The 132,299-nt window shown below is 33.2% G+C and overlaps 5 protein-coding genes across 6 annotated transcripts; 3 read left to right on the top strand and 2 right to left on the bottom strand.

Annotated features, from left to right (window-relative positions):
• Positions 1–39,242: 39,242 nt before the first annotated feature.
• On the bottom strand, positions 39,243–52,956 carry LOC132724702 (uncharacterized). Of its 2 annotated transcripts, none has more exons than XM_060709630.1 (10): positions 52,644–52,956; positions 51,343–52,031; positions 50,848–50,929; positions 50,513–50,584; positions 49,741–49,853; positions 49,561–49,632; positions 48,692–48,851; positions 47,816–47,947; positions 46,783–46,905; positions 39,243–45,762 (listed from the first exon to the last, which is right to left on the bottom strand). In XM_060709630.1, the coding sequence occupies exons 1-10, from the start codon at positions 52,646–52,648 to the stop codon at positions 45,699–45,701; spliced, it is 1,512 nt and encodes a 503-aa protein (XP_060565613.1). In that variant the 5' UTR covers positions 52,649–52,956; the 3' UTR covers positions 39,243–45,698. The 2 variants fall into 2 exon arrangements, with proteins under 2 accessions (XP_060565613.1, XP_060565614.1); XM_060709631.1 differs by having other exon boundaries at positions 52,705–52,955.
• Positions 52,957–58,388: 5,432 nt separating this feature from the next.
• Positions 58,389–78,733, top strand: LOC132724701 (TLC domain-containing protein 2-like). Its single transcript, XM_060709629.1, has 5 exons — positions 58,389–58,719; positions 58,898–58,980; positions 63,619–63,701; positions 69,387–69,558; positions 70,147–78,733. Exons 1-5 carry the CDS (start codon positions 58,490–58,492, stop codon positions 70,347–70,349), a joined length of 771 nt encoding a protein of 256 aa, XP_060565612.1. The 5' UTR covers positions 58,389–58,489; the 3' UTR covers positions 70,350–78,733.
• A 3,591-nt stretch (positions 78,734–82,324) lies between these two features.
• LOC132724704 (sphingomyelin phosphodiesterase-like) lies at positions 82,325–101,788 on the bottom strand. The gene is made up of 13 exons (XM_060709632.1): positions 101,181–101,788; positions 98,874–99,038; positions 98,155–98,278; positions 97,601–97,707; positions 96,871–97,040; positions 96,076–96,186; positions 95,526–95,606; positions 94,887–94,974; positions 85,858–85,940; positions 84,585–84,777; positions 83,973–84,062; positions 83,647–83,741; positions 82,325–83,026 (listed from the first exon to the last, which is right to left on the bottom strand). The coding sequence occupies exons 1-13, from the start codon at positions 101,610–101,612 to the stop codon at positions 82,906–82,908; spliced, it is 1,860 nt and encodes a 619-aa protein (XP_060565615.1). The 5' UTR covers positions 101,613–101,788; the 3' UTR covers positions 82,325–82,905.
• Positions 101,789–103,058: 1,270 nt separating this feature from the next.
• On the top strand, positions 103,059–113,133 carry LOC132724698 (sphingomyelin phosphodiesterase-like). Its single transcript, XM_060709627.1, has 13 exons — positions 103,059–103,939; positions 104,902–105,066; positions 105,439–105,562; positions 106,149–106,255; positions 106,599–106,768; positions 106,961–107,071; positions 107,549–107,632; positions 108,249–108,336; positions 109,534–109,616; positions 109,964–110,156; positions 110,525–110,614; positions 111,302–111,396; positions 112,224–113,133. The coding sequence occupies exons 1-13, from the start codon at positions 103,496–103,498 to the stop codon at positions 112,342–112,344; spliced, it is 1,875 nt and encodes a 624-aa protein (XP_060565610.1). The 5' UTR covers positions 103,059–103,495; the 3' UTR covers positions 112,345–113,133.
• Positions 113,134–114,751: 1,618 nt separating this feature from the next.
• On the top strand, positions 114,752–124,281 carry LOC132724700 (sphingomyelin phosphodiesterase-like). The gene is made up of 13 exons (XM_060709628.1): positions 114,752–115,318; positions 115,683–115,847; positions 116,153–116,276; positions 116,478–116,584; positions 117,470–117,639; positions 118,140–118,250; positions 120,482–120,562; positions 120,939–121,026; positions 121,461–121,543; positions 121,973–122,165; positions 122,336–122,425; positions 123,252–123,346; positions 124,013–124,281. Exons 1-13 carry the CDS (start codon positions 114,920–114,922, stop codon positions 124,131–124,133), a joined length of 1,827 nt encoding a protein of 608 aa, XP_060565611.1. The 5' UTR covers positions 114,752–114,919; the 3' UTR covers positions 124,134–124,281.
• Positions 124,282–132,299: the final 8,018 nt, after the last annotated feature.

The following is a 132,299-nucleotide window of genomic DNA, read 5'->3' as shown; positions in this document are numbered from 1 at the left end:
GTTTTTTTTTGTTTTTTTTTTTAAATGTGTGTTTCTTTTTGTATACTCATTTAATTAAGTACATTTACCATGTGCAGAAAACTATACAAGGTGTACATTAGGTGAAGTTGGACTTTGTCAGCTATTAAAGTGACTGATTCACTATTAAGACCAATTCACTATTAAGACCACTTTGAATCAGTCCCCTAAGTGGTCTTAATAGAGAGAATTTACTGTATACAGAAAGAGGAAATTGCCGGAAAATGACCTAGCCATGCGGAAATCTCCTGGACATGTTCCTTGCGTTAGGGCTTTAAGCCTTTTCATGTGCAAAGAAGACCCTCTCAAGTTGTACAAAATCAAATTTGCAACGGAATTGATCAAATGGTTTTTGAATGGTAGGCTCGTGAATATGATGTTTTCCTGAAATTTACTAAAGAACAAATCGCCGATGCCAAAAATGACCAAGCCACGCGGAAATCTCCTGGACATATTACTTGGGTTAGGGCTTCAGGCCTTTTCATGTTCAAAGGAGAGCCACTCAAGATGTACAAAATCAAATTTGCATTGGAATTGGTCAAATGGCTTTTACCGGTAGGCTCGTAAAATTGATGTTTTTTCCGAAATTTATATAGAGAAAGAACAAATCGCCGGTGCAAAAAATGACCAAGCCACGCGGAAATCTCCTGAACATATTACTTGGGTTAGGGCTTTAGGCCTTATAATGTTAGACAATGGAAACCCTCCAAAGTTGTACAAAATCGAATTTGCAATGACTTTGGTCGAATGGTTTTTCAACAGTTGACACGAGAAATTACGAAATTTCTTAAACTTTATATAAAAAAAGAACAAATCGTAGGTCCGAATAGCGACTATTGAACGTCGAGTAGTTGTTCTTATTTTCCTTGAAGTAAATCTCTGTGCCTTTAAGCCTTATATAGCAGTGAAGAATATCCTCTTAACTCATACAATCTACTAGATTTTACATAGAGAAAGAACAAATCGCCGGGGCAAAAAATGACCAATATAGAAAAACTTACATCAAATTTGATTTGTTTCGTTCTAGTCCATTGCAACAATAATTTAAGTTTATCATGTATATGTCCTGGAATAAAATATGCTTAAATAAATCTTTGGCCATACTCTTTTGCCAGGATGTCAAAATTTTCAGTGCTGTCGGATCCATAGAACATGCTTGCAAATAAGCGTTTCGAAGGATTCGAATGCTACACAAACTGGTACAATGCTAGGGTACGGGGAAAAACATGTATCAAAATACCTTATGAACAGAAATTTGCATCTTTCCTGTGTTTATAATTAACCCTTAGGGTACCCTCTATGTAGCTATATGATTCGGGTAATTTTGTTGAATTAAAAAAAAACGAACAAACATTTTGATCTATTTTCATTTTCAAAAAATAAAATAAACATGCATAAAAACCAGAACTATTTAAGATTCGTGTTAAATATAAAACAATTCCATATTTGTTGATGTTTATTTACAACAATATTATTTACCTATTTCTTTCTTTTCTTATATACGATATAGAGAATATTGAAGAGTTCAACTAAAAGGATTGGTTGATTTCTCTTGACAATTACATACAGACAGCTATTCATTTCGAAATTTCCCAAACAGGTCTTTATCTGTTTGAAATAATGGAATACTTGACTTGATTGTTATATTTTCATGGTTGTAAAGTAATAAATATTTCATGACTTTACTCGATTGTTATATTTTTGTGGTTATAAAATTACAAATATTTCATGAATAATAGAAAAAATCTACCACGATATAACTCTCCAGTGCGTCATACTATTTTGATTGGACACCAAATGATGATGTTTAATAAATAAACAAATGGTTATCTCTAAAGACATGCAACACTCTGAGGGATTTTCTACAGAGTATTTTCTAATGTGACTTGTAAAAAATGATATATAGACTTATGACAGCACCACTCTAAAATGAGAAATAATAATAATTTTGTTGTATATGTCTATAACACTCTAAAAATATAAGTATTTCGATTAATGTAATGTTCCACTTTATTCAAAATTGATTTCAAATAATCAAATTTTCAAATTAATGTTTAATTTGATTTAATTTCAGAAAAAAGGTGTATAAAGCTTTCTTGCATATCAGACTGGCGTTAGTTTTACCCAAGCCAGAAATTTCATCTGGCATGGGGGTACCAGATGAGTCGCGTGCTGAACAATGGCACGCTTAGGATGACGTCATTTTACCTTTATACGAATACGAATACGAAAATTTTATTCAGCATTAAACATGTTTAAACAATGTTTATAGCCTATACAAATTCTATTGTACAGTGTGAACAAAAAACATAGAAGAAAGAAAAGCAAACAACAAAATGCATTTTTTACATAATAAATTATTCAGTTATCAGAAGAGATTGTTTAATGAAACATTATTCTGAAAAAAGTATATGATTATGTAAAGTCGAATAAACATGTAAATGTATCATTACATATATATAACCCTATTGAAATATTAACAATATTTACGTGATTCTAATGAAAAAAAAATTACACAATTCTTCTTTTATTTGCAAAGTAAACAAATTTAGCTAAATTCAATAAATCTTTTGTAGAGTTTGTTGACATGAGAGCCCTAAATTTATTCAAAGTCGGCCACTGGCAGTAATAGCGTTTAAAATATTTATTTCTCAAATCTCTAAAATGTGGACAGACCATCAAAAAATGGTATTCATTTTCGACCATTGACATATTACATGATTTACAAAGTCTTTGTTCCCTTGGGATATTATAGTATCTACCGGTTTCGATATATAGATTATGAGAGGACATGCGAAATCTGGATAATGTATTTCTTAATTTGTAATCAGAAATCACCGAAAGATATTTTTCACGGTCAAAATTATGTTTAAAAATGCAATATGACTGGAGTCGACTGGAATTATTAATATCTGCATACCATTTTTGTAAAAAGTTATCTAAGATTCTTTGTTTGATAGCAGAAAGGGGAATATCATTTTCATTTTGATTTTGCCAAACATATAGAAATCCAAGTTCTGATAGGAACTTTTTGATTTGAAACGCCCAGTTATTTCCTCTATACGTTATATTGGAATCAGCGTCTGCTTTTAATAGTAAATAAGCTTTCTTCACTAGAGACGAATCTTCTTGTTTAACTATTTTAACCCAATATTTAATCATTGTTATTTTGCGATATATAGATAAAGGGTAACGTCCTAATTCCCCATAAAGTGCTAATAAATTTGTTGATTTTTTCACCCCTAAGACCCTACGCAGAATGAAGTTGTAATTTCATACGATGTTGTAAGAAAGTAGTTACGGTTGTAATGATATAAATTTCCATTGAAAATTAAGATAAAGAATTTAAAATATAATGGAATATGGTAGAATATGCAAGAAAAAATATCTGACATATGTTTGCGTTCGGATCGGAATATCCGTCCCTCGGTAACCCGCTCATGGGCGAATCACCTCGGGACGGATATTCCGATTCGAACCGCAACATATGACAAATATCATTAATATATCTGCTGTATGTAGTTTTTTAGTTTTTTATTTTATTTTTGACAACGAATATAGTTCCAAAATACCTGTATGAAAAAAAAAACATTATTGATTATTTTCATGAAAGGAAAATGCGCAATCACAAAATAATTGCTAAACGGTAAAACCACAATATCTGAAGATTTTATATTATTACCCCTCACTTTTTTCGTAATGTTAATTTCCCAGAGGCCTCTGGGAGATATTCTTACTGTTAATGCAAGTGTACCACGTGACCAAGAAAATTATACTGTTACCGGGGTAACAGTACTTTTTAACAGTATACAAAATCTGGTCACGTGGTCTATTTTCTAAATAAAATAAAATAAAATGGAGGCCATTTTTTCTCGATTCATTGTTATTTTCGGAGTTTACCACGATAGGGCATCACTAGAGTTACTATGACCACCCCTAAAATTTAGTTGCTTGCACCCTGGAGTGCTTTTCTCGTATAAAATATCTTTTTGTTAAATAGTCCAAAAGTAAACATCCGTTTTCACCGGAAGTAATTGCAATGTGAATAATTATGTGTCATACTGGAACATTCGGACGAGAGGGATTATTTAACAATTTTAATCAGTGAAATATCACAGATATGCTGGACAGACATAGGATATCATCGTTATTTTGAAAACACATAGGTCAAAAACCATGCGAAGAATATTCTGGATACAGAAGGATCAGATTTCACTGATCATAACCGTATAAATGGGTTTGTGTTTTGTTTTCTAAATAAAACACAGCTTATTGTATGTTTATGACTGGTAGATATCATCACTTGCTTAAAGAATAAAAGAAAAAAATCTCAAGTAGGCCTACTGTACAGTACACTTAAAACTTAAAAGGTAAGGACAGTTTAGTTATTGTTACTCTTGGTTTATTTTTGTGACTGTTAGATTTAGTTGACAATTTCATATTATCACAGTATCACTACGCCTCGGCTAACAGTATTTCCTCGGGATGATATTTTTACTGTTACCCACAAACCCATGTGTTATTAGTCGCCGGTAGAAACCGGCGACTATATTTGTAACAGTTTAATATTATACCTATGGTAGGAGAAGGCATTAAAATCTGTAAATAAAAGCATAACAATTACTGAACAATTAAAGACTGCAATTGTTTTCAGTAATCTCAAAAATTCAAACATACAATAATGTTGCTCAATGAAATGAAATATTCAAATATTGACATCGTAAAAAGCAACATTACAATTTTTATAAAATGAATTAATGACGTATCCCTATGGATCAGTCATTGAATTTAGGGATGTTTTTTTTCTTTTTTTCAAAGTGTCAAGCGTTGCTATTTTATGATAAATAAATCATGCATGATATTTGAAATGACACTTTTAAATTAGCTGGTTGTTTTTATGTTATGAGACCTATTCTATTTTTTTTATCTTATTTATTATAAACAGATTCTTCCAGAATCACGTGACTACACGTTATATGTTACTGTTATAAAATCTATTAATAGTAACAAATGGCTGATAAGACAGACATACAGGCAACTTGTGAATGGTTGGCAGCTGGTTAAAGTGCAAATCAAAGTAATTTTGTATGAAAAATCTCGGTATGACAGTAGGGGCCGGAATCGTATTGGATACACAGAGAAAACTAATAAACTATCTTTGTGTTGATAGTTTATCGCACTGAAAGGCAATTAAACGTTAACTATATCGTATGTAACGACAGGAATATTGATTTCAGCTAAATAATATATTTTTTCGATAGTGCATAAGAATAATTTTTTTTATGCAGACACCACTTTTACAGTAGAATTGCGTTGTTTTATGCAATAATTAAGCATATATTTATTCATAGTCACTTTGCAAATATTCGAGGATCGGTAATAATTTGTCGGTAATTATCGGATTCTGAAGTAAACCATACGGAGTACAACGGTATATTTACAAGTAGAATTATAATCATATCACTTGCTTTACAACCCTCGATGACAATGTGTTAGATTTTAAGTTAGTTTCAAATTGAAGACTGTAGGTTCGATAAAGTAATTTTTTATGTTTTCTTTTATAATACTTTTGTATATTGCAAAACTTGACCTTTTATCAAAATTATGAAATAAAAAGAGTGCTAGAAATGAAACACACGATTTATCAACGTTAAAAGATATAATAAAAATCAATTTATGAAAACTACACATAGGATTTGTCGAAGATTCGAACTTGCGCCTACTACATGTAGGTTAATTACAACTTCGTCATACTTACCACTAGGCCATCGAGCAGTATTAATTGATATACATGTAAATATACTTACAATAAAATCGTTTACATTAATCATAATAAGTTATGTAAGCTAACGAAACAGCTCCTGAAAATTATTGAGTCTCGGGTAAATACTGCCAAACAATACTTGCTTATTTAATAATGATAACAGTTTCTTGACAAAATTGCTAAGCAAGTTTGCTTCAAATATTATGTTTTATTATAACATAACATAACTTTATTGCATAAAACTCTTTTGCAAAGTTTATAGCAAGAAAGATATAATTGTGGCAAGTACATGAAAACGTGTTTATGAATAAACATTACTCAACTTATTGTTCCTCTTTTCTTTATACTCGAACCATTAAACTGATATTTTCTTTTATTAATGATAATACAATCATATTTCTATCCGGCGACTTGATGCTTTAGCATCAAAATCTCTATTTGTTTATATACTGTTTTTGTACAATATTCACGTGTGTTGAATATTAAAAGAAACATTCTTTGTTAAACAGAATCTCTTTTGGGAAGCAACCATAAGATTATTGAAACAATTTTATGTTACCGTTTATCAATTTTATAAAAGTATTTCATGATACCCTTTTTTGAAAACTTGAAACAATTTTATTTGGTTGACGGAACGTGAGACGGATTAAAACAGGTGGCGAACTCCTCTTTCGAACAGGTAAGTTGTTTTGTTATAATAAATTAGACACATATACGGTTTACTTTAACGTTCGATCATATTTTCCAGTTAAAGTTCATCGTGTTTCCGTATATTTTTACTATCTTATCGTTATATTTTGCAAGCAAAATTACAGGCATAAAATTGTGACATTTACTGTACAAATTAGACCGTTTATTATTTTTGAAATTAATGTACTGACTGACAAATTTCACAATCACAAACCATTGAAATCAAATAAATATGTGAATAAATATTGTTTTATTTTCCCCTTCTTAGCCGAAGCAAATAAGTCTACAATGTTATCAATGTACTGTAAAAATCACAAAGAGTCTTTCAAATCATAATACTATCAAACTTTATCACAACACGTCTCTTCATATACGTATTTGTCTAATCTGAGGTCCGAAACGTTGTTTTAATGGTGTTTTACGACGTAAACTTAAATAGATTTTTTCTAAATAAATAAATAAATACGTAGGATTATAATTTCAATGTTTGCAATTAGTCTTATTCAGATTAAATTTTTCACAAGATTTATAATAACAAGTAAAAAGAAAACAACAACAACGCAGAATAGAACGTTGTCTTTAGTTTCATAAACCATTCATTTACTTCCCATTGCTTCTATTCTTGTTAATAGTTGGTCTGAATGCAATCTTCAAATGGTTAGCTGTAATTTGTGTAATAACGTTTCAGTGATCAATTTATAAGCACAAATGAAATTCGATTTACAGGCATAAAATTCCTACATCAAGATTTTATGTTGTTAAGAATTGAATAAGCTTCTTTTGGTTCCAGAGGAAATATATATAACATGGGCTTTAAATGTCCAAATTGTCTAAATGTTTTTATCTAATTGTGTAAGCTTAAACTTTAACCTATTTTTTTCTGAGATTTGCAAAATAACTTGCATATTGTTATTTTTTATTATACATTATTATAAATACTGGCGACTTCGTTATATTTTTCTGGTCCTTCGGGACCATAGATTCCGACACTTTTAAGTGTTGAAAAATGAGTTACGCTCAAGCCGGTGCTAGGGGGCGTGAGGGATGTTGCACTTTTTTTATTATCCCTCCTGTACAGACTCAGTCAAACCGAATCTGCAATTTTCATGTAATTATGTTGTGATTTATGCTTCCGAGGGATCACACTTTTTCCTGATTTTCATTCCATTTTATGTGTGAGTGTTGGGCATAAATGTTTTAGCTGTGTATCTTCTCCAAGTGTATATAAATGGTCACTTTGAATAATATATATCCTTTTTTTATTCAATGGAGGTACACTTCTTATTTTATTGTTATTAATCTTACAAAACAAAACTGTAACTTTCAAACAATTTTAACAGATTTCATAATCCCAAACATGAATAATGCTCTCTACAAATTTGAGAATTATTTTGCAACTATCAAAGCGTTAACTTTTTACAAGAACAAATAAATTGTCTGGAATTATGCTACTTTGAATACTGACTTCTCAAAAAGTTTAAGACTCGTGTCAATGATTATTATTTTTTTTTATTTTTGAAAGCTAAAACCAGTAAATGGTAGTTTTTTTTATATCTTGGTATCTGTTAAATGCAAGAACAATCTTATTGAGTAGCATTACATCATTCAGTAGACAAAACAGATCTTAGATGTTGATTTCATGAAGTCAAGTTAATTACATATAAAGAATGTTTTGTCAATATCCTGTAATTAACTGATAGATTTTCTTTGACTTTAAGCCAAACAGGCGTTGAATTATGCAAGCAGACGTGAATAAAGACGGCTGTGTATTATTTTACATTTTTGCGACGGACGCGCCCTCAGGCGCGTTCAGAGCTAAGTCATCTACACATGGGATTTCGTTGGCTACACTCGCGCAATGTGTCCTAAACCAATTAACAGCCCAAGAAATAGTACATGAATTTGATCCTTCAAAACTCCCATACTTTGTCTGGATATCTTAATGTCTTCCATATTTAGCCTTTTCAATTTCAAATTAAGTTATCCAAGTTAAAATATGAACGTATATTATTGATAAAAACGTTGTAGTCCCGTAGTATTATTGCGCAATATGCAAATTACTGCTGAAACGATTTACCGCTGTCGAAAAAGTAGGACAGCAAATTATACTACAATAATGGTGTAACCTCTGAGTTCCAAGACATTATTAGCAGGAAATAAATATTTCTACATTATACAAAACATTATTATTAACAAATCAAAAGTTTTTCGTGACTCTAGGATAACTCGCGCATTAATAAAAGAAGAACTATTTTCGTGACTCATACCGCGGGTTTAGCTGAATATTCAGCAGTTATTAATATATTAGATACAGTACAATGGCTAGTATAAATATCTATTTTTGAAAATGCATGTAAGACACTTTACCGCCATGTACGAGTCTTTCATGGTAAGTAAGTTATAATATCAGTTCTACTTCCGATTCTTGTGGTTTGTTTACATATTTTACTAGGTCATGATATGAGTTAACCTTCGATATTCTAAAAATAGATTCTGCTTCACCTGTTCTGATTTTTGGACAGGCGATTAGGAAGTACACATTAAACATGTAATTAATAAACCAGCGGATTGTAATGAAATACTTTTAGAAATGCTATACAATTGTAAGAAGCAAACAAGTTGAAAATGGAATTTAGTGTAAAATTGAAAAGGACAACTAAACACTGTAGTGCTTAAGTGACATTTAAATTAAAATAAAAACGATGTGCTCTGGCCTCTACATCTTTAACTTGTAAATAAAAAAAATCTAAGAAATACACTATTAATTGCTGATGATTTTAACCAATTTTTTTTTAATGAGACATATCCAAGAGAAATAAAAATACAAATGACTTATATTTTATTGTCTGTATGCCCACTATGATATAACACGAAGCAATTCTAAATAGCATTCTCAAATGTATAATGTATTATGTTTGAAGTTTATTTGCCTGGATTTATTCTAGAAATATTTCGTTGATAGTTTTTTTTCTATTTACATATCATTTCTTAGAATAAATCGATAAGGACACTGATTTACAAGTTTGACCAGAGTTTTTAGGCATAAATTTCATTCTGTATTTAAGTGCTTGAAAGTAGAAAATCTGAATTATATCAATTTGGGACACAAAATATATTGCTCTACAAATCTCGAACTTGTATGGAACAAATTTTCTCTGTTATATATTTTGTGTTTTGTTTTTGTTTTGTTTTTTTTTTTTCTAAAAGAAGCCTTAATTAATGTCTCTCCGGTTGCATGTCCGTCGCATTCAGTGCTGCAGCACTTTGATTACAATCGACATATATTCATGTTAACATTATTTTCTTCGCACAGGCAAACAATATTTTAGACGTTTTATGCTATAGTTCACTTCAAGAAAAAGTAAATTCGTAAATGTTTATGATGGTACTTACAAAATGGTTACTATCAATTAATGTACATGTCGTAAATTATCTGACATCAAATGATAAACGACTATAACAAAACATGCATCGAATATTGCATAAAAAGGAAATAAGTGGCACCAATGGATAGATATAACATGTACTTGATAAATGGAATTTTTCAATTTCCAAAACTTTCATATATAAATGTATATCACCCCGCAGCATAAAGCCTCATTTAAAGCGCAATATTCTACAACAAAAATAGCTGCTGTCTTATGACTAAAGATGATAGTATACAGCCAGTGTGATAGCTGATTATTTAATATTGCTCATTCACATCTGGTGTTGTTGAATAGTCCAAGGTAACATTACATTACAATGACTTATTTGTTACAAGTAACTGCAAGAATCAACATCAATATTAAGTGTTTGAAATTATTTTTGTCCAATAGGATTGAAGTATTTCAAATGAATCGTGAGTCACAATAGCAAGTGTAAAGTGCCGTGTGGCAGCTGTAAAAAAGTTGCTTCAGTGTTGTTATATTTTTTGGTCCTTCGAGATCATTGATTGCAGCACTTTAAGTGTTCAAAATTGAGTACCGCTAAAGCCGGTGCTAGCGAGGTAGAGGGATGTTGTTCTTTTTCATTATCCCTCATGTACAGACTCGATCAAACTGAGTTTGCAATTTTCGTGTAATTTTGTTGTAAACTAGTACTAGTATTGGGAAATAAAATCAATACTTATCTTCTAAAATTTGTTAAAATTTAGTATACATGTCAACCAGAAACAACTTTGTTAAAGTATGTGTGTCTATTTCAAAATACAATTTTGAATTACAAAATATAATTTATTGACAATAAACTACGCAAGATCTTTAACCTTACAATTTTACATTGTATAATATCTATTCAAATTATGCAAGATACATTATTTAAGGTTGTATGAACTGTCGTTCATTTCTGAATGATATGATCTTTGTAAAACAATCTAACTAATGTAACATACAATCAAAAATATCTTCATGAACAGAGCATAGCATGTTTTACCCTATCGCTTTATTTAAATTATCATTTGTTGTTAAATGATATGGAAGATAAATGATAAGACAGACAACGAAGAAATTGCTTATTATTATCAAATTGCCAACAGGTACTGTTTCTGTTCAGAATTATTTCATTTAACACCAGTCCTTTTAAACAACTCTCTCATAGAGAATAGCATTTGATGTATATAGTGTACTATACACGTATTTTAAAGCTTCATTATACGTTTTATGCACTTCTACTTTAATTAAGAGGCAATTGTGTATGAAACAAATTATTTTAAAATTCACAGAAACAGGCCTGAATGCTTAAAGCTTTTTTTGTATCTCAATAGATGCGGGTTCGACTCATTTAAAGGCGAGACAACTGACTAATTTTGTTGGCATATTGATTTAGGATTCAGTCTTAAGACTTTATGGTCAATATTGTAATAATAATGAAATTATGCATCAAACAATAAAACCATATGGAATGTCAAAATACCTGTATTTATTAGATAGAGGAAACTCAGTTGTGTATTTATTGTGACGTTAGGTAACAATAATAATGCTCTTTCCGATTCGCATGTTGGAATTTTACATAAAATGACACTGGAAATACCGAAGAAGAAATCGCAGTATAACCATGATGTTTAAGCATGTCTAATGGCTGCAGCTCGAGTGGAGAAACAAAATTTACACCGTAAGTCTTAGAAATGGGTACATTCCCAAAAGTGGAATAAGAACTTGACCATATTTAAGAATTGAGTACCGCTCATGCCGGTGCCAGGGGGCGTGAGGGATGTTGCACTTACTCATTATACCTCATGTACACTATTTTTCTGGTCCTTCGGTATCATTGACTCTAGCACTATTAAGTGTTTAGAATTGAATACCGCTCATGTCGGTGCTAGGCGCTTGAGGGATATTGCACTCATTCATTATCCCTCATGTACAGACTCAATCAAACCGACTTTGCAATTTTCACATACTTTTGTTGTGATTAATGCTTCCGAGGGATGACGCTTTTCAAGATTTTTAGATCAAAAATTTAATAATATTTATTATGCGTTCATATTAAAAACACTATATTAATGCGTAATATATCCTATTTACAAGAAAAAAATTACATACGTTACTTTCGGCGGCTTTGTAATATAACATTATAATGTTTTCTAGGAAGAATGAGCGCTTTCCCGAACTTTTTTCCTACTGTTAAAGTAGCAATCTTAATTTGTAGGGAAAATACGCTAGACTAAAAGATATTAAATAGTATGGTATCATTATATTTTATCAAGTTATGATCAAACGAGTAAAATGATATGCTTTTGGGAGTCTAATATGAAACACGAGTGTTACATGGAACGTAAGTTTATACGTTTATTAACTTAAGAAAAGTGAAAAAGAAATGAAGATGGTTTCTATTTCTTGACAACTATATATCAAATATTTGACATAACAAATCTTACGTGAAATATAGATAATATTTGTTTGTTTTTGTGAAAGATGAAATTTTATTTCATCGAGTGAGCTATAAAAACTGTATTCTCACGAGTGGCGTTGCCACGTTACGAAACAACCACAATGTAAATACTGACAAACAAAATTATCATTTACCTAATTCCTGTGCTTTTACATTTCTGCAAATGCATGGTTCTTTTATGTCCCAGCTAGATTTCAATACAGCGTGTAACAACAAATATAAAATCTAGAAGTAAAGTTTATTTAAAGTGGAAAGATGAAACATGGAATGATCTCATATAAAGTATATCCGTGGTTTTTGTGAAAATTGACTTGCAGACGAGAAGATGAGATATCACAAACACCATAAGTCAAGTCACCATAATCTTTCTGATGTGGATTTCTGCAAATTTTTCGACAATGTAAAGGCCATAATTATGGCAATATTTCAGCCTTTCTGGTTGAGGAATACTTTTAGGTGACTCTATGTGCATTTTATTCGGGCACAAGCAGGCACCTGATTTGAACCAGCGACCTTTCTAAAGATGGCAGGCTCTTGATAGAATTAAAACCGGCAGGTGAAATTCAAGTAATTTGAACCATTCGGTTAGAGAAACCCCTTCTTTAGTATTAGATAAGACAACCACGATGCTAAATGGCTTCTATGTAGTATGGTTCCTTCTCTGATATAAGAGACTGACAGCTCTTGTTAATAGATATCTTAAAATTGGATGATATATTTCATTATGTCAATACGTTTGTAAAATTGATACATTATTGAGTTGTACCCAGTTAAGCGACTTTATGTTGTTACTGTAGTAGATTCGTTTGAAGAGTTTTGAACACCTTATTGTCATAAGATTTAATGGGGGCAATTTGCCTCGATTTCTTGTTAACCTTTGTTATTGTTTTACTCTTGTGCAATGCCATACCGCCTTACATTCTTAATGGCTGACCTCGTAGCGACATGCTCAATCAGAGATCAGCATTTTCTGCACTTTCTATTGCTATGTAGATACCTAGTATTTAGATGAAAGCTGGATTCATAACAGTTATTTTATTTCGTTCTATAGTTTTCGGCGATAATATTTATTCTAACCAAAGAAATATTTACGGCGCTATTCCAACAACTTGTGTTCTGTTATTTTAATCAAAATATCTATTTATTTAGCAATTTCGTTTTGCGCAGTTACAGAGGCTGCCATATAAGCATGCATATAACATATGTGAACGAAGTTCTGTTCAGTGAACCAGAACTATTTTGGCAATTTTTGTAAAGATGGTGCACGACATTACGTCGAAAGACATTTAAAACGACAATTAAAAAAAGGGACAAATGGTCGAATACGGCAAAGTATAGAATTATCTAAAATGTCGAAAACACTTCAAAAATACAGGAATATAATAAAACGAAAGTAGGCGGAAGTAAACGGATGCAGTTGATTCATATTTTAATCTAATTCATTCTGTTATATAATCAATTTCTGTGTCCCCATTTTAAGGGGGCATATAGATATATCCTTGTCCGTCCGTCCGTAGACCAAATAGTTTCCAATTAATGACTTAAGAATGCTTAGGCCTAGAAACTTCAAACTTGGTATGGGAATTGTGAATGACAAGAAGATGACCTTCTAAGTTTTAGGGATCTTTAGGTCAAAGGTAAAAGTCAAATTGTCCTTGGATGTCAATAAGGTTTCCAATTAATAACTCAAAAACTCATCAGACTTTGACCTTCAAACTTTACAGGTGCATTGGTCTTGGCAAGTAGATGGCCATTAATGATTTCCGGGTCAAAGGGTCAAAGATCAAGGTCATATTGACCTTGTACGTAAAAAGTTTCCGATCAGTAACTCAATGTAATGTAATTAATGAGTAATGTAATATAATAAATTGGCTGTCATTAAGAAACCTTCATGAAATTTCTGCATATTTTATTTGGTAAGATTTGTTTTAACTTTGTCATAAAATTGCTGCACACAAACTTTACGGTCACAATGACCTAGTAACAAGTCATGACAAGTAGAAACCCTAGATTTGTCACTATGTCTAAAGCCAGTCATTATAACCTTATTAATCTGGCAACATGACTAATTGGCTGCCGATAGGTGCATACATGTTTTAAAAACATATATTGTTTATCTTATATTTGTATATGGGTTGTGTGATATTAATATGTAATATATCTGGATTGCTGTTTAGCACACATGTTAAACAATACCTGAAGGATGGTGTGCATAATATAATAATATGATATGATGTGGTGTGATATAATATGATATAATACATAGCTGGGAAGACTTCCTAGCATAGAATTATTAGAAATCAGTACAAAAAAATCTAGAAAAAAGGTGATCCCTTGGAATCATTAATCACAACAAAATTACTTGAAAATAACAGGCACGGTTTGAGTCTGTACATGAGGGATAATGAAAAAGTGCAACATCCATAACGACCCCTAGCACCGGCTTGAGCGGTACTTATTTTCAACACCTATATTGCTTGAATCGTGGATCCCAAAGAACCAGAAAATAACGAGAATAACAAAGTGCTAAACTTTATTTCAATCGGAAAATATCGTTTATAATACATGTGTAAAAAAAAAACAAAACAAAAAAAACATTAAAGCATATTCAATTTTCTTAATTAAAAAAAAATCAAGTCAACGACAACCACTACCCGTTCTTGATGTTGTGAAAATCTCTACGGCTGTTGAAAGACAATAAGATTTTGTATGGTCTAAATAACATGCACAATTATTAATCGGTCGGAAGATAGTGGTCTTATTACTTAATAACGGGGTGAATTGATTATTTAATTAATTCTGCATGTAAAATGGTGGTTTTTGGTGACTTTTATGTGCACATTTTGTAACAGAGGTGTCTACATTTTTTTCATATCTTCTAAATTACATGCAACTTTTGCAAAAGGGGAGAAAAACCACTTAAAAGTTAACTGAATTCTATGAGAAAACTGTATAAATTTAAAAGAATTTTCCAGAGCGAAAGAGGCCTATATATAAATTGCCCCTGCTATAGTGTTGAAAAGCAAGAAGAACAAAAAGATAACAAAGATTAAGTTGTTAATATTTTGTACCCTAGTACTTAAATGGGAGTCATCTTGTCTCATGTAAGGAGGTGCGTGTATTACTTTTCCATCGTTGAACACTTTTAATAGACGGTCATTCACAAAAAGTTTCAGTCAGTTGGGACCAAGCCCTTAATTCTTTATTTTTAATGATGTCATAGAATGCGTTCTTTGCGTCTCTTATTGCCTTTAGTCGTTGGATACCTAATTATTATTATTTAAAATCTTTTTGACATTCTTATATGTTTTCAGACGCACTTGTTCTGTTTCAAAATAGTAGTGGAATTTTATACCGATGCATTTAGGTTCCTTCATGGCGATGATCATGCTTTTCCCATCTAAATTAAGTTTGCTGGTGATGAGTTCTTTTACAAGAATTTCGCAGTCTTCGGTATAGAATCTGTTTGCTCCGGTTGTTTGTCCAGGAACACCATAAACTATTAAGCGTCACTCTATGTCAATGACCTCTGTCATAAATTCAGATCTTTGGCACTAATGATTGTGATTTGTTTTCTAGATTAGCATATGATTTTTCGAGATGATCCTTTTGTTTTTAGCGACTGCCAATTCTGATTCTTGTACGTCAAATCCATTACTGATGAAAACGCATAAGGTTTCGACGGAATTATTTTTATGTTCCAGTGACTTTAGGCGCTTCTCTATAGCACATACCTTTAAGTTTATTGATTGTACTGTTTTATTTTCTACGTTTTCGCATGATGTCTTCCTGCTCTTAATGTAATCAATAAGAGAATTAGCCCACGGAGGAGGGACCGACATTGCTGGCTGTTGTGCCGTTAACATTTTTGGGTGATGCTGGGTTGAACATCCATTAAGGCTGTCGAAGTCATGTTTATCATTATATTTTGTATATTTGGTGTAAACAAATCTGTTCCAAAATTAAATACACGTTTGATATCCAAATGTCCGCCAGGGATGTCAGTCTGTGTTTCACTGATTTGGACGCTGTATAAAACACGTGTATTGAGTTTCTGTTGATAATGGAGATATAGCTTTACGTTTCTTTTTTTTCTTATTCCTTTGTTCAAATTTTGGCTTGACCTGAATTAAAGAATGCTACACTACCTCACTGTCTAATTTTTAAATCCAAAATAATCGTTTAAACCATTTAAAATCCAATTTATTATTCTCCAGTAGAATTAATGGTGCACCACTATACCACGTGATTTAGCGAAAATAGGCACGTTTTCGGTACACTTGAATAATTAATTACACACGTTATTAAGTAAGAAAGAGGATAATAATATAAAGGAATTTAATGGTTAATTTTGTAATGAATTTATTTTTATTTGCAAAACATTGATGTGAGAAGATTTCTTTTTGTGCCCCCACTTTAGGGGGGGGGGGATTGAGATTTACCCATTTCCGTCCGTCCGTCTGTTTTCGTTTTTTGTCGCATTAAGCTCTATTTGACCTAGAGTCATGAAACCTTACAGGAATGTTGCTCAGCATGTGAAGTTGTGTACCTGAGTATTTTCGTGTGGATTCATTTAGTGTTTTAGAGTTATTGCCCTTGACTTAGTAAAAATTTGCAATTATCAACTTTTGTCCCATTTTACTTAAAAAGTATTTGACCTAGAGTCATGAAACCTTACAGGCATGTTGCTCAGGATGTGAAGTTGTGCACCTGGGTATTTTCATGTAAATTTATTTAGTATTTTTAGAGTTATTGTCCTGGACTTAATTAAAAATTTGCAATTTTCTATTTGTGTAGCATGCAGCTAAAAAAGTGTTTGACCTAGGGCAGGAATGTTGATCAGCATGTGAAGTTGTGCACCTGGGTATTTTCGTGTTGATATATTAAGCGTTTTTAGAACTTAGTAAAATTTACAATTTTCAACTTGTGTCGCACGTAACTAAAAAAGTATTTGACATAGAGTCATGAAAATTTACAAGAATGTTAATCAGCATGTAAGTTATGCACCTGGGGTTTCGCTTGTGGATTAATTTTGTTTTGTCAGAGTTATTGCCCTTGACTTAGTAAAAATTTGCACTTTTCAACTTGTGTCACACGTAGCTCAAAAAGTATTTGACATAGGGTCATGAAACTTTACAGCAATGTTGATCAGCATGTTGTAAAGTTGTGCACCTGGGGTATCGCTTGTGAATTTATATGTTTTGTCAGAGTTATTGCCCTTGACTTGAAATTTGCAACTTTCAATTTGTGTCGTGCGTAGCTCAAAATGTATTTAACCTAGAGTCATGAAACTTGACAGAAATGTAAGTCAGCATGTGTTGTTGTTCATATTGGGTTTCGCTAAGTGCATTATATTTGTTTTTCTTTGTTATTATACTTTTAAATTGCATTTAGTCTTATTTTCTAACATAACGTTTAATATTCGTGAAGTTTATTCTAAACGAGTCTGGATTTTATTTTCTCCTACCTATCAACTGACGGTCACCGGGAAATAATGATAAAATAATATATCCGGTCGGGACCCTAATAACGGATTTTAAACACTACGCTTATTCCATGATAGACTGGTCCCCTGCGCACTTCTAAAACCATAAAAGGACAGGGAACCAGATTAATTCCATGAGGGCTGTATTCTGGTTCCCTGCCTACATTTACTACGGAAAGTATAAGGTATAGTATACTACTATAACGTAGTATAAGGGAAAGGAACTCCAGACTATGCGGACTGGAGCCCGCGCGATTAATTTTTTGGGCCAGGGAGGAGCACGTGACCTGTTTTCGTTACATGGAGGAGCACGTGATCTGTAAACCGTACATGTTTGGTCAATTGACCTTTTGACCGGTACGTTACGTAATTAAGATCTAAAAAGTACACACTATTTCGTGATATTTCTTTTTTTCCATCATTACCGTTAAAGATGGAAAAAACTTGATGTGTTAGAAACTGTAATATCTATCTCAAATTTTACAAAAACAAATTGTTATAATGAAAATCTGTAAAATTAAAACATTCGTTTTTGCCATAATAAATAGAGATATTTCTGGTGAACTTGTGTGTTCACTTTATTTTTGTTGCACGGAATTATTCATTCAATAGTATTTAATCATTTTCTTAAAAAGAAATAATTGTTTTATTTCACTTAAATCCAAAAAATTCAGATCGTTATTACACGCCATGTATGAATGACACAGACGTACTAATCGATCAACTCATCGGTATTCAAAGACCTTTTGATCGATAATTGTCAACTATATTCTCGATACAAACGTTTTACAAACTATTTTGAAAAACTTTAAATTATTTAAATTTTCCCCGCAGGAAACCATTTTAACTTGTCTATTAATTGACCGATCGATATCAGTTGAAGAAGAACGTTCATACTCTGTCCCGTTAAATTTTCATTAAATTTGTTAATTCAATTCTAATCAACAGGTTTGTCATTCCTTCTTTCGATTTATATATAAATTAAATTGTTCAATGATTTCAAGCATCTGTATTTATTTGTTAAAATGAAAGAAATACATGTATATCCGATGACGGAAACGTATAGCCCCTGCATGTTGGTGAAAACAGAATTTAAGACAATTAATTTTACACACGATATATATTTGACAATATTTACATTGAATATATATCATTTACTCAATGTGCTGTTTATATTGCCGGATTCAAATTTATGTAACATTTTTTCTGTTCATTTATATGTATTAGTTTTATATATTGAGGTTTTTTATTCGCATACCCCTATCATTATAAAATATAATATAACATATTTTACAATTTATATTTGATAATATGTTAATAAGCATACAATAAGCTAGTGAAGTAGTACCTGATGTAAATTAGTTATCATAGAAACCATTATATTTTTGTAAGATATATAATATATATAGCTTAAAACGATAACTACTGACAAATTTACCATTTTAAATGTATGTACAGAGGATGATACATGATAAATATTATATAAAAAGGAATATTCGACCAGTTGATGTTATTATAGGAACATAGATCCCAAAGCGCAAGCGATATTTCTTCTTATATGATGTGTGACACGAGAAAAGTCAAACATTTGTATTTGATAAAGGAAGCAATTAAATCAAGTAATATTGTTAATCATATATAATACGTATCTTTTGTAATCTTTCGTACGTTTTTTATCTTATAATGCAACTACTTTTAACTTTTTAACAAAATGAACACATAAAACACTTACATATTTTTAAATATGTAATTCTTTCCTCAAATCAATTTGTATAGCCCATTTCACCAGCCCTTCGTAATTTATCGGAAACATTCGTAGACACGCATCACGTGGGAGGTAAAGTGCTAATATGTTTGACCAATGAAATACTGGTTCTCGAGTGTACATGTTTTGTTTATATTTACGATATTAAGCGGCTGACGAGCGAGTGTTTATTGAATTAAAAAATGCTTATTCTTCTTGAAAACCCCTACACACACTTTCATTTTGGTGTACGGACATAATCCCCTTCAGTCAAAATCCCTACTTTCATTTTTTAAACTACTTTCTGATGTCAAAATTAAACATTTCATTATCAGAATCCAATGGATTAACCTCCGCATCGTTCTCAAAACGCAAGTTCAAGTACTGACGATTTCTGATTGGCTAATATTTAAATATTCTCGGGGAATACCTTGAAAACAACCAATGATTTACGACGCTACAACGTGGCGACCGGGAAGTAAACAGGACAGGTGTAAAGTCGATATCGACTCGTTATCGTGGCGTTAGGTATAGGAGAGAAGTTAAAACTGATGCATTATCGTCAATGAGTTAACTATGCAGTATAACGGCATATTTCTCGAAATATTTCAACTTTGTGATAAGAATCCGCCATGTAAATTTCCTTTGTTTACTTTTATGTTACTATTATTAGTAATAGATTGTACATGCATCCACCAGCATTTGATTGGTCAGTTGATTATATGCTCGGAATCTGATCGTAGCACTTCGGTAATTTACGTGAGAAATCGTAGTGAAATGGGCTATATAACAAACATACTATAAAACTGTAAAAAAAGTCATTTGATATATATCATATAGGGATGGTGGCTATACGTTTCCGTAATCCGATAGCCGTGTACTGCTGGTTGTTACGTGTGTTACACGGAAATCACCGAAAAGTTACGAATGAATATAACATTAAAGTTTACATTTTTCACATTTTGTACTCATATTTCGACTATGGATACATCTGGTTTTTATTCTATTTCAGTTTTTTGATAATTAACATTTGATCTCGTAGATTTCTTAACAAAAAATGTGATAGTTGTAGGGAAAACAATGCCTTTTATGATTATTTTTTTTATTCTGAAAATGCAAAAAGATATATCATACGACATCCATCTAACTCTATGCCTACAATATATATCCCTGTATTTCCTTTCGTTACTGAGTGAGGATGGCAAAAAACTCATTCAAAGAAATTCAAGAATTATTACCTGAAATGAATAAGAAAATTTCAGTAATTCAACGCCGAAACGTGTTGAATAATGAAGGAGAAGAATGCAATATTTGCACGTTTAAGAGAGAAAAGTTTGTGATGTGTAAATGTCGTAACCACACATGTACAGTTTGTTACGAACGGGTTGAAAAGTGCCCATATTGTAGAGGGGAACTCGACTTAGTGAAATTGTTCGATTACAAATTAAATAAATGATAATGTTATCAATATGTATCATATCACCAATTATTAATTAGTATCACAAATGAATTACTTAATTCAAAATGAATTACTTAATTCTCATTATAAATAGAGTTATGTACTCCTCATTCAAAGGATTCACTTGATCTGTAGGGATGAAGTGAATCCTTTTGACTAACTTTGCCAGATATTGTTATCTACTTAAGTTCATCTACTTATTTTTTTCTGACGACCGTATATGTTTTCGCCTTCTTAATAATTCGGATTACCCGAAAAGGCTATTTTTTTAGCCATACAATCAAACCGGTTTTTACATATAGGCATTAGAAGACACATTGTTGATTGTTTGTTAGAAAAAATGTTTTAGGTAATTTCTAACAAATTTACTTGAAAAATAGAGTCAATTTTAATGGGCCAGTTTACCTGTCGGCTATATGGACAACGCCATGTTTATTCTCGAAATAGTGAAAATTACCTACTCAGAATCGGTTTCCCATGGTTAAAATTAGAAATCGCATTGCTTTAAGAAAGCTCGCCGATGATAAGCTATGTGAAAGATCATCAGAAATGACTTCGTATTTGGTCACGGTCAAATCTAAAATCGGAGCTGATTTTAATCAGATTGGCTTACTGCCATTGCTTAAACAACATCTTACTTACATGTATATAATTTAATTGTAATATCATAAACATATTATAAACATGATAAAATACAAATAATCGCAATAATTAACATTAACAATAATCTTTACTTACATTACGTTAAACATTGTAAAGTGAAATTTTAAGACTGAAAATAAAAATTAACATAGGAGTATAGATCAAATATGTGATGTTGCAAGGTATTTTGACTATCTTTCTCATCTACCGGTATGTGTTTGAGTCCCGAATTTTGTAAATAATTTTGAAACAAAGTTCGAGGTAAATTATTTTTAAACATTTTTGGGGAGGCTATGCCTCCCCAATGTTAATACCATTCGTCAAATCTTACTGCAACGGTAATCAGGTCAAAAATAGTACCTTGATTTTTTTTAAGCTGACTCATCAGTCATCACAGACATTTACAATATGAAAATATTTTCATTCTTTCACTTCATATCTGCAATTTGTAAAGATAATAATTCTCTGAAAAATTCTTGATTTTTGTTTGTTTATTTTTTCAAAATCACTACTCCGTGACGTCATACTGCGGCGGTAATCAGGTTTAGTCATACGTTGGTCATAAATAGTTCTGGTTTGAAAGCCCTTCAACATAATAACTTAATCAATAATTTTTTAACAAAAAGCATAAATGAAAATTTATAAGTATATACTTTAATTAGGTGGCAAATACTCTTTATTATTTTTGATAACAATTTTCCAATTACTACGCAACGACCAACTGTTTATAACGGGTCATTAACTAGAACGTTGCAACACCGTAGTCTCAATATCATGCATGTTCTTTTGTTGTTATAAACCATTAATAGTCCTTAATATTTTTTAAAGACAAATAATGGAAATCTGTCGCTTACATCAGAGACATGGGATAACTAAGGAAAACTAACTTATTAGTACACCATAGGAGGCTGTATGCGGAAAACTCTCATAAACGGCTATATCATATAGCTGTTAGTAAATATTTTGCATACATTTAACTAAAAATTCACTGATGGTGATGAACATATAGTTTGAAAACCATGTATCGCCGAAAAAAAACTATTTAACTACAAAACCCGTAAGGACCCTCCGACAAAATTTCAGCACAAGATTACATTTTACATTAGCAAAATAAAAAAAGCAATACTTATATTTTCATCTTACATAATTCATTAATCAAACTTTTAACATAAAAGTATCTTTTAAAAATATGTCTGGCAATTGACAGATCCCTTCTCTGATCTTTTATTTGTATAGGAATAAATTAAAACATGTGCTCTTTTCGTTTAGGAATATTTTGTAGTGAAAGTCTTAATATATCCACTAATCTCATAATTAGAATTAGACAGGTCAGGGATTTATACAACCAGTTGTTTAGTTATTTACGCTCATTTTAATCCCAATAGAAACATTCAAATATTCCAAAACACACTTTTTATAACACCATTTATAGCACTGACGCTTCGATGTTCTCATCTATTTGCGGGAAATGGTTGACAGGGAAACCCCTACGTAATAACCGCACACCCTGTTAACAACAGATTTTCCGCAGTATATATTTCAAGCTAGTGAGGTTTGAAAATACATGTAGAATCTGTCGATTAACTACCATAAAGAAGATATAACTTCCTTAGGTTGATTCAATTTTGAATAAGCTTTGCAGAGATGTATTTTTTAATATTATCCGAAGCCGTCAAAGTCAGCGACGAGTAATGAAATGGGAATAACGTTCTGAAACGTGATTTTATTCGAGATTTGCTTCGGGAGAAGACAACTTTCTGTCCGTAGAGCATGAATATTAATACTCATCACAAGACAGTATGTTATTGATCTCAATTATGGTACATGTAAATATGTATAATTTTTATGTTCAATAAAAATGTTGCATAACTTGCAGTTGTTATTATCATTCAATGATATCAAAATGACATAAAGTATTTATGATGAACAGTCCCAGAATATTTTGATAAGGAACCGTCAGTTTTAAAATGGTATTGTGATCTTATAATGAACAGTCGTCATACTTGCTGGTATGTAATTTAAATGGCAGTTTAGGTTTTTCAAAATTTGCATGATTAACAGTCCGAATGTAGACCTCAATGAAATGTTCTGGAATATTAACAAAATGAATAGTCAACCATAGTAACCATATATATGAATGGTTGAACACAACAGTAAGGATAAATGGCGCAATGTGCATATCTTCTTATTTTGGTAATAATTGAAATAACAGCACATTTTAAGCAAAAAGAAAAGAAACTATAAGTCTGAAACATTCTGTCATAGCTACCCATCAGTACATTCAGTGCTTTGATTATAATTGGCGTCTGCGCCGAAGCGCGACGCCCTTTATCGAATGAGAAAGGGCAATTGCAACTTCTCGAGCCTTTTCGTCTGTTATAATAGCCGATGATTCCGATTGGTATGACAAAAATGACATGTCGCGATATGTACAATGAATTGCGAACTGGAGAATTTCGCACTGCAAACATATTCAAATGAAACGATCTTATCCGTCAATTAATCGCGCTCTTCGGTTTTTTATTGATCATCTGGGTTATTATGTAAGTTACTAATGTACCTATAAATAGAATGATGACCTTAACATTGTGAAAGTCCGAAAATCTATTTATAGAAGTAGTTTTAGTTTAACGAAACGGTCATTCGTCTTGTGCTGTGGTAATAAATAACGCACTGCAGAATTTTGAAAGAAATGAAATGCAAACATATTCAAACAATTAATTGCACTCTTTATGAATCTATAGAAAAAAATTTAAGTAGGCCATTTTTACGAATTGTAATATCACAGTATTATCATTTTGAAATTTTCTTTTCCGTACGTCTCTCCGGCTTTCTTTTTTACGGCCCTGATTGCACTTATGACATTTTTACCGTGAATATTGTATTTTTTTGTTTGAATGCAATCGATTTTATCGTAGTTTGAGTGAAATGTTCATTGCTGAATATTGTGACATTTTAACAACAGAAACTTTCGTCTGTAATTTAAACATGAGTTATTATGGGTTTATTGATAGGAATGTTAACACACTGGTGGGTCAGACGAGGTTTTTGAAGTAATTCATTAAAATACCAATTAATCAATTAACAGACTGTTTATTTTGACTACTATTTTGTATGTTCCAAAGAAAATACCACATGAACTTGAAATTCTATCAAATAACCAATATGAATGATAATATCCAAAAATACCCCCTATATAATATAAATAAACTTATACCATATGGGGTATATTTTGGATATAATAGACCTGTATGTTTGGATATTATCGTTAATATTGGTAGAATTTCAAGTTCCTGTGGGAAAACATTTAATATTCTAATCTCTAGCATGCCTACCAAAGTTCATGATGAACATTGTCTTTTGTCTGCCCATTCATAAAGGATACACAATTCTTGTAAACAAAATTAACCATTGAAAAGTTTATAAGAATATCTGGTCATCAGATGTCTACTAGTTCATCTTCACTTGCTGCATTTCTTGCCCAGACGCCCTTTAATGCTTTGCATCAATGCTTTTCTTGTACTATTTTGTCCGAATGAAACAAGGAGGGTACGTGCACGATATAATGTTTCATTTATACCTTATGCCCAATTAATAGATTGCGAGCATAAATCTATGACAAAAGGAAGATCAAGATTTTCTTTGATCTATGGAATTTACCAATTTGAAGATTTTTAGGGCAAATCTGTCGAAGATATCAATTGATCAACATTTGACAAAGTTTGATCGAAAATTCAATCAAAAGAACATTAGTATTTAGTCTAAACATATTTTTATTTCAAACATTTTCATACCAACATATTTTACAAGCAATCATTAGTAACATGACATACAATGCTGAAAAGGATCAGACCCGAAAGCATACAATGCTTATAGAGGTCATTTCCTAACATAAATCTCATTACTGTAAATTTGGCGGTAAATTTCATCTTCGAAATATTATATCATGAAAAACATTTTATTGATAATGAATGTAGAAAGATGAGGAAGGCAAGGATGTCAATTCAGAGCTAAAAGTAAAAAAATATAGAGTTGAAATAAATTAGATAGGAAATATTGCTATAATATGTTTTAAGTTTCAACATAAAATTTGTTGTATTACAGGGTTATTAGTAATTGAAACTGAAAACATTAGCGATTTTTTGAAGTTTCAGAAAAAAATTAATGAATAGATTCATATTGATACTATTTTGTAGTTAGAAATTGTTGAACAAAAAAATATGTGATTTTTATTTCAAACATTTTCATACAAACATATTTTACAAGCAATCATTAGTAACATGACATACAATGCTGAAAAGGTTTACCGTTATTATTGTTTGAGTTGCGAAGATTGTATCTTGAAGTCTCACCTACTGAAGGGGGGGGGGACAAGAGATGGTAAGTAGTTTGGGGAGAGTCTTTTTTTCATTTTGTAAAGGAGAATGAATTTGTGTTTCCTTCGTATAAACTAAAGGTTCTCAAGGCACTTCTGGCACCACAGACAATTCTAGAAGCTTCTTATTGGATTTTATCAAGATATATTTTCTAGCACAATTTATGAAGACAACATCGGCGTATTCTAAAATACATGTAGATCTGATGTAAGACAGATAGAGAATTTCTAGAGATCTACGATCAAGTTGAAAGTCTACGCATGATATTTAAACGTTTCAAAGCTCTTTCCTTTATATATGCCAAGAACCATCATCAGAAAAATGTAAACCTAGGTGTAGTGAGAAGAAACTGCAGATATTATTTCGTTTTGCAAAGATGTGGATGAAAAGGTTTAGATGATTTACGTGTGATTGTCATAGTTTCAGATTTAGAAAGATTGAACTGGACCAGCCATTTATCAGCCGATAAAGAAATTTTGTTTATATCACTTTGAAGAGTCTCAGATGCAGGTAATAGATGATCGACGATTAAAAAAAGGCTGGTATCATCAGCGAAAAGATTAACACAAGACCGTAGGTCTACAACAATATCATTTATATAAACTAAAAAAAGAAGTGGACTCATAATCGAATCTTGAGGGACTCCAGCTTTGGTAGAAGACCAATCAGATTTAGCACCAGGAGGAACCACAGATTGACGTCTATTTGAAAGAAAGTTTGAAAACCAATCAAGAAGAGATCCTTGAATACCAGCTCCTTGTAACTTAAGCAGGAGACTTTGTGTCACACTTTATCGAAAGCCTTGCTTATGTCGAAGAACACGACGCGTATCTCAAGACCATCATCAAGTGCCTTACAAAAAGAATTGTTAAGAAAAGTCAGTTGATTCACAGTTAAATCATTGGGTTTGAAACCAGATTGAAGGGGAGATATAAAGTCATAATTATGAAGAAAATTAACGATATACTTAAATAAAATAAAGAACTTTTCTATACAACAAAGAAGTGATATAGGACAATAGATGTTTGTTAGAGAAGGGTCACCTTTCTTAAAAATTGGGCAAACATTAGCATCTTTCAAAGATTATGGAATGATTGAACAGGGGGCAAAGTGGATATTTAATTGCGGAAGCCGTTTCACACAAGATCCGATTGCTAATTTCATCAGGCCCTGACGGTTTGTTGGTGTTAAGAGTATTGATAGCATCCTCGAAATCTCGAGGTGTAACAGTGATTGAAATGAGTGTGCGAACAGGCTGTTCGTAAAAATCTTCAGGAGATTCCTGATTAGAATTATCAAGAGAGGACTGATAGTGTATCAGATCTTGATTTATTATCAAATATCAGTCTGTTAGAGTCTGGACATGTCAGTGCGGGAATGATTTGTATTTTAGTCGATGATATAAATGATTTGATAACTCTCCACCGGTCTTTTTGTAACGTGTTATCAGATGTGAGTGAATCTGTCAGTTCCTTTATATGGTATTCGCTTAGCAGAATGAATAAGTGAAACAATTGTGTTACCAAATTGTTTAAATTTGTGCCAGTGCATAGGATTTTGGGTTCGTTTTGCTCTGAAAGAAAGATCATTAGGAATGGGCAGGATTTGACAGGAAATGTCTGACGATATATATTCAAAATTATTCTACAATCACCAATGCAGTCATTTTGAGTAAGTTCTATAAGAAAATAGCTGTCCAGAGTCTTAACATGATTTCATTGATTTGACTTAGCATCCGACTGTTCAACCCAAGACAAACCATATTTTCAATTTTCGAGATAAAATAATAAAGACAAACATTTATCAAGTTTGATGAAAACCCAATTAAATTGCGTACTCTAGAAAGCATACAAGATTTATCTGTTATTTGATCTTATTTATGACCTCAGATGGACTTTTATGAAAATCACAAGACAGTTTCTGAACGATTCTTTAGTTATATGATTAATAAGAAATGATGCTATCAATGTTTCTTTTAGCTCGAAGCTTTGACCTATTTTTCAACCCCGTTTTCAAACATTGTACGAACTTTCCACAAAATTTACAACACAATCATTCCGGCAAACGAATGCAAGATTAGTTATAAAATACCGGTATGAGCAAATTTTGTAGGTATAAATGGTATCATCAATTGAAAATAAGAAAAAGTAGAATCACACACGCACGCAAGCACGCACGCACATACACGCACACAAACGTGCGCGTGCGCATACGCGCGCATAAGCACGCAATGTGAAGACAAATTCACTATCAACTGTTAAACCACTTGAAATGCTGATTGAACTATAATGCAACCATTTTGTGTGAAGTTTCTGTTCGGTAGTTTTTGTACTAACTAGCACGCAATAGAAAGTTAAAAAAAAACATGCAAAGTAAGTGCCTAATTTCCTTCCTATCTTTGTTTTTCTCGAGACATGTATACACTGTTTATACACCGTTCGTATGCCAGGAACTACATCCTTTCAATGCCAATAGTGTACATTGTAATTTCAAATCAAGCCACAACATAGAGTGCTCGTGCCCAACAGGCCAATTTTAATGCCATCACAAAATGGATTTCAAGACTACAAAATTATTTTCTGCTAAAAAAGAATACTTTAAAAGGTTGAAGTAACAAGTTAAAATTGTGTCTTGTAACGTGCCTTGAAGAGCTCTAATGACATGAAATGAACTTCCCTCGTACACTAGACTGATGCCCTTAGCATGTTACATGTAATTAGCAATTCAATTTATACTGTCGCTCCCGTCTTTCCACTGTTGACGTACAAGCTAATTAAAAGATGATGTAAGAAAAGACGGGTCAGTTCTGGAGGTTGTTACCATAATTGGTTGTCGGTAATGAATTATTCGCCTTGATCAATATGTCTAAGTCCATGTAATAAGATGTTGTCAGTAACTTTCTGGACCTTACACAAATGCTGGTTTACGAAATATTTCATTCTTTATGACGCTTGCACAGACATAATCACATAATCAAAATATGAAAATGATTATTATTACCTGATACTTTATTTTATACTTTTCGATTTCATATTTATCTTCCATATACATCTCCCACAAATTAAGTTTACCAAACTAAATGATAACGAAAACATATGTTTGCTTGTAATGTTGTAAAAACTTATAAATACTTTCATAAAATACACGATAATAATTATAAGTGTTGTTGTTGTTGTTGTTGTAAATTCAGTTAATACTTAAAATTTGAAGGTTTGGACTGAAAAAAAAATTTTTTTTAAATAGGAGCAGACTTTTATCTAATAATTTATATGTACTTCCTACTAAAATATAATGAACATACACTTTTTTGTTATTTTTGCAAACATCAAAGTCTAAAAACAATAAATAGTAGTTATAATTGAACGCTTTTGGCATTTGTGTTATGTTCATAGTCGTCTTGTTGATTCGCGATACAGTGTCTGTTTGTGATATACATGTATTATATACTGATTTATACATTCTTCCAGATTGTCTGTAATATAAAGTCTTAAGATGTTATACCCACATTATTGTTATTTCTTATCCATATCAAGTTAATTTAATGATAAGTTATTAATTAATGTGAAGCAACAGTTGCTAACTTATTTAAGATTTGACTGAAACAAGATGGGTAGTATACATCGTTCAAATACACATTCTAAATACGATGATGTTGATGCTAGAGTACATGAACTATGAACGATTAAATAATGAATAAATGCTCTGGAATTAAACACTGATTTCAATCATCTTTCCTGAGCGAAAACTGAAAATTAGTCTGCAGTATTTCATTTCCTTCCGTTAACGCGGTACTCAATAGATGATTCCCATTTAAACAGTGTTTTACATAGCAATGCTTTTTTTAAATATATGCCACGGTTTGTATGAATTTACGAAATGTTTTGGCACACGTGAAATGGGTTGTCAAAACTGTCTAAAAGTAAAATAGTTTTAGGCGTTCGTATATCTTGCATCTTCTGTGGCAGCTTTATAAATCTTTTTACAATTGTTTCCAATATGATCGTGTAACAACTTGTCATAATTGATGGGTGATAGCTGATAGTTTTGACGAGGTTTTCACTTTAAGTCCATGCTTGGTATAATTCCAATCTATAGACTGCGTACGTTTAAAATAATACATTTTCAAGACTTAATGCAATATGTTTTCTGCATTTCTTTACTTGCTTTTTTAGAATTTCAAAAAGAGCAAAAATGAAAAAACTGCTTACTGGAATAACTACCATGTTTTATATGTAAAATACATGTTGAATAGTAAATGTTGAATGGGGAATAATGTGTTAATAAGGTTTTAGTGTATTTCGCAAATAAAGTCAGAACTTCCAAATTTAAATTAGTTCTTTGAAATATCTGTGTTGTCAGAAACGTTTATTACATATTTTCCGGTTTATAAATGTTATCAGTATTGAAGTATGAGATGTAAAAGGCTGTACTCGAAATCTCCGTCACATTAATTCATTTGACTTTTATTCGTTTAATACTAAAATACAATGTACTGCCATATTTATCTTCTGCTTAAATATATACATGTGTTGACAATTAACAGATAGGTTATTGTTGATAAAATACGCTTAGTTATAACTATAACAAAACGAAATATAACATGTACTTTTCCGTAGATAAAAGTACATTTTTCTGAGGTATATATTTCATTTCAAATTGTGAGTATAAAATGTTTATGCTGTTACAAATCAATCTGTATGCTTATGAATCTATGAGCTACAACCAAGCCTTCAATATTCTTCTCCATTCTGTTTTGCTTGATCGATTCTCGTATTTGTACTTTCCCCATTAACTCTTGACTTTGTTTAAAATTACAATAATCGGATAATGAAAACATGCAGTCGTTATTAGAATTTTGCAAACGGTTTTGGCACTTGGGAAATGAGATTGTCAAAACTGTCTGATTGAAAATAGGTTTTACGCTCTCATATATCTTTTAACTTTTCTGACAACTTTATTAACCTCTTTTGAATTATAACTTGTAATTCTTGATAGAAGATATAATAAATTAATATAACTCATTCATTTACAGTTTGAAATCATATAAGTTTGTAGCTAGCTACGAATGTTTGATTAATAGTTTATGTGATTTTTTTTTAATCATGTAATACTGCATGGCACATCTAAATGTTTTTTTTTTCCAAGACAAATCTTGGGCATTTACAGCGGCCAAAACGGAGAGCGAAATGAAATCAAAAAAGAAGGATCTTGAAGTCAGTTCAAAACACAACTTTCACCATATAACACACAACTTGTAACAAGATGTCAATATATTTTTCACCTGCATAATGATAAAAAGCTCATAAACCGCTTTTAGGCTTGTAGCTGAAGATTTTAACGTGTATCCGGACGTACGTGTCTTGACGTTTCTGAAGAGTAGTAAAGAGACGGGTTGTAACAATGCAAAAATATTAATCGTTTTCTTATTGTAATGAGGTGTATCTCTCATTAACATGCTCAATCGAATGTTGCTGATTTCTTTATTTTATTTTTTTAGCAGTAGGGATTTCTACTTTTCCCAAATTTACGATAATTGTTGTCTTATAAATGTAATGCACATGTACATGCTGGAAAAGAAGTTAATTGACTAAATCCGGTAAGACCTGGACGAGCCATTAGGGACTGCCTCAAGCACAGTACACTGTAGTAATAAACCCAATGAATGCCATTACCTATATTCTAAACGCGGTCAAATAAGAAAAGATACACCTGCGTCATATTTGGGGTAGACTGAAGAGTACATGCATGTAAGTAAAAAATAACACAAGTTTGTAGAATCAGATAAGAATTCAATTTTTTCACTTCCTGAAAAATTGCGAAATCAAATTGACAATCAATTTTATCTTCAGCCTTCATTCTGGCGTTGTGTGTACATGAGTTTAAAACAAGATTATCAATGCATTCTACAGTCATAATTATAATAAAATGATTGAAACTAGATTATATCTCATTTTAACAATCTTGTGAGGAAGCATTTCCAGCCAGTTTATGGAACTTCGGAGGTGCCAGCTTGTTTCACGGTCCAAGTGTTCCTGAGGTAAAGCTGGAAAATCGCCACAATAGTACCTTTATAGTACCGGTGTGACTAGAACCCAACAAAAAAAATTGAGCAAAAAATAAAATCGGGCGGTGATTGGTATATTTATGTGCTTTATACTAGAAGCGTTGTTCTTTCAAAACTTTACACTTAAATTGACAGGTGTTTCATTTTCCCAATTTTATAATGTTTAACATCGATTTTACTTTTAGTATGAATGCGACAGTTATAGCTAGCGTTTCATATTTTTCTCCCGCGTAATCAAACAATCGATCGATTGATTGATAAAAATAAATTTGGATAGGCAATAGTGCTCAACTTTCAGACAAGTTCCTTTGAGCATGTTTATGTTTTAACGAATCTTCATAAAGGTGTGACATTTGGCATATTTATAGTCATATTTGTCAAATTTGGCACAAAAATATGAAACGTTCGCTTATGATATGTTGTCCCTGAATGTAAATATTACACATGTCTCGCGGTAAAACACAGCAATTACATGTATAATTAATAAATCAAGAAGCTGGTACTACTACATGTAACTGACTCAAGGTCAGGCAGGCAGATGTTCTCACAAATTAACATTTAAGTTGCTACTACTCTTCTTGTCACAAATTAACCTTAATCTGACTGACTGAATGAATACCAACAGAGCAAATTATCTGCCGTTTTTTTTCCCAAACACCACACTATCCACAAGTTGATATTATATATACATGTACTTAGCTAGATAGCATAAAATTAGTTCCCCCAGTCCAGTATTGTTAGCTATCACTTCCCCTCGTCTAATTCTAGTGTGTTTGCACTCTGGTGACCTTTGGATGTGATGAAGCAGTCAAAATAAACACAGCATAGAGGAATGCAACCTTGAGAAAGTCACACACAGAGTTCAATACTAAAGAGCAGTACTTTCTGAGAAGTTAAACATCATCAGTCCCCTTCTAAAAGCTCAGTCCAAATCTCTGATTCTTGTAAGCTTATAGAGTATATAAGTAAACAAACAAAAGTCACTTTTTCAAATCTTTATTTTCTCAATTTCATTAAACATTAATTTAGTAAAAGATGATTTGACCAATATTGCACTAAAGCCAGTATAGGCACTTTAAAGATGTATACGAGAGTTGACTACTCGATGCTAGAAGTGCTACCAGAGATTGTTATATTTGAGATCAATATCATAAACCTGCTAAAACTGTGAAACCAAAAAAAGGTAAAAATCTAACAAATTGTGTAAATCTAAAAAAAAATACGTAAACTACCAATTTTTTTTGAAAATATACAAAAGTTAGCAACAGAAAAAAATCCACACAACTTTAAAATACAACTAAGACTCAAATGTTTGAAATTGCTGAAATCATACAACCGTGTATCTTTGTTCATGTAAATTCATTAATTCGTAAATTCATGTAGCTTGTGTTTGTTATAAGACGAAATGAATAACTATTTTAATCCTATCATTCTTGTAATTAAACTTGAAGTAAAATTAATTGAAGTTTAGACAGAAATGGAGCACATCTACATAAGGTAACCCTGACCTGAGATTTAGCAGGCTTTTTGACTTCTATATTATCAAACTACGTACAGGAAAAGAATATGTCCTATGTGGGCAGTCACATTGTAATGTATGTTTTGTAATAGATACACAACCAGACTCTGTGTCATGATTAAAAACTATCGACATATTACATAATTTAATGTCATTAAAACTCCTTGTTATTCTATGATCAAATGAAAATGTATGAAATAAAAAAATAATCAATAAGTAAATACATGTGAAATGATTGAATGGAAGATAAATGAGTAAATGAATGAATAAATGAGTGACTAGTGTAATGAATGAAATAATGAATTAATGAATAAAATAGGCAATAAAATATGTGATGATACAATGAGTGAAATAGCCAGTTGAATAATGAATGGATAAATGAGTGAACAGATGAATGAAATTAATTAATGAGTGAACAAATGAATGAAGTGAATTAGTGAATGAACAAATGAATGAAATGAACAAATGAATTAATGAGTGAACAAATGAATGAAATGAATTAATGAGTGAACAAATTAATGAGTGAACAAATGAATGAAGTGAATTAGTGAATGAACAAATGAATGAAATTAATTAATGAGTGAACAAATGAATGGAATGAATCAATGAGTGAACAAATGAATGAAATGAATTTATGAGTGAACAAATGAATGAAATGAATTAATTCATTAGTGAAGGAATGAAATATTAGTACAAATCAGAGTGTTTATGCAATTAAGAATGGATGAAAAATTGTATAAATGTATTAAAGAACAAATAAATGACAGTGCATATTAAACAATAGGCCCATCATGGCCCTGAAGTCGCTCACCTGTATATAGGCCCCCGGAGTGGGGCCAGTTTAAACCCCGGGGTTTTTATTTGAACAAACTTGGTAGACACCCATTAGAAGATGTTTCATGCCAAACATCTAAGGTCTAGCTCGTTGGGTTTTTTAAAAGAAGATTTTTTTAAGTTTTTTCTTTACACATACAGTACGCTCACCACGGGTTTTGCTTTTTCCGCGATACCACCGCGGACGATTTTTTGTTATCGCGGACAAACGCGGGGATTCGTCCGCGATGAGAAGCCTAATTTCCCCGCGATCCCCGGTGTTCAGTTGTTTCCACCGCGGACAAAATTCTGACGACCGTTCTTCATTCATCGATAAAATCAGTCACCCGTTTCCCGCGGGGGAACGCCATGGTCAGTTGGTCAGTATAAATTAACCTTCAAAAATAATAGACGTTTTATTTTTTTTAACTTCATCTTTTTTACACAATGACTTGAAAATTGACCACAATCGTCTCCTTAAATGTTATTATACGTTAAATTATTTGAACGGAATTTGAAATAAAAATAATTACAGCTGTACCTGTTTTTGTTGTTGTTTTTAATATTCAATTGTATGTACTTAAACTACATGTTGTCTACAAATACTATTATTCCTATGAACAATAATATCTTAAGATAAAAATAAAATGAAATATTTATTACTTGAAAATCGGTCGATGGAACTTCTTAGAAAATAACTGCCATGTGCTTGTTTGCCTTATATACATGTATGTACATGCATACTGTTCATAATAAAATAACAAAAAGTATAACGTCAAGTTTAACAAAATTCTGCAAAAACAATCTACAACTAGAACTGCCACTATCTTGGCGTGAATACCCCCGCATACCACTTTGTCAGAATCAACAGTGGCCATTTAGAGCGCAAGGACAACCTCCCTGCCAAATCTGAGGTTACTAAGCCAGTGCATTGCTAAGTTATGTATTCTACATGCTTCAAATGTGAAAATGTCAAAATCAATACATTGCAGACAGGACATTCTTTAGCAATTGAGAAGAAAAGCTTTTTTTTTGTCAAGGTCCCTGTGACCTTGAACTTTGACCCAGTGACCTCAAAATCAATAGGGGTCACCTTATAGTCATGATCAACATCCATGCCAAATTTGAAGACTGTGGGTCAAAGGAATCTTAAGTTAATGGGTGGACAAACTTTTTGAAGTCAAAGTCCCTATGACCTTGACCTTTGATCCAGTGACCTCAAAATCAAAAGGGGTCATCTACTAATCATGACTAACCTCCATTCCAAATATGAAGCTTGTGGGTCATAGGAATCTTAAGTTATTGGGCGGACAAGCTTTTTGAAGTCAAGGCCCCTGTGACCTTGACCTTTGACCTGGTGACCACAAAATCAATAGGGGTCATCTACTAATCATGACTAACCTCCAATCCAAATATGAAGACTGTGGGTCATAGGAATCTTAAGTTATAGGGCGGACAAGCTTTTTGAAGTAAAGGCCCCTGTGACCTTGACCTTTGACCTGGTGACCTCAAAGTCAATAGGGGTCATCTACTAATCACGACTAACCTCAATGCCAAATTTGAAGACTGTGGGTCAAAGGAATCTTAAGTTATAGGGCGGACAAGCTTTTTGAAGTCAAGACCCCTGTGACCTTGACCTTTGACCTGGTGACCTCAAAAGTCAATACGGGTCATCTACTAATCATGACTAACCTCCATGCCAAATATGATGACTGTGGGTCAAAGGAATCTTAAGTTATTGGGCGGACAAGCTTTTTGAAGTCAAGGCCCCTGTGACCTTGACCTTTGACCTGGTGACCTCAAAATCAATAGGGGTCATCTACTAATCATGACTAACCTCCATGCCAAATATGACGACTGTGGGTCAAAGGAATCTTAAGTTATTGGGCGGACAAGCTTTTTGAAGTCAAGGCCCCTGTGACCTTGACCTTTGACCTAGTGACCTCAAAATCAATAGGGGTCATCTACTAATCATGACTAACCTCCATGCCAAATATGACGACTGTAGGTCAAAGGAATCTTAAGTTATTGGGCGGACAAGCTTTTTGAAGTCAAGGCCCCTGTGACCATGACCTTTGACCTAGTGACCTCAAAATCAATAGGGGTCATCTACTAATCATGACTAACCTCCATGCCAAATATGACTACTGTAGGTCAAAGGAATCTTAAGTTATTGGGCGGACAAGCTTTTTGAAGTCAAGGCCCCTGTGACCTTGACCTTTGACCTCAAAATCAATAGGGGTCATCTACTAATCATGACTAACCTCCATGCCAAATATGACGACTGTAGGTCAAAGGAATCTTAAGTTATTGGGCGGACAAGCTTTTTGAAGTCAAGGCCCCTGTGACCTTGACCTTTGACCTAGTGACCTCAAAATCAATAGGGGTCATCTACTAATCATGACTAACCTCCATGCCAAATATGACGACTGTAGGTCAAAGGAATCTTAAGTTATTGGGCGGACAAGCTTTTTGAAGTCAAGGCCCCTGTGACCTTGACCTTTGACCTAGTGACCTCAAAATCAATAGGGGTCATCTACTAATCATGACTAACCTCCATGCCAAATATGAAGACTAAGGGTCAAAGGAATCTTAAGTTATTGGGCGGACAAGAAAAAACCGACGGACGGCCGGACGGACGGACGGACGTCCGGCCGAAATGGAATAAGGGGCCATTTCTTTTGTTATTTTCTATTGTTTAATAGAGGGCCAATGGCCCCTTACTCTATTGTTACGGAATGAACTCTATTGTTCTCTTTTGTTCTGTTTACAGTTAGATGGCCCCCTATCCCTATTCGGTAGTGCGGACGGACAGCCGGACGGACGGACGGACGGACAAGCTGATTCCAGTATACCCCCCTAACAACTTTGTTGTGCGGGGGTATAAAAAAATAAAAAAGAACAAACAAACAAACTACTAAAACAACAAGAGGGCCATGATGGCCCTGAGGTCGCTCACCTGTATATAGCCCCCCCCCCACGGCCCAATTTTTACCCAAGGGCTTTTATTTGTTTATTTGAACAGACTTGGTAGACACCCATAAAAGTGTTTCATGCAAAACATCTAAGTTCTAGCTCATTGGGTTTTTTTTAAAAGAAGATTTTTTAAGTTTTTACTATACACATATAGTTAAAAATAATGACACCCCTCGGGCAGGGCCAGTTTTGACCCCTGGGCTTTTATTTGAACAAACTTTGTAGATATTTACTTAAAGATGTTTCATGCTTAATATCTAAACTCTAGCTATTTGGGTTTTTTCAAATAAGATTTTTAAGTTTTTGCTATACACATATAAGGAAAATCAATGACCCCCGGGGCGGGGCCAGTTTTGACCCCAGGGCTTTTATTTGAACATACTTGGTAGAAACCCATAAGAACATGTCTCATGCTAAATATCTTAGCTCTAGAAGTTTTTACTATATGCATATAGGGAAAATCAATGACCCCCCCCCCAGGCGAGGCCAATTTTGCCCCAATGCTTTTATTTGAACAAACTTGGTAGACATTCACTAGAAAATGTTTCATGCCAAATATCTTAGCTCAAGCTCTTTGGGTTCTTTAAAAGAAGATTTTTTAAGTTTTAACTTTATGCATATAGGGAAAATCAATGACCCCCTGGGGCAGGGCCAATTTGAACCCCAGGGTTTTTATTTGAACAAACTTGGTAGACATTCACTAGAAGATGTTTCATGCCAAATATCTAAGCTCTAGCTCTTACAGTTCTTTAAAAGAAGATTTTTTAAGTTTTTACTATATGCATATAGGGAAAATCAATGACCCCCTGGGGCGGGGCCAATTTTGACCCCAGGGCTTTTATTTGAACAAACTTGGTAGACATTCACTAGAAGATGTTTTATGCCAAATATCTAAGCTCTAGCTCTTACGGTTCTTTAAAAGAAGATATTTAAGTTTTTACTACATGCATATAGGGAAAATCAATGACCCCCCGGGGCGGGGCCAATTTTGACCCCAGGGCTTTTATCTGAACAAACTTGGTAGACATTCACTAGAAGATGTTTCATGCCAAATATATAAGCTCTAGCTCTTACAGTTCTTTAAAAGAAGATTTTTTAAGTTTTTACTATATGCATATAGGGAAAATCAATGACCCCCTGGGGCGGGGCCAATTTTGACCCCACGGGCTTTTATTTGAACAAACTTGGTAGACATTCATTAGAAGATGTTTCATGCCAAATATCTTAGCTCTAGCTCTTTGGGTTCTTTAAAAGAAGATATTTAAGTTTTTACTATATGCATATAGGGAAAATCAATGACCCCCTGGGGCGGGGCCAATTTTGACCCCAGGGCTTTTATTTGAACAAACCTGGTAGACATTCACTAGAAGATGTTTCATGCCAAATATCTAAGCTCTAGCTCTTACAGTTCTTTAAAATAAGATTTTTTAAGTTTTTACTATATGCATATAGGGAAAATCAATGACCCCCCGGGGAGGGGCCAATTTTGACCCCAGGGCTTTTATTTGAACAAACTTGGTAGACACTCACTAGAAGATGTTCCATGCCAAATAACTTAGCTCTAGCTCTTACGGTTCTTTAAAAGGAGATTTTTTAAGTTTTTACAATATGCATATAGGGAAAATCAATGACCCCCCGGGGCGGGGCCAATTTTGACTCCAGGGCTTTTATTTGAACAAACTTGGTAGACACTCATTAGAAGATGTTTCATGCCAAATATCTAAGCTCTAGCTCTTAGGGTTGTTTAAAAGAAGATATTTAAAGATTTTTCTTTCGGTTGCCATGGCAACCAGAGTTCTGCATGGAATTAAATTCTTTGAACAATTTTTAAAGGTGACCACCAAAGGAACATTCCTGTGAAGTTTGGATGAAATTGGCTCAGTGGTTTATGAGGAGATGTCATTTAAAGCAAAAGTTTACGGACGGACGACGGACGGACGACGGACGGACGGACGCCGGACGAAAAGCGATCACAAAAGCTCACCCTGTCACTTTGTGACAGGTGAGCTAAAAATGAAAATAAACTTCAACAGTTGATACAAACTTTAAAACATATACATTACGCTCACACCTGTAATTAGATAAATCAAGAATATCATTTAATGTATATTTTGGTGAAATAAACGCTTTCTTTTAATGTTCCAAATAAAATATTAGACTTTATGATCAACATGCAAATAAACAGAAACAGAAAAACGCATCTGACAATTGAAAGAGACGTCCTGGAATATTGCCTGAATAAATTGTTGAGGGTTACGTTTTCAAAGTTTTTAAATAAGAAACAAAAGCTGGCATATAAATTGTTGCAGTATCTTTTTCATAAATGTCATATGCCGAATTTTTCATTATTTGACTTAAAGTTTCTCACTACAATGAAATTGCGACACAATGATTTATCTTGATGTCGAATACATATTATACATTACCCAACACAATAACAAGAAGAAGAACAAGAAATACACTGCATGTACTTTTATTACAACAAAAAGAAAACAAACAAATTTTACATATAGTTATATGTACAGTACATGTTACAGTACGTACGTATACTGATGTTTAAATACATTAATTCATTTTTAAAATTTAAGGTTTCCACCGCGTTGACCGGTGTTTGACCGCCGCGTTCCTCCGCAATTTACCATTGCGTTCCGCGGGGGAAACGGTTTCAGCCGCCGATTTATGTCCGCGGTGGTGAAAATTTTCTGTCCGCGGGGTAACGCGGACAATATCTGAGCAAATTTTCGTCCGCGGTAAACCTCATCCGCGGTGTCACGCGGGTTTTGAAAAAGCCGCGCTGAGCGTACTGTATAGTTAAAAACAATGACACACCTGGAGCAGGGGCAGTTTTGACCCCAGGGCTTTTATTTGAACAATCTTTGAAGACACTTACTAGAAAATGTTTCATGCTTAATATCTAAACTCTAGCTATTCGGGTTTTTTTCAAAGAAATTTTTTAAGTTTTTGCTATACACATATAAGGAAAATCAATGTCCCCGAGGGCGGGGCCAATTTTGACCCAAGGGCTTTTATTTGAACAAACTTTGTAGACACTCACTAGATGTTTCATGCCAAAAATCTAAGCTCTAGCTCTTTGGGTTTTTTAAAAGAAGATATTTAAAGTTTTTTCTTTTGGTTGCCATGGCAACCAGAGTTCTGCGTGAAATTAAATTCTTTGAACAATTTTCAAAGGTGACCACCAAAGGAACATTCCTGTTAAGTTTGGATGAAATTGGCTAAGTGGTTTATGAGGAGATGTCATTTAAAGTAAAAAATTACGGACGACAGACGCCGGACGAAAAGCGATCACAAAAGCTCACCCTGTCACTTTGTGAGAGGTGAGCTAAAAACTGAAAATTGAGTAGCAAGTGAGATATTTAATCAAAAACAACCATGTGATCTGTGAGTGGTAAACAGTAACAAATAAATACAGCATTATTTTGAAAGCACTTTTTACATGAAATTATATTTTTCATTTACAAGTTCATTGTGCTGACTCTGGAGTGATTACATTACAAATCAATCTGACGTAAAATTCATATCAAAAACTCAAGCATAAAATCTCTTTTATCTTTCCTGGTCAATTGATCTAAAGATTTCTGTTAGTCATACATGTACATTTAACACATTGACATTTTTTCATGTGCTGGAATTGAAAAAGTGACAAAACTTGACAAAACTTCTATGATCAATTCATGACAGAAAATGACTCATACTTTGACTAGTTTTTTGAAGTATGCATGTGATATGCAACATTAACAATGTCTTGCCTGGTAAAATACAATTTTACAAGTTCAGAATATGCAAAGTTTCAGCGCTTCAATATTCTATGTTACCTAAAACCATTTCTATATAATAAGTATAACAAAACATTCCCTGAAATTCCACAAATTTTCACAACAAAACTTGATAGAAGCCACAATAGTTTATTTCAGTTATGCACAAGTTTATAGTAACCTCAGCACCTCCTTCCCGACAAAAAAGAGGGGACTTTTTTGCATTTATGATTTTTAAAACCACAGTAAACACTTAAACTTGCTGGTACAGTAAGAAACCAAAACCAATATACTGCAGGTTGGACATGTCTTCCATCTAAAATCCGCCACATTGATTAGGCAGTGAAGGTATTAAACAAATTTGGGTTGGGGTTTAAGTCACAACACTGTACAGCCATAATAGGTCATATGGCCACTAGTTTAACTGGAGGAAGAAGACCTCAGTTGCACTTCCATGCATTATTTCACGCACGAACAGGCACCTGAATAAAACCACACTGTTCTAATAGCCAAAGCTTTGAACTAAGGGTAATATTCCCCAATAGCTATGTAGAAACAGTCTCAATACACTTTAAATAAGATTGTTCAAATCTAGATTTTTATCTATCAATCACAATTAAGATCTGGTAGACATGTATTAAAATTTTGATTTTGTGATTTTGTTGTAATCACAGGTCTGATTAAAAAACTTGTGGCATATCATGTATATTTATTAGTTACAGACCTTAAGAGCTTAATTCCTGGCTGGAACTATTGGAAAAATGGAAGGTAAAAACGTGGCTCACCCGCATAATGTCCTAAACTGACCCAGGGTTAAGATGCTGGGGTTACAATTGACCTGTGCATTACATAATGATCAACTCATATGGCATCTGTAATATAACAAACAATTACAACGCCAAGGTCACAAATTTATGAATTATGTGGAAAAAAAAACTGACAAAAAAGTAAATAAGCCACTGACAATGACTCAATAATCAATTATTACAAATGTTCTTAGTTAAAAAGTGGCTTAATAATCTCCTAAAATATTGCTTTCAAAACAATGATCCTTGTCTAGCAAGTGCATATAGTCTTGATAAACAAGTAATGAAGTATTTCAAGTTTCAGATTGATGCCTGTCATATTTTGAAATCAGTGTATTTATCAAGTCCATTTCACAAAGATCAGTAAACAAGAGGGCCATGATGGCCCTGAGGTCGGTCACCTGTATATAGCCCCCCCCCCCGGGCCATTTTTTACCCAAGGGCTTTTATTTGTTTATTTGAACAGACTTGGTAGACACCCATAAGAAGATGTTTCATGCTAAACATCTAAGTTCTAGCTCATTGGGTTTTGTAAAAGAAGATTTTTTAAGTTTTTACTATACACATATAGTTTAAAACAATGACACCCCTGTGGCAGGGCCAGTTTTGACCCCGGGCTTTTATTTGAACAAACTTTGTAGATATTTACTTAAAGATGTTTCATGCTTAATATCTAAACTCTAGCTATTTGGGTTTTTTCAAAGAAGATTTTTAAGTTTTTGCTATACACATATAAGGAAAATCAATGACCCCCGGGGCGGGGCCAATTTTGACCCCAGGGCTTTTATTTGAACAAATTTGGTAGACACCCATTAGAACATGTTTCATGCTAAATATCTTAGCTCTAGCTCTTTTGGTTCTTTAAAAGAAGATTGTTTAAGTTTTTACTATATGCATATAGGGAAAATCAATGACCCCCTGGGGCGGGGCCAATTTTGACCCCAGGGCTTTTATTTGAACAAACTTGGTAGACACTCACTAGAAGATGTTTCATGCCAATATCTTAACTCTAGCTCTTTGGGTTAATTAAAAGAAGATTTTTTAAGTTTTTACTATATGCATATAGGGAAAATCTATGACCCCCTTGGGCGGGGCCAATTTTGACCCCAGGGCTTTTATTTGAACAAACTTGGTAGACACTCACTAGAAGATGTTTCATTCCAAATATCTTAGCTCTAGCTCTTTGGGTTCTTTAAAAGTAGATTTTTTAAGTTTTTACTATATGCATATAGGGAAAATCTATGACCCCCTTGGGCGGGGCCAATTTTGACCCCAGGGCTTTTATTTGAACAAATTTGGTAGACACCCATTAGAACATGTTTCATGCTAAATATCTTAGCTCTAGCTCTTTTGGTTCTTTAAAAGAAGATTGTTTAAGTTTTTACTATATGCATATAGGGAAAATCAATGACCCCCTGGGGCGGGGCCAATTTTGACCCCAGGGCTTTTATTTGAACAAACTTGGTAGACACTCACTAGAAGATGTTTCATGCCAATATCTTAACTCTAGCTCTTTGGGTTCTTTAAAAGAAGATTTTTTAAGTTTTTACTATATGCATATAGGGAAAATCTATGACCCCCTTGGGCGGGGCCAATTTTGACCCCAGGGCTTTTATTTGAACAAACTTGGTAGACACTCACTAGAAGATGTTTCATTCCAAATATCTTAGCTCTAGCTCTTTGGGTTCTTTAAAAGTAGATTTTTTAAGTTTTTACTATATGCATATAGGGAAAATCTATGACCCCCTTGGGCGGGGCCAATTTTGACCCCAGGGCTTTTATTTGAACAAACTTGGTAGACACTCACTAGAAGATGTTTCATGCTAAATATCTTAGCTCTAGATCTTTGGGTTCTTTAAAAGAAGATTTTTTTAGTTTTTACTATATGCATATAGGGAAAATCAATGACCCCCTGGGGCGGGGCCAATTTTGACCCCAGGGCTTTTATTTGAACACACTTGGTAGACACTCACTAGAAGATGTTTCATGCCAAATATCTAAGCTCTAGCTCTTAGGGTTGTTTAAAAGAAGATATTTAAAGATTTTTCTTTCGGTTGCCATGGCAACCAGAGTTCTGCATGGAATTAAATTCTTTGAACAATTTTTAAAGGTGACCACCAAAGGAACATTCCTGTGAAGTTTGGATGAAATTGGCTCAGTGGTTTATGAGGAGATGTCATTTAAAGCAAAAGTTTACGGACGGACGACGGATGGACGCCGGACGAAAAGCGATCACAAAAGCTCACCCTGTCACTTTGTGACAGGTGAGCTAAAAAAGGTGTATAACTAAAAAAATATTTTTTATAATAATGCTCTTTGCACCTTGTGATTTCAGATAGGCAAGTATTCCAAGTTTTGTGTTAATACCCTTTTAGATATTTGAAAAAAAAAGGTTTTGCATGACGACAAAGACAACAACTATGATGATGCAACAGTGAACAAAATAGTTCAACCTATTCCTCAAAATAGACAAGTTAAATAATGACAATACCTGTTGTACTGTGTACAGCACTAGCACCAATTTTTATACTATTCCAGGTAACAACATAACTGAAACAAACTTGATTACTTTTAAATTTACATGCCACGCTTTCTCCTTCATTTTAGCGCATGTAACTTATAAATAAGTCCAATATTCTAAATTTTTAACAGCACGTCATTTCAATTTTAATCTCCACAACATACAATGATTACAAATTCACATGTTGTTTATTTTTTACGCACATAATCTTTACTTCTGGTAGCAGGTAAATTCCAATGGTACAATACTTCACATGTAATATGCACACTATGCACATAGCATGTTTATATTTATCAGCACACACAGTGATAATATTATCATATTATCATCAGAACAATGATAATCAGTACTTCTAGAATCATCTGCAATCACTGCAACTATTGTCAACTGATCTAAACCTTCATCTAGTTTCTCACAAAGTGTTTCAGTTTTTATCTTCACCTAGTGTTTCAGTTTTTATCTTCACATAGTGTTTCAGTTTTTATCTTCACATAGTGTTTTTGTTTTTATCTTCACATAGTGTTTCAGTTTTTATCTTCACCTAGTGTTTCAGTTTTTATCTTCACATAGTGTTTCAGTTTTTATCATCACATAGTGTTTCAGTTTTTATCATCACATAGTGTTTCAGTTTTTATCTTCACATAGTGTTTCAGTTTTTATCTTCACCTAGTGTTTCAGTTTTTATCATCACATAGTGTTTTTGTTTTCACCTACAGAGTGTTTCTGTTTCTACATACACATAGTGTTTTAGTGTTTAAATAACCTTCACAGCTTCACCTAGTGTTTCAGTTTTTATCTTTTCACAGTATTTGTGTTTCCCCCAACAGATTGTTTCTGTTTCTACCTACACATAGTGCTTATGTCTTTTACATAGTTTTCTTAAATTTACATCACAAACAGTGTTTCTGTTTCCATCAGCACACAGTGTTGCAATGTTTATCTGCACATAGTATTTCCATCTCCATATAGTGTTGCAGTTTTAATCTTCACATAGTGTTTCTGTTTCCATCTCCATATAGTTCTGTAGTTTTCACATTTACCTGCACATAGTGTTTTCATCTCCATATAGTGTTTTACATCTGCACATTTCACCTCCATATAATACTGCAGTCTTCATCAGAACAGTACATTATATTGAAGTTTTCATCTTTACATACAAGATGGGGTTAAGCACATGTTACAGATCTTCATCATCAGGATCTGTTTCCATGCCAGAATCCTCCAACACTTTATCCTCACAACTGTTATAAAAAATATATTAAACATCTTCATTTAAACTATTTAATTCTTCAGTCTCTATTAATCTATAAAATAGTCCATAAAATATTGCTATGTTAATACCATAACTAATAGCTACATGGCGAATTATATTACAATAGACTTGCAGACCCTACTTTATATATTTATCATGTGCTAACATAGACTTGCAGACCTTACTTTATATATTTATCATGTGTTAACATAGACTTGAAGACCTTACTTTATATATCATGTGCTAACATAGACTTGCAGACCTAACTTTATATATCATGTGCTAACATAGACTTGCAGACCTAACTTTATATATCATGTGCTAACATAGACTTGCAGACCTTACTTTATATATTTATCATGTGTTAACATAGACTTGAAGACCTAACTATATTTATCATGTGCTAACATAGACTTGCAGACCTTACTTTATATATTTATCATGTGCTAACATAGACTTGCAGACCTTACTTTATATATCATGTGCTAACATAGACTTGCAGACCTTACTTTATATATCATGTGCTAACATAGACTTGCAGACATTACTTTATATATCATGTGCTAACATAGACTTGCAGACCTTACTTTATATATCATGTGCTAACATAGACTTGCAGACCTTACTTTATATAGCATGTGCTAACATAGACTTGCAGACCCTACTTTATATATTAATAATGTGTTAATGTTTTTGGTAAAACTGAGTATCCTTGCATAAATCAACTAAATATACATGTACCTCATACAAAAGGACAAGTGCTCAGTACTATTCCTCTACGTTGTATGACTGACCCTTTTTTAAAACTTTTAAAAGTTGGTATATAGCAATATTATAATCATTCTCTAAAAATGACAGTCTGTGAACTTGATGACTGAAATGCCTCAATAACTGTGACAGGTACAAAATGAGTGAAATAAATAAATAAATGCATTATCTGTATCTAATAAGAAATAATCTGTAGGTATGAGGCAACATTATAGTTAGTACCCTGAAAATCAATACTTACAATTGTGCTTCCATCATGTCAGTTTGTTCAGTATTATTGTCATTATCTTCACACAAATCATCATCTCCTTTATCTGGTACTATCTGTGGACTCCACAATACTATCTCCTGACATGGGTTCTTTCTGTAAAATATATTTATAGATTATTTTAACATTATTATCAAAAGTCCAAATACAATGTACTTGTACCTTATGTATTTATGATAGAAGTCCAAGATAGATTGATTTATGTTCTCTTGCCCACAAGTTAAGTTATGGTCAAAGTAATATATCTCAAATCGGTTAGCAAGAACAAGTTGGACTGCGTAAAATCAACCTGTAGTGAGTTGATTCAGGTGTGTGGAATAGCTCTCTAAATTTATCTATATATAAAGTTCAAATAAAATATTCATGTCAAGGGAGACAACTGGATTAATGCAGTCTGCATCAACTATCAAGAGTTATTAATCCTTGACATGTTCAAATAATGCACCACATTTTGCTCTGTTATGTTTATAAACTTAAATGGCTTAAACTTACTAAATACATCTAAAGCATGTTTTGGTACAACAGCTGAAGTACAGTAAACTCCGCTAATAATGATATACAGGGGCAGCCAAATTTATATTTTTACATCCAGATATTGTTATATCTGGCAGACAACCAATTTGAAAACGAGTCAGGACAGCGGCAACATGAAATAGTATTCAAAATATAAAATCAATTCCACAAAAGGTTCTGTTAAAAAGACTGTGCAAAACCGTACCTGAAATTCTATATTAAAATGAGGGCATATTTATATCAATATACATGACACAGTGTATAGTGTTGAACTCTTGTCTGCAAGTTGGGTTGATGGACAAGGAAAAGAATTTAAAGTTTCAAAGTAATACCAAAATGTGGTTCAGTTATAAATGGAATGTTAAAATAAAAGTGACGGTGGAACAAAGAGCTAAACAGAAATTCCACACCCATGCAAACACTGACACCCAAGTTAACAAGTATAGTCTATATGTCTTCCTATTCTTCAAACAGTCAAGCTTAAATGACTTACATTCTATCAATTATATGTCGTGGAAGAACTTCCTTTGGCGTTACATTTATACCATCTACAATATGTAATACTGGCTCACGTTTTGATGTGTCTTCATTGTCTGATGTAGTATCTTCATCTATCATCTGTAACCTATAATCATTTATCGACTTATGTAATCATATACAATCACTATATCATAGTTACAGTAGGTTTACTCTTAAAACTTTTATAAACTTTGCGTAAAATAAATACAAAACTACTGGGGTGTGGGTGCATTTATACAAGGGTATATGGTACATAAAACAACAACTTGACGTTGTCAGATTCAATATATTAACGATATATACATGTATCTTAATTTTGAGTGTGATGTAGCATCATTCACACTTCAAGTTCAGATGTGCAGTTATATAATCATTAAGGCTGGTTCCCTGGAGTGTGATTCATTACATAGCATCTGAGTAATTAACCATACAGTACTATTCTACAACATAAATCATATTTGTATTCATTTCCATCCTTATATCATATACTAAAATAAATTAAACAGAAGTGACAAGATAAAAAGAAAAAGTTTGATGTGTGTTAGAATATGAAATATGAGCCGCATGACGACAAAACCAACGTAATGCGTTTGCGACCAGCATGGATCCAGACCAGCCTGCGCGTCCGCGCAGTCTGAACAGGATCCATGCTGTTCGCTAACAAACCCTATAACAAGTTGAGAAACTGATAGCGAGCAGCATGTATCCTGATCAGACTGTGCGGATGTGCAGGCTGGTCTTGATCCGTGCTGGTCGCAAACCCATTTTGTTGGTTTTGTCATGACGCAGCTCATATGTATTAAAGGAAAGTTTTTCATTCATTTTAGAAGTTTTTACAGTAAAATCATACTTTTCTTCAAGAAGTTTAAAGTCATGCCACTGCCTTTGACTGTGTCTCAGAAATTCATTATTACAAGTGTTGTGATTATTCTGTCCTGGGTAACAAGTATCAGACATGGGATCTCCACCTACAGACAGTATTCCTCCCTGACTAGTATCCACATGATCACCTGTAAAATGTAACCAATGTTAAAAGTGATACAAATTAAACTGTTTCAGTCATTAAAATACAAAACTAATGTGATATATATATACATGTATATAATTTTATATTTAACAAGTTCTTTACAATTAGGTTTTTTACTTTATTTCTTACAAATGTCACAAGGTGAGAATAATGTGCAGCCTGACCGGGACTCAAACCCGGGACCCTCTGAATACCATACCGGGGTTATACTGACTGAGCAATGCGGCTGCTTACACATCTTCTCCCTTAAATAGTGAACAGTTCTGAAAAGTGACATACTCCTGGTCCCCTGCCATATTGAAATTCCAGAGCTTCCTAGCAATGTTAACTAAACTCTGAGCTATATAGAGTCACTGCCCCCTGTTGGGCGCAAATGTCACAGGGTGAGAAAAATGTGCAGCGTGATTGGGGCTCAAACCCGGGACACTCAGAATACCGTACCGTGACTCTATCGACTGAGTTATCCGGCTGGTTACACATCTTCTTCCCTAAATAGTGAACAGTTCTGAACCATGACACAAATGCACGTAGAAAAGAATGGTACAAACCTGGCTGTAAGACAGAACCTGGCTGTAAGACAGTACCTGGTTGTAAAACAGAACCTGGCTGTAAGACAGAACCTGGCTGTAAGACAGTACCTGGTTGTAAAACAGAACCTGGCTGTAAGACAGAACCTGGCTGTAAGACAGTACCTGGTTGTAAAACAGAACCTGGCTGTAAGACAGAACTTGGTTGTAAAACAGAACCTGGCTGTAAGACAGAACCTGGCTGTAAGACAGTACCTGGTTGTAAAACAGAACCTGGCTGTAAGACAGTACCTGGTTGTAAAACAGAACCTGGCTGTAAGACAGTACCTGGTTGTAAAACAGAACCTGGCTGTAAGACAGAACTTGGTGGTGGTGAGATGTTGTGTATCCGCAGATCCTTCATGTGTCTTGCTATTTTATCTTCTGTTAAATGTATCTTATTGTTTGGACATTCCTCCCTACAAGTACACATAACAACAATGCTCAGTTAATTTTTTAATGTGAACAAAAACTGCAATAGAAATGACAATGATATTTATGGTTCTAAAAAGCAGTGCCAATTTTACTGCATGTTCCAACAAATATCTTGTTCTTTCTACCAAAGTTTTTGGTAGTTAAGCTTAGGGTTTAATAAACAAGGTGATACAACTGTAATTATGATAGTCATCAAAATAGATACGAGATACACAGGACATCATTTATCATCATTTTAGGAAAACCATCAACTCAGCAACATGACAAGTCTGGGTCATATAGGAGAATTGGGGGGGGGGGGAACACTTTTAATCTATCAGATGGTCCAAAAGCTCAACTATTCTCAGTGTTCAAATAGTATAATAGAAGCAAGTTCAAAATACAATGCACTGTAGATGAAAATTGTAGTTATTTGTCTTGGTAAGTCACTAACAATTATGACTATCTAGAGATATATGAAGTTTTAAATGAAAACATTCAATGTTTATGGAGATCCAACTCTATAAATTTTCTAATGTAACATACTGAAATTGAACAGTTATAGTAAATGTTCAAGAGTTTTGTGTCTTAGACAGTGACCTACAATATAATTTTAACCTAAAATAAATGTGTATAAGTTTACACAGTTCAGTAGAATACATACCCAATAGAGTCTACTGTATGCCGTCTTTTATGTCTCCTAGTGAGTTCACTACACGAGGCCACTGGCTGGTACCTACACAAAGTGATAAGCAGGTATAAAAACTGATGCTGTATATTGAACTATGTATCAATTGACGAAGCTAATAAAGCGAAACATGTTTTGATATTTAAATTTGTGTTAGTTTTGATCTATTTGTCCCATATATTGAACTATATAAAAACAAAGCAAACTTGCTTTACTTGCAAAAAAAAACCAACTGTACATGACATGTAAGAACTCTTCCATGTTCAAACAACAAATGAATCATAAGAATATGACTAGTGAAAAGAACTTACATTTGTGGAGAATAAAGAGTGCTAGTTCCAGCAATGTGTTGTGCTTGTAGAGGGATGGAACATGCCCCTGATGACTGAATTCCTGAAACACATAATTGTATTATATGAGATTATGAGATTTTAACATACATTAAAAATATCACATAAAGCTTTGCTAAAGTCTGAAATAACAATTAATGATAGTAAATTAATAGAGAAAGACAAAATGTGTGTTATTCTAGGGAAATAAACATAACAGCAAGTAACATAGGAAATATCAAAAGTATATAATTCATTTGCAACAGTTCAGCTTTTACAATTGCCTATTGCTGGAAGTTTACTTCATTTTAAATTTAAAAAGACACATGTATGGAGAAATGTGGGTTGGTACAGATAACTTTTGGGTTATAAAAGACGTAAATAATCATTAAGATTAAGATCAGAAGCAAGTTGTTATAAAAGACGTAAATAATCATTAAGATTAAGATCAGAAGCAAGTTAAAAGGTAGATTATACCTGTAAATACTGAAAGACCTTGAGGGCAGGACACAGAGCTATGGGGTAACCATGGCATTTTCCTTGGCACTGAATGTTTCCACTGGGCATTACAACCAGGTGCAAAAGTCTGTGGCCTTAATCTTGTGTTATGAAATTGGGTAGTAGCTGTTAATGCTGGAGAATGTAGATAGGACTGAGTTGGTGTTGTAAATGTGAAATTACTCACACTTGGATTCTTAGTACCTATATTATATGATGAGCTACTCCAACCAGAAATTTGAGATAAGTTTGAACTGAGAGGTCCCTGGTGTTCACATAAATCTGGTGGGTTCATTTCAACTTCAATACCCGCTGGAGAAGAAGACAGATCTTTCACTTGAGAATCTAAAGAATGAGTTCCTGTCAAATCTAGTTGAGAATTATGAGGTACATTGTCAGCAACATTTGTCATTATTCCAGTAGAATCTAATGCACAATTCATCCCAGCTGCTTGGACAGCTAATACAGGACTTGTTGTGATATCAACACCAGGTACTGTTGTTTGTGGTCCTAGCGGTGCTAATAGTATCTGGAAACCTTCACTTAGGCGGGATACTCCAGGTAGATAGTTGTTGTTGTTGTTCATCATAATGAAATCCTGAGTCGGTGAACGCACCTGACTTATGTTAAATTGCTGGCTCATCATCGTTGATAGCACAATAAACAGTCTACATTTAAAATAAAAAATATATTATGATAAGTACTTTAATTTTGAAAGTAATTCAAAAAGTTATACGATATGAGTCCAACTCATTAGCAATACAACAAACAAGAACATTAAGAAAATGATGATTGTTTCAGACATACATGCACAAATTTAATGGACTATTTGTTGTTTTTTACAGAAATTTATAAAATGTTGCTCTATTTTACACAAAAATCTAGACATGTTAACTATTTTGCACAAAAACTTTGTTGTTTAGGTGTGTGAATAAAATATGTGTCAATTCTGACCAATTTTAGTGATGTTGAGTATAGCTTGAGGATATTTCCTTACATTACAGGCAATTAAACCTTACAATGTCTGCATATATCATGTTGTTGAGAAACATACTGCCACCGAGTTTCTGGTTGCAGAGATTACATTATCCTTATTTTAAAAATATCTATATCGAAGAGTTTGTTAACTGTATTTCATGCTAAGTATTAAAAATTATGTTTAATGGAAAAAAATTTAAATGTTAATAAAATTCTAATCATAGATCTAATTAAAATAAACATATAAAAGCATGTATTAAAATATATCAAAAATTAAAGTTTAGAAAAATAAACGTAGTTACAGCATATATAGTACTGCATTTCGTACTGATATCGCCGTGAAGTAACAAAGATGATACTCACTTGCTAAAGTTTTAGACGTATTGCCGTATCCGCCTTCTACTGCACTTCCTTTATGTTTGAACTATTGAAAATATTTTTACAGAAATCATTGTCTTAGAAGCTGATTGTCCAATTGATATATTTTCTATCCAAAATATATCTTGTGATGCATTGGTAATTGGCCAATAATCATTAAACAATAAAATTTCTAATTTACTTGTTTGCCGTAAAGTAAAACGATGGTGTCGCTAAATGCTATCGCTTCGTATGCTGTAGAAACTTTTCGAACAATCGAGATAGATCTAGTGGGTAGTAGTTTTTTACTTTGACAGAAACATTGCTTAAATTGATGGCTGGCTAATGATAAAACTGCGGAGAACTGTTTTACTTAATTCAGGGCCTGTCAAATATTATTTGAAAGACTCTGTTCATAAAGTGCTTCATAAATTATGAACGCGTTTTAAGTAACACCGTATTCTTTCCTGGCCTCAAGATTATAAAAAATTTTTCTGAGTCTCAGCATTTTCATTGGTCAGTATACATGCATATCTAGTTTCTGACCAATCAAATACTGGAGATTTGAGTAGAAAAAAAATCGTTATAACCTTAATTGGACCAGTCACTCTTCAAACCCAAGCCACGGAATAACAGATTTAGATTATCAATTCTCCGGTACAGGCTATGCCCTGTAGACTAATCAATCGATATAGGATTCCTGTTAAATGAGGGTACATGCCTTTCAATCCGTCACTGTTTACTAGGGGCTCACGCTCGACCGCGGGGCCTATAGTACCCTACCGCGACCCTGCATTCTCTATAGGCCCGTTAAGGCGATACAGTACGGAGTAGGTACGGAGAACGGACTGCAGGCAATTAGCACCATAACGTACGTATGCCTTATGACACTAGATAATAAAGGAGATAGACTTGATGAGGGTAGATGGTGCCAAGCAAATGGCATGGCTTTCAATTATCTATAAATTATGCACTATAGTAGCTCATGCGCGCTACAGAACCCTTTCCCCCTTGGTTTAGCAGATCAAGTGAGCTTCAAATCTTCTGCTAAAGCCCTTTTATTCTGAATGACGTGCAAGTAACGTACCGAGAAGATCACTGATAGAACGAGTGTGACAAACATACATGTACCTCCTGCTATTTTGACCTCAAAACAAAACACCATCATAGAGTTTGAATGTCACATCATGTCCCGTGCTTTTGTTTTATAGGTCAAGATATTCAGTGAGTCACGGAGTAAGCTAAAATTCGGACGGAGAAAAGATTTTATGTAATAATTTTAATTTATATATGGTATATATCACAGGTGTTCGGCGCGTTGGTTGGTCGATAAATACCCCCACTTTACCCGTCAATTTAAACAACCTTCCTGTACATCCTATTCCCCACACACAAAAAATGATACATATATATTTACTAAATATATATGTATCGTTTTTTATTATTTTTGGGGGGAACTGGCGGAAATAGAATTAAAAGCCTACTTCAAAAACTAAAAATGAAAAATATTGCAGTTTATATGGTTTTGGCGAGGTTGAAGGGTTGTAGAGGGGTGGGGGTGTAGTGACCAATCAATGCACCGAACACCTGTGGAGAGAGAGAGAGAGAGAGAGAGAGAGTAATAATTAGCAAACGTTACGTGCAAACGTTACGTAAAGCATAATTATAATTACACTGATCTATCCTTCCCCATCGGTACGTGCACAACGTGGAGTGGCACAGGACAGGACACCGGCAGGTGAACCACTGAAACGTGTAAGACGGAAAAGTCACATGCGTCCTAAGGCCCGGGTTATATTGAGGGTGACGAGCCCTTTGCTCAACAACTGCACTTATCAGGGTATTGTCACACGTAAGTTTAGGTGCTTAAAAGGCAGTACAGTGACCTACTTTCGGCTTAAAATTCCGTTGGCTTATACTCTGTACGTGGACATTACAGGGAGGTAAACTTGCATGTGTGTATCCCCAATGTGTTTCATTATAATTAAGGGCATAATTGGTCACATGTCCGGAGTCCGTACTCGAAAGCGAAACTTTCGCTCCGTGACCCTGCTTTTCGGGCGGATGGACCCTCATTTAAATACACTACATTACAAATGCTTCATTTCTTATGGATGTAACCAATCTCCAAAACTTTTTAAGTATTCATCAAAACGTGAGAGTCTGTTTGAACGCATCAGGCATACTTAAGAGACGCCAGGTTTCTGGGCAATATGTCTACTCGGTGGACGTCGGGTGGTGCGGGTGACATTTCTTCAAGGTATGATTGACAACTGCACTGTCTCGTAAGATCTGTGGGACGATTTCCATCCTCAATATTGCGAAATCAAGGAACTGGCTCTAGATGTATCTTCCAAAATGCGACCCTTTAATTATTTGGTTGGCTTCATGTTGGCCAACGTGGTGCTGATATATGCTGGACAATCTTACGAGCAAGACGTTATAGAAGAAATCACTATCCGCGTCAGAAGGGCTGCCATCTTATATCGAAATTCGGCAAGCCTAGTTATCGGGTCTTTCGAGACGTCAAAGAACTACTTTACAACAGTTCTCATCCTAACTCCAGAGACTACACAAGTACACTGAAAGACATCTGTTCCTTCTACGATGTCGGCCTAGACAAAAACCGCCGTAATGTTCAGCCTGTTTCCGAGAACACATATCATGTCCGTGAACAAGAGTGTCGTCAAATTAAGTGTCGTTACAACGTTAAATTCATACAACGATTAACAGACAGTTCACCTCTCAGACAATCTACGACAATGGAAAAAGAGAACAGTCTATATTGAAAGTCACACAAATTTACTTATCTCAGTCATTATATAGCTGTATTATTGTTGTTTTTTCTGTTGTTTTTTCTGTAAAGTAAATCTTGATATAGATGTTAAAATATTAAAAAGATATACCAAACATACTTTCTTGAAATGATTTTCATTCTTTATTATATTCTTGGGCTAGTTAAAGCAGTTTATTAATGTTCACCCAAGTTAGTTATTGATTGTCAATTTTAATTTTATAATAGATTAATATTAATTTTGTTGATGTGACATTTCGTATACACTATCTTTTTTATCTTTCTGTGAGTATTAAAGACTAAAGAAAATTCATTTTATGATGATTAAATACGGGATATATTATAAGTTATGTACGTGTCCAAGTAATAGCATTAAATATATCATTTCGACGTGACACACAATGCAACACAATTTGTTCATGCAGTAAAAACAGAGACTTATAATACATAATGATTGATACTACAAATAATAAAACTACGTTCCAGCATTGCTTGAAAATGAATATGTGACGATATAGGTTTTTATTTTACGTGGGATCATGCCCCCGGACCCCTTGCACAGTTCCATGACAGAAGTTTGACCACATCACTGATAAAATGCCAACAATGGGCTTATATTCCATATACATATTCAGATACCGTTCGTTCTGTCAAAAAAAAAACAACAAGGATAACTTAAAAGGGACGTTTTCATTGCTTTCCCATTAACATTTACGCGCTTTAATTAAAGTATTGATTGCCGAAACAACTCCTGCACTTTTCCAGCCCTAAGGCTTGTTTGCGTGGAATAAGATATCGGAAAACTTTGAAAAAATGAAATATCAATTTGGTCATATCACGGACTTTAATTGGCAATTTAAGTCCGTGGTCATATAGACCTTTTTTCGACGCGGTCCGTTGCTATGAAAAATTGACCGGAAGTAGTATTTTTTCGCATATGCGCAATTTGCGTAGGGCAAAAAGAGCCATACTCTACATAGAAATGTAGTAGAAATTCATAGACAATTCCGAGTTAGTTTAAGGAAAAATTAGAAAATCATATAAGATAGCTTTTAACAGAAACACAAAAGATGCCTTCATAGCTTTAATTTGTGGCCAATATTTCCCAAAAAGGCATTGAAAAGGGCGATTGTTTAAGAATTCCCCCTTACGATCACGGACCTGACATTGAGATTATTGTTGTAAAAAAAATGTTGAAATATATAAAAAAAATATATTAGCAAATAAAGAAGTCAATTTAATTGTTGTTGAAACCGTCCATATAAAAACTTTTTTTATAACATATAATATACAACATTTTTATATAAATTTTATAACATTTAAAATAGAGGTTAATTATCATTCTGAAAGAAAAGTCGGAACACATGATATAATGCATTTTCAGTTTAGCTAATTTTATCCTTTATCCGACTTGACTAATCAAAAAAAAATTTAAGTCACATATATATTTATAATTTCAAACTCTTGAGAAGTTAAGATGGGTGGTGGATAACACAAATTTTGTCCGGTTCCTTGTAACACACGGAAAATGCACGTCACGTACACTATTTGTCGCCTCACAAAATCAATAGAATTGATGAGATTGGTATTAATAAAAGTTATTAAAATTACGATTAATCATTTTCATAGCTTTAAGTTATTTACTATGTCATGGTACTAAAACAACCCGCCTGAATGATATTGTAAACTAGCTGGCAAATAAAAACCGGTCACGTGTCAATCTATTTGACACTTCCCGCCTTGCCTATCCACTTTCAAAGGAATACCAATTGTGTAATATTATGTAAAACATGGGCAATAAAATGTGATCTTTAACACCCTTATGTTTTAATTTAAATTACTGATGAAAAGGTCACCTAATGATCCCTTGAACAGAGGACTTTTGGTCGTTGAATAATTTTGTATATCTGTTATAAATATCAATTCACGTTTTAAGTACTTACCGCTTTAATTCATTCCAAAATTTCTTTTTTGGGTGACATAACTTGAAAACACGCCTTTTAAAGCCTTTAAGTACGCTAAAATGTATTCTATCGTTAATACGATTTTGCCCTACGCAGAATACGCATGCGCGAAATGCAACATACGTTGCTATGGAAAAATCGTACTTTAAAAAGGTGTATAATACAACATCCATGTGTTGTACGAAGATTCTGTTGAATATCCAGGTTTATGTAAAGACTTGGTTTAATTTTTGTTGTGAAATTCATTCCACCATCATAAAATAATTGTATAAATTGTGCTATATCAGTTCTTAACTTCCAATCGTTTGTTTGTTGTTTTTTTATTTATTTGTACCAAATGATCATCCAATATTTCTCTTTTTGACGCTGACGTGTTTGATATATTATACATGATAAGTATCCTATATTGCAATATTAAGTGCGTTGGCCTTCTACTCAGAGCGTCGCAACGCCAAACTAGTCGTATTTATGTAAAATATAGAATAAAAAGATTAATAAACATCAAACATGTACAATATTGGTTTATCTAATATGGTTTCTTTTTGCAGCTGTGTTCTGGTCTAAATGCATTCCCTTATTGTACAGTTTAATGTTAAATAACTTTTAATTATGCTGCACCTTTTTTATATGATTGGACGCGACACGACCGGTGTTGGGATAGTGTTACAAAAAGTAATTATATACATTATATATATATATATGTGTGTTTTCTAGAATCACTTTTTACACACAGTATATATTTTTTCTTGAATTACTTTTTACACATAGTATATAATTTTTTTCTGGAACTACTTTTTACACTATTGTCTCGGGTTCCCGTGTTTTTAATGTGATTCGGTCATATACGGTTATTTCCGCGAAAAAGAATACTTTCGCGACTAATTTCGACAACTTTCGCAATCGCAAATTTCCGGCCCCTTTCCGTCAATCTTCGTTCGAGAATAACTGGTGGCGGCAAACGTCGTAAACATCCGAAGGTTAATGAGCTCATAGGGCGATACGATGTAAGAATCGAGGAATAAAAGTTTTAAACATGTCTCAGGAACCTAAGCCAGTCTTAGCAGAAATCTGGCCGACAGATATTTCCGGAACTAAATATGGCATAACTGTGGCAACAGTGTCATCTTTAGTATTTTATTTGTTTAGTTTGATTAGCGAGTTTGTCACGCCTAACAAAATCGTAGAGAAGCAACGATGGAGATGGAAAAATATATCTGTTTCTCTCATTCACGCTATAATAAGTGGAATATGGTCCGTGTTATGGTAAGTTGAACTTGAAAATTTACAATATTTTCACGCTGCCTTTTTCCACAGGTCGAAGAGTCTGGCAACCTGTTGAATAATTTTGATTTATTCGAGTTGGTGTAAGCGACATACATGTAGATAAGAAATGTAAACAAAGTTAAAAAAGTAATTAAACAATTGTTCTGCTCTTTTTCAGCTTTGCAGAAGAACCAAAAATGATGGAAGATTTAATACAAACAAGCACTGTTACAGGGCACACGCTTATTTCAGCTTCTGTAGGTAAGTATTAAGAATTAGAACAATCACTCAGTTACGTAAGTTTTGACATGTGAATGACATAAATAAAGTGCTTGTGCACTGAACAAAAATAATATGGCATGTTAAGTTGAAAGGTCATATAAACAATAATAACATGGCATGTTAAGTTGAAAACGATTTTGAAGCAGTATGAACAATGATGTAGATCTATATGAGAATGAAATTACACAGCTAATTTGTACTAAATTTATGAAATATATATATGAGCTTAATCATTTTATATGAATAGGGGGGCCATGTCATGAATGTGGGTGTGTATATATATGCAGGGCATTCTTGTCAAAATTGTGAAAGGGCCTGGGGCGGGCCTGTTCATTTTGTGAAAAGAGGGCGATATGTCATAAAATTGTGGGAGGAAAAGGCATTTTACTTGGCATTTCGCGACATTTTGAAACCGGAAATGGTTGATAATAATTTCTGACATGTGTAAAATCTGCTGCAAGTTGGTCAGTGTTTTTTCTCACTTTATTGGGAAGAGGCCTTAGCCTTTTGATTTTGGGAAAAAATTATCACTAAAATTGCTGATTTGGGAAGTAAAAAAGCTGGTTTAAGTTCAGTTTTTTGGGAAAACTGCATGATTTTAAAGAAAATTTCAATTGGGAAGATGCCTTTTTTGGGAGTCTGTTATATAAGTAGTAAAATCACTGTTGGTACATTAACCCGGTAAACATGCACAAAACCATTTAACTTGATTAAAACTATTTCTGTGTTCTTGCGATTGGCGTAAATTAAGTTTTACCGGAAGGTAAACAATGTATTTCAAAGACAAAGTCCCAATATTTTTTGAAATCTCTTTAGAAATTGTGAATTTTTTTCTGCCACTTTGTGAAAAAAAAGTGCAATTTTGAATTGTGAAGGGGTCTTATATCGGCCCCTGTTATAGAAGGAAAAAATGCACTGATATGTGTGTGTTGAAAAGGTTTATAACATTAATAATAATACACCCATAAACAGTTTGATTTAAACTATGTAAAAAACTGAGGTATGCTTTTCTCTCATCGATTCGTGACTCTTATTTGGAAAAATTGCACTTGCACAACAAATATCAGACATACGTACAGTTCAATTAGTGCATTTGTTAAATTAATTCATTATCTAAAAGTTCAAAATCTTTAAATTACTTCTAAGAACAACCGCTCAAAGATTAGAGCATCTGAACATGTCAACCATGACTGTCTTGCTCAGCTGGACGCTTACCCATCGAATCGTGAAATTCGATTCACCCTGTGACGTCATCAAAATATAGGTGCTCACACCACTAAATGTTTGCATGGTTATTTTCAGTCCGATCTGATCAATATATGTTTCAAAGTCTTAAGTAAATTCTTACAGCATAATGAATATTTTTTTGGCTTAAGTGTAAGTGTGTTTGATAAATTAAAACATCAATATCGAATATTTTAAAATAATTAGGTCACCTGCTGATTGTAGGGTAAGGTCATATACACCTATTTAATTACGCATTTTAATTGGATAAAATTGTCAAATCGAGTGTCTAATAAAACTTGTGTAGTTTTCGGATGGTGTGTTTTCTCACAGAAGAATTTATACCAGACAATTATTTAGTTCACGAATCGATGAGAAGGCACGAATCGATGAGAATAAGGCATATATCGAGTTAAAAATACAAGTTGTTTCCAATATCTCCAATTAAAATCAGTATCTCTTATGCTAAAACAATACAAATTAAATTGTTTTTAAATCGCTAGTTTGTTCGGATTTATTGTCCAATTTTAAAATTTATAATACTAAAATGGAAAGCTTGCAATCTTAGCTTCATCACAATATATACTTCAACACATCTTTTGACACTAAAGTATTTAAAATAACTGTTAAACCTACCATATTTCAGACCATTTTATGATTCATACAGTGAGATACGCAACCTTTTTTTACCGGAAAAACTACTGATAAGAACAGCCTGTCATCTGCTTGTTCGGAAACTGTTTATCATTTAATTTGTTTTTGATCAAAACTTCTGCATGCATGATGGATTTCAAGAAAAACTGGTACAAATAACCATCTTAAATACATTATAAACTGTGCACAATGTCAGTGAGACAGTAACCAGAGCTCAAGATAATTTAGTTTTCAAATGGTTAGTAACAACCTCTTTGAAAATTAATTGGGTTAACCATGTTTTAAAGTTTCTTTTCGAGGATACTTGAAATGTCTATTTTTAAAGAACTTAGAACATGTACTTGAAGTACTATAAAACAAAATTGTAAAACAGATCATAGTCAACAGCATGTACAAACACGGTAAAGGGTCACATCAGTCCTGTGAATAGTATGATAAAAACCTATGAGGATATACACTGAGAGGATGTTCTAACTAGACCTTTGGTTAATCAGCTATATTTTTTAATGTATTGATCAATTTAGGTTATATTTCGGATATTTATTACTACACATAAGATGCATACTTCTGTAGAATTTTATTCAAATCTCATTTCGATAAAATGTCAAACTTAACAGAAAAAAACAGTCTTATAAAAAGTCAAAGTCGCAAAATGGCGGCAAAATAACAATGTGAAAAGTCACTCAACAATATCACTTAACTGTCCTGGTAAAACTCTCTGGTTTAATATTTGGTGTGACCACCTCTAGCTCTCACTAAGTGAACACATCGTTGTCTCATCGACATAACATAGTTTGAAATAGTCTGCTGAGGAATGTTGGCCCATTCTTGGATCAGCATCTGCTCTAACTGAACAAGATTTGCGGGCGGATTCGGTCCGTTCCGAACACGGCGGCCAAGTTCATCCCACAAATGCTCAATGGGGTTCATGTCCGGGGATTTAGACGGCCATGGAAGAACTCTCACTTGTTGCTGTCGTAGAAGCCTCTCCGTGGTCGCAGCTGTGTGCGGGGTCGCCCCATCCTGCATCAGAACCATACCTCGCCCACCGGCACGCAGGTGAGGAATGGCCTCCGGAATCAGAATCTCCTGTTGATATCTCAAAGCGTTGAGATTACCACGGATGACTACGAGGTTGGTCTTAGTATGAAAGGAAATCCCAGCCCAAACCATCACCGATCCCCCACCGTAGTGGTCACGCTCGTGAACGCAGCTGTCGTTTAAACGCTCGCCTCGACGCCTATAGACGCGCATCCTGCCGTCACTGTTTTTCAAGTTGAAACGGCTTTCGTCTGTGAATAAGACGTTGGCCCATTCAGCACGAGTCATTCTCTGGTGACGGCGGGCCCATTGCTCACGTCTTCGGCGATGTACGTCGGTAAGTACAAGGCCACGAAACGGCCTCCTTGCTCTTATACCATGATCACGGAGGCGGTTAAGTACCGTTTTCTGGCTTATTGATCTGTTATGAGTGCCTATCGTCTGCCTGGCGGTTGAAGCTGCAGTTCTAAAACGGTTGTTAAGGTGATCAGCAACAATCTGTGCATCTTGTGCTGGAGTTGTCACTTTTCTGCGAGGTTGCCTGCGCTCATCTTCAACACGACCTGTGCGCTGGAACTTGGTGAAGAGGTTGGTGATTGTAGAGACATGCCTGCCAAAAATTCGAGCAACCTGCAGAGAGAACAGAAGACATGCAACTTCATATCATATCTGTACATTTTCTAAGCTATAAATGCTAAAATAATTTGATTAAATATTGTTATTTACAATAAATTATTTCACGAAGAATGATTTAATACCATATTTAGATGAACAGAATATTTTAATGATGAATACCTGTACTCGGGATGAGCCAGCCTGTAACATGCCAATTGCGCGAGCGCGTTCTGCATTGTTCATACGCGGCATTTCAGCAGTTCTATCACTAAAATGTTTTTTTGGTATGATTTTTGCTATAGAATACTGATTTGATAAGAAAAATCGATTTTGAGCACTGAATTCACAAAATCTCGTGCATAATTATAAAACTACACATGAAAGCACGTGCAAATTGGAATATCGTCACGGTCGATGATTTTCATGATTTTTAAAAAGCATTGGCCATGTAATTAATTAATGCAAATAATAAAGTCCATACCTTTTACCATTATTGAATAATTTTAATTTAAAAAAGGTCTAGTTAGAACATCCTTTCAGTGTAGATTGTTAAGTTATTAAACTTTTAAGGAAGTAAATTACTATACAATTATTCTGAGTTTGGATCACCAGCAAATAGAAATTGAAAAAGTTAGCAGCATATAAATGTTATGATTATGAAATTATCTTTGTTTAGATGACATATTTTGGAACACTCAACAATTATTATTAATCCTAAAAGTTGTGATTGTTCTGTTATCAGAATACCATGCAAATTATCATTGAGTTACAATGTAAATAGCAGCGCCCAACTAGAACTGAGTGAGATATAAAATTGTTAATTCTATCTATTTTTTAATGTTTTTTATTTGATTTTCTTTAAAATAATCATGTGTCAGCTATAGCCGGGCCTTTCACTGCCCGGTAATATATAATATAGTTAATAAGTTTTGGGCCAGGTTGACCCATGCTTAGTTGGTATGGGCAGAGCTGACCCAGATTCTACAAGCACATGTGTAAACAATGTGCACTTTTTTATCTATGCAAAAATTTTCTGTCCATTTTTTTTATAATTGTATAACTGTATGATTATTTATATTTCAGGATACTTTTTATATGACAGCATTGACATGTTGATATATCAAAGAACAAGACAGTCACTAGAACTCCTTCTACATCATGTAGTGGTAAGTATAATTACATGTATTTCATCCACACTGTTGATTTAGTGTAACCTCCCAGTATGCCGAAGATACTGGGTTAGATCATACAACTGGAGGATATAATGTCCTTGGATGGGGGGATAACGCCATTGACATTATTATTTAATGTAAAAAAAAAATGAAGTAATGTCAAAAGATGGTTATAATTTCAATAGAGCAGTATAATGTCAAATTTCCTAGGTGCATTCTTTAATACAATATTCTTCCTTTAATGTGTTTAACTATAGAAATATGAATAGGCAACTATGGCCCCCACAAAAAGCTTGCTCTGTTTGCTTTATAGTCTCAATTTTATATTTTGTAATTTTAAACATCACATATTCCTACTTCAAGCTTGAAATACTTAATTTTAGGGCACATAATTCTAATTCACTATATTTCAGAGTTTTGTCCATTTTATGCTAAGCATTTTTAGCTCACCTGAGCTGTCTCAGGGTGAGCTTTTAGGATCCTTGAATGTCCGTGGTCTGTCGTCTGTCCACAGTTGTTCGTTAACACTCAATTTTGCCTCAATCATCATCAAACTTTGTTTGGATGCTTGTCTAGGTAATTGCTCATGTGAGTTCGAACATGGGTCATCTTTGGTGAAGAACTAGGTCACAGGAGCTAGAAAAAAAATTTTAACACTAGTGGCTACTGTTTTGATCCAAATATCCTGAAAATTGGTCTGCAAGTTTGTTTTGATGATTTCTAGGTCAAGTTCGAATATGGGTCACCTGGGTTAAAACTTGGTCACACTGCCCATATTTTGAAAAAAAACTTGCTAACTTTTTAGTGGTTACATTTTTGACTGAATTGTCATCAAACTTGTTCAGGAGTGTGATGAGTCAGAGGAGTGATCTTGCCCATCTTGGCCCTCTTGTTCATACTATAAAGTACTGAAACAAGTGTAGCCTGCTGCTCCTTCCACAGGTCTTTTTTTGTATTTGTATTTTAAATATCCTGCTGCAAGGGTTCAAATTTAATCTCGCATAATAATTTTGCAGGATGTTGTTACATTTTCATGACTACTGTTAAAACATGTAAACTGTAAAGATGAAATGTAATGGAGTTATTTTGAAGCAGTCTGCCCTGCAAAATCTGTCTGAGTTTTCAGCTTTTGGATGCTTGTCTAGGTAATGGCTCATGTGAGTTCGAACATGGGTCATCTTGGGTGAAAAACTAGGTCACAGGAGCTAGAAAAAAATTTTAACACTAGTGGCTACTGTTTTGATCCTAATATCCTGGAAATTGGTCTGCAAGTTTGTTTTGATGATTTCTAGGTAAAGTTCAATTATGGGTCACCTGGGTTAAAACTTGGTCACACTGCCCATATATTGAAAAAACTTGTTTTTAACTCTCTAGTGGTCACATTTTTGACTGAATTGTCATCAAACTTGTTCAGGAGTGTGATGAGTCAGAGGAGTGATATTTCGCCATCTTGGCCCTCTTGTTCATACTATAAAGTACTGAAACAAGTGTAGCCTGCTGCTCCTTTGACATGTCTTGTTTTGTCTATTTGTATTTTAAATACAGTGCTGCAAGGGTTCAAATTTAATCTCACATAATTATTTTGCAGAATGTTGTTAAATTTTCATGACTTCTGTAAAAACACGTAAACTGTAAAGATGAAATGTAATGGAGTTATTTTAAAGCAGTATGCCCTGCAAAGTCCGTCTAAGTTTTCAGCTTTTTGCTTTCAAAATCTCAAACACTTTTCCGTTGGAAAAAGAAAATTATAAAGCAAAGTTGGTTAGTCAGGGACTGAGAAAGCTGCACCACAAATGCATTACTGGCAATATCATAAATTTTGTTATATTTTGATGAATCTGTAACACTGTCATACAGTGTGAAATTGATATATGATTTTTTTCCGCATTTTACAAACAAGTTCATGGTTAATTTAAGCTGAAATTTCAACCCTTTAAATGTTATTTTGAAAGTTAATTTCTCATTTTGTAAGTTTATAAGAATTAAAATCATTTGCAAAAAAAATGCAAAATTTTAACCCTGGTAGCAGCACTTTTAAATTGAGCATTATGTTTAAGTTTAAACATATTTTATTCCTTTCAATTTTGTACAAGATGTACAATGCAAATATATAGAAAAAAAATATAAAAATACATTTTGAAAGAATAATTAAAGGGTTGGACCACAAGTTCAAATAACATTAGTTATTCAGTCCGTCCCTAATAGGAATATGAAAAATATTGATACTATAGATTACATTGAAATGGCATTGAAGAATATAACAAAGTAGATGTATTTAAGGAACATTATCAGCAATATGGAATGTAAATAGAGATATTTTGATTTGTAAAAATAGAGAAAAAAATACACATAAAAATATCAAAATATCTCAGAGTTGCTAAAATTAAGCATTCCTTTTTAACCTCATATTCATATCTCCTATTGAGCATTATGCTCTGTGACTTGTGTAATTGTTGAACAATTGTTGATATAAACAGTAAAATCAAACATTCACTACATATTTAGAATTTCTTTAACTATAGAAGTAAATCTCTACTTCAGGACCATGTTTATGTTGACATGAAGTCAGTCAAATATGGCGAACTTAATAGATAAAATGTACTGTCGCCTTTACTTGTAAACATACATATACATGTATTGACATTTTTATAGAGGTTAAAGTACTGTATGCTTGAATTCAATAAGAATGTACTGCTGCAGTAATATAAAAATAACTAATGTATTAGATAAACTTTAGTTTAAATTTTTTATGTCTTATAAAGTGTTTTCTTGTTAAACTTTAATAATGTTTTCCATGCTTAATTTCTGTGTTGAACTGATTTAAATTGAATTGATATGCTGTAAGTTAATATTATTGCCACTAGCCAGTTTTACATGTAACCACACACCGGTCCCCTCCCTCATGCCTGAGGTGTAGACCTTGACTTTAAGCTTTACTATACCCAGTGAAGAACCTGGCCACCATGAAAGGACAGTTAATTTTCCCCTGCTAACTGCTAGTTGAACATACCCCAGTTCTTTTGGCACCTATACAAAACCACCGGTCATTTCATTATTGGATGATAAAAATGCCACTCATTTCCCCTTGCTTTGGCAGAGTTACTATTGACTAACTAGTGTGGTATAGGGTCTAGTCATAGTTGGTCTTACCCTATATTAGTTGTCATTGTTACAGTATATCAGTTTAGAAAGAATGCCTGTTCTTTAACTTGTCTTATTATAAAATCTTACTTTAAACCAAGATTTATAGAATTTCTTTCAACCTAAATAACTGTTTGAAAGTCAAATATTTTCATAACAATATGTCGTGTGCAAAATGAAAAATAAAGCAAAAATGGTACATAAATAAAAAATGTATAAATAGACACATGTCATGAACTACAAAATGGAAATAATTGCATAAAAAAATTGTGTAAAAATTCAATACTAGTATCACTTATACAATAGAGAAAGCATGCATATGCATTACTTAGTAGTCAGTTATAGAAAGTTATATCAATCTTTATGCAAATCAAAGAGAGGTAGTCATGTTACGATGTATAACTTGTTTGCTTATGATATCAATATATTAAGAATGGGTTGAAGTAGGTTAAATGACTGAAATATTGGTGATAATAATGACCAGGCATGGTTTTTATTTTGTATTTCAAACATTAAACCCTTCCTCCAGCTGGAGCTGCAAATCAGTATAGAGCCAGGTTAGCCTGCACATTTAAACAATCTGACCAGATTTTATATATTTGCAATTTGTATGACTAAATTTTCATTTTACCCCCAACTTTAATAATGAACAGTTCCAAAAATAGAAGTAGGACAAGTCCATTGAGTATATTAAGGGTTAAGTCAACCAATCAATATAAAATATATATTTTTTGTTGGGAAGACATGCTTGTTTGATGTTTAAAGAACACACATCCAGATTTGTGTTTTGTTGTTGCATGTTTTGTTTTGTTTTTTGGGGTTTTTTTTTGTAAAAACGTAAAAATAATTGTTCTTAAGATTGAAGTATATCCAAATTTTAAAGTGATTTAACGTAAACACTAATACTATCATTATAATATTATATTACCTGTAACTTGTCAAAATATGCAGGAATTTCTCCCACTGGTAGACTTATAAATTATCTACTATTATAGAAATAATAGCTTCTTTCATACATTGCATTTAACCTTCAAAGTTTCACCTGCATTGTAAATACTGTGTATTTATACATGCACTTTATTATAAGATCTAAATATATTTATACCCTCGCACAACAAAGTTGTAAGGGGGTTATACTGGAATCAGCTTGTCCGTCCATCCGTCTGGTTGCCCGACGTTTTTTTCTTGTCCGCCCAATAACTTAAGATTCCCGTGACCCTTAGTCTTCATATTTGGCATGGAGGTTAGTCATGATTAGTAGATGATCCCTATTGATTTTGAGGTCACTAGGTCAAAGGTCAAGGTCACAGGGGCCTTGACATCAAAAAGCTTGTCCGCCCAATAACTTAAGATTCCTTTGACCCATATTCTTCATATTTGGCATGGAGGTTAGTCATGATCAGTTGATGACCCCTATTGACTCTAAGGTCAAAGGTCAAGGTCACAGGGACTTTGACTTCAAAAAGTTTGTCTGCCCAATAACTTTAGATTCGTTTGACAAACAGTCTTCTTATTTGGCATGGATGTTGATCATGATTAGTAGATGACCCCTTTTGATTTTGAGGTCACTGGGTCAAAGGTCAAGGTCATAGGGACTTTGACTTCAAAAAGCTTGTCCGCCCAAGATTCCTTTGACCTACAGACGTCATATTTGGCATGGAGGTTAGTCATGATTAGTAGATGACCCCTGTAGATTTTGAGGTCACCAAGTCAAAGGTCAAGGTCACAGGGGCCTTGACTTCAAAAAGCTTGTCCGCACAATAACTTAAGATTCCTTTAACCCATAGTCTTCATATTTGGCATGGAGGTTAGTCATGATCAGTAGATTACCCCTAATGACTTTAAGGTCAAGATCACCAGGTCAAAGGTCAAGGTCACAGGGACTTTGACTTCAAAAAGTTTGTCTGCCCAATAACTTTAGATTCGTTTGACAAACAGTTTTCATATTTGGCATGGATGTTGATCATGATTAGTAGATGACCCCTTTTGATTTTGAGGTCACTGGGTCAAAGGTCAAGGTCATAGGGACTTTGACTTCAAAAAGTTTGTCCACCCATTAACTTAAGATTCCTTTGACCCACAGTCTTCATATTTGGCATGGATGTTGATCATGACTATAAGGTGACCCCTATTGATTTTGAGGTCACTGGATCAAAGGTCAAGGTCACAGGGACCTTGACAAAAAAAGCTTTTCTTCTCAATTGTTAAAGACTGTCCTGTCCGCAATGTATTGAATTTGACATTTTCACATTTGAAGCATGTAAAATACATAACATTGCACTGGCTTAGTAACCTCAGATTTGGCAGGAAGGTTGTCCTTGAGCTCTAAATGGCCACTGTTGATTCTGACAAAGTGGTATGGGGGGGTTTCATGCCATGATACTGGCAGTTCTAGTTTTGATTAGTTTGATAATTTTTTGAAGATTTATTTTACTTGTCTGGGAGTGTGCCACTTAAACTTACTGCCAGTTAGAGAAAATGACTCTCAGAAGTTATCTCACAAAAGCATTTTTATTTATCATCTTGCTTCAATTTCAGATCATATCATGTTTTGGTCTAGCCATACTGACAAAGCTTTATGTGGGATATGCAGTGTTGGCACTTGTTGTGGAATTAAACAGCATATTTCTTCACACCAGACAACTTCTGCAGTGCCTGGGTTTCTCTAGAACTAATAGCTTTTACAGGCTTAATAGCCTTATTAATTTAGGTAAGTTTTCCTCTATGCTCCTTTAACTGACTAAATATCAGATATGTACTTTATTACTTTCTACTTTTGCTATGATTATAACTTGAATTTCAACTAACATATTAGGATGCTTCGTAAAGGGAGAGCATAATTACAGTCTCAGCCTTGTCCTTTACACCCTCGACTGGATAATGACTCGAAAAGTATTGAAGGAATTGTAATAAAACTTCACATATATTGAGAGGAAGTGCAGTGTCCAAGAACCATAACTGCTTGCTATTTATAAACCACAGTGATATCTCATTGAAACTTCATACAGTTATAGAGACTAGAAAGTAGAAGTGCAATATCAGAGATCAGTTTCACCTGTTTACCATGTCTTATAACAACTTCATTTATGATTGGCTTCTGCCCTTTGGTTAGGTTTTCAGGTCAACTAGGTCAAGGCTAAGGTTACTAAGGCTGAAAATAGATTAGACACATAAAAAAGCCATGTTTTTAGCTCTTGTGAGTATATTTGGATATAACCTGATATTGTTGACTTCTTCAATTTGAATTGTTTTGAGTTTGATTCCATTATATACACCTGACTATTTTCTGTTATTATAGGTACATTCCTTGGATTTAGAATTCTAACATTGGCCTGGATGACCCGATGGATTGTGATCAACAAAGATTTGGTACCTCTTGTGTTCTATTCTATGGGCAGTTTAGGCCTTGCCATTATGACGGTGATGAATATCATACTGTTTTATCGCCTTTTAAATAGCGACTTTCTGAGGAAGAAAGAATCAACTAGAAAAGAGGAATAGGTCTATAGCTAGTTCATATATTCAAGGTTATCAGACTACCTCAGTACATTGAGATGAGAACTGTATCCAGAGATTTGTTAGGAAAGAAAACTTTATGGGTTTTCAGTGTCTTGATAGATTCAAGGAAAAATCAGGGCATGTATGGAATTTTAATCAGATGTGTTTATTCAATTTTTTTATTCCAATCCGTTGATTTTATTTATGTTATGAAGAAATGAAAACTCCCATTACAATGGGGATTTTACTCTTGGTGCTTGTCAGGCTATAGGTCTACATGGCTGTGCTTATTGTTGTTATCTAAGCAAGATTTACATGTTCACTAATTACTGCCCAAATCTAGTAATTCATTGTCTCACATTGAAGTGAAAGTGAAAACGTTTAAAATTTAGGACCTTTACAGATCAGCCATAGAAAATGATGGGGTATGACAGAGAGTGATGGCTTAGTTGTTAAGGTGACTGCCTCTCCACCTAAAGACTGTGGGTTCAAACCCTACTTAGGCCACTACCATGTTGTCTCCAATGATGACAGTACTGAAAGTTTGAGAATGGTATAGCTAAATTAAAATATTGTTAAACACAACATAGTTTATAATTAAATCAGCTGTTATACACATGAAAATATTAACATAATGTTTGTTAACAGCAGCTAGAAATTAACTTAGTTACTCAATTTTAGATTTTATATTCTGTAAAATAGGTATTTTTATGGGTATCAGTGTATATAACTTTCTGTAAATTTCTAATATTTTCAAAAATAAAAAATAAATTTTGTATTTTGTATGATGAGCATACGATATTGCTTTGAACAATCAGTCAGCTATGTAAAAAAGTCAATTTATGTGTCATAATTAAAGGCCTATATTTAAATATAAATGATCATTGAATCTTCACACTACTTTTTGCTGCTAAACATGATATGCTAAGAATAGAAACATTGAAAGTTATTGCAAATTATATTCAAGTGTATTGGCTATGGTGGCTGTTTCACAGAATTTTAGTATTATGAACAACATTATATGCTTTGATAAGTAAGTGATAATTGATGGAAATAACATTTATTTCTTTATCAGTTTGAATGGGATATAATACGTACTAAAGGGAAAATTAATACCTTCTCATTAGCCCTTTTATGCATTTGAAAGGTATGAAATATTAACTCACATTCCACCAACTTCGGGTTACTTTTGTGTATAAGCATACAGAATCACAAAACTACGACAGCATGTACTAACAGCACCCAAACAAAATAATATGATAGCACACTTGCACACAAGATCATGACATCCTCACAAAAATTTCACAATACCCACCATGCCCAAACAAAATAATGACATCCACACAAAAGTCTGACAAAACCCACCATGCCCACACAAAATAATGACATCCACACAAAAATCTGACAATACCCACTATACCAACACAAAATAATGACATTCACACTAAAATCTGACAATACCCACACTAAATAATGACATTAACTCTAAAATCTGACAATACCTACACAAAATAATGACATTCACACTAAAATCTGACAATACCCACACAAAATAATGACATTCACACTAAAATCTGTCAATACCCACACAAAATAATGACATTCACACTAAAATCTGACAATACCCAAACAAAATAATGACATTTACACTAAAATCTGACAATACCCACACAAAGTAATGACATTCACTCTAAAATCTGACAATACCCACACAAAATAATGACATTCACACTAAAATCTGACAACATCCACACACTACTAACATCACCCACATGAAGTTCTTATAGTTCTGTAGAATGTTTGTTTATATTTAATGCCTGACAAACCCTACCGTTTGCAGCAATTTTGTGCTTGAAACAAGATATAAAATAATTAAAAGTGATGTCATATGCCATGTGATATGATCACTCTGTTACTGTGTAACAAATAAATACAGAAAAAATGTGAAAATAAAATCATAAGAACAATTTTAAATCAAGTTGTTAGTAATAGATTCAGTTAAATAGAAAAATATAGTTCATTGTTATTGAAGTTTTAACAGTAGAAATTTGTTACAGGAAATTCATGTAATTGATATAAATGAAATGGCATAATTGCTTATATTGTATTGATTTTCCATAGGACAAACAATAATTTGTGGTATTGTACATGATTATATATAATTAAACATTTTATGATGTTTGTAGGCAGTTGAAAGTTAATTCTCACAAATTAATGGTTGTTTTTTATTTTATGTAGCATCATGGTTACATACATGTTATGTTTTCTATTCTAATGAACATTGTATAATATTGAACAATTTTTTTACTGCATACATGCAGTGTATGATGAATTCCTTATTAATATTTTGATATAATATTTTTGACTTTTGTGATTTGATATGAGTTTTCTTTTCTGTTTCCTTTCTTTGTGGTTATTTATTTGGTATGATTTGTAGTTGTGAAATCAAAATTCCATTTATTATGTTTGTTTTATATGAAAGTTTGTACTATAGAGTTATGTGATGTATAAGGTATTTGCTGTTTTTGTCTGATTTAAACTATGGTACAATGTATCACAGTCATTATTTGTTGTATAAGATTTATACACAATATACACGTTATGTATGTCTCGCCTTATTCATGATCATTTGGCAAAGACATCAATCAAAACTTTATCTTCAAACTTATTTATGGCATTGATATTCTCTTTACATTTCTTAGCCCGTTTCATTGCTTATATCCATAAATAGATTTGTTCTGTTTTTGCATTTTAAAGTGATTATTACTGATTTCAGGGGTTAATTTATGTAAAAGGTTGAAGTACATTTTTTGACAGTATAATTTGGTTTCTTCTAAGATGGTTATAATGTTAACTGGTCTTGTTCATTTGGTGCTAAAATCTGCCTTTATTGTTGCCAGCTCTTCATTGACTATTATTACTATGGCTGAAGGTAAAATAATAATTCTAGGTTTGTTGATATAAACTTATTTGAGCCGCATCACAACAAAACCAACATAATGGGTTTGAAACAGCATGGATCCAGACCAGCCTGCGCATCCGTGCAGTCTGATAAGGATCCATGCTGTTTGGTATCAGTTTCTCTACTTGTTATAGAGTTGGTAAGCGAACAGTATGGATCCTGATCAGACTGCGCGGATGCGCAGGCTGGTCTGGATCCATGCTAGTCGCAAACCCATTATGTTGGTTTTGTCATGACGCGCTCATTTGTAGTCACCCAGTGAAACCCATGCTGGTGACTCTCTCCTGAATAAAGCTTGTAATTTTGAGGACAAGTGATTGTATATGTAAAGTAACAGTACTATAAACCTCAGTTTAAAGTTTTATTAGTACTTTCAGTTGGAACATTGGGGAATTAAACCTGCCAAACCCTGGATTTTTAATCATGTAATGTGGAGTGCACTGAAAAAAGAACTGAGGAAAGAAAAAAATAACCATTTCTGCTTGGTTGCCATATTTATAATGAAAAGAATTAAGTGATCAATTTTTCTGGAAGGAGACCCAGAATTTATTTACAATCTATTTTACAGTATGGTAAGACAAATCTTACCATAATTTTATTAAGAAAAAAATACTTAATCAGTGAGGCATTATTTTAAGTGCAATAAAATTTAGCTATATTTATTTACAAATGTTAGTTTTATGATTTACACATTATAAAATGATTATAATTGTAAAAAATATGAAATAATCCAAAAATAGCCTCTCCCCCACCCTACCCCTCACATTTTTAAAACAATTTTCCCAACAGCAGCCCAAAAATCAAATTGTTTCAACTTTTGAGAACCTTAATTGGTTTGATGTGTTTGTTCAAAAGAAGTATCAGGTTGTATGATCATAATTATACATGTTAAAAAAACCTAATTATTCTTTTCAATTTTGGTATTTTATTTATTAAAATTTTATTTTTTATGACTTTTATTAATCAAAAACTTCTAGCATTTCTTAGAGAAATCTTCTTCCTTTACACACAAATAGCATCCCTGATTCTGTACCACATGACCATCCATAATATTTCCTGTATTGTACCCGGAGACTGATGTGTATTTGATGTTCATGAGACATTTTTTTAAGAAATTAACTACAAAAGAATACATAATATTAGGATTCTTATTCACATTCAGGCTTTAGTTAATATAATTTGGATATAATTTGGATATAAGAAACATAGTTTGTGTACAATATGGGATATATTTGGACTAGTTACAAAGCTGGAGAAATCATAACTGACTTGTCAATCTATCATTTCTCTTGCTGTGCATTCATCAAAGCAAAATTTAGTTATTCAGCTTGATGTTATAAGCGTGTCAAAATTCAGCAATATTCAATTTTCCCAGAACTTCCATTGCATAAATCTTGCAAATTGTTGTTTTAACTTCATTTATTTTCAGAATTTTAGTGTATAGGTTGAAATTAAGTACCAAATTAAATTTATTGATGGAAATGATAATGAATATCAGTAATTATAAACAGAAAATTGTGACAGTGTAATTTTACAATGTAGTTATACTGATCACGATAGATAAACTATCAGATAAATGTACCTCTATCAGTCACCAAAAGTTTATCAGACACTTGGTAATTAAAATTAAGATATAAAGATTAGAAGAGAGATATTGTGCTCCTTCAAAGTCAAACAAATATCATACTGATAAATTTTGATTTGGAAAATTTCATTAATTTTACTCATTTTAGGCCAAAATTGTTTGGGAATTTTCCTTTTTCTATTAATAAATTTTGTTTTGTTTATAAACATATTATTGCTTAGCTAAGAGAATAGCACAAAGTTAGTTTTTAAAAAAAAAAAGCCAGTTTCATCTCGCTTGATCACTCTCATTTGCTGTGGTTTTTAGTCGGTAGTTACTTTCACAGCGATAAAATTATTGCCTTAAATTCGTTAAAGGCTATGATTTAAGAAATAATTAGACCCTGACAAATAAAAGGAGAGAACATTAACATGAGTAAAAAGACTATGACTCTATAAAACTGTTAATGTTTGATCTACTCTGTCAAACAACAAGGAAGCCTTAATTTGAACATTTATAATTGTCTAGTTCCCATTAATGCCATCAGCAGCATTTAGTTAACAACCAGTAATTTAAACCATACATCTATCTGTATAAACACCATGCACACCTAGCAGGTAATAGCAGAGAATTTCTATGAAAAAATGATAATCAACTTGGTAGGTGAGATCATGTTTATGTTAAAAAAATACATATTTAGGGTAAATGGGTGAAGTCAAGCTTTGACCGTTATTATAGGTAAAAGTGAAAATCAATAGAGTAATCTGACCACTATTTGCTATATTCTCTTCATATAGGGTGCACAAAAATGGTAAATTACCTGGGAAATGATGAAAAAGCCAGTAATATAGGGACAGAAGGATAAAGATTATTCATATAAAAATCTAAGATCAGAAAATTTAGTAAAATTTATTTAATCGTAATTTTTGTAAACAATGTATTGGGAAATCAACATTAAATACTGATAAAAAGACTATTAACTAATTGTACTTTTGCACTTAAAAATACTTGTTGTTGGCATTGTTTATAATCATTTAAGTAATGTTTTAAAAAAAAAAACATTTTTTTTGCAAATTTTCTGAGTGACATAGACTTGATAGTATATATTTGTAGTAAGGTGAGTGTAAACATGTTGTTGTTTTTGTGATCTATATATTAATGTGCCTTTATTGTTTATACACACATGTTAAAAATGCAACCAATAATTGTAACAGTTATGCAAGATTAAGATGATGAAACAAAATGTAGAAGCTTGTCTTTGACTGTCAGTTTCAAATTTGAATATTTACAAAATTGATATATTTATACATGTAAGAAATGGTTGGAACTTAATGTATATTTACAATGATATATGACAGGACTGGCTTGTTTTATAACTAACATAGGGACATAGTTGTAACATACTGGTTTCACAGTTAGGGCTTGTGTGTATGGGGGTACGGTTAGAATAACTTTAGAAATATGTGTTATTTATGCTGCATTACCAAATTCTTGCCAAAGAATTTTCAAATATAACATCTGCCAAAAAAAATGTATCTGTAATGAGATTTTTTGCAGTGTGTAGAAATTTAAAGAATATTTAGTTTTGAAAGTGTTATAATAAAATTATCGTAATTCAGTGTTGTTAAACATTCCAATCCAATATGTATTACCTCTAGTGATTGATATTTCCTACATTTTTATTGTACATTATACAAGTTGTATTTTGTTTGATGATATTATTGATTTTACTAAGTCACTTATAACTGGTTGATTCAATAAGATTTTGTGCTGTTTTAGGAAGATAGTCATACAAAGGGAAGCAATTTTAAGAGTTATTGGGGTGGGAATAATTATGAGTTATTTCCCTTCATTTATAGTACACCTACATATATAACAATAAGACAGGGTTATATGGATGTAGATAGGTATGCTGCCTATTATTTTGTATTGACTATTATGCTTACTGTATACACTTACAAGTGATATTTTTTTGTCTCATTAGTAATGAAATATTTTATAACAAAATAGTGAAGTCAATACTGTTACCAAATATGTAATAACTGTTTTACATGTATCTGCTATAAGGAAATCAAAATCAATGTAAACAAAATCTGCTTTGTAAAGGTAGTATTTTATTCAGCACTTCTGAAGGTATGCAGGGCAGAGCTGACCATTCCTGGGCATGCTTAAAGCATCACTTTTTATGCAGTTTAACTAAACTAAAATATATTTGACCTAAACATAAAATGACTTAATTTGCACCATATTTTATTGGAAGTACTACTTTTCATGAAATAATATACAACATAGCAATTCAAAGATCTTCTTTCATCTGTTAAATCACCATTATTTGTCACCTTAGTGCAGTTACAGATTAAGTTCTTCTAAATTGTAATACGAGTTAGTCAGTTATTGAGTTAGTCAGTTATTGTGCTAAGGTGACAATATGACCTCTACAATGCCTGCAGTACATTAAATGTAGGGAACAAAAAAAAGATTTAATTAAATATGTCATTGTTCACTGGTTGTTGTGTCAAACGTTTTAACTGAATGATTACCTACCTATCTGAAGTTTTACCTTATATATGCTATTAATTGTGCTGTATATCTTTGTGTATATTCTAGCCTTTTCAGCTCACCTGAGCAAATAGTGTTCATGCAAGCTTTGATTATGACTATGTCTAGAATGAAATATTAGGTGAGCGAGTTATGACCATCATTGTCCTCTTGTTATATTTTTTTATTGTATGATTTGCTTGTTCTGTCCCTTAAACCTCAGGTTTATATATTGTATAACTTTTCAATATGAAAATCAAAATTAATTTACATGTATATTTAATGTGTTAGTAATTTTTTAAATTAAAGATTTTTGATAGATTAAAATACAAGATTTCATTTTGTTTCTTTTCTTTTTTTTATTAAACTAGGGTAAGGTTGCACAATTTGGATATGTTTGATATAAATCAGTTAAGATATAGCTGTAATTTGATTTTTGTTAAAACCAAGGTAAAATACTTGTTCAAATGTGTTTTCTTGGCATAAGGGGATAAGTAATTTGTGTTTAAAAGATAATTGTATACAAGTGGACTTAAAATGCCTTTTATAATGAAGTCAGATGTGCAGTTAAGTAGTAATAAGTACATTTTTTATTGGGATAAGGTATTGGAATATAAAATGTTCTTTATGTTTAAGATATTTGAATAAGGGGTACCTGTTATTTCAATGCATAATTTTGTTACAACTCTACTTACTGAAATACTTTGTTAGTGCAGGGGTATGCACCCAAAAGAAATTCTTTTGGTGTGGATTGTCAGATGTGTATTACATTATGTATTTAGTACAATAAGTATTAGGTGATCATTAAAATGGCTGGTAGACAAATAAATTATTTTATGTTATCACTTTCCATGGAAGTAGTGCAGCGTACAGAGCCTACAGGAAGTTATGCCATTGAAGACTAAAGTTCTATGTTTATATAAATGGTAGGATAAGGGAATGCGGTATTCAAATGATGTACGTTTTATATTGATAACAATTATTGAAATTTTAAATGTTAATTATGATATGATAATAATTACTTATTTTTTTGTTGGAAGACGTTCATTCGTTGATTTTCTGTCTCCCTCAGTGTTTCACCGTGTCCAGACAAACAATTGTTTGTTTATTAAGATGTTTGCTAGTTTTATTGAGATAATGTAAAATGTTGTAGCAGTGTCAGTTGATTTGTATTTCAATACCTCAGCTTATTCGATGCTAGTTGTTTCATTTTATGTCTTGCTTAGTTGCTGGCATTTTTATGTATTATATATAGATATATAATTTATATTTTTATCTGTACATTTCTAGTTGTTTACAATTAAAGTAAGATGTTAATGTGTACATTGTTTTTATTTGTATTTTATCCCAGAAACGTTGAATATACTTTTTCTTTGATCCAAGAAATTTTGACGTCAGAGTCTTCAAATAGATTGTTGGTCCTTCAAGCAAATTTGCCATTTATCTTGAAGTCAAGGTCACATTGTTCTACTTCCCATCAAAGCTGTAGAGGGATAAAAGAATATTTAGATATCATTTATAAAATTAGAAACACATTTATCGAATTTAATACCAGTTTCTTTAAAGCGGAAAGTTACCATAAGAGTTCCTGTTTTTGTTCTGACATAGATGTCTCTCTTTATCTGTGCATATCACGTACATATAACCTCAACTCTATCATATGTTTATGAGTCATTTCTAGATCACTCTTGTTTTATGTTACATCAAAGTCAATAACATTCAGAGGTTCTATAGCATGGTCATTTTAAGGGTGGCTTCCCCGAAGAAAAATTCTTTGAAATACACAGTTTTCCCCCAAATTTGAATTTAAATCAAGACTTCTCTTCTTGCAAATATATCCCGCCCCCCATTTAGGACAGAGTTGGTTCCCCTAAATACTCGTTGGAGTACTAGATACATTTAACACTATGCATTTTGAAACTGTATTTTTAGCTCGAATATTCGATAAGAATAAGTAGAGCCATTGTAGTCACCGGAGCGTCAGCGTCGTCGTAACCACTTATGTTAATGTTTTCGTAATACCTCAAATATTTTCAAAGTCCATTGACATATGGCTTTGAAACTTTGCACACTTGATCACCATCATGACCCCAGCCTGTAAACAGGAGGAGGTAACTTTATTAAGCATTTTGACAGAATTATGCCCCTTTTTCAACTTAGAATATACGTTGAAGTTTTTGTAATAGTTCAAATATTTTCAAAGTCCATTGACTTCTGGCTTTGAAACTTTGCACACTTGTTCACCATCATGACCCCAACCTGTAGACTGGAGGAGGGAACTGTATCAAGCATTTTGACAGAATTATGCCCCTTTTTATACGCCCGTTTGAAAAACGGGACGTATTATGGGAACGCCCCTGGCGGGCGGGCGGCGTCCAATTTTGTCCGGAGCATATCTCCTACATGTATGGAGGGATTTTAATGAAACTTCATAGAAATGTTCACCACTATGAGGAGCAGTGTCGCGCACATGAACCAGGTCTTTAGGTCAAAGGTCAAGGTCACACTTAGAGCTCATTGAAAAATGTTTGTCCGGAGCAAAACTTCCACATGTATAGAGGGATTTCAATATTACTTGGCACAAATGTTCACCATTGTGAGGCGGAGTGTCGCACACAAAATTCAGGTCCTTGCAGCCAAGGTCAAGGTCACACATAGAGGTCAAAGTTCAGATAAAAATATGAAGATGTGTATATGGACCATTTAGTCATCATTTATTGAGGTATTGTAACACAAATGGTCATTATCAAGACTATGGCTGTGATTCATATAATTTAGGTCAATATATGCAAGGTCAAGGTCACTAAAGATGATGAAATATCCAGATTTTGTCCGGAGCATATCTCCTACATGTATTGAGGGATTTTAATGAAACTTCATAGAAATGTTCACCACTATGAGGAGCAGTGTTGCGCACATGAACCAGGTCTCTAGGTCAAAGGTCAAGGTCACACTTAGAGTTCATTGAAAAATCCTTGTCTAGAGCAAAACTTCCACATGTATAGAGGGATTTCAATATTACTTGGCACAAATGTTCACCATTGTGAGGCGGAGTGTCACGCGCAAGATTCAGGTCCTTGCGGCCAAGGTCAAGGTCACACATAGAGGTCAAAGTTCAGATAAAAATATGAGGATGTGTATAAGGACCATTTAGTCATCATTTATTGAGGGATTGTAACACAAATGGTCATTATCAAGACTATGGCTGTGATACATATAATTAAGGTCAATATATACAAGGTCACTAAAGATGATGAAATATCGAGATTTTGTCCGGAGCATATCTCCTACACGCATGGAGGGATTTTAATGACATTTCATAGAAATGTTCACCATTATGAGAAGCCATGTCACGCACATGAACAAGGTCTCTAGGTCAAAGGTCAAGGTCACGCTTAGAGCTCATTGAAAAACGCTTGTCCGGAGCAAAACTTCCACATGCATAGAGGGATTTCAATATGACTTGGCACAAATGTACACCATTGTGAGGCGGAGTGTCGCGCACAAAATTCAGGTCCCTGCAGCCAAGGTCAAGGCCACACATAGAGGTCAAAGTTTAGATAAAAATATGAAGATGTGTATAGTGACGATTTAATCTTCATTTATCGAAGGATTGTAACACAAATGGTCATTATCATGACTACGGCTATGACACATGTACTTTAGGTCAATATATGCAAGGCCAAGGTCACTAAAGATGGTGAAATATCCAGATTTTGTCTGGAGCATATCTCCTACATGTATGGAAGAATTTTTATAATACTTTATGGAAATGTTCACCACCATGATATGTATTGCTCCATGCATGATCCAGGTCTCCAGGTCAAAGGTCAAGGTCACACTTAGAGCTCATTGAAAAACGCTTGTCTGGAGCAAAACTTCTACATTCATAGGGGGATTTCAATATAACTTGGCACAAATGTTCACCATTGTGAGGCTGAGTGTCGCACGCAAAATTCAGATCCCTGCGACCAAAGTCAAGGTTACACATAGAGGTCAAAGTTCAGATAAAATTTGAAGATGTGTATAGGGACCATTTAGTCATCATTTATTGATGGATTGTAGCACAAATGGTAACTATTATGACTACAGGTGTGACACATTTAATTTAGGTTAATATTTGCAAGGTCAAGGTCACTGGAGATGATTAAATATCCAGATGTTGTCCGGAGCATATTTTCTACATGCATGGAGGAATTTTAATGTTACTTTATAGAATTGTTCACCACCATGAGACGTAGTGCCCTGCACATGAACCAAGTCTCTAGGTCAAAGGTGAAGGTCACAGTTAGAGCTCATAGCAAAACGCTTGTCTGGAGCAAAACTTCTACATGCATAGAGGGATTTCAATATAATTTGGCACAAATGTTCATCATTGTGAGGCTGAGTGCCGTGCATAAAATTCAGGTCCCTGCGACCAAGGTCAAGGTCACACATCCTGTGCATATCTTCCCTACTGATTTGTTTTAAGGTTCATTTAACAACACAGTGCCAAGGATAAAAACTTGCTTGCTAGATAACACTTATCCATAATGCCCCAATCTCGATCTAAAGCTTTCGTAAACGGGCGTATTTTGTGACTATGGCACCCTTGTTTGACTTAGAATTTACATTAAAGTTTTTGTAATACATCAAATATTTTCAAAGTCCATTGACATATGGCTTTGAAACTTTGCACACTTGTCCACCATCATGACCCCAACCTGTAAACAGGAGGAGGTAACTGTATTGTATCAAGCATTTTTTTACTATCAAGCACTCAGAATAGTCGAGCGTTGCTGTCTTACCGACAGCTCTTGTTTATTAGAATTGTATTTCTAATTGTTACCAGTGATATTATATCTTAAGTGTTTCATAAATTTGACATTTATCCAGTCGTTTGTCCTTTAATTTTGTCAAATTTTCTTCGTAGCTTAAGTGATCCATGTATGTACTAGACTCAATGTGATGTCACCCCATCGAAACACCTCGCTGAATGCCCCATTGTTCTTGTCCTAACTTTGACAGGATGGGTCAAAAAGTTGAGACTGACACCATCCGAGTCTTTTACACGGATGACAACTAAACGTCAAATTCTAGTATGCCATTTGTCAAAAAAATCTCTTTTATTCCGAATAATGACATGTATAAAGTTACAGTTTTCTGATAGTTCTTTATAAATATTAGCATACTGTTTTAAGGTATGCAGCAATCAGTTGTGACCACGGCTCTCTTTGCCTGGGAATTGCGGGGATTTCCTTATCCCTGTTAAAGGTCCTGCATCGCGGGGGTAGTCAGTAGTAAAATCCCAGTTTAGATCCCCGGATGTGCGAGTAGGACCGACTTTGGTGCCGTAGTGCGAAGACAGGCGGAATGTGTAAAAAAAACTGCGCATTTCCACCCCTATCCCCAGTCCCTATCCAAGTGCTGCTCTTGTCTTTATTGTGGAGGCCGCTGTTACAACTGACTGGTGCATTGTTGTGATAACATGTACATGTATTATGATTTTGCAAATTTTATAAATCCTCACAAATGTGCGGATCATTATTACGTCCAGATTTTAATTCACATAGGAGATTCGTCTTACAATCCCCATGACAAGAGCTACAGCTGTTTGGTGCCGACTTGTGATAATGCCTGGAAGATAAAAACGTAAGTATACATCAAAGACGGTCCGGTGAATGTACAGCTTTTAAATGAAGAGAACGGCATCATCTTAAAATACACTAGACATTGAAAAGATTCCATAATGACGCCATTCGCAAGCTTAATAAATTAACCGTCAGATTAGTTCAATGGCTATAGAACATTGAACTGTGAATCGGGCGATCTGGGTTCAATTCCCGGACGGTGCAGGTCACTTTCGTTGTGATTGACCATGAAATCCTGTATACGGTCATTTAGACTGTGCCTCTGCTCAGTTCCTTGCGAAAGTGAAGGCAACTAGTACCCATAAATTGCTTGACAGCCGGTCCAGGAACGATTCGGTGACAGAACTGTGCTCTGGTAAATTCATTCTGGCTTACTGCCGTGATCCGGAGTGAAAAATACCAACACCACCACGCTAATTATACATGTACTAGTATCTAAATCAATGTCAACGGAAAACTGTTAATTAAATGTTGCAAACTAAAGGTATAAATGAGAAAAAGTACTTAAGTTTTCATGTTTGTTTAGTTCAAATGAATAACACAAAACAGGTAAATGTCATTTTTCAGTCCACAGAAAATGTAATGTTATCTATAGAATGTTCATACTTGCAAAACGTTTGGAACAAATTGTCGTCTGCTTTCATCCTATACAGAAAATCATTCCAGTCTCCCGGAAATAATGATGTCATTTTGTATGCTTCCTTAAAACATCATATACATGTATAAAGAAAATATGTCATGGAAATTTGAAAAATAAGAAGTAATTTAATATTGCAGTAAAACGGTGGGAGTGTAAAATATAGAAATGTAAACATTGACGTTAATAGTTAATGGCTGTTGTTTGTATTGAAACACTTTGAAAGTGGTAGCCAATATAGTGACATTGTACAGACGTTGTTTATGATCAGATTGTTAGAAAGTTATATACGTACTTTTGCCGAATACTCTTTCTCCCAGACCACTTCACCATATGTATTTGCTCGGGTGACATTTAAGAAATAGTTTGTGAAGTCTTGAACTTTCTGAAAACCAAAACCAGTCACAATCAAAATTAGTATAAAACAATAACGTCTTAAAATATTACAGTAGCCCGAAAAATGTACAACATTACTAGCCATTGTAAAGTGTTGTTTACCGAGATCTTTTAAAAGAAATATTATTAAGAGCATATAAAAACAAAATACATTTCTCCGTGCGGTACGTTACAAACCTTTTTCATTTTATTAAAAAATATTCCATGTCTAATACATAAATAAATACAAAAGTTAATAAAGAAATATAGATAGCGATATTTTGTTAGATCCTAAGCCCATTTTTTGTAACACTTTCCAATCAAGATTTGGTCATTTTGCTTAATTAAACTGATTTTTTTTTGTAAAAAGGGAGCAAATGAATTATCTGAAATTCTGCACACAGACCTACATCAAATTTTGATATCTAATAATGTCATGTCAAAACAACAACACCCTCAGTGGAATCCCTTAATCACTTAAATCTGCATGGTCATTATTTGCAAACATTTTTTTAATGAAAAAAAACCATACCCAAGACGAGCCTTTATAGTTGCCGTCGATTTCGTAGATTCTGAAGCCGGGGTTTAAGTAAGAGTATGTAGTAATACTTCCGGGCATGTAGGTTATACCCAGGGGGCGCTTCGACGTGTCCCCATCATAAAACATTTGGAATTTCATGTTATGAGTGTGTCCAAAGAATTGCTCTGCTATTGTACCTTCGTATCTTAATCAAAAGTTTACAGTATCTATTAATAGGTCCAATATTATTCAAGATATTTTATTTCAATGATTTTACCTGTGTCATATAGTATATATATATATATTATCGTGACCTGTGAATGGCTCGAACTTACGTCTCAACCATTAGTACATACCCGTATATTATGGTTTTGTTTTTCAACACTTTATTATTAATTATAACATTTTGGTATTTTTGTCTAGGCTAAGGTAGCTGCACCCTGTGGTCTGGGCAAACGAGGGATCATCAATTTATATTATCGTGTCATTTATCACATATACAAATTATCAGTAATCATTTCATTATTTTCAATAGCATTGAATTTCAATACGTTATTCACTTTAGTGTTTACACCACGTTACGTCCAAACAGAAATCATCTAAGCAATTTAGCCTCTAATTCGTTTCCAGAGTAAAATACCTACTAGTATATCAAATGCATATCGTACCCCATTTAGTTTAGTTTTCATTTTCAGAAACCAAAACATCTATAACCTTGTTTTTATTTTCAGAGTCTAAAGATCCATGTCAAAAAGGTAAAAAATGGTCGTGTTGAATAAAGAGATCAAAATTCATTGTTGAGAACAATACTGGTTCTATTAGACTCGTACACAAGTCAAGCTCGACTAGCTCCTTGTCAAGTTACTCGTGCAATATAATTCAGTATTGTACTAAAATTGTTTATTAACATGTAATAAAATATCGGTGAACAAACGCGTGCATGAAAAGACAGTCCAAACGAAATTTTATTATTATTTTCAATGATTTAAGTCATGCGATAAAAGGAATCATGATGTACGAGTAAGTGTAGTATTTAGTTGTTTTTGTAAACACGTACAATAAAATGTAATAAAGCTGCTGTATTATTTAATGAAATTTTCTACAACTCCTGTAGATATTATATGTGCAAAGCAACCAGCAAGTGAGAGACTTTTATTTTCATTTCTTTAAGATGGTCGCCCAATCCTGCATCCAACCCCTGTTATACATTTACTTTCATTATGTGATATTAACATTATCTCACCGGGAAAAAAATCAAGATAATTTATTATGTTTAATAATTTACCTATTTACAATTTTATAATAATTCCAACTCCATGGTTTAAGGCAACACCAACAACCAGGGAATATATGTCCTATAACATGTACCTGTAAATAAATCACCACATGATTTTGATATACCACTCACCACTAACCATGCCCCAGTCACATTAAATTAATCTTACACCAATAATTGTTGTAATATGACCCCGGAAACAATATAACCTATGTCCATACAATCTTATATTATCATCGTTTAATGTTTTTTACATAATTACCATATAACCATTTTATACCAATTACTATATGATCTACATATATCAAACATCATACAGTTCTCTTATCTAAAGTTATTTTTGTCCGTTTTAAAAACAAGATTTTGTCAAAAAAATCTATGCCAAGTCAAGCTGAATAATGATGATATGCTCGTGTGTTAAAAAGAGAACTTTTCTTTACGAAAAGTAAAGAAGGGTCATAACTAATGCCTCCGGGGCGTCCGTGGCCGAGTGGTTAAGGTTGTTAAATTGACTTCAAACCACTTGCCCCTCACCGCTGTGGGTTCGAATCCTGGCAAGGACTTTGGATTCTTTCATGTGAGGTAGGTATCGGACGTCGGTGGTTCTACTCAGGTGCCCATTCGTGCCTGAAATAATGCACGGAAGGGCACCTGAGGTCTTCCTTCACCAGTAAAGCTGGAACGTCGCGATATGACCTATTCTGTGTCGATGTGACGTAAAACCCAAAACAGAAAAACACACAAACAAACTAATGCTTCCAGAATTATTTCTCTTGACTAACATAAGCACCAAGTATTCTAAGTTCATGTTGATAACTTATAATGGGCTACATTGATGACAACGCGCCGCAACGATCATAATAGCTCCACTTTTTATTCGAAACAGACAGAGCTTTGTAAGGCCACATGTGTCACAAATCACATTCGTCACAATTGTGAAGAATGAGATCACATTCGTCACAAATTTTGTGATGCATGTGATCCAATGTTTTAGACAATCACATTCGTCACGAGTTTAAAATCACAAATGTCACAAATTTGAGATAAATATTGTTTTCTTCAATGCTTTTCACTGAGTCACAAACGTCACAAATTTTTAGGACTGAAATCAATTATTGGAACTAAAACTACAGACATTTTTATCCCCTCCCCCGCTGATGAAATCGGGAGTGATGGGACTGTTTTAGCGTGTTCGTCCGCCTGTCAGTCCAGATTTAGTTTCCGCACTATCCGGCCATTGATTAGTTATTATACACTGTATATGGAATCATTTCGTTTCCACGCTATTTTTCAGCAACTTCTGGATGGATATCGATGCTGCAACTTTGTAGGAACCTTCATTCACAAACCAGTTGCACATATAACCAGCATATCTCCATTTCTTTTTAAAAACAGACTTATTGCCCCTTGTTGTTGTTGTTATTTATAAAACACTGTATATAGAACTATTGCTTTTCTGCGCTCTAGGAATTTCAACGAAATTTAGTTTAATATAAAGAGGAGATGCGCATCTCGAAAAATCTCGACGGGACACTAAAGGATTTGGTCCGACTTGAGGGTACGGTCGCTTAAATGGGCTTTCCGGCGGTGACTTTAGATAAACACATAAACAAACAAACAAGATGTGCATATCATCATCATCATCATCATCATCATCAGTATTTCCCGTTTGGCCGTTTAATACAGAGTTATGATTCATAATTTATTATCATTTATTGTTCATAGAAAAGCATTAATTCAACCCTATTCTTCAACAAATCTGCTGAATAATTTAAACAAAACTATGTGGGTACATCTAATACCAAGCGGAGATGTGTATATTGACGGCACTTACCCGAAGTTAAGACCCCTGGTTGCTTAATATTCAGTCAGATAACTTAAGTATTTCATGTCTTCAAATGTTAAATATATCTAATTTTAATTGTGTGGGAACCTTCAATACAAAAAGGGCATGTGCATTATCGCCGTGACCTTGAGTGATATGGGCCCTGATAATTTATGCTTTAACCGACTATTTCCCCGGAGTCTTTATTCGAAATGTATCCGGCAATTGTTTAATTTTCAATCATTATATGATGCTGTCGGCGGTAAACATTAATTCAGCGAATTTGCTTGCAAGATATTTGAATGACCTCGTGTAATTATAGCTTCGCAAGACCAATCATATTCTACAAGAAATGTTAAGTTTTCTTTAAGTTTATTTATTCAACTTCCTTCATGATTCTCATTTAACCCTTTCCTTTATAGATATTACTGGTAAAATAACTATATGAACCGCGCCATATTGAACCCTAGATGAGCCGTCAGTACTAAAGAACTCTGATATAATATAGGAATAACGCATGTTTCTTTTTTCGTGTTTAAATATCTGTAGAAACCCAAGGGATTAGTTGGTACCCGACCCAACGTATCCCGAGGGTTTCAGCAGTTGTTATGACACGGAACAATCATTCGTTAACGCTATTCTAGCATAAAGCATGCATAAATCTAACACAATCCATACACAATCAAGCAACATCACTGATTTTCCTCGGATTGCACGGGAACGTCAGCGTTGTATGTGACCGTGACGTCATTTCCGTTTTAGTTAAGCAGCGTCCGGGCCACAATGTATTGACGCTGTGCCACGGAAAACGTATATCAAAAAGGTGTTTTAACAGCGCATGAGCGCTAGAATCTCCTTGTTAAAAGACCTTTTTGGTCCTGTTAAAACACCCCGAAATCATGGTTATAACGGCAGTTTTATGCTAGAATATAAAGTAATGAATAACAACATGGATTCCAAGAAGACTAAAAGCAAACTCACATTGCACAATACTAGCCGCAATTATAATACTGCTAATAAAGTTCACGAATTTTCATTGGTTTAGAGGCGGGATATATTTATAGGTTATTACAGAGGTCTGATGTGCCTTTATTCGATTTTGGCCCACTAAAAGAGCCCGAGGGCTAATACCGATCTTGTAGACCCATATCGCATTAAGGCACACCAGACCTGTTCTATAACCTTTTTATTGCATGTGCTCATTTATGTTTTGGTTTTCATTATAGAATTAAAAAAATCGTTTGAAAACATTGTTCAGCGACAATGTATAATTTATTTTAAAAAGCGAGGGACTTTTGACGTCGTCTAATGACGTTGACGTCATTTCCTCACAAACATTTGTTTTTAATATATTTTGGCGTTATTTAACTGTTTGGAGATTGTTGTTCAAGTGTTTCTTCAATTTTGCTTTTTTATCAAGATATATTTCAGTTAAACGTATTTTTTCTTATAAAATTGTCAATCTTTCCGCGTTTTTTTAGCAACCCGAAGTGGGAAATCGATATCGGCCCAACCGGAAGTCGGACCGATATCGATATTTGGCGCATCACGTCACCTGACCACAGTCATATTACATGGACAAAACTCATATACGTTTAAATTCACATTTTTTTTCTATTTATAGTGTTTTGCCGTTGCGTATTTATAGGTTATTACACAGGTCTAGTGTGTCTGAATGCAATATTGGCCAAGAAGAGGTATTGGCCCGAGGGCTTTAGCGGTCTCGTAGGCCAATATAGAGGATATTACATGAGTGTCTTTTCATATTGAATTTATTAAACGAGTTGGATAAAATAATAAATTGCGAGGCTCTGCGAGCATTTTATTATTTTATTCATATCACAGGTTAAATTTTGGAGCCGATAAACCGAAAAATTGTTGTTATTTTGCCTTATAAACGCGGTAAAATCAAGCGACGTCCGCTAACGTTAAATGACGTCGACGTCAAAACGATATTATATAGAGGATATTGAATGAGTGTAAGTTCAATACTGAATTTATTGCACGAGTTGAATAAAATTATATTATGCGAGCCTCTGGCGAGCATAATATTATTTTATTCAACGAGTGCAATAAATTCAGTAATGAACTTACACGAATTTTATATTCTATTTATCACATACCCAAAATAAAGACCATTTAAAGTGAAATAAGAGTCATTTTTCATTGACGCGCCTATAGTATAACGCTAACATTTAGCGCGTTTTTACACTATGTTTGTATAACGCTAATGACGTCACGTCAAAATATATGCACGGCCGTGCAATACCATATTTACGGAGTCGCAAAATCGGCACGGGTGTGTGATAAACTAGTTTATTGCATTTGTTACTATAAATAGTAACAAAAATGCTAAGGAAGTGTGCTGATATTGCCCAAAGAGTGCCGATATAAGCATGCATTTTCAATATTTTGAATTGCTACACGATAATATTACATTACATTACAACTTACATGCTATCCTACTTGATATGTTTAATAACGTTCTGTACTATACAGTCGCGCAACAACATTCTGTATTACACAACACTTTTCAGCATTTAACTACAAAATAATTATTTATCACGTTTGAAGTCGCGGGAGTGGAATAAAGCCATTACATATTTTCCATATTACACTAGTGTAATATCGTTTTGACGTGCTCTTCATGTATACTGAAGGAAATAAAATATCTATCTACGTTAGCGGACGTTGCTTAATTTTACCGCGCTTATAAGGGAAAATAACGACAAGTTTTCGCTTTTTCGGCGGCAAAAGTTTACCTGTGATAAAAAGAATATTACATTCGTGTCTTTTAACATTGAATTTATTAAACTCGTTGAATAAAATAATAAAATGCTCGGCAGAGCCTCGCAATTTATTATTTTATCAAACTCGTTTAATAAATTCAATATGAAAAGACACTCATGTAATATCCTATATTTATTTGATGCTAACTAATGAAATACTGTTCTATCAATGAAATATATTCATATTTATATCAGTCACAGTGTGGTGATATAGATTTGGGTGATATAAGCCACGCCCACTCTGCGTACGTATTTATAAGTCTGGATTCCCTAAACATGCATTAAAAATAACTGTTTAATTTCATTCTAAATGACATATTTCTCGATTCAAATGTCCGTAATTTTGTAAGATTGTTGACAATGAGACCGCAAAAAGAAATATAAATAAATAAGGATTATTTTGCTTGCAGCGTTAACGTTTGCCGTCATATTGTTTACGCGCGCGTAGTCTCCGCGCTTCAGTAGTAAACGGTCTAAAAGCACTTTTCGAAAGGCACATAAAATAAAAAGAAAATGTGTTTGCTTTTCGTGAATATGAACTATATCTCACATCGAAGTGAGAAAATGTTCATATTTTCACTCGCGCTACGCGCTCGTGATACATATTTCATTTTTTTTCTCACTTCTCAGTGAAATATATTTCATATTCACTCAAAACAAACAAATATCCTCTATAAAATTCACTAAACACCGTCGTTTGAAACTATCTAATCATAAAAGGCGAAAAAAGCTAAGACGCGTCGAAACGATAAAGCGGCCCCGCCACAAAGACACGATCTGTTTAAACGAATTAACTATATTATTATTACTAGTGGAATAGATATGGAAAGTTCCATAGAGCGTCTGCAAGCAATTGGCACAGACTTGCAAAATCGTCTCAGGAAAGAAGGTTCCTAGATGTCAAAATGTCATACTCTTTAATTGAACCAAGATTCCTGAAAGTCTGCGGAGGTCAAAAGTCTGTCAGACCAAAAAAGGTTCATTGATGTCAAAAGGTCCTAATCTCTAATTAGATATCCTGAAAGTCAACGGGGGTCTCAGCTACTTCCCAAACAATCATATATGGTCTCATTGGTGTAAATATGGTCATAATTTGTACTGAAACTAAGATTAAGTCTGTGAGATTCCTTTAGACTGTCGCTGTATGGTGGGAAGAAATTTTGAGGGTTCACAGAGGTAAAAGATCACTTCCAGTTGAAGTCTGATACTATGCCGTGCATTGTCACCAAAATTTTTTTGAAGGTTTCGAGAACGTAAGACGACTTGATAGCAATACCATTACGACAATGCGACAGTTCTATGAAGACAATACAATGCCGACGATACGATATTGCAACAAGTTAGTACGATGGCGATAATGCAATGGTGGTGAAAAGATATTGGTATCGTGATGTCGACATCACAATATCGATTTATTGCATTGTCGCCCTTGTACTATCGCACTGATATAACCACGATTGTCCTTATGATATTCCGTGTATCACATATTGAAAAATAAATTTGTGACATTTGTGATTCGCCTGTTAAAAAATTCTCAATTTTGCTTGTGACGTTTGTGATTGGCATTTTTACCCGATTTTGGTCAATCACATTCGTCACAAAAGTCATTTGTGACGAATGTGATCACATTCGTCACAAATTCATAAAAACTTGTGACGAATGTGATTTGTGACACATGTGGCCTAACAGAGCTTTGTAGGAGCACGTTTGTCTCGGAGCACATTTGTCTCACGAAGTGTGACCGATGTGTTCGTAAACATTCATATTTGCGACAAATTGGAAATGAGACAGATGTGTTCGACACACAAAAGAAAGGACACTCGAAGCACATTTGTCTCACATTTTTCCATAAAATTCTTCTCACATTTTTCCATAAAATTCTTAAAAGGTAATAATTATGCCCGTCCGTTTACCGGCAACCAGCCATTGTTCTGTGTTTTCTGTATTTATAAAACCGTTTTTAGGTCACTTCCGGTCAGTCAAAAACTTCCTGCCTCTGCATAGGAGTCATATATTAAATTAAAGAATATCCCTGTTCTGCATGTCACAATGAAAATTTCTACAAGTGCAAGCGTCCAGAACCTAAACACATATGCAGCAAGTCTATTGTTATCGTTATCAATTGTGCGTTTAATGCTTAAAGTTTTATAAAATGATTTATGGCACTAGAAATATTCTTAGCAAAAACAAGGTAGTATCTACGGTGGCATAAAGGTGGCATACAATTTTCTTATTTATTACGCGCGCACACGATAACTTTTACGTGGCCACGCGATAGCTATGACGTGCGCACGCGGATATGTATTCCGCATTTGGACACTGACCGGGATCCTCGCAAAGTTCGATGAATAGTTCGATGCCCCGTGAATATGTCGAACCTACAGCGGTTAGGGACAAGTGGTTTTTTTTAATCAATCGGCCACGGAGGCCCTTAAATGATCTATGGAAGAAAATAAGAAGACCATTACACACGTAATTTGTTTTCATCAGAAATATACTATATGTATGTAAAAATCGTCATTTGCTTTCAGATCCACTATTGAAAAAGCACTTACAACATGTACGAGTTCCTAAAATAATCCGGGTAATGCCATAATTATGGAATATCGGACCACTCAGAATTGTGCGAGACGCGACATTCCGATGAGACACGAAGCGAGGCACGATATTGTAACACGAGATCTCGCAATGTCGAAGTATCCCGTACCACGAGATTTCAGAAATGAATAAAAATTTTCTTCTTTAGATAGAGCAAGTATGAATTTATTGATATTCAAATAATGATTTCTGAGGAAGTTAGATGCTTGTAATCTAAAGAAATTCGCGAAAAATGTGAAATAATGCGTCATAAAAGTAGCAAAATGTAAACAATGTAGTATTTTGACTTCAATACAAAATTCTAAATCACTTCAACTGTACAAACTGCAAAAAAAAGCAGCAGGTGAAAAATGCTTTAGGTAATTAGTCAATGACTACGTTTTTGGAGCTATAAAAGTATACCAAAAATACAAAGCCTTTAAGGAATACAAATGAAAGCATTTCTCATGCATAATGGGCCTTTAAGTGATTTTATGTAGACTATAAAGGGAATACTACTTAGCGGTATATGACCTGGAATCAATTTCTTGTCTCGCGTCGACGAATGAGATGCGAAGCGAGACGCGAGATTTCGGCGAGATGCGAAACGAGTCACGATATTGTATCATTCAATATCAACCGATTACGGTGTTCCGTTTGGACAAAAGTAACAATTTTGAATCCTTGAACAGCTATGCGCAATGGTACAAAGGTGAAATTGAGATGGTACGATGATTAAAACACGATGACACGATGGTGAAATCACGATGATGCGATGACACGATAGAGAAAATAAATATCGCGTTTTCATCATCATGCCATCGCAGTTTCATCATATCGTACCATCGTATTTTCGCCATCGTAACATCGTCTTTCACCATAGTATCATCACGTTTTCATCATCGAACCTTCGTTGTTTCACCATCGTACAATCGTTGTTTCACCATCGTCCAGTCGTTGTTTCACGTTCGTACCATTATGTTTTCACCATCGCACCATCGCGTTTTCATCAACGTAACATCGTGCCACCGCGCTGTCACCATTGTACCATCGTGAACGGATTTAGTTTTGTTGTTTCAGTGTACGCTTTCAGGTTAAGCCAATCAATTACTTGAATTAAAGATATTATGATTAATAGTTGTCTTTAGGTTTTCATAAAGAAAGCATAAGCACACCTATTGATGATTACACTTGACATGACGTAAAACGGCGAACCTCGATTCTAAAAAAGAATTTCTGCCTTGGGAATAATGTGACAAATAATTCATAAAAAATGACATGAGACAAATGTGCTTTCTTGTCCCTTAAAAACACATGAGACAAATGTGCTTTCTTGTCCCTTAGAAGACTTGATCGGAGCACATTTGTCACACAAATGAGTTTTTTGGGGTGGACATTTGAGGTCCCATTTGTCTCATGTGGGACAAATGCGACCGCATTGGTCTTACGTAAGACAAATGTTTTGCGAGACAGATGCGCTCCTACAGAGCTTAATCAAATGACACTATCTGAATTGTATTGTAGAAGTCGAATATAGATATTGAGGCAAACGAAGAACCATAAAAGACTTAATTATGCCGGTAAACATAATGTACTTGACATATATTTGATTATATCGATGGTTCAACGTTTATCAAAATTGAACCAAGTGTAATATAGAATAATGTGATTTGCTTAAATTGTATCTGTGCTTATCTGACATCGTAAAAGAACAGAGAAGATGGTGGTAATGTTATAATTATCCTTAAAATCTGATCTGAACTATCTTTCATTGTTTTACCAGCGATTTGTACGAGTAGCCCTAAGATAACCTTCGATTCTTGCCACTTTAATATCAATATACGTACTTTTTCACCAGCGTTCTCTGATTCTTGAAGTTCTGATATAAACCACTGTAGCATACCAGCTGGATCCGTGGCGTTGATATATAACCACCTTTGTTTAAAACAACGATAGAGACATATTAAAATGCAAATATCTAATTTGTTTCATAAACCTGATGATTTTGTGAAATATATTTAAATATTTTTTCCCTGTTTAGAACATGGAACACTGAAAATTCAGGGATTTTCTATAGCAAAATACACTGAACAACAATCAGTATAGAGCATGGCCATAATGTGTCGAAGCAAAGGCTTATCACTTTCTGTTCCACCAGATGAAAAAATAACTTAAACAACTAGCTTAAAAGACTTGCCAATCCCGGCTGCATAGTTTTAGACTTATTCCCTCAAAAATTGTTTATGTAACAAAATGGTATATATATTTTGAAACTTAACTAACAAATCTCCCTTTTCATTTATCCAAATTCGGACACTAAACAATTGATGCAAGTATAACAATAAACATGGCACATGTTTCTGATATATTACAAATGTATAACTACAAATACTTTAATCATAATACAATTTTCGTTTTTACATTGACTACATTTTTATGTTGTTTCCGTTATAAAGTTTTAATTTTTTTACGCATTTCATACTTACAAATTTGTATTACAGCACATGTTCATATTAAGGGAAATAATTCGCAGACCTGGAAATGGTTTCGTCGAGTAATAACCGGCCCTAAAACAAAATAAGTCCATAAACATTATTCAAAGGGAAACAATTAAATTTAAAACTCGGTTATAGCGAACTCGTCTAAGTCATGAATTTTGTACGCTACATCCGATGTTTGTTATAACCAATATGAGGAATGAATCTTCTTGTTAAATATACACATACATGTAGTCGAATCAATTCATTTGCATTTCAGCGAACGGCCAATTAATAAGACTGCAAAATCATTACTAACGTGCGGTATTATAAAGATGAATATACATGTATCTACAGTTTGACATTTTATTTATAATTCTTCACTTGTTATGCAGAACAAACAGATATTAACAGTAAATGTAAGTTGTTTTAGGCAGTCACATTTGTTCTATGCATGCGGCATTGCACTGAACAATTCGGCAAAATAATGAGATCAATATGAAGATGGACATTGACCTATTTAATAACATAACAATATATAACAATAATCTCAACGTACCTTTTAATGGTTGTTTCCGTATCTTTTGGTAACCAATTTAGCCAGTTTTTCGCCACGTTGTTGTACAACCATGTTTCACTTTGATTTCCGGTTATATACGGTGGAGGGAAACTTTAAAAAAGTGAATACAATATTAATTAACATATTCGGCTTAACATCTTCAGATTCATCAACCATTCATTCAATGATTGCTTATGAAGTTACCTGTAACATGCCCCTAAATACATCAAATATTTACATATTAGCACAAGAATAATAAATTATTTAATACTATTACTTACCAAATGTTGTTATGAAGTTAATAATTAAAATATGATTCAGATAGACTGTTACTACAAATTTGCTATTTGTTTGATTTATTTTACTCATTTACGTCACACCGACAAAGGGCATAAAACAATTAATGTGTGCCCATCCGTGCATTATAAGGGATGTCTGTGTTCGAGTGGTTGAGGTCGCCGACATCAGATCACTTGCCCTGTTGCCCGTCACCGCTGTGGATACGAATCCCGTCATTAACCTTGGATACTTTCATGTGGGAAAGACAACTTACAGAAGGTCGGTGGTTTTACTCCGGTTCCAGCCCTCGCCTTAATAAATTGCACGGAGGGGCACTCCAAAACAAACGTATAAGAGAGTTATGTTTTAGGTGTTTTAAGGCTCCTTTATGAGATATTATCAAATACTTTAGGACAAAAAATACATTAAGAAAATACGTTCGGACAGACTGACGGACAAGCTGATTCCAGTATACCCCCTCACAACATATGCAGGGTATAATGAAGTATTTATTACCTGTCAACAGGCGCACTTTCATGATTACCGAGGGTGTTAAACACGATTTTCTTAGGAAGGTATGTCTTCATGTAATTTGTGAACACGTCAATGGCGGAAGTTTGGTCAGATCTCGTCTGATTCCAGATATTGTGTGGCGGAATATCTCCCGTGAATATGACGTAATCAAACTGTAAACAAAGAGAATTGCTATACGCTTACGTAACACAAAATTGTTCTGCCTAAACTGTCTGAAGTTGGTTATATGGAATTTAATACAATATATTATATTTAAAATAATAAAATGATAAAATTGTATACAGTCAGCAGTATGTCTCGAGCCTGGTCATACTGTATGGATGAACATGCTGACCTAGATTTATAATGATGATATATTCCTAAAATATCGCCGCTAAAGTTCAAATGGTTAATGTTGTTCATATCCAACCACCTGATATTCATTATCTTTAAATCATTTCCACTTTGAGCTATTAATACGTATATCTGGACAGATAACAAAGCATCCGTTGATCAAACTTTCGACTTGCATCTTAAACACTGCAGCTTTGATCTAATTGAAGGTATGACCATAACGAGTAAGAATATTTTTTTTAAAAAGAGTGTTTAATAACACAATATATTTACGTTTTTATATCTTTGTCATATTAATCTAATCACAATCACCTAATTTCGAAAGATGTTTATCTAACTGATATAACTGAATGTAAAGGTGACAACAATGTGTATGAACCTGGTCTTGTATAGAATGTAGATGTTTGAACAAACTCTCCACTGTAACTGGAGCACTGTCACAATTCCTGAAATCTCCATATTTACCTGCGCCTGTTACCCCCGGTGCTGTTGATTAATAGAAACATAGATATATACTGAATAAAAAATATACACAATCTTAGATTCTGGTAATAAAGACGGTTGTTTCAGCACAAATTGATACATGGTGTCCAAATCGGCACTGAATACATAAATAATTTAAAATATTTGTTTGAAGGAACAAATGGCAATCGAACTAATATTAAATCTTGCTTAATAAATCTGTCAAAAGACACTTGCCTTTGAATTTTAAATGCTAAAACGTTGATATAATCACATAAACACATTGTAAAAAACTTTTTAAAAAGCTTAATTCATTTTTTTTTCAATAGATCTTAATGAAATAAAAAGAAACAAATTAATGGCATGCTAACTAGTATTAATCAAGTAAATTTATGAATACGTATTAATCACGGTATCTATCAATATAATTATTGTACATGACGGGTAAAAAGTTAAAGTTAAATAAAATACATGGTGGTCCATTTTGTATTCTACAACACAAAGGTTCTCCGCACTCGGCGTTTGTTCCTTCCATATAATCTTTATCCATGTGAAAATCTGTCAGATGTAAAATACGTAATCTCGGGGAATCCGGCTGAAATGTAAAAGTAAAAAGTTTGAAATAAATTTATGTATCAATATACACTGCTTAAAGTTCCCTTTTTATCGATAGTTCATCATTAAACAATTTCATTTTGGAATGCAATCAACTTTTGACACATGCTGATGACCAAGTAGTGATTATTAAATACGTCGCTGATATATGACAAAAACCCGTTATAAAATGCAAAGTTATTATTTAAAAACGTAGTGAGCAAATGATCTTAAATGTTGCATATAAGTCGAAAAATATTCAGTCCCTCATGTCAAAAAGCCTCAGTGGAGTCCTTTTATAGAACAGTGTCTTCTAAATAGCATGATGAAACATATCGCGTGGAATTTGTACAAAGATCATTTGCTCACTACGTTTTTACAGAAAAATAATTACAATTTTGAAAAATAAACAAAATTGTTGTGACGTTTTCAATCAAATCGGTCTAAGAATAACACAAAATACGATTTGGTATATTCCTTAAATATCTTTTGCAAATATTTTCTGGTTAAAGTGCCCAGGCCGATCGATGTTAAGATATTCAAATTTTATGTTAAAATTTTTAGGCTTTTGAACCTCAAGTAAATTATTACTTCACCTTTGGCAATGATGGCGGAATTACTGGTGGTTTGGGAACATCAGGAAATGTAACATTCCACATTGCGTTCGGGTTATAAGGCTCTCCGCAGTCAGTTCCTAACACGTGACTGCATACTTCTCTCGGGGAATACGACAACCGCAAAACCACTGTAAATATTTCCTCCTGTATAACAAATTCAGTATTAAGTGTAAAACTTATCGAGTATAATTTAATTTCAAGCGGAGAGTGTAACAGTAACGGGCAACATTTTTAACAAAAGTCAAACTAGATAGAGGTTCTCTTGGAAAAAGCAAAACTATCTTTTCGAGTATGAACCATGTTTTCGTACCTTTCATACGCTTTGCCGAACACTAGATTTATAAGGCAAAATCCTAGCCCAAAACACTTCTAATTCAATAAAATCAAAAAGGGTCACCAGCATTATTGTATTGACAAATTTCAATGTTTGGCTCCGGCTGATTCCTCATGATTACGCACATAATCTTTTTGTCTTTTAACAAAAATATAGTCAAAATGACATAATTGTTGAAATAGAAATCTGAAGAGTAACTTAATGATGATGGCCGATAATTTATGACATATGTTTTTATTGCATATTCAATTAAACTAAATTACAGCAGTTTCGTATTTGTAACAGTGGTTGTGGTCTGAGAAGTGTTCAGTGATCGGTGGTCATGGTATTTGATGTGCCAAATGGGCATTTGTCATGGTTAAATAAGTGCACTGTGAGCAGTGGTCATGGTTTGATAAGTGCTCAGTGAGAAGTGGTCAAGGTTTGATCAGTGCTCAGTGAGCAGTGGTAATGGTGTCAGAACTGCTATATGAGCAATAGTCACAATGAGAAAAGTGCAGAGCAGCAGTCATGTTGTGAGAAGTGTTCAATGTGTAGTGGTAATGGTATCAGAAATGTTCAATGTGTAGTGGTAATAATGTGAGAAGTTTTTAATGTGAAGTGGTAATGGTATGAGAAGTGTTCAATGTGTAGTGGTAATGGTGTGAGAAGTGTTCAATGTGTAGTGGTAATGGTGTAAGAAGTGTTCAATGTGTAGTGGTAATGGTGTGAGAAGTGTTCAATGTGTAGTGGTAATGGTGTGAGAAGTGTTCAATGTGTAGAGGTAATAGTGTCAGAAGTGTTCAATGTGTAGTGGTAATGGTGTGAGAAATGTTCAATGTGTAGTGGTAATGGTATGAGAAGTGTTCAATGTGTAGTGGTAATGGTGTGAGAAGTGTTCAATGTGTAGTGGTAATGGTGTGAGAAGTGTTCAATGTGTAGTGGTAATAGTGTCAGAAGTGTTCAATGTGTAGTGGTAATAGTATCAGAAGTGTTCAATGTGTAGTGGTAATAGTGTCAGAAGTGTTCAATGTGTAGTGGTAATAGTGTCAGAAGTGTTCAATGTGTAGTGTTTATGGTGTCAGAAGTGTTCAATGTGTAGTGGTAATGGTGTCAGAAGTGTTCAATGTGTAGTGGTAATGGTATGAGAAGTGCTAATAGGACAATAGCCATGGTGTAAGAAGTGCTCATTGAGCAGTAGTCATGGTTTAACAGGTGCTCCATTAACAGTGTTCATTTTGTGAGAAGTGCTTGGCGAACAGTGCTCATGGTGTAAGAAGTGATCTATAAGCAGTGGGCGCTTAATAATCAGTGGTCATGGTTTGAAAAAAATGCTCAGTCAGAAGTATTCATATTGGTGGTCAGTGAGCAGTTGCCAGTGTCCTGGAGTAATCGGTGTTATTTAAGTAATGTATTTAAGTAATGCCCATTTTTAGGTAGTGCTCATTTAAAAATAGAGTGAGCAGTGATCAATGAGTTATTTACATGAAGTGAAAATTGCTCAGTAAATAATGTTTCAGGAGTACGCAATGCTCAGTAAAAAATGCCAATGCCAGTTATTTAAATCATCAGTGGCATATGTTTATAATGCGAGTTTAGTAATGCTAATGAAACGAGTGATATACTATGAGTAATGTTCACAGGGTGAGCAGAGCACAATGAGCATATTTATAGTACGAATATAATCTGTGAATTATATTCTTGAAGAGTTTAGTACTCAAAGTATGAAGTGTTAATGCTGTGACATGTGTTCTTGTAGTGAACAGCTTTTCGTGTGAAAAAAATCGACATAACGAACAGTTTTAAATTCATAGTGCATATACTTCAGCCGTGATTAATGTTGACCTTGCGACCACATCTTAGCCATGTTGTCAGTATACGCGTTCCTATAAGATTCAAGTTATTCAAATAAAAGTCTTAAAAATCCTCATAAAATCAGTTATTTAACAATCCATATAAATAAGCTGTTATACCTTAAATTCTTCAAGGAATGCACGACACACTTTTTCATCCTCAATCTTCAGGTCTATACATGCCTCGGTGGAGAACTTAACGACATCGTCCTGTGTCGACCCTTTGTTCACCATATAACTAACACCTTCAACCAAGAGAACACATATGCTACAATCTATCTTGCTCACTCTGACTATAGTACCACACTCTGTCTTCCTGTCTGACCGCGCTAAAAACAGCTCACGTTCATGTTTCTTGACGAAGTTTGCAATCTTTGACTGTAGCTGAAACTCGTTGATTTTATTTGTCGCTTCTTCTCGAGCGTCGTCAATTTGTATAGTTTTGGTAGCTGCATTCCTTGGTCTACTATACAAATATCCTGCTGATGCCAGAAGTGTGAAAATGGTAGCTAATGTTACCGTCGCCAATGACTGTGACAATGATATGTTCATTTTTATAGAAACTGAATTTGTACAATTTTCCTACTTCCAGTTAAAGAGAGTTTTTAAAATATGAATTGCACAAGTCCTCTTGTATGTGTGGATGGTGTGAAAGTTAACAATCTATACATATGTTAGATCTACTTCATATTATAGAAACTTTATAATTGTACAAGTCCAATGTTATGTATGTGTGGTATAGAATCTGAATTAGGTTAAAATACCAGTATTGATATACAAGTTTGTACACACATGTAACACAATAATCTTTTATCAAGACCAAAATTACACGATAATAATATAGATATTGATATGTACACTGTTATAGTATGATAACTATTATAATACAAATTAATTGGTTTATCACAATAATTTGCTAAAATGTTGATCTGCTGAAAATCTAAAATTTGTATCATAACCTCACTACGGTGACACTTCTCCATGTATCAGTTTTTGGGAACTGACCCTGCCAGCAGTTCAACAGCAGATTTTGGTCAAATAGTCGTTGACAGCTATCAATTGTTATATTTTGATAAAATGGGGTCGATTTTAGCGGCAAGTTAAACGTTGCAGATCGTCTGTTAGTGGAAGATAATCAGAAACTCTCCTTTAAAATGATTTAACAAGACCGAATATCAAATTGACATTTTTACCGAGGTAGGCAAGCTAATCTAGATTATATATGTTAGACAAGACATTGATAGTGGAAGTTATCAACATAATTTCCGACAAATGGGTGATTGACATGCCTTTCGAGACTTCAACACAGGGAACATTTTACCCGACCATAAGATTTTAATTAATATGACGATTTTACGAAACTTGTGTAATCTTCTCTGCTGTTAAAGTTCATTAGAAATTGAACAGCTTAGCTTGGCTTTCAAAAATAGTCTTTCATAAATGACCAGATGATTTTATGGTTTATACGACTAGTACAAATTACCATAGATATACTTGTATCATTAATATCATTCCTGTTTGATACTTTGTGCTTATCTAAAGTTAAAAAAATAATAATAAATAACGCCTTACAATTATAGGTATTTATAGTTCTATATATGAAAATTCAACATGTATAAGTATATAAATACATCTGTTAAAAGTTTTATAATATTACAAATATAAGACATTTAAACGATATTGTTAAACTTTAAAGTAAGACAAAGGTGATTAAATACAGCATACCACACATGAACTTGGTTGATAATTTTATCGTAGTATCATGGCGTGAAGTAAGTCATTATAATTATGTAGATAATTTTAATGGTAGTATACTCCATTTATATTTACGCAGTTTTAATGCAACATATCTATATATTTGTACCCTTTAATAGCATGTACATGTATAAAACATGTATCTTGAAAAGTTAAACCTACATACACTTGAATTTGAAATGAGCTAAATTTAAACCAGGGAGTTATATTATAAGATATTATCGTAAATGGTTTGTAAACAATGAGTCAAGCGGAAATAAAAAAGAACGTTGTTTCGTAATTTATATTCTATGTGTCCTATTTCGCGACCGTGTAAAGTGTGTGTGTTTTCTAAAACAAACTTTCGTTAACAGTGTCTGATTAACAGTTATAAAGGGGGAATTAAACAACACACTCGAGGATGTGATTGAAGTGCTTAACTAATTGAAAAGATCGTTTTAACTGCACATACTCAAAGGTCAAAGTTCAGGAGCAATTATTAAGATGATAAAGATGTATAGATACTTGTAGAGTTGTGATGATAGTGATAAATTTGAACCTCGTATGACACAGGATGATTGAGTTATAACACTGTTATAACTTAATAAAATGTACATTATCATTTGAAGTACTTGTACACGATTTTATGAATGATTGAATGAGGTATACCACAATTTTACTTCTTATTTCGGTCGGTTAAAATGAAGTTTCCATTTGGATATTCCGTTTTGACGGTTGCCTTAGCAACCATGGCGATCTTTTTAACATCTGCTGGTATAATGTATACGAGGACACAGGGAAGCAGAAGTGTTACAAGTCATGTCATTGACGTGAACACAATCGTGAGGGAACACTCATCCGTTGACGTTGTAGAGACCAGTCATCAATCCGAGATATCAAAATTTGCCAAGAAACATCAGCATGAACTTAAGGCGGCAAGAAAAGACAGGAAAAGAGAATGTGGTTCTATAATAAGTGTAAGCGCAATAGACTGTGACATTTGCGTGTTGATTGTTGAAGGATTGAGTGATCTAGTGGCCAAAGGTTCCACACAAGAAGATATTGTAAAGTTCTCAACAGAAGCATGCATTGAACTAGAGATTGAAGATGCCAGGGTGTGCCCTGCTGTAGTTCAGCAATTTAAGGTCTGCTTTCTTAAATACTTGTTTCATTCCTGTTAATTTACTACGAAATTTTAACAAATTAGCCGCGTCATGACAAAACCAACATAGTGGGTTTGCGACCAGCATGGATCCAGACCAGCCTGCTCATCCGCGCAGTCTGATCAGGATCCATGCTGTTCGCTACCCGTTTCTCTACTTGTTACAGGGTTTGCAAGCGAACAGCATGGATCCTGATCAGATTGCGCGGATGCGCAGGCTGGTCTGGATCCATGCTGGTCGCAAACGCATTATGTTGGTTTTGTCGTGACGCGGCTCAAATAATAAACACGATATAGATGTCGTCATTTTCGTACAATCTGTAATCAGGAAGAGTTATAAAAGGTATAATTTATTACAAACCAAACAATTTCATACTTAAAACTAAAACCGCAGCTGAATATTGTTTTATTGATTGATAACATGAATATCGAAATGTGGTTTCAAGAAGTTTAGGTGACTTAAGAAGGTGTGATTTTTGTTACAATATTATTAGTTCTTACTAATATGCAGTTTTTTCATGTTTGCATGCAGTCTATGTCTTTCCCAACTTTTATAGCAGGCTCCGTTCACAAGCATTTTCCCACAGAAAAATCCTTTATAAGCATGCAGTTTTCCCATATATTAATTTACATAAAGTCCCCCCCCCCACTTTACCAAAATAATATAGTTTTAATTTCCCTTAAATTGGAAGAACCTAGGGGAAGGCCCTCTTCCATACCTGTGAAAAAGCCCTATATTTCAATTTGTATATACCTTAAATCTGAAATAAAACAGAATAAAAAAAATCTTCATAATTATGACACAATGTAAGACCTGATTAATATTAAATTGTCAGTATTTGATTGATAAAATTAAATTATAAAACGTTATGTTGAAATAGTTGCTTAACATTTTGTAAATGTTGTAATTTTGTTCTATTAAATAAATGTCTTGTTTAAATATAGAACGAGCTGTTTGGAGTAGTGTTACGTCTGTCATACTCGCCAAAAGAAGTGTGCAGTTATATTTTAGGAACTAATTGTGGAGATCCATTTAACCCATTTACAATGTGGAACGTTACATTCCCAGATGTTCCAAAGCCACCAGTAGTCCCTCCATCTTTACCAAAGGTAATTAATCCTCTTTGAAAATGTCATCATTGAAAAAAGCTTTAAAACGGACACGGAAACATTAATATTTGTTATTGGTATCCCAATTTAAAGTCGTTTAATTTTTATTATAAATTCGTTTGTTTTTTCCAACAACTTCAAACTCTTATCTGGGAAAAATAATGTTTAAAGTACAGTAACATTTAATGCACGACAACTACTTGTTTGAACAGGGTTATTTGGTTATGATATGCTACAATTATTTTAAATTCTTTTAATTCCATGGCAAAAATCGTGAAAATCTTACAAAGGTAACAACACTGATACATTTGAATTCTTGTTAATTTTCCTCAATATTTAAGCTATATATGGCTATAAGTGTTTTAATTACAGCCGGGTTCTCCGAGATTACGGGTTTTACATCTGACAGATTTTCATTTGGATAAAGATTATACGGTAGGGTCAAATACTGACTGCGGTGAACCTTTGTGTTGTAGAGCTGCAGACGGTCCTCCAGGTAAGACCGTTATGAATATTTCCATAAATGCGCGCCTCTCAGTATCGTTCCGTACCCAAATGTAGATGAAATATTTTTAAATAGTTTTTACCCTAAATGATTTAGTTTGGTAAACGTTTTTTCGTGCAACTTTTAAAGTTGCATTATCAACTTTTGAAAGCTTTGTAGGTCACAATCCAGGGCCAATAACTCTTAACATAGGTCTTGACTGGTAATAGCTCTAGTGACTTAAAAAAATGCTTGGTATAACTATGGAATGGTGACATTGGAGTACATTCTATATCTTCAGGGGCCATTTTTCTAGGTCAAAGATTACAGCCCATAACTTGAGTAATGATTTTAATCGAATAATTCAACTTTTCTAACTGAAAACATCCTGTAAGTTTCGTCTTAATAACCACTGATTGTATTCATTTTAAAGTTTTTACATGGGTCCATTATTGAAGGTTACATACCAAGACTCGTAGCTTTCGCATATCATTTACTGAACACTGCGAAGTTAGTAAGTTTCTGTATGACTCGTGCAGAATGTACCGAGAAATAGCCGAGCTCTCTGAAAAGACAACTCTTGTTTTATATTTTACAGTCCCAGGAGTACCGGGTGCGGGTAAATATGGGGCCTACAGTAATTGTGACAGTGCCCCAATAACAGTGGACAGTTTGTTCCGACATTTAAAGTCTATACAGGACGAGGTTATAATTACCTTTACCTTTAATGTTATACATGTACTTGAATAAAGCAACACTGAAATTATTTTTGTCAGAAAAACGCAGAACTATTTTTAATTTAGCCATTTTTTATTTATTTGTTTTTTTACTTTGTGTGATGTGCATAATTTGATCAAAATATATTGTACATGGATGTCTTTCAGTTATTTGCCTTTTCAAACATGATAAACTTCCTTTCTTTTGTGCCTATACCCAATTTGAATTTTATAATGTTTTAATGAAACAAGAAAAGCATCGGCTTTTTATATCATGATACTTCATTTTGACATTCTTCAAAGTTATTTTATGTTGTAATAACTTACTACAGTTTGATTACGTCATATTCACTGGTGATATTCCTGCGCACAATATTTGGAACCAGACGAGATCTGATCAAACTTCCGCCATGGATGTTTTCACAAAATATATGAAGACATATTTACCAAACAAGATTGTATACAACACTCTAGGTAATCATGAAAGTTCCCCTGTTGATAGGTAAGTTCTAAATTTCCCTTTTTTGTATGTATATTTTTTTTTTGTGTAAACATGTATAATGCATTTGGAAAAAAATGAATATATAAATGTGATTCAACACACATTTCTGATATTGTTAATGTTGTTTACTTATCAAATGGAAAATAAGTAAAGTATCCCATTTTATTAAGTTTTTTATTCCGATTTTTTCAGCTTTCCTCCACCTTTCGTAACCGGAAATGACAGTGAGGCCTGGCTGTACAACAACGCGGCGAAAAACTGGCTAAACTGGTTACCAGCGGCAACAGAAACAACGATTAAAAAGTATGTCTATAAATTGTAGCAATATTAATATATCTTCTAATGGCGTCTAGCATAGTTCTAAAGTTCAAAATGAAGACCATATATCTTCTCATAATGTGTGTTTTAAATATTTCAAAACACGGCAAATTTGAATATTTCAAAACGAGACAAATTTTCCGTTCAAAGATGTATAAAATGTTGAAATACTCAGGATCAACATTTCAATTATGACACTTATAGTAATTTAAGTCTGAGTAGCGGAAAATAGAACTGTGCTCAGTACTTGTTAGAAAATTACAGTAAAAGTAAAGGTATTCCAACATTTTTTACCTTGTATAAATTCAGAAATTCTCGTCGCTTAATATATCTAGACTAATACATTTTACTGAAAAGCGTTTAATTTTGAGTTGTGTCAAATCGTTATTTAATTTAAAATCGGAGACACGTGCACGAAAAAAAAAAACAGTCTCAGTTACAAGTTATTTTATATGTTTACAGGGCTGGATTCTATTCACTTACTCAACATTTCCTCGGCCTTAAGATCATCTCACTTAATATGAATATGTGTAACAGCGGAAACTGGTAAGTGTTTGACATTGTTCATTATTAATTGTTATTGTTCATCCAATTAAAGATGACCTTGTAAATTTTAGGTCATTCTTATTAATATACGTATATTATTGTATAAATTAAACTTAGTATGTATACAAAGCTAATTAAACGTTCATGGTGAATGTTGATTTAATAAGATAGGGTAAACCTGTTTTAACAGTTAAAGTGCCGAAATGTTAAAGATAGATCTACCCTGCCCTGCTTAAAATATAGAGTTGTCACTGTGTAATAAAAGTTTAAAAGGATTTCAATACAAATTGAAAATTTAAAAACAGATGATTCACCAGCAGTATAGAACCTGGTCTGATATGAAGGCTGGCCTGGCACTATAGTGGTGGCAAATGCTTATCACTTTCAGTTACCTAGGTTATAATTAATTTCAATCTCCATTTTACAGAAAGCAAATGTTGCTCAATACCATGCGGCTCAAAAAGCCTTTAACACTACATATACCAATTTTCAATATAAATTTTACGGTCATCTTTAACAGTAAAAATAGAGGCAACATTATATTCATTACTCATATGTAGTGTATAATAAAAAAACACTTAAGCTATTCACGTCATTTGAAGGATATTTTATTTAGGTGGTTATATATCAACGCCACAGATCCAGCTGATATGTTACAATGGTTTATCTCAGAGCTGCAAGCCGCAGAGGACGCTGGTCTAAAAGTTTGTATCATTTGTATACCTAATCCTTTTGGTGACGAGTATCACAAAGTATGGCATGCCCAAGTAAACTTTTCAAAAATGCTAATACTAGATCCTATATAGATTGTTGTTTTGTGTTTTTTTCGTTCATGTCTTTTTAAATACCGAATGGGTTGTCATAAACCCCTACAAAGGAACCAGTTATATTGGCTGCTACCTACTTTGTGTGACGACTATCTTATTTTCTGCAATATTTTCCAAAGTGATTAATTTGATGGAAATTTGTTCAAACTGTGCAAAAATCCGTCGAATGAATTAGTTGTAATTCAGAAAGATCTTACAACAGTCCGTAACGACCGAGGAAAGTGCTTTCTACGTGGTGGTTAATACATTTTATCAAGTATATAAATCGTTAAATAAAGATATGGACGTGGGTTTACCAACATACACTCGGGAGGAGTCGAAATTGTGCTGGTGCTGCTTTAACTATAAGTAAGGAAATGACAACTAATGTGTTTACTACAGATAAAGAAGTTTAAGGACATTCACTGAGGTTCAAACGCTTGAAACATAAAATTTAAATTTATTACATAGATCAGCTGAGGTACTTGAAACAGAAAGATATGCAAAAGAAAATTATGAAATATGCTCAGATTAAATTGAAAACTTTGTAATTGTGCTATTCTTAGACTGATTTAAGCGAAAAGTGTTGCAATGCTTTTCAATTTCGGGTCATTTTGCACAATAAGAACAATTATCTGGAAGAACGAACTGAGTCAACGATATGTAATTTTGCACACAAGTTATTGGTCTAGACTTGTATCAAATAGAGCGTTTATCTAAAGAAATTCCAGTTCCGTTATGTCAAAAACCCTCAGTGGAGTCCCTTTGAAATAAAGTAATAAGTAATAACTTAGTATCAAATTACCACTAATTACTGCCGCCACAGCACTAGCCAGTCCCACAACCGGCAGAAATCTGAAATATGGGGAATTATACCCCATAAAATTAAACAATATATGACAACCCTAGCTTTGTCTTTTTAAGTAAACTGTAGAATTCTGCATAGTCCACGCACAAAGCGCTGATACCAAGGTTTATTGAATCCTAAGAATGAAAGGTATTTTGAGACATAATTGTAACAAAGTCACTGATCAAACATATTGATGTAGATTACAACATGAGTCGTTAAAACAGCTTTTGTTATGTAATATTCAGGTACATGTATTAGGACATATATACCCCGGATGTAGCTGCTGCCTTAAACCATGGAGCTGGAATTATTACAAGATTATAAACAGGTGATGTTAAAATTTTCGTATTGCAAATTAACATAAAGCCAAGTCTTGATATATTATTATTTTTTTAGTTTTGTTTTTCTTATTTTGTGGGTATATAATTTATAAATGTTTCTGTGCCAAAAGCTATAACTGACAAAGGAGACGCTGAAATACGAATCTTGTCTGTGCAAAAGAGTTAAATGTTTCGGTGTAATTATTTTATTATCTTTAAACAATAATGAAAGAAATATAAAAAATGCGCTCGAACAGTAACAATAATGCATTAAAATACACTGTTAATATAATTTTATTTTTATTCTTCGATACATTCATATATACATAACTGATATTGTTTTGATTCTCTACAGATATGAAAGTACAATAGTTGAACAATTCTTTGGGCATACGCATGCTATGACATATCAAATGTTTTATGACGAGGAAACATCGCAGCGCCCCCTGGGTGTCACCTACATGCCCGGGAGTATTACTACATACTCGAACTTGAATCCAGGCTTTAGAATCTACGAAATTGACGGCAACTACACTGGCTCATCTTGGGTAAAAGTTCTTATTATCAGTTTTTGAATTCAGGCATGTTCTGCGTTTAATTGTCCTTTTTACAAGTTTACATCTCAAATAGTTTGAGTCTTCGGCTTTTATTTTAACATTATTCATTTAAACCAAAGCTTGATTGTGAAGGCAACTTGTAGATTGTTTGAACCACCATATAATCCACTGCCAGGAAATAAAAACACTGGTGTTACATGAAAAATAGGGCTCAAACCCACGTTTCCATGCTGGAGAGGCAGTATCAAGAGCCACTACCCAATAACCAACCGCTCACGCCACTGCTGTGCATTGTCTCTGAGAATGATTATGTGTTCATTTTGTTAATATATTGTTGTCGCCGCGCTTGTATTTTTCAGAGAGTACAAGACTATACCAACTATTTTCTAAATCTAACACATGCAAACCTTTATGGTGAAGTAACCTGGCAGAAGGAATATTCGGCTAAAGTAAGTCCCCTTTTGTTGATAAATTTTTGCAAACGTACCACACTTATTTTTAACCACCAATACCAAAAAATGTATGCCTGTTGCTAAATATCTTTATCAATAGGCAACGTTTAGTCAATGGACCGCGTTTCTTATAAAGAATCGGGGGTTTTATTTTTATAATTTAAGAGGTTTAATATAAGTCGCAGGGAGCCTCTGCCCCCTCCTTTCGTGAAGCCTTTCGTTACTAGTTCCTTTACTTCGATTGTACTGTTATATTTACGTTCAATGTATTTAATATGTCATGATTGTATTTTATTGATACTTTTATTGTATCTTGCCGACTTAAAAAATGTTTCCCAGACTAGTTTGACCGTTCGAGTATTTTTTCTGCCGAAGCTTTTTTTGCGGAAGATTCGCTTGATTCGTTCGGGAGACAACGAGGGCCGTTATTTTGATGCCCTCGTTGTTTTGAAACTATCTTGTTGTTTTAGATAATTGCATAAATAGTTGCATCTCTTGACATCAGGTCCATGCAACAGTTGTCTTCAGTGTCTAATTGGGGATATTTGCGTCATATGGCTTTTCTTACCATTTGTTTTGCCTATTTATGCGATCATTTGTTACGTCCGAACTTTGGCAGCGATGTTTTTTCCTCAGATGCTTTTTTTTAAATTTTAGTATTGATTTGTCATATTTTATTTAAAGGATTCTTATAAGATGACGTCATTGTTTCCAAAAGACTGGAATGATTTAATCTACAGAATGAAAGCAGACGACACTTTATTCCAGATATTCTGCAGGTGAGGAAGACTTAATTTATATACACTTATGTTCCATTTTATAATCTAAGCAATCCATTTACTAGAAATTATAGGAGTATACAAAAATTCTGCTTTTTTATTTGTGATATATAGAGGAGTTCGCCCGCATATCTTATGAAACATGAGAACATTTTCAAAATGTTGTCATTATTGTTACAATTGTAGATTTAATCTTGTCTACGGTATTTGCTTTCCTAAAAAACGACTTTCAGTGTGTCAAAGTATTCAACAAAATCCCTTTACCGTTAGAAACGATGTATATGGTGATTTGTCATATTTCACAAAATGTTCGTTAAATTGTATTTTGGGTTTGTAAAATTAATACATAATCTTTATAAAATAATGGTCCAAAATGAAAACTTTTAAAGAACGCCAAAAAACGGCAAAACTTAAAATATTACATGCGGTATCTGTAAATGCAAAAAAAAACAACAACAGGCAACATATTTTAGGGTGATCAGTATTCAAATAAAAATAACTGTAACCACCCAGCCATAAAAAGCCAAATAGAACAAACTAATAAACACTTAATTTATGTCATGCCAAACGATCTTTGAAGGGTCGGAAATATAACACGCCTGGTTGTGTTCGAGACGACAAAACCAGTCATTTATTGTATATAATAATTATGTAAATTATTACTTTTGAATATTTTTATTTTTCATAAAATCTTAGAAGTTTTTACTAAAATTTGATTTTCTTAAATATATTGCTCATCTAGAGGCACCCAGCTTTGATGTGGTTAAATCCAAACAATGTAGTGCATATCCTGAATGTTTTACCATATTTTTATATTACTTTTCCAGGCATAATTCTAAGTCCGCACCGACCAAATGCAGCACATGTACCGGGGACTGCAAGAAGAATTTTCTGTGTGGTCTGAAAACTGGTCGAAACGGTGATCCTGACATTTGTGACGATTTATAGAGACGTATTTTCTGATATGTTATTGTCTGATATGTACTCGTACAATGTAGTCATACAGTGCAATATTTACTTTTATAATACTGCACGTTTGTAATGTCGATTTCCATTGGCCAATCATGATGTTTATATCATAAGATATACTCATAGATTAGGCTGTGCAGAGAATTATGTCTGCTTAGCTTTATAGTGGGCCATATTCACATTACGTTCTTTTCAGAATTTGAACTACACGTTGTATTACATGTTATTTATTATATTTAAAAAATGTTCACAACGTATTATCTTATTTATATTTTTACATGTACTCTAGTGAATTGAATGTAGCTATGCATTTTCTTGTTTCGGTCGGCTCTATACTGGTGATAGAGGCATATAATGATCGCCAGTGGCATTCAAAGTTTTTATTGTTATCATAGTCCCATTGTTTGATTCTTTAGACTATGTACTTTATCATTTTGCGTCAGAATTACAAATTACAAAATATAGGTGTATATTTTCCTTCGAAAATGTTCTAAGATTTGGTGAACAAGATATTGTAAAATTTAAAAAGTAGCTTTTTCATTTTCAGTTAGTTTTTCACTAACATTATTGCACAGATTGTTAATTTAAACTAAAAAGTTATTTATTTTTCAAATGAAAGTACATGAAAATGTTTTTCCTAAAGTGTGATTTGTGATAAAATTATGAAACATTTTATGAAACTTTCACTATTGTGTATCACAATATCATGCTGGCGTTTGATCTTCAATTATTGCCTTGACGTATAGACCAATAAAAAATATCAATTAGCTTTGGTTTATTTTACATTTTTTTCCTGATAACTCGCTGTATCGGTATAACATGATTTGTGATATAGCATTGAAATCTGCAGTAAATTACAAAAAAAAGATGCAAAAATGCGCAATGACACATGCCTTTTTTATGCAAATGAAACATTTAAACAAATGACCTCTTCCAGGAAAATGACCTCTTTCAAAACGTTAGTGTTAAAGATTGAAAACTGCTAAAACGTTGCTTTGAGGCATACATTTTCTACTGTATCTTGTGAACAGACTCAAGCCCAGACTCGACTCTGAATTTTTTTCCTATTCTTTTTTTCGTTTCATTCTCCGCTAGGAATTTCCCCTTTCCAGATCAACTGTATACAATGTCGTCAACATCATAGAGACCATGTGTTGCCTGTAATTACCATCTGTTTTGCATTTTGATTTTAATAAAAAGTAAACAAGAGTAATATTAAGCTAAATCGCAAGTCAGTTACAATGAGCTATGTTGTAACTTACAAGTTAAGATGAGTTATTATTTACTCATATTGTTAGTTACTGCACAGTGAGTTATGTTATTTTGTTTGTCAACATAAATACATGTAATACGATTCGTGAACAGTTACGAATGTTTGTATGAAAAGGTTTGGGTAATCCCCTATCAAAGTAGCTTGCTATATTCATATGGAACATTATCAAAATAAGAATAACTGCCGCAAACTAATATTACAACTTTCAAACACATATTCTTATTATCTTATTAATTTATCCTTGTCAAAATTTGAAAGTCATGGAAATAAAAGAAACACAGTTAGTGAAACCCGCAGCTGGATACTGTTTCTGTATGAGAGACAATATGAAAGGTAATCAACAGTGTTCGATCTTACCATAATCGGTGTACAATAATTCTGATAGACAATTCTGACATGAAGTACAAGATAATATTACTGTCTACATAGCCCTTTCAGTAAAATGGAAATCCGATGAAACTAGCGAGAACAGAAGTGAATTGATGAGTGAAAAACACAGACTAAGGTACATCGATGATCAGCATCTCACATTCTTTCTGCACTAGCCATATCATTATTTCTCCTGTGCGTTTTTCTTCTTTTTCCTTTACCTAAGCTATTTGTCATTTGCAAATACAGAGTGATTTAAGAAAACAAATTAAACGACTTCCGCTCATGAACTGTAGATGGTACTTTAACCTGCAGGATTCTCTTTAATCTGTCTTCATATAAATTAAGCTTTCTTTTCACGAAACTCTGCAACCCGTGATTTTAAAAGGAACATTTTGAAGGACCAAAGCATCAAAATTAAAATATCACATAATCTCTACATCTGCTTAGCAATAGAATATGTATAGAGTGATATACTTAGCAACGTCGAACGAGTTCCCATAAACAAAATAATGTTTTGCTCATAACAAACTTGATTGTAGAGGAAGATTACATGTATATAATGAATATAATCAATTATCTCGTGCTAGGGTTGCATCAGTACACACTCAGTACAGCAGTACTAATATTTAATATTTTAATACAAAATTTCCTACTTGACTAAAGCCGTCACGTGTACAAGTTCGAAGGTCATATATCAGACGAGTTAAACAGATAAACTAAATATTGATAGCGTTAAATGCTGATAATAAGATATGCTGATATACAGATTCACTTAGCATATGACATTGTAAAGTGCAATCTAATTTTACTATGTAAAAGCACCAATTATTATTGATTTTACTTATGAATTTTGGAGATATAAAGAAGCATATTTAGATTTGATGTAAATTATCATTTAGATATAAAATTATGGCACACACACTGTCCACCATGTTGGTTGTTTTTACGTTAGGAACCATATTGTTGAGGATACAGGCCAGCCCAAGTATAACTAGACAAGTCATTGACGTCAACATTGCAGCGAATCAACATGCGTCCATCAACGCTTTAGAGGATATTGCTAATTTTGCTATGAAACATCAACATGCACTTTACGCGGCAAGAAAAGACAGGAAAATGGAATGCGGTTCTATTAAAAGTGTGAGCCCCATCGACTGTGACATCTGCGAGTACCTTGTTGAAGAGTTGAGCGACCTTGTGGCCAAAGGTTCGACGCAGGAAGATATAGTTAAAGTTTCAACTGAAGCATGCATTGGATTTAAGATAGAGGATGATAGAGTTTGTCGAGCTGTGGTCCAAGAATTTAAGGCGAGTTTTACTTTTTTCTATTATTTTACTGATAGCTAAAACATCTGATTCTGTTTTTATCTATGAAAGGTTAAAAAACCAAGTTCGTGAGGAATCTGACTTTTTTTATCACATAACTTTGAAGTGTTTGCGACTTGGTAAAGACGTAACATCATTAGCGTTACACAAGAATAGGGTAAAGTCACGTTTAAAGTCAAAGTTACTGTATTAGCGATGAAAAACAGTTCTTATTTCGGGTATGTGGTAAATAAGTTTTGAGTGTACATTAAATTTATTGAACTCATGGACAAAATGATATTATGTTCGCTCATTCAATATTTTCTATGTGTTTCATATGAAATTGCATAATTCTTTATGTGTACAGGATGAGCTCTTCGGGGTTTTGTTGGGACTAGCCTACTCGCCAAAAGAAGTATGCACTTACGTGTTAGGAACTGACTGTGGAGAGCCTTATAACCCGAACGCAATGTGGAATGTTACATTTCCTGATGTCCCCAAGCCACCGGTAGTTCAGCCATCATTGCCAAAGGTGAACTTTAAGTTTCACTTCTAAATGTAGATAGTATATGTATTTGAGACGCATTTTATACTCAAAATATCAATAATGCGTGTCATTCTTGTTTTATGGCTATTTGGCAGACTTCTAAAGTTTTAAATAAATCTAGCAGCAATAAAATTAATTTTTAGCATATCTCATACTTCAAAATATGCTGCTATTCTTAACTGGTATATATACGCTTGTCTTGCGCAAACAATAACAAAAAAACGAATGAAGTATGACATAAACTTTTTAAGGTATATAAGTTAATAGACCATTTTCATTTTCCAATTAAGCCGGATTCTCCAAAATTGCGGGTTTTACATCTGACAGATTTTCATATGGATAAAGATTATATGGAAGGAGCGAACGCTGAATGCGGAGAACCTTTGTGCTGTAGAATTGAAGATGGACCTCCGGGTAAAACAATTTTACTTACAGAGCTTTGTTTCTTAACATTTTCTGTTTATACATGCACTGTATATAATAATTGCATACCTAATCGTCTATATGTGAAAAAAATCATCAGAAATACAAGAAACAAAAGAAATTGTAATAAAGTGTAAATTTTAAGTGTTTTTTTTGTCCATTTTTGTTAATATTAAGTGTTTATTTTCGAAGCATCTGGGGACGCAGGGGCAGGAAAATATGGCGACTATAGAAGTTGTGACAGTGCTCCAGTAACAGTGGACAATTTGTTCCAACATCTCACTTCTATTAAAGACGAGGTAGCATTTATAAACAATATTACATTTCGTCTGTCCATAACAACTTTGTTCATTCAGTGGATCATACCCATGTTAGCAAAACATATAACACTAACACTTGACTAGATAGGAAAACATGTAACAATATTTCTCTAATCCATCCCATTATTCTCCGTGATGGAAACAAAATCTACCGGCCTTTGTAAAAACGATTACTTTTTTTCTGAATTTCTAGTCAGGAATAGATTTTTCACATTTTTTAATATTCTTTTTCTATTTGCATGATTGAGTTTTATTTTGAAGAAAGATCAAAACACTTATTTCATTTTTATGTATTATTACTGGAAGGGTAACTTGTGTACATGTATATAGTGCGATTGAAAACAATGATGTAAATTACGTACATTTCTTACTTAAATCTCAGAATATTGGCCAGTGTTTGGTATAAGAGAATAATAATTTGAATTCATGGACATTTTTTTTTTCAAAAACATTCTAGTTATGAGTTTTTTTTTAAAACCTATATTGGAATAGCCACTAACCAAGTGTTATATTTGTTTTGTGTACGAGTACTGTGCTCAATAATATATAAGAACATCTTTATTTTTGGCCGGATGCCTTAGAACACAAATAAAATTGTTTGAATTGAATCTAATTCATTTAACACAACCAATTTTTTGACATTTTGACAGACCTTAGTTACTTCGAGCACAACAAAGAATTGATATGAATTTCTTTGAATCAGAAACTGTAAACGAGGCCATGCAGATGGTGTAAATCTGTGCTTTGATATGGAATTTTTGGACTGACAAAAGAGCTCGATTGATAAGATAGGATTCAATAATGATTTATATTATTAGAGGAAGTTCATTGTGAAATTAATACATTTTGTGTTTTGATTGACAGTTCGATTACGTCATATTCACTGGTGATATTCCTGCGCATAATATCTGGAACCAGACGAGATCTGAGCAAACTTCCGCCATGGATGTTTTCACAAAATATATGAAGACATATTTACCAAACAAGATTGTTTATAACACTCTAGGTAATCATGAAAGTGCCCCTGTTAACAGGTAATATTTTATTGTTTTCTTGGGTATAAATCTATAGTTTACATATTAGTTTCAACCGTGAAGATGAAAGGTTGTTTTTAAAAACTAGTGTTATTAATGTTATTTCTTGAATAAAATAAACATAGCTATTTATAAGTATTGTTTTTATGACACGCATTTCTTTTGGATAAGGGTAATGGTTGGGTTTTTAAGTCACGTGGACCCTGAAAAGATCATATGGCGTCTTTCTTGTTCTACTTAAGGATGTAGATCATTGGTGCCCTCCGTACATTATTTCATTTACGAGCGGGCACTTTAGAAGAACCAGTATGTCTATAATATTTACCCCACATGAAAACCTCCGAACTCTTGACTGCAAATGATTCAAAATCAACGACTTCAAACATGTCTGAAGGAGTCTTTTAGTCTCTTATTCATTTCAAAATACAAATGAATCGTAGTTAAATTAAAGATAGCTTCTATATGTACATAAATGTTTGATTATTTTTCTACTTGAATAGTTTTCCACCCCCGTTTGTGACTGGTTTTAACAACGAGGCATGGCTGTACAACGACACGGCAGAGAATTGGTTAAACTGGTTACCAGCCGACACAGAAACAACCATTCAAAAGTTTGTCTATTTTGAATATCTGTTATTCGCTTTTTTATTGTTCACGTAATGTTATGATGCACAAACGTTTATCTTATTGCTGATAAAAATCGTCAGTGGTCGTCTATCATACCATAGCATGATAACTCACAAAATTCATTTTCCATTATCACATGACATTTATAAATAAGCTACTTACAATGTTTTCATTGGCGTCCGCGCCGAAGCGCGGCGCTCTTATGGAATGAGATCAGATTTTGTGAAAGGGCGACAGCAACTTCTCGAGCCTTTTAGTCGGTCATAATAAAAGCCGAAAATTCCGATCGGTATGAGGGTGCTCGATTGTTAAATAAGAATGAAATGTCGCGATATGTTACAATGAATTTTCGCAATGCAAACATTTACAAATGAAATAACCTTTTCCGTCAATAAATCGCGCTCTTCGGGGTTTTTTATTTATCATTTTGTAGTACACAGTCGGTTATCATGTCATGGTATGTTATTGTTGTACATGTATCCTAGAATGATCAGTTGATGACCTAAATATTCCAAAAACCTATTTATAGATATATCTTTTTATCACTCCTATCGGTAAATGCCGGTCTCTCCCGGTCTATTTTGACCAGGATTTACTAGTGACCGGCGAATAGTACCACACGTTTATTGTCCAGTCTCTCCCGGTTTTGGAGTAGATGTTTGATATCGTTACAATTAGAAAAAAACAACAATAGCATGTTTCATTTTATCTATATGAGATAAAAACAATAAATATGTACACGGATTTATATGTAATATAAATCCGTGATATGTACAATAATTGAGAAAAAGGTACATTTTTTATGGTATTAAAATGACATTATCAACTTTGAAACATTTTATTTAATTATTCAATTTGTTATCCGTGTTTAGTAAAGATGCGAGGGAATTATTCAAAGTTACAAATTAGATTTTATGAATTATTCAATTGATCGATAATTTAAAAAATGATAAAGAAAAATACAATGTACATGTACATGGTTTAAGAATAAACAATATTATATATTGAAAGATAAACCATAATTTACTGACTTTTTCCAGTTAAGCTTTGACTTATAATCGTCGGTCAATATGACAATTGAATTCTTAAAAATTGTTTTACAATTTTAATAAAAAAGAGTAGTAAAAACTCAGTATTAAAATAGCACATAAAACACAAAAAAGAATAAAAGAAAACAATATTCATAAAATTTGTATTTTTTTTTTTTAATTAAAATTAATAGATATTTACAATTATTGTATAATAAACAATTATGCTCAACATGATCAACATGGTAATATAACCAGTGTCATATTTTTACTAACTTAAAGTGTGAACAGATACCTTAAGGGGGTCTTCGCTAATAGCGATAACATGTACATAATAAGGGACAAATGTGTGGTACGTGTTGATCATGCGTTACACATATGGATTATAAATGATTGCATACATGTATATCCGTTGCTATTAATAACCACGATCATAAAGAAATAACAAGTAATATTCTAATCTCTAGCATGCCAATCAAAGTTCATAATGAACAATGTCTTTCGTCCGCTCATTCATAAGTGGTATACATTTCTGGTAGTTTATAAGAATATCTTGTCATCATATGTGTACTAGTTCATCTTCACTTGCTGCATTTCTTGCTTGGACGCCCTTTGATGCTTTGCATCAATGCTTTTCTTGTAGCATTTGTAAAATGTCCCCGAGTGCATGGAAATCGCAAGTTCTCGGGGAATATTTTGTATGCTGTCCAATATAAGTTAATCTACACGTGATCTTATATATGAATTTATTCGCATGGAAAGCTTTCCTTTAACAAAACTGCTGAGCGGAAATAAATCAGAATGCAATACTGAATCACTTTTTTGTGCCTGTACAATGCAAGATTCAATTGGACTAGTATACATCATGAACACTCATATTGTGCTCAGTGGCTTTAATTCAGTTCAGTGTTAAGATATTATCCATTAGTCTGCTGAATTTCTTATTTAACGTGTCCAGCTGCCATTTTTGAGCGGTCAATTATCACTTTTTAGGAGTCGAGATGAAACTCGAAGTTAGTCAGCAAATAGTAGAGCCTGGTTAGACTGCACGAATTTTTAGGTTGGCTTGATTCTATACTATTGTCAAATGTTATCAGCACTTGTGGTAACAGTAGTTCATAGCTTAAGTAAATTGAAATACAATAATTCTGTCACAATTTAACAACCTTAACAATTTATGTTTACAGGGCGGGATATTACTCAACTAGACCTTTCTTTGGGCTGAAAATCATCTCGCTTAATATGAATATGTGTAATAACGGAAACTGGTAAGTGTTTGAACTACCCCCAGTCTAGGTAAACATTTAACAACACTTATACCGATGTAAGTCAAACCTCCTGTTCTCTGTTAGTGTTATATAATATAATATTGTTAATATTTTATAATCTTAGAAACATTTCTTAACTTTTTGTGTTATTTATCTAGTTTGAAGGTACTTGTAATAAACTTTTAAAGTAATAGTAGTGCTTTGTAATTTAGCTTTGATTCCAACAAAGTTCGTCAAAATGTGCCTACTAAAATATATCGAAAGGGCTGATCAAATATTCGTGTTTCTGAAATATTCGTACATGTACAAAAATAAGAATTTAAAGTCAAATTTTAACTAGAATAAACAGTTTTTTATGGGGCGATTTCACTTACAGGTGGTTATATATCAACGCCACAGATCCAGCTGGTATGTTACAGTGGTTTATATCAGAACTTCAAGAATCAGAGGACGCTGGTGAAAAAGTAGGTAACATTGATGTAAAAAGCGATTTCCCGGTGCTAGGTTCATCAATATTATACATGTACTTTCGTTGTCTCGAATGACATGAGTTAATCAAACCGAGTCAACAATTGTCACTAATATTCAATTTGTTATATTAATGGCTTTCCTCCGTCGGTATATCAGTGAATTTTTGGTCAGGGCCTTTCAAATAGGTTGGTTTGTAATCTGGTAAAATATGTCCTGCTGTTAGAGTTGTATTAAATACCGCACGACTGCAAGGGTTAAAACACTATTTGTAATAATATGTCATATTTTTACATTGTTTAATTGAAGATCATATTGTAAATAAGACATGTGTTTCCTAATATGTTACTGTCATGAAATAATTAGTATTGTTGCTGTTGTTTTTGTTTGTTACGTAAGAGTTACAACAGACTTTGTTGATTTATTCTAGGTACATGTGTTAGGACATATATACCCCGGATGTAGCTGCTGCCTTAAACCATGGAGCTGGAATTATTACAAGATTGTAAACAGGTCATGTGTCTCCCATTGATCTATGTGGCGTTTAGCATGACATTTTACAAATTAAATTTCTTGTTATTAGTGTTGCTTTATTAGATTTTTTAGTTATTTCGCATGATATAACAATGTAGCTAATTAGGTCTTCTATGTCTTTACATGTAAGATTCTCAAAGCATGGCAAGATACCATGTCTATATGAAAGATGCTCAAGAAGATTAATAGTATTGTTGTTTATGTTTATTATGTTTATGGTGGTGTTTTTTTTTGTGGTGGTGTACTGATGTTTTGTTGTTTTTGAAAATTGCTCATTGCTTCATATCGTGCAGAATAAAATATTGAAGCCTGGATGATGACACTATTATATCATCCAAACGTTCGTCTGTCAACGCATGTATGTTAGTTGATCAAGGAATAATTTGATTTTCTTATTTTAAATTGTAGGTACGAAAATACAATAGTTGAACAGTTCTTTGGGCATACGCATGCCATGACCTATCAGATGTTTTATGACGAAGAAACATCGCAGCGCCCCCTGGGTGTCACCTATATGCCCGGAAGTATTACTACATACTCGAACTTGAATCCAGGCTTTAGAATCTACGAAATTGATGGAAACTATGCTAACTCAACATGGGTATGACTTCTTTTATAATTCTTTGAGATGTTTATCACATATAATTTACTTGCGGCTATTACATTATGCTGATATTACACGGTTTGCGTTGACACTTACTGTTTTATAACTTTTATATCAGGTAACGTACTTGTCTAATTTCTGAATGTTGATTAATTTCTTTTTTTCAGAGAGTACAAGATTACACGAACTATTTTCTTAATCTAACACATGCAAACCTTTATGGTGAAGTAACCTGGCAGAAAGAATATTCGGCTAAAGTAAGTTCTGAACCTTTTTAGTTTATACTAATTTGTTTCGCTTCGATTGTTTTGAAGTCTATAGGCTTATGGAAACAATATCGGATCCGTTCCTGGAATTAAAGTTTCTTGCTCATAGCTTGCCTCTGACGGGGTTTGAACCCACGCGGTCAGCAATCCTTAGTTCACTAGTCCGACATGTTTACCACTCGGGCAGGCCGCCACTCTGTACCTTGTTTTATTAAATTGTGGTGAATGTACTCAGTTTGGTCGTATTGGTAGTGAATCTATACGTTCATGCATTCATTGGTATTATTTTCTATTATTATTTTGATTTTGGCCGAGCCATGATTGGGGAAAACCCAAAGATTTGACATGGTCTTCAGAAATTTAGCACATTCGAGATAAATATTGTTTTGTTAAAATATTTAGTTTTATTTATTTTAGTCCTAAAAACACGTACTTGAAAGTGTAATTGCAAATTATTCATCATTTTATATCGTGAGATTTGCCTTTATATGAAAATTGTGTACTTTTACTTTGAAAACATGACCACCCTGTAAACATTTCGGATAAGCTCGAATTATTTTGATAAATATTAATAACAAACAGTTTGGGATAAAATCTATCTAGGTGAAAGTCCATGCAGTGTATAAAATAATATCACTTTGGAAGAAAATATTATTCAAATGTGGCCTTCCCCATATTTTCTATAGAAATTTACATTTTGATATGCATATGTATACTATTTCATCGCTTTTTTTAAAAATGTTTTCTCCCTTTGTGGGGACAAATACTTTATTTGACAATTTACCGCTATATTTCTGTTCATATGTCATCTTTTTAGGATTCCTATAAAATGACGTCATTGTTCCCAAAAGACTGGAATGATCTTATCTACAGAATGAAAGCAGACGACACTTTATTCCAGATATTCTGCAGGTGAGGAAGCGTTCATATAATACGTAATATTCATACCTAAATCATCAATTGAGCCGCGTCATGACAAAACCAACATAGTGGGTTTGCGACCAGCATGGATCCAGACCAGCCTGCGCCTCCGCGCAGTCTGATCAGGATCCATGCTGTTCGCTATCAGTTTCTCTACTTGTAATAGGGTTTGTAAGCGAACAACATGGATCCTGATCAGACTGCGCGGATGCGCAGGCTGGTCTGGATCCTTGCTGGTCGCAAACGCATTACGTTGGTTTTGTCGTGACGCGGCTCATATAATAATAATATTCATATTTAGCATGTTTACGACACATCGGACGACTATAATTCTCCTTAGTTTTGTTTTAACGTAAAAACTTTATCTAAAGTTTGAAATGGTAAACGTAGTTTGAAATGAGTTGGTAGTACGCATTGTATTTAACCAAGGAAAAATTGTATATTTAAAGAAATTAAATTGTAATATGAGTATGACAGTTTGTTAAATACTATATGAAGAAAAAGGCTAAACGATAATCCGACTGTTTCTTAAAAGCTTTTTGTCATATTTTTCCTTTTTGACGTCTGAATTAAACGATAAAATTCATATATTTTTTTAATTTGATCCTTTTATTCCATGACCTAATTCTGTATTTAGACTGACCGTTATATTTTCAGACACAATTCGAAGTCAGCCCCGACCAAATGTAGCACGTGTACTGGACAGTGCAAGAAAGACTTTCTCTGTGGTCTGAAATCTGGGCGAAACGGTGACCCTGACATTTGTAACGATTTATAAAAAGAGAATAGTAGCAGTGGACACATAAACAATTAGTGCAATACCGACCATTATATGGTTATATATTTATTTTATTTACGATATATTTCTATTACTGTCTTTATAATATAAAGTAAATTGGTACGATTCCTGTGGAGGCATTGACACATAAACTATATCTATTGTTATCGTTTAGTTTGGTACACATGTACATATATATTTTAATGAATAAAATGGCATATTAGAAATTTAAACCTTTATACCACTTCCATCCTCTTAACATCCAAGTCGAGAAAAATGTGTCAATGAAATGTAACTACGGACATTCCAATGATACAAGAGCAAAAATCAGGAAATGTATATCAAAATGATAGCATATAATTGGCGTCGGCGCCTTTTATGGAATGAGAAAGGGCGACAGCAACTTCTCGAGCCTTTTATAGTTGTTCATAATAAAAGCCGATCATTCCGATCGGTGTGAGGGTGCTTGATTATTAATTAGTCGCGATATGTACAATGAATAGCGAACTGGAGAATTTCGCAATATTAAATAACCTTTTCCGTCAATAAATCGCGCTCTTCAAGGTATTTTTATTTATCATTTTGTAGTACACAGTGGATTATTATGGTATGTTATTCCGAAAGCTGTAAATAGAATGATGAGTTGATGACCTAATATTCCGAAAATCTATTTATAGAGGGATGTACTCCTGTCGGTAATTCCCGGTCTCTCCTGGTCTATTTTGACGACCGGCGAATAGTACCACACGTTTATTGTCCAGTCTCTCCCGGTTTTGGAGTAGATGTTTGATATCGTTACAGAACAGAACAAATATTTTACAGATAAATAAGCTTTTTTTCAAAATGAATGTTTGTCACTTAGTTTGGTTACAAAATTAATAAACACAGATCAACTCTTAAAATTATTGCTTAATATTATACATAAACATACAATTCGAAAAAAACAGGGCTGGGAATCAAATCTGCGTCGTATCTTACAAAATGTAAACAAACGCCGCCATCTTGGAACGAAAAATGTATGTTTTTGTTTATAACTCTTTTTGTTGGAAATGACTGATAACCAGATGTATGTATTAACACGCTTCACTATTTTCCGCTTCGTTCGGTATATGAGGCTTGCACAACTTTTTTGTAAAACAAAAGTTATAGCGAACTTGCAACTCGAAGCGGGGCAGAATTTTTATGAAATTGTGTGGATACGACGCAGTTCATATTGCTTAATCTATCGTTTTCTCCTTCAAATTAATTATATACTCGTTTTCAGAGTTCACCATAAACTTAAAAACATAATTTTGCATCAATTACTTAACTTACATTAAAAAAGAGATGTTTATTTTCCAAGATAATAATGATTTTTACGAAATGATACGACACAGTTGGAAATAAAATATGATACGACGCAATTGTATTATTATTGCAGGCTGCATATTGGTTAAACTATTTAAATTATGTGCTAGGTATGCTAATAACGTCCAACAACATTTCTTGTTTACAACTTAAGTCAAAAGCAGAGGTCACTCATTGGTTCCATAAAAATGGAAATGTAATACAATTCTATTAAGGCTGCATTTTTCGGTCGCATTTTAGTACCTATCATAAGCATCTACAAATTCCGAAAAGTTGTATCAAATGCAATATACTATGAAACACGTAATCGCACACCCATATGACAACGTGTTCTAGTGCTTCTAAAATTGCTCCCGTGAGTTCGAAATGGGAGTGATTACTATTTTTGATACAAAATTCAATATTTCAGTGTAACTACTCCTGGACCCTGTATTAATCAGGATTTAGGAATGAACTTTTTTTAAAAAGAAAGAAAGAAAGAAAGAATTACAAATTTTGAAAAGGTCTCTTGCTACCGGAAGAGAGCTATATGCGCAAATTGCATGTCTACCTTTGTTACTTGTAATTAGCAATAATTTCCGTCAGTTCCGTTATTATTTAATATGTCTTTTACGTGCCGATTTTAATGTATTCATTTTCTTAATAATTGGTGAGAACAGATGAGCTTTATTATTTAAAACTAAACATTAATTTTTTTAAATTATATTATAAATGGTTAAGCTAAAATAAATTTTTGCAAGTAGGTTATGCGTTCAATTTAGTCATTTTATGTTCAGCCCGCTGATTTTGTCGTTTTGCATTTCTTTATCGCCGATGGAATGTATTTTCTATATTTGCACTTAAGTATCATTCTTCTCCATTAAAAAACAAAAAACTAAAGAAAAAGAAAAATCCAAATCGAGTTACATATGATACAACTACAAATTATTTTGTAAAGAAGGTGTTCGTTTTGCAAAGGCATTTTACGCTGTGCACCGATAAATTTGATACAGTTATAGGCAGACATGATCTGTCAACAGAACTGAAGAAGTTTTTACAATATTGAACAGAAAATTTAGGTCAGATTATCGCATCGAATTTTCAACGGACTAGAGACATGGCATCATAACATTCTTTCATACTAAAGTGTGATTTTTATTTGATAATGAATTTCCTTAAAACTTAAACAAAATTTTTCAGAAAATGACTTCACAGAGGATTACATCCTGTGTACATTGAAAAATTCTTAGCTAGTCATACCGAAATAAGAAATTTAAATGTTATTATTATCTTTATAATTAATTCAAATATTTATAATCTTAAAACTTCACGCCAGAAGTTAATAAAAAGCTGCTGACGTTAACAAATTTTGCTGTAAAAACAAATCAGACAGGTGTGTCGACCGAGGCCGAGCTGTTTGTTTACTGAATTCAAATCACTTGAACTGAACTGCTATGAATTCGGAAACCACCAGGGACTTTTTATTCTTTTGTGTGGAAAACCTATCAAGCTAGTTTCAAAATGTCGATGGTTCTCTGCAGGTGCAACATTTTGCCTGAAATAATGCACAAAGGCGCACCTGAGGTCCTCGCCCCTAGTAAAGCTAATGTGTAGAGTGAAAGTTTGAAAACAAACCACAAAAAAGCAGTCATTACCCAGAACATGCAGAACCACAGTTAACTTAGAGCGTAGCTAGCCAGAATGAATTCAGGTTAATAGATTTCTACATTTTTTTGCGAAAAAAAAATAGGGATAATATTGAACATACAGGAAAATATAAGAAATTATTTCAGATATTATGATCAATTAGGTAACAGGTTCATGTTTGACTGAAAAGTAGCTTCCGCAATGTAAACTTTCAAATTAAATGTTATATTGGACATGACACAATGTATTCTAAATAATAAAAAGCAACAGAACATTGCTATACACCGCAAATGATCTGTTTTTTTTTTATCTAGCGCAAGTGATTATTCCATAAAATAGAAATATATTGCCAAAGTTATCCCTGTTGAAAAGACTGCCAAAAATACTACTGCGTCGTATCATATTTTATTTTCAACTGCGTCGTATCATTTCGTAAAAATCATTTTTATTTCCTTAGAAAATAAGCATCTCTTTTTAATGAAATTTTAGTAAATGATGCAAAATTATATTTCGAAATTTATGGTGAACTCTGAAACAAATATATAATCGATTTGAAGGAAAAAACGATAGATAAAGCAATATGAACTGCGTCGTATCCACACATTTTCATAAAAATTCTGCCCCGCTTCGAGTTGCAAGTTCGCTATAACTTTTGTTTTACAAAAAAGTTGTGCAAGCCACATATACCGAACGAAGCGGAAAATAGTGTAGCGTGTTAATACATATATCTGGTTTTCAGTCATTTCCAACAAAAAAAGTTATAAACAAAAACATACATTTTTCGTTCCAAGATGGCGGCGTTTGTTTACATTTTGTAAGATACGACGCAGTTTTGATTCCCAGCCCTGAAAAAACCAACAACACAAATCGCATGTTTTATTTTATCTATATGAGATAAAAACAATAAATATGTACAATAATTGAGAAAAATGTACATTTTTATGGCATTAATATGACACTATCAACTTTGAAACATTTTATTTAATTTGTTATTCGTGTTAGTAAAGATGCCGAGGAATTATTCCAAGTTACAAATCAGATTTTATGAATTATTCAATTGATTGATAATTTAAGAAATGATAAAGAAAAATACAAATGTACATGTATATGGTTTAAGAATAAACAATATTATATATTGAAAGATTAACCATAATTTACTGACTTTTTCCAATTAAGTTTTGACTTATAATCGTCGGTCATTCTTAAAATAATAATAAACGTAAAAACTCAGTATTAAATAGTGCATAAAACACAAAAAAGAAAAGAAAACAATATTCATAAAATCTGTATTTTTTTTTATTAAGAAAGATATTACAATTAGTGTGTAATAAACATTTATGCTCAACATGATCAACATGGTAATATAACAAGTGTCATATTGTTACTAAGTGTGAACAGATACCTTAAGAGGAGGTCTTCGTTAATAGCGATTACATAATAAGGGACAATTACACAAGTGTGGTGTTGATCATGCGTTACTCATATGGATTATAAATGATTGTATATTCAATTCAATTCTTTATTCAGCATATGAACATTATATGTTCGTCGCCATTTATCATGGTGACGGCGGTTACAATAATTGAGAAGAGCATGGTAATATATATACATACATAATCAATTCACATTACACTATGTAAAATTAAGTATGTATACCAATATTTGGACACACCGACTCTCGATAGGCCAGTAAGAGGATATTAAGCCTGTGATATTTAAACATACATAATCAATTCACATTACACTATGTAAAATTAAGTATGTATAGGAGAGATTTACCAGTGGCAAATATTCTAAAAATAGAATTGCTGATAAGCACTGACCATAGCAACCGTTGCTGGTCGTACATCCTCTTTGTACTACCTAGTCATTTTACACAAGAAAACTATGGTGTGTGTGTCTATTAAGAAATAAATATGAGCTCTGTTTCAATAAAGTTTTTGATGCTAAATCATCATTAGTCCCCGAATAGAAAAATGATTGTATTATAATAAATTTAAGAAAATATCAGTTAAATGGTTCATGAATAAAGAAAAGATTAACAATATGTTGAGTAACTATTTATTTACAATAAAGACATTATATGTGAAACAAACTTGCGTAGAAATATTGTCAAGAAACTGTTATCATTTGTTAAATCAGCAAAAATAACGTACACTTAATTCATAGTAAACTTAATTCATCGCGAATAAAACAGGTGATTGAAAATAATTAAAGTAAAGCATTAACATTAAGCTTGCAAAGTGACTGGGAAAATATAGGCTATTATGTTTAATTATTGTATGAAACGATGCAATTCTATTGTACTTTTAAAGATACTGACTACAAAATTATATAAACAAAACAATCTTTCTTATCTCATATTTTCCTATTTATTTATTTTTTATTGAAAATAAAAAAAACTTTAGGGAAAAGAAACCTTCAAACCGTTATAAAAACTGTAGGCAAAAGAAATATTCGATCGAACAATTATAAAGACATTGTTTAGATATTTGTTATAATATGTGGCCTTAAAAAAAGTTATAATTAGTTAACTACATCAAATATATAATGCCTAGCTTTAATTATAAGTATGATAAGTTTAAGAGGTGTACTTGTATTCTGAAATAAATTCAGGGAGGTCATTATCATATCTACCTGATTCCAGATTTTTTTTCCAACCACAGATGTGACACATGACTAATTTGAGTAATTATGTTGCCTTTTCTTTTTTATATTGGCTGCTGTAAACATGTTTAATTGGGGATTTTGTCAACTTTTTAAATAAATTAAATTTATCCCAAACATTTTCAAATATCACCTGTTGGTCAAACACCATTTTAACAGTCAATCTTTTGAAATATAAAGTCAATTCAGCTCAAATTGACTATGAAAATATGAGCATAATGTCACTTTAACTTGCTTAATACTTAAAGCTGAACATGAACTAAGCGTAAAGTTTTAAATTATATTTATGTTAACAACACTCAGTTTTGGGTCTTACGCATACATTTAACAATGGCTAAAATATAATACCCTTGAATCATAAAACATATTTACATTGACAAGGTGAAAAAGGGGAAAATGAAAATGAAACAAAACTGAGCAATTAGCAGGCATACTTCACATAAAAATGATAATTCATAGAACACATGTAGCGAGTTGTTTCAAGATTGATATAGACATAAAAATTAAAGTACATGTAGATGTTTAGCAAAAATTTAACCCTTTATAACATCACACTTATTTTATATATAAAATATATCAATACTTCATTTTGTATTTAGAAAATAGTTTTGTATTTTTTTCTTCATTTTGAATATTGCAAAAAAATATGTTCAGATAATTCTGATCTTTAAAACTTTGCCCCAGGAACATCATCTTATGTTAACTTGACAGAAAATGCTACCAATGTTTGTACGACCTTCTCAGATTGTGTGTATACGTAGTCCACACAGCAGTTATCAGTGACGTGGTGGTAAATCTCTCCTTATTATAGGAGAGATTTACCAGTGGCAAATATTCTAAAAATAGAATTGCTGATAAGCACTGACCATAGCAACCGTTGCTGGTCGTACATCCTCTTTGTACTACCTAGTCATTTTACACAAGAAAACTATGGTGTGTGTGTCTATTAAGAAATAAATATGAGCTCTGTTTCAATAAAGTTTTTGATGCTAAATCATCATTAGTCCCCGAATAGAAAAATGATTGTATTATAATAAATTTAAGAAAATATCAGTTAAATGGTTCATGAATAAAGAAAAGATTAACAATATGTTGAGTAACTATTTATTTACAATAAAGACATTATATGTGAAACAAACTTGCGTAGAAATATTGTCAAGAAACTGTTATCATTTGTTAAATCAGCAAAAATAACGTACACTTAATTCATAGTAAACTTAATTCATCGCGAATAAAACAGGTGATTGAAAATAATTAAAGTAAAGCATTAACATTAAGCTTGCAAAGTGACTGGGAAAATATAGGCTATTATGTTTAATTATTGTATGAAACGATGCAATTCTATTGTACTTTTAAAGATACTGACTACAAAATTATATAAACAAAACAATCTTTCTTATCTCATATTTTCCTATTTATTTATTTTTTATTGAAAATAAAAAAAACTTTAGGGAAAAGAAAACCTTCAAACCGTTATAAAAACTGTAGGCAAAAGAAATATTCGATCGAACAATTATAAAGACATTGTTTAGATATTTGTTATAATATGTGGCCTTAAAAAAAGTTATAATTAGTTAACTACATCAAATATATAATGCCTAGCTTTAATTATAAGTATGATAAGTTTAAGAGGTGTACTTGTATTCTGAAATAAATTCAGGAGGTCATTATCATATCTACCTGATTCCAGATTTTTTTTCCAACCACAGATGTGACACATGACTAATTTGAGTAATTATGTTGCCTTTTCTTTTTTATATTGGCTGCTGTAAACATGTTTAATTGGGATTTTGTCAACTTTTTAAATAAATTAAATTTATCCCAAACATTTTCAAATATCACCTGTTGGTCAAACACCATTTTAACAGTCAATCTTTTGAAATATAAAGTCAATTCAGCTCAAATTGACTATGAAAATATGAGCATAATGTCACTTTAACTTGCTTAATACTTAAAGCTGAACATGAACTAAGCGTAAAGTTTTAAATTATATTTATGTTAACAACACTCAGTTTTGGGTCTTACGCATACATTTAACAATGGCTAAAATATAATACCCTTGAATCATAAAACATATTTACATTGACAAGGTGAAAAAGGGGAAAATGAAAATGAAACAAAACTGAGCAATTAGCAGGCATACTTCACATAAAAATGATAATTCATAGAACACATGTAGCGAGTTGTTTCAAGATTGATATAGACATAAAAAATTAAAGTACATGTAGATGTTTAGCAAAAATTTAACCCTTTATAACATCACACTTATTTTATATATAAAATATATCAATACTTCATTTTGTATTTAGAAAATAGTTTTGTATTTTTTTCTTCATTTTGAATATTGCAAAAAAATATGTTCAGATAATTCTGATCTTTAAAACTTTGCCCAGGAACATCATCTTATGTTAACTTGACAGAAAATGCTACAATGTTTGTACGACCTTCTCAGATTGTGTGTATACGTAGTCCACACAGCAGTTATCAGTGACGTGGTGGTAAATCTCTCCTATACCAATTTTTGTA

Source organism: Ruditapes philippinarum, unplaced genomic scaffold (genome assembly GCF_026571515.1).
Source record: "Ruditapes philippinarum isolate M1 unplaced genomic scaffold, ASM2657151v2 ctg1312_1_1_1_1, whole genome shotgun sequence".
Taxonomy (NCBI): Eukaryota; Metazoa; Mollusca; class Bivalvia; order Venerida; family Veneridae; genus Ruditapes; species Ruditapes philippinarum.
This window is presented reverse-complemented; position numbering and strand designations above follow the sequence as displayed.

Excerpts from the sequence above, each read along its gene's own strand:
- LOC132724700 (XM_060709628.1), top strand. The coding sequence starts at position 114,920 with ATGGCACACACACTGTCCACCATGTTGGTTGTTTTTACGTTAGGAACC. Across the intron at positions 115,848-116,152 it reads TTCAGCCATCATTGCCAAAG|CCGGATTCTCCAAAATTGCG; the intron begins GTGAACTTTAAG and ends TTTCCAATTAAG. Across the intron at positions 121,544-121,972 it reads TATTACAAGATTGTAAACAG|GTACGAAAATACAATAGTTG; the intron begins GTCATGTGTCTC and ends TTTAAATTGTAG.
- LOC132724704 (XM_060709632.1), bottom strand. The coding sequence starts at position 101,612 with ATGAACATATCATTGTCACAGTCATTGGCGACGGTAACATTAGCTACC. Across the intron at positions 99,039-101,180 it reads CATTCCTTGAAGAATTTAAG|GAGGAAATATTTACAGTGGT; the intron begins GTATAACAGCTT and ends TTTGTTATACAG. Across the intron at positions 97,041-97,600 it reads TACATTCTATACAAGACCAG|TTTGATTACGTCATATTCAC; the intron begins GTTCATACACAT and ends CTTTGTTTACAG.
- LOC132724701 (XM_060709629.1), top strand. The coding sequence starts at position 58,490 with ATGTCTCAGGAACCTAAGCCAGTCTTAGCAGAAATCTGGCCGACAGAT. Across the intron at positions 58,981-63,618 it reads GCTTATTTCAGCTTCTGTAG|GATACTTTTTATATGACAGC; the intron begins GTAAGTATTAAG and ends TTTATATTTCAG. Across the intron at positions 69,559-70,146 it reads TAATAGCCTTATTAATTTAG|GTACATTCCTTGGATTTAGA; the intron begins GTAAGTTTTCCT and ends CTGTTATTATAG.
- LOC132724698 (XM_060709627.1), top strand. The coding sequence starts at position 103,496 with ATGAAGTTTCCATTTGGATATTCCGTTTTGACGGTTGCCTTAGCAACC. Across the intron at positions 106,256-106,598 it reads TAAAGTCTATACAGGACGAG|TTTGATTACGTCATATTCAC; the intron begins GTTATAATTACC and ends AACTTACTACAG. Across the intron at positions 107,072-107,548 it reads ACAGAAACAACGATTAAAAA|GGCTGGATTCTATTCACTTA; the intron begins GTATGTCTATAA and ends ATATGTTTACAG.
- LOC132724702 (XM_060709630.1), bottom strand. Across the intron at positions 49,854-50,512 it reads CATACAGTAGACTCTATTGG|GGAGGAATGTCCAAACAATA; the intron begins GTATGTATTCTA and ends GTGTACTTGTAG. Across the intron at positions 47,948-48,691 it reads TTTAAACTTCTTGAAGAAAA|GTTACAGATGATAGATGAAG; the intron begins GTATGATTTTAC and ends AAATGATTATAG.